The sequence below is a fragment of the Schistocerca gregaria genome, chromosome 3 (assembly GCF_023897955.1).
Source record: "Schistocerca gregaria isolate iqSchGreg1 chromosome 3, iqSchGreg1.2, whole genome shotgun sequence".
Taxonomy (NCBI): domain Eukaryota; kingdom Metazoa; phylum Arthropoda; class Insecta; order Orthoptera; family Acrididae; genus Schistocerca; species Schistocerca gregaria.
The window spans coordinates 373,196,484-373,340,662 of record NC_064922.1 but is presented as its reverse complement, the minus strand read 5'-3'; the positions used below and the strand labels follow the sequence as shown (position 1 = coordinate 373,340,662).

The 144,179-nt window shown below is 41.2% G+C and overlaps 1 protein-coding gene across 1 annotated transcript; it reads left to right on the top strand.

Annotated features, from left to right (window-relative positions):
• The first annotated feature begins 80,512 nt into the window (after window positions 1-80,512).
• On the top strand, window positions 80,513-129,052 carry LOC126354602 (uncharacterized). The gene is made up of 5 exons (XM_050004353.1): window positions 80,513-80,980; window positions 101,179-101,424; window positions 111,083-111,130; window positions 114,958-115,103; window positions 124,144-129,052. The coding sequence occupies exons 2-5, from the start codon at window positions 101,184-101,186 to the stop codon at window positions 124,516-124,518; spliced, it is 810 nt and encodes a 269-aa protein (XP_049860310.1). The 5' UTR covers window positions 80,513-80,980; window positions 101,179-101,183; the 3' UTR covers window positions 124,519-129,052.
• Window positions 129,053-144,179: the final 15,127 nt, after the last annotated feature.

The following is a 144,179-nucleotide window of genomic DNA, read 5'->3' as shown; positions in this document are numbered from 1 at the left end:
AATAACCTTGGGTTCGGTGTGGGGCGGCGGAGGGGTGAAGTGGACTGCGGTAGTCGTCACGGGGTTGTGGACTATTGAGGCTGCGGCGAGAACGGAGTCTCTCCGTCGTTCCTAGGTCCACGCCTAACATACAATACAATACAAACAATGTTTGAAATAGTGCTGGAGGGAGTGGACACCATGAATCCTGCAAGGCTGTCCATAAGTCTGTAAGAGTACGAGGTGGATGAAGATCTCTTCTGAACAGAACGTAGCAAGGAATCCCAGATATGCTCAATAACGTTCACGTCTGGGGAGTTAGGTGGTCAGCCGAAGTGTTTAAACTAAGAAGAGTGTTGCTAGAGCCATTCTGTAGCAATTGTGGACATGTGGGGTGTCGCGCTGTCCTGCTCGAATTGCCCAAGTCTGGACAATGGACTTGAATGGATGCAGGTGATCAACAGGGTGCTTACGTATGTGTCACCTGCCAGAGTCGTATCTAGGCGTATCAGGGGTTCCACATCATTCCAAATGCACTTGCCACACACCATTACAGAGCCTCCACGATCTTGAACAGTTCCCTGCTAACATGCAGTGTCCATGAGTTCATGAGGTTGTCTCCATATCCGTACACGTCCAGCCACTCGATACAATTTGAAACGAGACTCGTCCGACCAGGCAACAAGTTTCCAGTCATCAACAGTCCGATGTTGGTGTTGATGGGCCCAGGCGAGGCGTAAAGCTTTGTGTCGAGCCTTCGGCTCCGAGAGCTCATATCGATGATGTTTCGTTGAATGGTTCAGAGGCTGACACTTTTTGATGGCCCAGCATTGTAATCTGCAGCAATTTGCGGAAGGGTTGCACTTCGTCACGTTGAACTATTCCCTTCAGTTGTCATTGATCTCGTTCTTGCAGCACCTTTTTCCGACCGCAGCGATGTCTGGCATTTGATGTTTTACTTGATTCCTGATATTCACGATACACTCGTGAAATGGACGTACGGGAAAATCCCCACTTCATCGCTACCTCGGAGATGCTGTGTGCCATCGCTCGTGCACTGACTATAACACCATATTCAAATGCACTTAAATCTTGACAACGTGCCATTCTAATAGCAGTAATCGATCTAACAACTGCGCGAGACACTTGTTGTCTTATATTGGTGTTGCCGACCGCAGCGCTATATTCTGCCTGTTTACATATCTCTCTATCTAAATACGCATTCCCATACCAGTTTCTTTGGCGCTTCAGTGTAAAATACAAAAATGAATCCATTAATGCAGAAAGAGCTTGTAAATGCTTACATGTGGTTCATAGTGCGAGTACAAAAGTGGTATAAGGAATGAAGGCTTTCACGACCGGGTGACATGGCTGTTGATATACTTTCCGGGATGTGAGGTCGTGGTCCAAGAACTTTTTCTGCTCCTCACGTTTCGTCCAGGACTGCGCTGGACTTCCTCAGAGGCGCTGCTCCGCTGAGTCTTTCCGACTCACTGGTCGGGAGTCTGAGAGCGACTTATATATTGTGAGAAAGGGGGGCGTGGTTCAGGTGACACGTGATGAGCAGTGATAATCCATAGCAAAGATAAGGTTGACTATCGATTACCACCTTGTCAAGATAAAAATTGTTAGCAATTTTGTAGAGCCACTGTCCATATATCGCTGAGTTTCATAGCCTCCTCTTTCCTATTAAAATTATCGTGATGTTTATAAATTTCAATAGCTTCTCTGTATAGGCGTGGATAGTAATTTAACGTTGTAGATAAAACTTCGGTATCCGAAAACTTCCTTGTTGGTTTCCTGGTTGAAGAGCATGTTCCGCTACAGCTGATTTTTCTATTTTTCCAAGTCGACAAAGACTTTTATGCTCTTTCAGTCGCGTATTTACGCTTCTTTTGGTAGTACCAATATAACTTTCCCACAGGTACATGGAATTTTATACACACCACATGTCGACAGAGGAGGGCGTTTATCCTTCACAGATCGTAGTACTTGACTTATTTTCTTTGTTGGTTTAAAGACCGGTGTTATGTCATGTTTTCGTAAAATCTTACCGATCCGATCTGTTACTTTTTTAATAAAAGGGAGAACTACTGTATTTTTCTGTCGTTGTGGTTCATTCTTATCTTTTGGTCTTCTGTTCCTTGGACGCAAAATTCTATTTATCTCTTTTCTTGAGTAGCCGTTTTTTTTCAAAAGCCTGCTTCAGATGTTTCACTTCAGCATCCAAATGTTCAGGTGTACATATCCGTTCCGCTCGATCGACAAGACTTTTTATGACACCCCTTTTTGTTGTGGATGATGATTAGAATTTTTATGTAAATATCTGTCCGTATGTGTTGCCTTCCGAAAAACTTTATATTCCAAGCTTCTATCGGACCGTCTCATAACTAAGACATCCAAGAAAGATATTCTGTTATCCTTTTCTATTTCCATGGTAAACTGTATTTTTGGGTGAATTTTACTTAAATAATCAAAGAAATCGTCCAAGGCCTTTCTGCCATGGGACCAAACCACAAATGTGTCATCTACATATCGATACCAACGAGATGGTTTGTTATTAGCTTTGTCTAGAGCTGATTGTTCAAATCTCTCCATGTAAAGATTGGCAATCGCAGGGCCTAATGGATTACCCATTGCTACTCCATCAAGTTGTTCATAAAATTCATTATCCCACTGGAACTGACTTGATGTGAGACAATGTCTAAAAAGAACAGTCAAATCTTCTGGAAAAATATCCGCTATGAAAATCATAACTTCGTTAACAGGAATCATTGTGAATAAGGACACAATGTCAAAACTTACAAGAATATCTTCAGGGGCCAGAGTTAGTCCCTCTAGTTTTTCAATAAAATGACGCGAGTCTTTTATATATGAGTCCGTTTTTCCAATAAATGGTTGTAAACAAGTTGTTAAATATCTTGCTATTTCATAAGTGGGAGAATTGATGGCACTGACTATGGGTCTTGGAGGGACAAATCAAATGATCAATAAATACAAATACAGGTGATGAAGGTGAGTAAAATGAAAAATGTGTAATTTACTTTATGAAGTTCACTCCTAAGTAGAATAACGAAGTGCAGGGGTATGAAGTGATACGGACGTGTCGGTTTCCAACTAGGTAAAGCAAATGGCAGTTTCGATTTATTGATACGGTTCTGGAAAAATCAAGTTTGGCTGCGAAAACACATGTACCGTCTACACAGCAATCCTGCTTAACTGTGTGGGATACAAATCGGATTGAAATAAAGTGATATAAGGCAGTGTACAAAGAAAGAACAACATGAATGATAGATTTGTGCGCGCATAAAGCGTAACAGTAATAATTTTAGATTATTTATGTCTCTGTTCAGTTGAATAAATGCAGTTTACGGTTTATTTGATGCGTTTGCATTAATTCAGCAAAGTATACGCCGACAACTAAATTACGCAAACATTTTCACTTCAATGCAGTCTTTTTTACTTAAGTATTGCGCCAGCGCATCATAAGTTACAAACAGTTCTTGACCTAGCACTTTCCTGCTCAATTAATTAGTTACAGTATGTGTTGCTGTGGCCCTACATGTTTACTTGCTATTCTGACAGTCCGACAACATTAAAGATACCTACCAGAAATGTTAAAAAATATCTGCTAGTATGCTCTCGAAATCCTACTTGGAAAACTGAAACAGCCAGTTTTTAGTTATGAATTTATAGACGTTCTTTACTTCTTTCCATTCTTCTCACACAAGGACCATGAAGAGAAAGCATCATAGCATCTCGTACAATGGCGTACAAGTATGGCGTACAAGTAATCAATCTACTCGCTCTCATACCGTGAATGGAGTAGGAAGAAATCTTAATGAATTATAGAATAGAAAAATAGTCTCTGTAATACACATTGTAGTTATTTGTATAGTTGTATATGTAATGAATACAGGTACCAACGTCCTCCTGGTGTGTTTTAACTTTTTTCGCGATTCCCTTGGTCTCAAATAACACAGCCTTTTAATGTGAAAGGAACAGCTTATTTCCTCTCAGAGAACGCTGTGGAGCCGTACAGTCTTCCATTAAATGGGCGAGTTCCCTTTCAAGGCCTTTCATTGAAACAACTTTGCGTCTGCGCCGTGTTATCGCGTAGGCCGATTAAATGGCTCATAAAATGTATTGTGGCTGCTTGCGAATGAGCAGCCTTCTAGGTCTGTGGAATTTTACTGGAGAACATAATGCGTGAAAAATTTTGTAAGTATCGTGTTTCGTAAAGAAGTGTTCTAGAAAAGAAAGAACAGCATGTGTGATTTGTTTCTTACATTGTACGACTTTAGGCAGGAACTTATATTGCCAAAGATCATAAACGGGAGCGGTGCAGAAGTGGCAGTAACTTCCTTTACTACCTGACGCAACGCCTTTTCATTGCCCGTGCTGGCTATAACTCTTCGTTTGTGCAAAGGCAAAGAACGTCATACCCACATTTCATTGTGCAAGGGCACTATAATGCTCCTTGCAACAAAACTAACATCTGTGCACCATCATCATATCCAAACATTCGCTATTCCAGTCGTATCGTTGTTGCACTGAACTGCAAGCGTTCTCCCTATCAGTCTGAAACCTTTTATTATACACAAGCTGCAACATAGTCACGAATAAAATGATAGATCTACATATTTTGTTTATTTCATTCCAGTCTATGCTCACAAAAAATGGTCGTCAGATTTCGGATTATATCGATTATCTTCAGATCTGTTAAAAAATATGGAAACACGAGCTTAAAAATATTATGAAACATACCTGATTAAAACAGACAGAGCCTTATATTATCCAAAATGATGAAGCCAAAGTGTCGGCGTCAACAGATATAAACAAAATGAGGGTAGGCATCCTCGAACAGGTATGGCAATATGTTATCAGACAATCCATACTGCCGAAAGAAATACGCCGAAACGTCAACGGAGATACTACTGTTCACAGCACACAAAAATAATGTTTGTGACGTAAACTCGTCAGATATGGTTACTATACCCACACAGGGTGTCCCAGGAGAAATGGTCAATACTCAGGGATGTGACAGGAACTATCATTTTATGTAAAACACTCCACTTGGACGTACACCATATTCTGAATAGTTTCCGAGATATAACACATTTAATCTACATTGTTGTCTGTTTCTGAATTATGAAATACAGTGCTCGAAACAATTAGGGGATCAGGTGAGATATCATACGCATTAGACATATGGTAACGTGTTTCACTGAGATATCAATTACAATTGTAATTTGTGTGTGATACAGTGCAATATTTTGCTGCCTCAACTCTATACTTGAGGTTTACATGGCGTTTACGCAGATCGAGGCACCATAGTGTTACCATAATAGTGAAACAGTCATTCTCGTTGCCCTCTAATATAGTGTGTGATCACCTTGAACGGCCAGTACAGTTGCACACCTGCGTGGGATGGACAGATGAGGTTATCAATCAGCTCTTGAGGGATATTTGGCAATTCTTCGATGAGTGCAGTATCCGTCTCTGCAACCGGTGCTGGTTTGGCTGCAATGCGTCTGCCAGTTGCATCCCAGACATGCTCAGTCGTGTTTAAATCCGGTGAACAAGCTGACCACTCCCTCGTCTCTATACCTCTGAGCAGTCAAAACGCCTTTCTGAAAGGCATAGAGGTCCGTACGTCCGCCAATACTGACTCCTGCCCACACCATTCGTCCACCACCATGATGTGGTGATGTTTCCTGCAGATAAGCAGGATTGTTCCGAGTTCCATGTTCTCTCCAGATGAGGGAACGACGCTTGTCCGGCTGAACACAAAATCTTGACTCATCTGTGAACAGCACCCGGTGCCATGCGTTACGACTCCAGTCCTCATGTTCCTCCGCCCAGTTTCTGCGGGCTAAACAATGTCGTGGTTTTAAAGGGACACGCACTATAGGCCTCCGTGAGTAGAGACCACATCTGCCGATCGCGTCCTTTCGCGGCCTCTGTCGTTGAAATCGAGCTGCCACCGCGAGGCGAGCGCCTCCACCGGAACATGAACTTCTCAGAAGAAAACAAACAAGGGACAGGCAGACACCAGGAATTCGAAGGAAGCTGAGGCACGTGGCTGGACCTCCTCCACCAGACCCATAGAAAACCCCTCTCTTTTTTGAGGTGCTGAACGTTCAGGGAGGAGGCTAGTTCTCCTTAACCTGGGAAATGTGAATCCTGGACAGATTACCCGATTGAACTACATAGACAAGCAAGTTGACTGGGCCCAATACTCGGACGATCTCAAAGGGACCCGAAAACTGGGGTACTGACTTACTAGAACAGCCCTTCCCCACTTTCTGGTTAACGTTGGGGTTGTGCACATAAATTTGATCACCTACCTTGCTCCTAAAATCGCTATGCCCATGATTATAGCGATTGGCCAACCTCTGATGGGCCCACTGAATATTTCGAGACGCCTTCCTCTAATTCTCCTGCAGATCCTTAGCGTCAGTCCAATCATCAACAAATCGCTGACTGATCAGAAGTTGGCCAGCGATGAATTAACTTGATAGCTCAACACAGGAGAAGCAGAGGCAGCCTTCAGCGACTCATGTTGGGCCATATTAAAGGCAAAATTAGGCCACCCCATGGACTGGTCCCATTTACTCTGCAAATTACCATGGAAGACAATAAGAGCCCCTTTCAAGTTTTGGTTAACACTTTCCACAAAAGATGGTTGGAGATGATAGGGAGTAGCTGTGATGTGACAAGTAGCCTGGTCAAAAATCTCCTACAGCCCTTAGATTCAAAAGCTGGGGCATTATCGCTGACCAAACACTTCGGCGGGCGAAAGACGGAAATTATCTCCGAGTAACAGCAGCCTTAACCCCAGGACTAGGGATTAACCAACGGAAGAGTGAGAAGGCGTCCACTACCACTAGCATGTACCTGTTACCATCGCAAGTACGTGAATGAAGTTAATGACAAATACTTTGAACAAATTGACAGAGTGGCTATGGGGAGTCTATTACCCCCCATAGTCGCCAGTTTGTTTGTGGAAGATTTTGAGGACATGGCACTGAAGACGGCGTTTTTAAAACCAACTTGTTTCTGGAGATATGTCGACGATATTTTTATGCTATGGCCACATGGGAGGGATGCTCTGGGTCGTTTCATAGATCATTTTAACTGTCTACATCCCAATATTAAGTTCGTGATGGAAGTTGAAAAGGATGGAAAACTTCCATTTTTAGATGTCTTGGTCTACAGGAGGGATTATGGGACTTTAGAACATACTGTTTATTGTAAGCTCACGCTTATGGACGGTATCATCATGCATCAAGTTGTCATACATCATACCAACGCAATGGGACCGTATGTACATTGGTAAAAAGAGCTTATGCAATCTCAGATGTAGCACACGAACTGGACAATCTAAAAACTGTGTTCAAGCAGAATCGTTATACTGACAATCAGATCCGTCATGCTCTGCAGACCTTCACGGGAACCAAGAGAAGATACAAGCAAATCGGTGCCATTCCTACCTTTGGCAGGGAGCGTATCTTCAAAAATAGTAAGAATTTTAATGAAATTTGATATTTAAAGTGTATTCCGTACGCCAGCTAAGACCAGAGCTCTGCTGGGCTCAGTGTAGGATGATTCAGGTTTGAGAAAGCCGTGGATCTACAAGATTCCCTGCCATTGCGGAAATGATTCATATGGTCCAGGATCATTCCGTGGAGCATCATAGCCACACGCGTTTATTTTAGCCAGAAAAATCTGCAGTGGCAGAACATTGTCTTACTGAATGGCATCGCATGATTGGGACTGTGTAGTGAAAGAAGCCACGTAAATATGGCTGTCTGACAATATTATAAACAGTGATAAGGGGAATCCTTTAAATAAGAGTTGGAACCCTGTTCTGTTTGACATTAAGAAACTAAGGTCCTTGTTTCGGTCTTCAAAAACTGCCAGTAGAGTGTGATATCGATTTATCATTGCCGCAAGCTTTCATCACCGGTGCACTGTTGTGCCTGTCACTAGATGGCAGTTTTGTTTGTGTTCACGTGGTGGACCCACAGTTGGTGTATAAAGGAGCCACTGCCGGGGTGTTTGATTTACCCCACCATTCCCTCCCCCCCTCCTGAAGGCTCCCTCTCCCCTACTCTTCCCTTCCCCTGACCGGTGTTTCCCTCCCTCCCGCACCACTCCCTTTCCAGTGCACCCCTTCTGCATCTTTGCACTCCCTCCTGACTTACTTTCCTTTCCATCTCCCACACTGCCCCGTCTCCTGCCCCTTGGTGCGCCCCGGACCGCCTTTGCTTTGTCCTCCCACCCTCTGGTGCCTCCTCCCCTCTGCCCCCTCCTGTCTCCTCTCAGGCCTCCCCTTCATCGGTAAGTCCCTCCTGGCACGTTTACTCTTCGTCAAATGCGCTCCGTCTCCTGCAGTGGTTTTTAAGCGTCGTCGTTCTGGAGTGTTTTAATTCTGTGGCCAATTTTTAACTTGTGGGTGTGACTGCAGTGTTTTTTACGTGTTTCACACATTGCCCATTGCGTTTTTTAACTTTATGTATACCTTTTTCTAATTGCTCCACATGACAGTCTTCGTGTACGTGTATATTTTAACCTCCACTGCCTCCCCTTATGATGTTCTCATATTCCCTTTATTGCCTTTTATATGTCCTGTCTTCCTCTTGTTAGTAACTGTATCATTCGTCTGAAGAGCGGCGGATTGTGCCATAGCCAACCTCCCCTGCTCATATGGGGCAGGGAATGAAATCACAATAAAGAAAAAGTGTTTGATTTCAGTTCTTGCGAGATAGTGTGACAGCCCCACTCACCTGACAATGGCTGGCAGGCGAACCACTGAAATATTGTGTCCAAGTGACGAGATATTCCAGCTGGAGAGCCAATATGAGTACAGTTGTACACATTTTAAGTCGCTGAGCACCTGGTCAAAATCTAGACAAAGCAGATGCCCCTGTCGACAGACCAAACGAAACTCTGTTAAACAGCAAGAGATTCCAATCAGTACAGAAGACAGCAGTGTGCTATTAAATCTTATGACCATGGAATTTGATACTATGCTTGGTTCAAATCCAAAATGGTGAAATATTTTGCTCCAGAGAACCATGTGAAACAATGATGAATGTCTGGTAAAGGCATACCTTCCAAGATAACTCTTTTGTTCACCAATGTGTAATCAACTACCAGTCGGAACACCCCCTTATTACTCTTAGGAACGAAGAAATAGGTGACATGTAAGGGGAGACAGAAGGTCTCATGACCCCTTCACGCAACATACTATCAGGGCACGCTGGCTCTTTATCTTTGAAGCAAATACCCTGTAGTGCGACTGACGAACCGGGACATTGTCAGTCAACCTGATTTTGTTCTGGATCTTGTTAGTTATGCCAAGCCTATTGGTGAGGACTTCCGAAAAGTTGTCGAGCACTCGCGATAATTGATCCCTTTGTCGTGGCGCCAATGATTCAGTTCATAATACCCTGTACCAGGCAAAACAGAACACACCTGCAATTAGAATTTACACAAGGACAAACCGATTCGTTCCCCAGGACAAGAATTAAAATAAATAGCACGTTGTTGACGATCCAGCGCAGGATGTAAAATCAAAACATAGAATCAAATTGACACACAAATTCTTCAACACTAACAACTTAACCAACTGGGAAAATTTCGCAACACTCTAACCACTGAAATTCGTAAGCGTATAAACTTTAGTAAAGTTCGATACTCCAGGCACCGTTGATAGTTCAGTGGTGATACTGAGCTCCCATACTCAATAAGGGCGCAAACTGGCTCATGATTCAACTGAATACACGAAAGGTAAGGGCTAACCCACTAAGCCACCACTTCGACGACAACGTGTAGGAAAGGAAGGTATACACCCTTTCTCGACTTCCCTTTTCGTTGAATTGGACCCTCAAGAACGAAATGTCCCATCTGCCGGTAACGAAAACAGACTTTAGATGGTTGTCGACTTTAGGTCACACCGAACAGCCACTAGCTCCCAGACAACCAAAATATGACTGAACACGTTGATTATCAGTGTCACTAAGTCCCTCAATGCTGGAAACCAAAGCACTTAATTCGTCGAAGGTGGAAGGTTTACTAGCAAAGGTGATATGATATCATCCCGTCCAATATGTTATCGAAAATTCGACCTTCAGCAACTTGCCATTCTAAGGCCAAAAACGGCGATTCGGATCCGCTCAGTATATTTACTCAAGGGCTGATTACTTGATTGCACCTGCCAATAATGCTTACATTTCAACTCATTGTTCAAACGGGATGACAGTTTGAAACTGATCGCCCATTGACGTTACTCCTTCAGCCTCTTACCCTCGCGCAAAATATCAGCAACATTTGACTCAATGGACCACTAGTTAACGGGTACAATAACTGAAGAACCTGATCATGAATCAAATTCAACACGCTAGCAAGACGCTCAAATTTAACAGAAAGCCATATAATCGCTTCGACGTCACTCACGGAGTCAATGGACAACTTCCCAATTTCCCTCAATAAAATTCCCATAAGGTGTGGTAATTTGCTGAAATTACTTATAGCAGGCCGGCCGCCGTGGACGAGCGGTTCTAGGCGCTTCAGTCCGGAACCGCGCTGCTGCTACGGTCGCAGGTTCGAATCCTGATTCTGACATGGATGCGTGTGCCGTTCTTAGTTAATTAGGTTTACGTAGTTCTAAGTCTAGGGGACTGATGACCTCAGATGTTAAGTCCCATAGTGCTTAGAGCCATTTGCATCATTTGAACTCATAGCAAAACGCTGAGGCGAAGTAAGCAACTGACCAGTATCGTTGAAACCAACTTGGGTGTCAGAAACGTGGTCCCCACTCGAACTTGATACATCCTCTAAAGCAAGCTGATTTGCAACACCTTGCAATATAGCAACCTGACTCTGCAGTTGTTGAATAACTTGCACTTGGTCAGCATCAGGCTTAAGATGGCCAAGCCGGCCGGCGTGGCCGAGCGGTTCTAGGCGCTACAGTCTGGAACCGCGCGACCGCTGCGGTCGCAGGTTCAAATCCTGCCTCGGGCATGGATGTGTGTGGTGTCCTTAGGTTAGTTAGGCTTAATTAGTTCTAAGTTCTAGGGGACTGATGACGTGAGAAGTTAAGTCCCATAGTGCTCAGAGCCATTTAAAATGGCCAAGATCACTAAACCTATTTTCCCGATTCAGTAGTTGCACCTGAAGGCGAGCACGTTGTTTACGAGTGGGAGGAGCGCCATCAGGAAAATCAATATTCTGTCCTAATCTGGCCAACGTAGCAGTATAATGTGGCAGCACGTCACCTACTTCACCCACAGTTTCCACGGTGACAACGAGCGGCTTATCCAACGCCACCTTCACCCGCGCAATAAGATCGGCAATGTTTCCGTCGCCAATTTGAGAGTGAATCAAAGCTTCGTAGGCGATCTGCTGTTTCTTTGACAAGTTGAGCCCCAGGCAACGCCACGTCTCCGTAGCGAACTGTGCCCTGAAAATCACAAATGTATACGTAGCAATAATTTTCCTTAACTATTATATCACTGAATAAAGAATCAAGGTGAAAAAAGAGCCTAAACGTGCCCTGCCCCCCCCCCCCCCCCCCCGCTCCCCCGCCCCAGCAATAAAAACCACGCCCTGAGTAACCAATTGATATGGCCAAACAGAACATAGTAACAGTTTTTGAAATGGCTCTGAGTACTATGATTCAAATGGCTCTGAGCACTATGGGACTTAACATCTGAGTTCATCAGTCCCCTAGAACTTAGAACTACTTAAACCTAACGACATCACTCACATCCATGCCCGAGACAGTATTCGAACTTGCGACTGTAGTTTTTGAAACAAACCCAAGGGAAGATGTAACGGCTCGCCAAGGTTCAGGGAAAAAAAATTCACCATTTAGTTTACATGCTTGATTTAAATAAAACCTAAAGTTTTTCTATTAATAAAAACATTCCCAGTGTTTTAAGAAATATAGTTTAAATAAAATAAATGTAGCATAGCCCACAGCCCAACTCTAGCGCTTGATAAAGGTACACAATTATCCAATTCTTAAGAGAAGTGTTAACCATCCAAACTTACATTTTTCTCTCAGTTAAAAGCAACAGGATTTTTTAAAAGTATTAACCATTTAAGAAAAACAACCATTTAGGAGAGGCCCCCAGCATATAATTTCAAGTCAAGGGTCGAATTATGTATGATTGCTTTAAAATGTTAAAGTTTACATGGTTCCACCATACTTTAAAATGATAATAGATTTTATTAAGTCGTAGGTTGTGTTCCAAAAATGAGCAGCATAGAGACAGAAGTGATGACACTTTCTGCACGACCTGACCATCATTTTGCAGGACAATGTTCAACCACGTAAAGTGCAAGCTGTTACTGATTTGTTTGACTGATGGGGCTGCTAAGTGCTATACCACCTACTGCACTCCCCTCACTTGAGCCCTCGTGAGTTCAATTCGATTTCTAAACTGAAGGAAACATATCACGGCATTCGCTTCAGAACTGCTACAAATTCGTCGGGCAGCAGACCACTCGAGCTGTCAACACAACTGGCGCTGCTAAGAGTATCTTACGACTTCCACATCGCTGGCACCGAGTTATACACAATGCTGGTGACTACTTTGAACGTCAGTAAAACTTTGAAACACGTATCTATTTTGTAGGAGCTGTAAATAAATAGTTGCCACTACTATAGTTCCAACCCTCGTATAATAAAATATAAGATTAGTTGTAGAGTCTGCATGGAATGATCTCCTGAAATCAAATAAAGTTGACGCTCCAATGTATATCTTAAGCGAGAATCATTTAAATTAAGCATCGTAAATGACAAGAAAATCTCAAGCTAATTTAGCAGGACGATTCTGAATCACACCAGGAAGTAAATCAAGTCGCACGTACTCTTCAGTGTTGGCAATTCTCCATTAGGCTTGCGACAGGAAGAACACGTTGGCTTAGCCAATGTATTGAGCTGGCTATCGCTTTGAAAGACTGCACTTGGTAGACGTGATGGTACTGGTGGCCGCCAAAATATGTAAAGTATATCCCAATGACTCTTATTCACATTCCTGTAACTATGATTCGGTCTGAAGTGTAGTTACAAATAATACCTGGATGCATCGACTGGAACTCAGACTGCATAAATAAAGAGCAGAGGGAGTTATCTGGTGGTCCTGCTGTTCAGTAGCTGTCACAGTTTTTTTCTGTCTTCAAGATATAAGTCTCATTTACCGGAAGTGATACGCTTTTTTAGCATCACCAAACGCTATTAACATGTTAAGTAAACAACATTTTTTGATATTATGTACTTAAAAACGTTTTATCTTAAGAACCTTTTTAATGGCACCGCCTCTAACGCAAAATAACGCAAATGAAAAGTTTTTCATATGGAGGACATACGCAGCTGAGTAACATATGTACTCATAAAGTAAGGGTCCGCATCAGCTGTAATGTGAGCCTGACTTTCAATACAGAGTGGGTATAGCAGCTTTCTGAATATTTCCTCATTACTCCTTACATGGCCTTCATAACTAGCATCCACCTCTTGTCTTTAGCACCTGAAGACGGAACTCTGAAATGAAATGAAATGATCGTACGGCATTTGTGGCCGGGAGACCCCATGCGGGGTGTTCGGCAAGCGAAATTGAGTCCTTTTTAGCTGACGCCACTTCGGCGACTTGCGGGTCAATGATGATGAAAGAACACAACACCCAGTCATCTCGAGGCAGAGAAAATCCCCGGCCGCGCCGGGAATCGAACCGGGGACCCCGTATGGGACGCGAGGACGCTACCGCAACACCACGAACTGTGGACAACGGAACTGTAATTCTCTGAAACTGATCGTGCAGTTAAACAAAGAAATCCTCATTACAGCTGAAGTGGATTCCTACTTTACGAATATGACAAATGTAAAAGCACTGTTAGCAAAATTCTAACGTCTACAAAGAAATTTCATAAGCTTCCAATCAGAAAAGCAAACTGTGCGAGGAAACCTTATGCAATGACCTCAAGATACGACTCAAAAGTCCGCCTGCTTAGCTGTATGGTAACGTGCTCGCCTCCCCTGCAAGCAGTCCTGGGTTCGATTCCCGGCTGGGTTGGAGATTTTTCTGCGTGTCGTGTTGTCGCCATCGTCATTTCATACTCATCACCGGCGCACAAGTCGCCTAATGTGGCGTCGACTGAAATAAGACTTGAACCGGACTGGGGGCTCCTGGCCAACGATGCCATTCGCTAATTTCATTTTTTACGACTCAAAAACCTGTGAAGACAGTGAAACAAGCGAATGGACACAGCGCAAGTTCGATCATTTTAGATAATGTGGGAAAATATCTAGCTAGCAGCAGGAAGAATACGTTCTACGGCTGAGCTGTTTCATGGACGTCTCCAGTGTGCATACCAAAGACACGGGGCAGGTAGCCACTGAACTGACCCAACGAACAGTCAAGGATTTTTTTTTTTTTTAGCGTTTCTGTAACTAGAGGTCGGAGCTAACATGCAGTTACGAGTAATGCTCAGATTCACCAACTGCAGTTTGGAGACCATAAATTGAGATCTGGGAGAATTATTTTTGTGTCCCTGCGCTTCAGCAGTCGTTGTAATTACTTTTTTTCGTCGAACTGAGAAGCTCATTCGCCAAATGTGATTAACTCTTTCTTATTTTCCATTATCACCAGTGGTTATTCTGCAAACATTATGAGGAGATAACATATTTTATTTTGAAAATTACAAACTTAAAAACGATTTTTCTTAAGAATAATTTCATTGGCACTATCCTCAAGTGTGTGGACAACATAAAGTATTAATCAAGATAGTGAGATGGGCTGAAAGATCGCAATGAAATGAACCCACCAAGTGTGTGCAACACAGAGTCGATTCCTGCTTCTAATAACACGATGGGAGAAGCAGTTGTTATCAGATCATGTAAAAAGTAACACAAAACGCTGACAGGTTTGTCTGGAATAAGTCTTCAGTTAGAGAAACTGCCTGTCAGTCGGCAATAATCAAAAGAGCGAATAGCTTTATCTATTCGTGGTGATTACAATTTAATCGCTGATATTTATTTGTCAACGAGCAAAATGCATCTGATGGATGGTCTTATCAATCTACAGTACACTGGAGGGAAACCAGAATATCAGTAAGATGTCCATCAAGCAGAGCATGGCGTGGAATTTCTATGCAGCGACTCGCAATTGTCAATGTTTGCTTTTCTGTTAGTTCCTGATTGTTTCATATCAGCGGATCATCTAGGCTGTCAAAAACTTCACCTAATGACGACATGCAGAATGAGTTCTGAACTGCTGTAACCTGGCGTTGCCTGCCTCATGAAAGTCGCCAAGACAGTGTAGTATTACCTGATAATCACAACTTGTTGCAGACATCCGCAAAGCTCTACATCGTTGTACGGCATCATCTTTTCTTAGCAACTTGTTGCTCGCTACGGCAATTCGTTGCTTGCTACAGTTGTTATGTTAATTCCATCGATAACTTGCATAACAAATCTTATCGTCCGATAAACAAGTGAAATGACGGTCGCTGCACATGTTCTATATGTTACAGTTCGATAAATAATCAGCCCACTGCCACCTATCTTCCACAGTTTAGAATTCTGCAGTTAATACATCCTGCGTGGAAATTCCCAAAAGTGAAACGTATTGTTTAGACTCGTTCCCGTCTACATCTCACTTTCGAAGCACTACCTCGACTTCACAAGTTAGCGTCCCTTAACAAAACCGACCTGCCGAAAGCAGAGATGCTAGTTGCTCCTAGATTTTTTATCACATCATCCGAAGGCCCAAAGTGTTCTTTCTATCGGAAAAGCTCATTCCAAATCTTTTACTGAGGAAATTTTACCTGTGCCAGTTTTTACGACGCAATCATATTTTCATTTGTGAATCGGAAAAGAAGAGAGTCGATTCGTTTGAACTGTGCTTTTATAGAAGAGTGATTAAAATGAAGTGTATAATAAGACGCTCGCTATAGAATTGACGACGTAAGGAATACGTGAAAAATAATTAAAGCAGGGTAACAGAATACGTGTTAAGGCAAAATGGTTCAAATGGCTCTGAGCACTATGGGACTTAACTTCTGAGGTCATCAGTCCCCTAGAACTTAGAACTACTTAAACCTAAGGAACCTAAGGACATCACACTCATCCAAGCCTGAGGCAGGATTCGAACCTGCGAATGTAGCGGTCGCGCGATTCCAGACTGAAGTGCCTAGAACCGCTCGGCCACACCGGCCGGCCGTGTTAAGGCATCCGGAAAAAAATAGTCATGGTACTAGAGAGAGTCGTAGTGGACAAAAATTGTAGGGGAAGACTGGTACTAGAGTACGAGCACCGTACAACAGAAAAGTTTTAGTACAGGCGAAGAGAATGCTACTGCAACCTGCTCCATTTGGGGCCGCTCACTGTATTCAAACTTTGGTCTTCCTCACCTGTTCTTACCCTCCACTCTGCCCCACACCTCCCTCCATCACAAAAACTACGATTCCTTGAAGCATCAGGTTGTGTCCCATGAAACGACACCTACGTTTAATTACGTTGTAACATTATTTTATTTTATTCCCAAATCGATTCAGTTCATCCTCATTATCCTGTCTACCGTTCATACTCTTTATTATTCTTCTGAAGCACCCCATTTCAAAAGCTATTTTCTTCTTGTCTGAACTGTTTATAGTACACGTTTCGATTCCTTTCAAGGGTACAGTCAGTCCAAAAAGCACCTTTCGAAAAGACTTTCTAATACTTAAATTAATACCGAATTTTAACTAGTTTCTCTTTTTCAGAAATGTTTTTCTTGCCTTGCCACTCTACATTTTCTACCCTCTCTATCTTGGCAGTCTTCGCTTATTTGGTTGCCTAGATAACGAAGCTCATCTACAACTTTCAGTTTCCGGTCTCCTAATCTGGTTCTCTTAGCATCTACTGATTTAATTCGACTAAATTCCACTTTCCTTCATCTACTTTTGTTTATGTTTATCTCATAACCTTCTTATATGACACTATCTATTCCGTTCACCCGCTCTTCCATGTTTTTTGCCATAATCAGCAGAATGACAATGTCTTCGCCAAACCTCGTGTTTCTTTTCTCTGAGCTTAAATTTCTCCCTAATATCCTTTACTGGTTGCTCAGTGCACAGATTGAATAACATCGGCAATAAATTGTAACACATTCTACTCATTTCTCAATTACTGCTACCCTTCATGCCCTTCGACTATAATCTGATTTTTATACAAGTTGTTATTAACGTTTTTTTCCCCTGTATTTTACCCCTGCTACCTTCAGAATTTCAGTGTCTCTTCCAGTTCACATTGCCAAATGTTTTCTTAAAACTTACATACGTTGGAAAGATTAGTTTCCCACTCTTCAACCGGTTTCCTAAGCTACGTCCAGTATTGCGTCATGATTTCTTGTTTTTCTCCGGAATGCAAACTGACCATCCCTGAACCCGTCTTCTACTGGTTTTTCCATTCTTCTGTAAATAATTAATCTCAGCATTATGCTCTGTAATATTCTCATCTGTCCACAATAGGCACCTTAGAAACTGGAATTATTACTTTCTCCTTGAAGTGTGGGGGTTTTTCGCCTATATAATACACATTGCATACAAGATGGAAAAGGATTGTCCTGGTATTTTCTCCCAAGAATCCCTATAATTTTGATGGAATGTCATCTACTCCAAATGCTTTCGAGTTAGATGGTTCAGTGCTATGCCATTTCGTATCAATATCTTCTGTATTATCTAAGCTGTTGTAAGTATTAAGTCTCGCAGCAACAATTCTTAACAGACGCGATTTAGTTAAAACGTCTGGGGGGGGGGGGGGGGGGGGGGGGTAGCAGCGTTACACAAAGTACAGCATTACCCAAAGTACTGTCTGTCAAACTCCATAAGGTGGCTTGCGGAATACAGTAGAAAACGTTCAAGAGCAGCATGGATACTTACCAGTCAGGACTGTAATGCGTGGTAATGTCTACAGGAGGCATTTATGCACCAGTGGATGTCAAATAAGATTGTAGAATACGGCAAACAGCTTTTGAATTCTAGGTGGCGGGTTATACCACTGCAGCACTTCAATAAATTTTCTCTCTGCTACGGTGGATACAGGCAACCAGAGTAGGGATGGTGGTTGTCGCTGAATAAGCGGTTTTCAATTACACCGGTATTTTAGCACCCAGTTTAACCTGACTGTTAAAACCGCACAAAATGACCGGTTTCTGAAATAACCTATTTTCGGTTTTTTTCATGCTTTCAGTAAGAAACGTGGACTCAGATTAAAGACTGAAAAATTCTAATAAAGGTGATGGAGTAGGAAATCACGACCTATATGGAGCCGAGTCTGTGGCAGAAGTATGTATCATTGTCTCCAGTGAAGGTTCTGAAGGTGAAACAGATAGGCACAGAAAAATCGAAAGCGGAAGACCCCAAGTTGATAACTTCCCTGCATCGTCACTTTTGGATGGTGTCAATTTTTTACCCTGAAGCAACCACAAAATTAAGGGGTTAGTTATTATCCCGAATTTATAGCAAGTCGATAAAATTGTGGCTACGTGAATCAAATTTACCTTCTCTTTCAAGGACGTTGCGAATATTTTCTCCTTATATGATATCGCAAATTTGTTGTGCCTCCTTCGGTTTTTAATCTTTTAAAGTAAATAGAGCATTGTACTTCATTGTGACCACACTTCATAAAATATACTACTGCTCATTAAAATTGCTACACCACGAACATGACGTGCTACAGACGCGAAATTTAACCGACTGGAAGAAGATGCTGTGGTATGTAAATGAGTAGCTTTTCAGAACATTCACACAAGTTTGGCGCCGGTGGCGACACCTACAACGTGCTGACATGAAGAAAGTTTCCAACCGATTTCTCATACACAAACAGCAGTTGACCGGCGTTGCCTGGTGAAACGTTGTTGTGATGCCTCGTGTAAGGAGGAGAAATGCGTACCATCACGTTTACTTTGATAAAGGTCGGATTGTAGCCTATCGCGATTGCGGTGTATCGTATCGCGAAGCTGCTGCTCGCTTTGGTTGAAATCCAATATGGAATATGGAATCGGTGGGTTCAGAAGGGTAATACGGAACGCCGTGCTGGATCCCAACGGCCTCGTATCACTAGCAGTCGAGATGACAGGCATCTTATCCGCATGGCTGTAACGGATCATACAGCCACGTCTAGATCCCTGAATCAACAGATGGGGACATTCGCAAGACAACAACGATCAGCACGAACAGTTCGATGACGTTTGCAGCAGCATGGACTATCAGCTCGGAGATCACGGCTGCGGTTACCCTTGACGCTGCATCACAGCCAGGAGTGCCTGCGATGGTGTACTCAACGACGAACCTGGGTGCAAGAAGAGCAAAACGTCATTTTTTCGGATGAATCCAGGTTCTGTTTACAGCATCATGATGGTCGTATCGCATCCATGTTTGGCGACATCGCGGTGAACGCACATCAGAAGCGTGTATTCGTCATCGCCATACTGGCGCATCACCCGGCGTGATGGTATGGTGTGTCATTGGTTACAGGTCTCGGTCACCTCTTGTTCGCACTGACGACACTTTGAACATTGGACGTTACATTTCAGATGTGTTACGAGCCGTGGCTCTACCCTTCAGCCGATGCCTGCGAAACCCTACATTTCAGCAGTATAATGCACGACCGCATGTTGCAGGTCCTGTACGGGCCTTTCTGGATACAGAAAATGTTCGAGTGCTGCCCTGGCCAGCACATTCTCCACGTCTCTCACCAATTGTTAACGTCTGGTAAACGGTGGGCGAGCAACTGGCTCGCCACAATACGCCAGTCACTACTCTTGATGACTGTGGTATCGTGTTGAAGCTGCATGGGCAGTTGTAGCTGTACACGCCATCCAAGCTGTGTTTGACTCAATTCCCACTCGTATCAAGGCCGTTATTATGGCCAGTGGTGGTTGTTGTGGGTACTGATTTCTCAGGCTCTATGCACCCAAATTGCGTGAAAATGTGGTCACATGTCAGTTCTAGTATAATATATTTGTCCAATTAATACCAGTTTATCATTTGCATTTCTTCTTAGCGTTGCAATTGTAATGGCCAGTAGCGTACTTCTAAACTAGGGTCGGTATCATTCTGCAGTAAAACTTACGGGAAGGACGACAGGAAGAAACTACTATGTAGACCACGTGCGGGGAAGTCTTCCACATGGCCCAAGCCACGCCACAGGGCAACAGCTGCCTTATTGTCTCTGCAGTCCTGTACCAATTCTTATGTCATGTGTTTGTTGTTCGTTTCGAACTGGAGTTATTGTTATGAAAACAATGCTAATCCCTTTTTCCAATTTCTGTAATAACCGAATATTTCGAAGCAAAGGAAATTTTTACGAATACACAGTACTGGTTTTTTAAAAACAGTTGTAATGCAAAACAAAAAGAAATAGCACTACTACTGTGCCAAACTGGTCCGCCAGTTTTTTTAGCTCGTAGTTAAAAATGAGAAAAAAAGAACCTTTTATAACCGAGACCAAAAGAAAATACCAGAAAATGCCGGTTATTCCGAACTAAAAATACCGGTATCTGTTTTAACCGGCCGTTTTTTCCCATCCCTAAACGAGCGTCGAGGGCCGTCGCACACAATGCGTTCGTCCCACTTGCGTCATCCACGTCCCTGTGAAGCCGAGCGCGACATCTGCGGTCCGGAACAAGTGCGTGCAGTCCGCACCTGTCGGAGGCACAATGTATAAAGCAGTCCAGGCCACAGTGAAAACGTGGCGTGCCTAGCTCGTCGTATGCGACGGAAGTATACAGTGTTCGGATAAACTGAAACCAGTAAACCCCCGCTTCTCTAAAGCATCCAACTCCCACTCATAAAACATCTTCAAACGTCTGGTTACTTCACAAATCAGATAATGTGCTAAATATTTGACGTTACGCGTGTTAGCGCGAAAAAGCTTAAAAAACATCTGAAATTACATTTGAAGTTTGTTGGGATTCGCTAACTGCTCTCATTATAGTCGGGTAAAGTGTGCGTCATTTATGACGGCGGCCGAGTTTAGGTTCGTTCTGCGCATCTGACGTCACAAAACGAGAACGACGTTGCCAGAGCTCGACTGAAGCGCACAGCACGGACCAGTGTCTTCAGTTTTAGAAACGTTCAGTCATAAATAAAGTAATTGAACAAAAGCAATCTCTTTATAGCAGACTTTCTTTTATAAAAAGTTTGGAACAAGCGTTATTTATACTAATTGCTTCATGTTCTATTAATAAATCAAACCAAACAAGCAATAAGCCTCCTAATTCAGGCGATAGCAAGGAAAGGTGTTTGTATCATTCTCAGTAACCGCTTTTCCGCAGTAAAGAACAGCGGTATTTTTTTCATTTCCTGTAGTACTTCGACGAAACGTGAGTAATTCATAGTCGTACCAACAGTGTTTGTCGGTATTTTGCGTGATAGTTTAAAGTCCTTCGGGAGATGAACCGAATGCCAAGGTGTGTTAGTGTAATGGTTAAAGGCTCAGAGTTCAAATCTTCTTCGGTGCTTAATATTTTCTTTATTTAAAAACAACATGGAAGTGTCTTACTTCATGAATTTTATTCGTTTGAATGTAATTTTTTGAAATTTTAAGTGGCAACTAAAATCGACCATACGGAAAGTATACGCTACTGACTTTTACCTCTGCAAAACTCTTCAAAATTTCGTGCAATGGTTTACTACATCTAATGCTGCACAACAACTGCGTTGAATATCGAAACAAAATTAAGTTATTTATGGGGGGAAGGTATCAGTCAAGAAGATGTCATCATCATCATCATCATCATCATCATCATTTAAGACTGATCATGCGTTTCAGCGTTCAGTCTGGAGCATAGCCCCCTTATAAAATTCCTCCACGATCCCCTATTCAGTGCTAACATTTGTGCCTCTTCTGATGTTAAACCTATTACATCAAAATCGTTCTTAACCGAATCCAGGTACCTTCTCCTTGGTCTGCCACGACTCCTCCTACCCTCTTTTCCTGAACCCATGAGTCTCTTGGGTAACCTTGCTTCTCTCATGCGTGTAACATGACCCCACCATCTAACCCTGTTCGCCCTGACTGCTACATCTATAGAGTTCATTCCCAGTTTTTCTTTGATTTCCTCATTGTGGACACTCTTCTGCCATTGTTCCCATCTACTAGTACCTGCAAACATTCTAGCTACTTTCATATCCGTAACCTCAACCTTGTTGATAAGGTAACCTGAATCCACCCAGCTTTCGCTCCCATACAACAAAGTTGGTCGAAAGATTGAACGGTGCACAGATAACTTAGTCTTGGTACTGACTTCCTTCTTGTAGAAGAGAGTAGATCGTAGCTGAGCACTCACTGCATTAGCTTTTACACCTCGCTTCCAGTTCTTTCGCTATGTTGCCATCTTGTGAGAATATGCATCCTAAGTACTTGAAACCGTCCACCTGTTCTAACTTTGTTCCTCCTATTTGGCACTCAATCTTTCCCACTGACATTACTTTCGTTTTGGAGATGGTAATCTTCATGCCATAGTCCTTACATTTCTGATCTAGCTCTGAAATATTACTTTGCAAACTTTCAATCAAATCTGCCATCACAACTAAGTCATCCGCATATGCAAGACTGCTTATTTTGTGTTTACATATTTTAATCTCACCCAGCCAGTCTATTGTTTTCAACATATGATCCATAAATAATATGAACAAGAGTGGCGACAGGCTGCAGCCTTGTCTTACCCCTGAAACTACTCTGAACCATGAACTCAATTTACCATCAATTCTAACTGCTGCCTGACTATCCATGTAAAGACCTTTAACTGCTTGCAAAAGTTTGCCTCCTATTCCATAATCTCGTAGAACAGACAATAACTTCCTCCTAGGAACCCGGCCATATGCCTTTCCTAGATCTATAAAGCATAGACACAATTCCCTGTTCCAGTCATAACACTTCTCCATTATTCGCCGTAAGCTAAAGATCTGGTCCTGACAACCTCTAAGAGGCCTAAACCCACACTGATCTTCATCCAATTGGTCCTCAACTAATACTCGCACTTTCCTTTCAACAATACCTGAGATGATTTTACCCACAACGCCGATTAAAGAGATACCTCTGTAGTTGTTACAATCTTTTCTGTTTCCATGTTTAAAGATTGGTGTGATTACTGCTGTTGTCCAGTCTGATGGAACCTGTCCCGACTCCCAGGCCATTTCAGTTATCCTGTGTAGCCATTTAAGACCAGACATTCCACTGTATTTGATGAGTTCTGACTTAATTTCATCCACCCCAGCCGCTTTATTGCACTGCAATCTATTGACCATTTTCTCTACTTCCTCAAATGTGATCCTATTTCCGTCATCATTCCTATCCCATTCTACCTCGAAATCTGAAACATTACTGATCGTATTTTCACCTACATTGAGCAACTCTTCAAAATATTCCCTCCATCTGCCCAAGGCATCCACAAGATTCACCAGCAGTTTTCCTGACCTGTCCAAAATACTTGTCATTTCCTTCTTACCTCCCTTTCGAAGACTGCTAATTACACTCCAGAATGGTTTTCCAGGAGCTTGACCCATAGTCTCCAACCTGTTTCCAAAATCTTCCCAAGATTTCTTCTTGGATGCTGCAATTATCTGTTTGGCTTTGTTTCTTTCTTCGACATAACTTTCCTTGTCTACCTGAGATCTGGTATGTAGCCATTTTTGATACGCCTTCTTTTTCCTTTTACAGGCTGCGTTGACTGTGTCATTCCACCAAGCTGTTTGCTTCTTCCTGCTTATACACACTACTGTTCCAAGACATTCTTTAGCCACTTCTAGTACTGTGACCCTGTACCTTGTCCATTCCTTTTCCAATGACTGTAATTGACTACATTCAACTAACTGGTACCTTTCTGAGATCGCTGTTATGTACTTGTGCCTTATTTCCTTATCCTGAAGTTTCTCCACTCTTATCCTCCTACATATGGACCTGACCACATGCAGTTTCTGCCTCACAATCCCAATTCCACTGCAGATTAAATAATGATCAGTGTCATCAAAGAATCCCCTGAATACACGTGTGTCTCTCACAGCCTTCCTGAATTCCTGATCTGTTATTATATAGTCAATGACAGATCTGGTTCCCCTGCCTTCCCAAGTATACCGGTGAATGTTCTTATGTTTAAAAAAGGAGCTTGTGATTACTAAGCCCATACTGGCACACAAATCCAAGAGCTGTTTCCCGTTCCTGTTGGCCTCCATATCCTCTCCATATTTACCCATAACCTTTTCATACCCTTCTGTTCGATTTCCAATCCCGGCGTTAAAATCACCCATGAGCAGAACACTGTCCTTGTCCTTTACTCTAACAACTACATCAATGAGTGCCTCATAAAAACTATCCATCTTATCTTGATCTGTCCCTTCACAATGTGAACATACTGACACAGTCCTAATTTTCTTGCTAGACACTGTCAAATCTATCCACATCAGTCGTTTGTTTACATACCTTATTGCAACTACGCTGGGTTCCATTTCTTTCCTGATGTAAAGCCCTACACCCCATTGTGCTATTCCTGCCTTGACTCCTGACAGGTAGACCTTGTATTCTCCCACTTCCTCTTCTTTCTCACCCCTTACCCGAATGTCACTAACAGCTAAAACGTCCAGCCTCATCTTACTTGCAGCCTCTGCCAGCTCTACCTTCTTCCCAGAGTATCCCCCATTGATATTAATAGCTCCCCATCTCATTACCATTTGTTTGCCAAGTCGTATCTTAGGAGTCCCTGGTTTGTCAGTTAGAGGTGGGACTCCGTCACCTCCAAAGGTCCGAGGCATTTTGCTCTGATTGTTGCCAGCATCATATGTAAAGTACCAGGGAAGCAGGTTGCTAGCCTTACTTGCCCCGAGTCCCATTGGGTATTACCCCTAACGGTTGAGGGACTAACCGGTGGATTTGGAAGTCTTTGCCGTATGAGCACAAAGGTGACCGCGACTCAGAATATGTCCGAGATGCCCAGCCTTATTCCAAAGTAACTGGTATCCCGACTGTCGGGACCACTTACTTGGCCACTTATACGTTGCCCTTGGTTCATGAACTAGGACATGACTACAGGAACCCACACCATGAACCACCAGTCAAGAAGATATGTAAAAATCAAATTTGTAGCCCAAATAGTTTTTGTGAAATCGAATGATAAAGTGTGTTAAAGCAGTCGAAACACCATGTGTCTGCACAGGCGAGCAGAGCAATGGTGACAAAATCGCGCACATCGCGGAATGCGGCGAGCCAGTCTCTGTAGCAGCGAGAGTGGTGGCTTTACTTTAGGAACTACGCGTTCCCCCATAAACGTAACTTTGCGAACTATACTATAGCGCTGCTCTTTTTGGCGCGTACAACTGGCAACGCAGCAATCTCCCGCGTCTGGGCGGGCATGCGCGAACCGCCAAGTTAAAAGAATTGAACTATAATTGGCGATCCGTTTGACGCTAAAGCTAGTTTCTCACGCATCTCGTTGTTTTTACGACGTCATACCTCCCGAGCTACAAGTTGTACAGTGTTATAATTTGGCAGTTACGTTCAGTGGTATATGCGGATACTGTCTGCAAAATACCCAACGGAAAAAAATCAGTACACCTAGAAAGACGACGTCGATTTAGATGCGATAACGGCATATGCCACCGGGAAGATAGTAGATGTTCTAATAATAGTTTCAGCATCGTACCTGGAAGATAGTAGACGTACTAATAATAGCTGCAACGTTGTCGGCCAACAGACAGCGTAGTGTCATCACTGCAGAACACCATCTGTATCTATCTTTTAAGGGGAGGTTTACTATCTTTGGCCCGAAAAAAGCATGTTCTTTGGGAATTTTTTTCTCAGGATGTGTTATAGATATCAATGTCAAATTTGGTCAAAATGTTTATTGATATTTCCTCTAGAAACTGGAATTTTTTCCATCGGAAATGTGGAAGAGCAAAGGCGGAAGTGCCGTCGGAACAAAACAACATTTCGATACAGACCGCCACGCGCGGTATGTCACAGATCAGCCGGCTCATCTGAAATCGAAATTGAGTTGACGTTAACGAATTATATAAGATTCTTTAGGAGTTGTACCTCGCTTAAGTTATTTGGACCATAGGAAACAAAATGGCGGCCATTTGAAAAAAAAGGTTTCTTTCATCGATTTTCCGACTTCGTCGGCCAAGTAAAGATATTTACAGTTGATGGATCGGAATAAAAGTGGCACAACTCCTAGACAATTAAGTTACCTTCGTTGGAAACAAACAATCATGTCAATCGGTTCAGTATATTTGAAGTTACCAAACAGCGCGATAAAAAAAAGTCATTTAGAGAAAAACGCGTTTGAAGTTTTGACTACATATAAATGCAGTATTATGCAACGTACGTTCAATCTGCTATTCCGGGTCCATAAACTAGTCCTTCCTCTTCCTCATAGAGGGCGTTCTGCTCGATCTGGGTCATCCTGCGCTGCTCCAGAGTCGATCGCACGGCCGATGACAAGCGGTTTTCGGCCGCTTGAATCCAGTGATCGTCCGAATGCTTGGCGAACTGCGTCGAATAGAGTCCCAGGGTGACGTCCATCATTGTCATGGTCTTCAGAATTGCTGAATACCCTTCGTTGAAGCTGCAACCTACCAGGAAAGTCGCAGTCTCCACAGTCTTCGCACCAGAACGCAAATGCTTGGGAGCTAACGTCCAAACATAAGCGTTCAAACTTTCATTTGAATTTTTTGTGTTTCCTCCCAAGCACCGGTACAATAACTAGTCCTCCGAAAGAAAAAAAACTGGTGCGTGAAAAAGGCCGATTTCAGGCAAGTGCATTTTTTTGTTCAACCTCGTATAACAAACCTTTCCGTTCCGTATTCAGAAAAGCCGTTTCAGGGGTGGATTCTAAACATTTTTATGAATCCAAAAACGTAATTTTCAAAAAAATCGATTTTTGAACCAAAATATAGTAAACCTTCCTTTAGTAGGGAGTGCACATAGCCAGAAAGCTCAGTGTAGTGCAAATGTGTGAAACAATAAGACAACCATATCACTGAGCTGCGCTCGTGCTTCCTACAAGCCAACTGAGCCAGTTTGAAAGGTGTCAAACGGTGGTCTTGCGAATGGAGGGATGGTCTTTTCGGAGAATTGCCACTTAAGTTGGACGCGCTGCGTCAGTTGTGCAACGGTGCTGGGAACAGTGCTCACGTGAACATTCACACAGTCTTACACAAGGTTCTGGACGTACAAACAGCAGGGACCGCCAGCAAAATGGTTCAAATGGCTCTGAGCACTATGGGGTTCAAGTTCTCAGGTCATTAGTCCCCTAGAACTTAGGAGTAGTTAAACCTAACTAACCTAAGGACATCACACACATCCATGCCCGAGGCAGGATTCGAACCTGCGACCGTAGCGGTCTCGCGGTTCCAGACTGCAGCGCCTAGAACCGCTCGACCACAGAGGCCGGCGGACCCCCAGCAGGATAGTCGTATTGTAAGGGCAGCAGTGGCAGTTCGTATAGCGACCACAGCACGTATAAGAGGACTTGTGAGCCCAGACTTCTCAACACGAACTCTTGCGAACCGGTTATTAACAATGGGACTATGAGCACACAAACCTCTAACCTGTTTTCCACTCACGCCACAGCATCGACGTGCACAGTTCGACTGGAGCTGTCGGAGGATAACTTGGAAGATAGACTGGCGCGCCATGGTCTTTGTAATATTTCTGGCTTAGTCAGCCATCATATTAGGCTCTTAGAAGCTGTTCCCAGAGCAGTGGAGATGCAAGAAGTATATAGATGACGAAATGTCGTGGGAGGTACCTGTGACAGACGTTAGATTCGGTACCATTCCCGTGAGAAAGACCGCATGCATAATGCTACTGCTCTGCGATTGGCTGCTGTGTTCGGAACAAGGGCGCCGAAACGTTATAGTATAGTTATTATTATTAGTTAAACTACTCATTGTAATGATTGTAATGACTTCACTTTTTAATATAAATATCTCTCAACAGCTGACTATCAATCAGTCGTTTTAGAATTATTAAAAACAATTTAAATAAAAAACAAAAGACTGACGAAATTGCAGACGAAGCACTTTGGAAGCGTTCGGGTCACGCCTTTTCTGGTATGCCGCGCGAAGTGTTTCGGGCTGTTCGTCACTCTGGATTAGGCAGCCGAGAAGAACAGACATGTTGTCTGTCGCAGGATATGTTTGCCAGTATTCACTATTAAAAGATTCACTCCGGTAGTCATGAGGCACAGACACTTGCCACAAATAGTGTAAAGATACATTTTCGTAAACATTGTGTTTGATCATGTACTTTGCTGTATCAGAAGGTGTTGTGTTAAGATCACGTATTCTTCTCGTGTGGCTATATTAAAATACGCGAGTGACATCCCAAAGAAGTGATGCATTATTTCAGAACAGAACATGGCTAAAAGTCAGTTTCAGCCTCAAGATACAGAACCTACGACCTGCGTGCTGTTTTCTGCGCTGGAGACATCAACTGAAGACATCAGGTTAGTGGACTATAATAGAACCTTCATATTCCACACAGTGCAGTGGAAACAACTAGGCGCCTCACGTGTACTGCATGCACAGAACAAATGTGCTCCGTGACACGTCCTCTGCAGTAATGCAGAGGAGGTAAAGGAGGATGATCGTTATTAAAACCTACAATCAATTCATTCTTCCTTTCTTGCCGTATCTTCAACGATGAAAGAAGGCCGGCCGCGGTGGTCCCGCGATTCTAGGCGCGCAGTCCGGAACCGTGCTACTGCTACGGTCGTAGGTTCGGATCCTGCCTCGGGCATGGATGTGTGTGATGTCCTTAGGTTAGTTAGGTTTAAGTAGTTCTAAGTTCTAGGGGACTAATGACCACAGCAGTTGAGTCCCATAGTGCTCAATTCCGGATGACGACGGTTCAGTCCCGTCTCCGGCCATCCTGATTTAGGTTTTCCGTGATTTCCCTAAATCGCTTCAGGCAAATGCCAGGATGCTTCCTTTGAAAGGGCACGGCCGATTTCCTTCCCCATCCTTCCCTCACCCGAGCTTGCGCTCTGTCTCTAATGACCTCGTTGTCGACGGGACGTTAAACACTAATCTTCTCCTCCTCCCTTAGTGCTCAGAGCCATTTGAACCATTTGATGAAAGAAGATTCTTCCGGCATCTAAGTGGTGGTCGTTTGCGCATACGACGTAGAACTGGTGAGCATTGTCTCAGACAGAGCATTCACCCAACACACATTGGCCTCACCCCTGACCTTGTGGTCTGGAGTGCCATAAGTTAGAGCTCTCGTTCACCTTTGGTGTTTCTGGAATGGACATTAACTGCCCTCGGTATATGCAGAGTGTTGTTAGCCCCATTTTTTGCCATATTGCAACAGCAAAGTAATGTGTTGTTCCAACAGGATAGTGCTCGCCCACAAACAGCCCATGAAACTCAACGAGCTCTGCAAGATGTCCAGCAACTTTCCTGCCCAGCAAGATCTCCGGACTCATCTCCAATCGAGCACAAGTGGAATGTGATGGGACGAGACGTGACTCATGTGACTCATCAACCGCGTGAACAGGTCGAGCAGACGTGGAACAACGTATCCCAGGACAGTATTCACCAACTGCATAATCGACTGGATGGCAGAATCAGCGCTTACCCTGCCGACCGTGCGGACTACACCACACACTGATATGGGTGTCTCAGCATGGGTCGATACCTGGAACCGTTTGTGCTATTGATCTGTAATTGCAATCATTTCGTGTAATGGATATGCACTGTTGCAACAATGAATCGCGAGTGAACTGGACACCTGTAAAGGGGCGTACTATTTTTTCCCCATGGTATATGTTGCGAATAGAGTTTTAGTAAAGAAATAATAAATTAAAATGTTATGTCTGATGCAGTGCCCGAACAGCAAAAATGTAATAAGCGATAATGTTTTTTCCTTTCGTCGTTTTGTGTGGGGGATGTCAGTGAAAATCGTTTTGTAGAAGTCTGAAACCATGTGTAAAGTTTCTTGGATGTCGCCAAGTGCTGTCATTCTCCAGTACTGAATGAATATAGTTTGGGTAATTTGAGCGTTGTCTGTTAGGATTCCCCAAAACATATGCAATTTCTAACTTCAATTTTGTGCTGAACCTTTCTTGACGTAAAAATGATACTTCTAATGAGTGAATTATTGCTTTTAAATTTTTAAATTCGGTCAATAATTATATGAAATACTGAAAATAACACTTTTGGTAGCCTGTGGGAGACATTGGATAAGCAACCTGCTACTGGGACTGTGCATTTAGATTGTGTGTCGGATCGGGCCTCTAACTGGGGAACTGCTGCAGTTAGTGCTCTTGCCTGTGGTCGTGTCCAGGTACAGTTCACGTTTCCTCCTCCTAGTTTCAATTATGCCAGCATCTCTCTTCTAACTTCCGAATTCCAGGCATGTTCTGTACTGCTTATTAGACTCACAGACAGTCAATCCCAGAGGAAAAGGTATCACATGGAAATGGCTTAGCTACAATATCGGGATTGTTTCAACGATTACTCTTTCAGTCTGCAGTGGAGCTTGCTTTCCTTTATACTTGGTGGTTATAATTAATGAGCAGCTAGTCACAGAGATCCAGTGTGGGCGGTAATTATCGTACGGCAGTGAAAATTGACAGATATTCTATGTTAACGAGGAACCAATTTATGCACGAAAGAAAAAATAGTTCAAATTTTGGCTACCAGATGCAAGATCTGGCGCTGTGAATGCAAGAAAGCCGCATAGAAATATTTCCATATGTAATGAATTAGGAACGGGACGTGGGCAGAAAAGGACATACAAGTGAGAAAAGCATTATGTTGATTTTATTATTAACCGCTGCTGACACGTTTTGTTCAATATGAGCATCAGAAACGCCGACGAGATGTTGTATCTGTAAAACAACACGATCACCAGATGCTCGCAGCAGTTCTGGTGGAATCTCAGCAACTTGTTCCTGGGTACTGGCCTTCTGATCATCTAGAGACCAATCGTGTCCCTCGTAAACGCGTTATTTTAGACAATACCAGAGCTAAAGGTCCCATGAACTCGGATCAGGTGATCTTGCAGACCATGCATCCGTAAAATCCTCTGGAGATAACACGTACGTGGAAGACTGCATAAATCAGGTGTTTCACTGGGCGAGTGTCATTAGGGATAGCACGCCTTCCTCTTCCAGGCGCCACTTTAAGCTCACCCATGTTGTCCAGTTTCGTTATCAATTTTTTTAAACCATTAAATAACATAGAGCCTCTCCTCAGACCTAACAGTTAGCGTAATTGTTTCAGTGCAGCACTGTGATTGTTGCCATTTACGTACAACAGTTTCACTAACAGCGCACGGTCTCTCTTCTCAACATAATGTTCACTCACATTACGGCTTGTCAAATGACAGTGTGGACGTCATACCGTCATACAAATAATGCACAATGCTACATTTGCACCTGGTGGCCAAAACTGAAACAAATTTTCTGCACATCGGTCCACATTAACGCATTTACGTATATTCCTTGTTTCACTGCCACACGATAATTAAAGCCACCAGTACATCTCCTTGAGTAGTTGTTGTTGTTGTGGTCTTCAGTCCTGAGACTGGTTTGATGCAGCTCTACATGCTACTCTATCCTGTGCAAGTTTCTTCGTCTCCCAGTACCTACTGCAACCTACATCCCTCTGAATCTGCTTAGTGTACTCATCTCTTGGTCTCCCTCTACGATTTTTACCCTCCACGCTGCTCTCCAATACTAAATTGGTGATCCCTTGATGCCCCAGAACATGTCCTACCAACCGATCCCTTCTTCTAGTCAAGTTGTGCCACAAACTCCTCTTCTCCCCAATCCTATTCAGTACCTCCTCATTAGTTATGTGATCTATACATCTAATCTTCAGCATTCTTCTGTAGCACCACATTTCGAAAGCTTCTATTCTCTTCTGGTCCAAACTATTTATCGCCCATGTTTCACTTCCATACATGGCTACACTCCATACAAATACTTTCAGAAACGACTTCCTGACACTTAAATCTATACTCCATGTTAACAAATTTCTCTTCTTCAGAAACGCTTCCCTTGCCATTGCCAGTCTACATTTTACATCCTCTCTACTTCCACCATCATCAGTTATTTTGCTCCCCAAATAGCAAAACTCCTTTACTACTTTAAGCGTCTCAATTCCTAATTTAATTCCCTCAGCATCACCGGACTTAATTTGACTACATTCTATTATCCTCGTTTTGCTTTAGTTGATGTTCATCTTATAACCTCCTTTCAAAACGCTATCCATTCCGTTCAACTGCTCTTCCAAGTCCTTTGCTGTCTCTGACAGAATTACAATGTCATCGGCGAACCTCTAAGTTTTTATTTCTTCTCCATGGATTTTAATACCTACTCCGAATTTTTCTTTTATTTCCTTTACTGCTTGCTCAATATACAGACTGAACAACATCGGGGAGAGGGTACAACCCTTGAAACATCCTCTTTGAAAAATTGTACAAGACTGTGCTTAAACTGACACACACAATATATATATATATATATATATATATATATATATATATATATATATATATATACGAGGGTCAGTCAAAAAGTAATGCCTCCTATTTTTTTTTCTATGTTTAATTGTCATGAAATTTAAATGCAATTACATAGGTTGAAAACCACAACATTGAGGATCATTTTGTCATTTTTCAATGTAATCTCCGCCCATCTCTACAGTTTTGGTCCATCTTTGAACAAGGGCGTGTATCCCAGCACGGTAAAAATCACAGCTCTGCTTCCTAAGCCATTGACGCACGGATGTTTTGACGGCCTCCTCATCTTCGAAATGAATCCCATGATGAGCTTCTTTTAGTGGCCCGAACAGATGGAAGTCTGATGGTGCCAGGTCAGGGCTGTATGGGGGATGAGGCAAAACTTCCCATCCAATTTTGACAATCTCGTCAGAGGTGTGACGACTGGTGTGTGGTCTTGCATTGTCATGCAAAAGAAGAACATCTGCCATTGATTTTGTTGGGCGAACTCGCTGAAGACGTGCTTTAAGTTTTTTGAGGGTTCTGACGTATTGAACAGAATTTATTGTGCATCCCTGCTCCAAAAAATCAACCAGAATCACACCCTCTGTATCCCAGAAAACTGTTGCCATAACTTTCCCTGCCGATCGCACAGGTTTGAATTTTTTCTTCCTCGGCGAGCTAGTGTGACGCCACTCCATTGACTGCCTCTTTGATTCGGGTTCAAAAAAATGCACCCATGTTTCGTCCCCGGTCACAATTTTTTTCAGAAACTCATCTCCCTCCAAATGGAAGCGCTGCAAGTGTTGGGAGGCTATTGTTTTCCTTGCCTCTTTATTCTGATCGGTTAACATTCTTGGAACCCACCGTGCACAAACTTTTGAGTACCCCAATTGTTTAATAATCGTGATCACACTGCCTTTACTAAGAGAAATAATGCGACACACTTCATCTGCAGTCACCCGACGGTCACCACGAATGATGTCATCAACTTGCTGAATGTTGTGTGGAGTCACTGCACTCACCGGCCTGCCACTCCGCTTTTCGTCAGTCAACGGTGTTTGCCCTTCAGCTTCCTTACAACGACGAACCCATCGTCTAACAGTGCTGACATCCACTGTCACAACACCATACACCTTCTTCAGTCTTTCATGAATGCGTATGGGCGTTTCACCTTCTGCATTCAAGAATTCAATCACACAACGCTGTCTCAAACGAACATCGATGTCGGCCATCTTACAAACTTCTGCTGTGCTGCCACCTGTTGACACAGAAAGTTACTACTGCAGTGGATTGCAGAAGAAGGTTTGAGGAATGGCGCCAAATTCAAATTTTTCACTTAACTTAATTTTTTTAAGTAGAAAAAAAATGGGAGGCATTACTTTTTGACCGACCCTCGTATATATATATATATATATATATATATATATATATATATATATATATATATATTAGCGCAACGCAATCTGACTTTCAGTAATCCCTACAAAAGAATGGTCCTGACTAACATTAACCTATACCTTTCACAAATCACTTACCTCACCAAAAATCTTCGTTACTCGAACTACTGCAATACAGCGAGCACCACTACTGCCGGCTAAATAAAAGATTCAAACTACGGAAGTCACTAACTACTGATAGGTATAGTTAGCAAATGAAAGATTTTAATAGAGAACAAACAATGTATTTACCTCAATAGTGTTCAAAAGTCGTAATGTATATAGCAGTTCATGACATCCAGTCTTACAAATTTCAAAACTCCGCCATCTCTCTCCTCACATGCACCACTGCTGTCAGCTCACCTCCAACTGTGCAACGCTACGCGCTGTTAGCATCCAGCTGCTGATGCCCAACACTACAATGACAGACAACAATGCAAACCAGCCACAGACTGCACACGGCACAGCCAGTGATTTACATACAGAGCGCTACGTGGCGGCGGCGTTACCAATAAAAACACCTAAAGAGCCTACTTACATAGTCCCCATGCTACCCACAAAAAAAATTTACAAATTGTTTTGGGCAGTGGCCAATACAGATTGGAATTTTTTTATAATTACAATAACTAAGAAATCAAATGCACACACTTATTGATACAATGTTGGTCAAAAGCTAAAATTTTCTCACAGTCCATATAGACAGTCCTGATCATTCATCACAGTAAAATAGCAGTGTTTTTCTCAAAGACTGAGCAACAAAAGAAAATGCACACAGAAGTTGTGGATTTCCATGCAGTATTGAAGAAGTAGTGTTGTCCTTCCAACGGAAAGACAGTGCTGACTCTTGACATGCAGACAGGTAATGGGCCACAACAGAGCAAACCCACAGCAGAGTCAGTCGAAGTTTTGAAGAATATTGGTAGGTAGGTAGGTCCACACAGAGTAGACCCATTGTAGTCCCAGTAGAGATTACGGTACTGGTGGGCCACCAGAGATGCAGACCTACTGCAGTCCTAGTAGAAATAATGGTATTGGTGGGCCATCAAAGATGCAGACCCACTGTAGTCCTTGTAGAGATGATGGTATTGGTGGGAAATCAAAGGTGCAGACCCACTGCAGTTCTTGTAGAAATAATGGTATTGGTGAGTCATCAAAGGTGTAGACCCATTGCAGTCCTTGTAGAGGTAGCCAGCAGCCATCTGTTGCGACTGTGCAGGTGCACAATCACCATCGAAGAGTCTTGCGGAGAATATAGTAAGTCCATCAACCACCACTTGAGCACACACAAAGTTTTTGGAATTGTCCTTAGAACCAGCAATGCTGCTGTCCAGTCCCTTGCAGAATTATTAACACACGTGCAAACACTATCAGTTCTTCTTCTCACATATTGTCCATATACTATGACCAACAGAAATGTGTGCAGTGAAATGTAACTTACAAGTTACTTAATTTGATGAACTGGTGTCAATTACAATTTTATAACATGAGAATACACTAACAAAGGTACAAAATATATCATTAAAGAACATAATAGTACAGATAACATTTGCAGTAATACAGGTTTTACAAAAGAATCGAAATAACAAATACATCAGTGTTACAAAAATTACGACGTAAGTACATACATAAAAGATCAGAATAACTTTTGAAACATCAACTTCACACATGAGCATTAGAACACAACAGAATAAATAATGTGTAAACATCTTTACGAAGTAAATAACATATATTTAATGCCAATTATATTTGAGGATAACAGTATTCCTCATCATAGTGAATGTAGCTTGGTATTAGAAGAGAAAAAATTCTATGAAACAGTACACAGACACAGGAAGAAAATAAATACACAAGGGTACACAAATACATAGTGGGATAACACAAAAGGTAAGGACAGGGTTTGTTTTCAGGGTAACATTTGGTACTGCAGTCCAATCCAAAACTTTATACCATAGATCGTCCCTCTTATTTCAACATTTGCTCCAGCCAAAAAAAAATCCTATCCAAGCATGCTTTCCATATTCTGTTCTCATCCTCTTTCAAAAATAGCTTTTCTCCAGCGTACACAACTTTTTTGGCCAAACCATTTTCTTATAGCTTCTCAATGCTTTTCTTCCAATTCATCGTAGTTAGTTTCCTATATAGTCTACCCCCTCTTAAGCTATCCTAAATCTACTGAGCTCAGATGCTAAACTAAGGGACGAGGCAATGCAGCAGCACAAAACAATTAATACAAACAGCAATGACAAAAAAGTGCAAGTAAGCACAGCAGGCAGCAATATTACAACAAATATAATGCAATGTGCAGCAACAAGAAAAATAAATCAGTAGTAAAACTGGCTTAACAGAGTAATACAAAGTGAAATTTAGTAGCACTATGCCTGGCAAACAGCAGCAGCAAATACAGTAACTTATATCTAAACATGACAAAGCTCAAGCAGAAAAAATATTACAGTAAAGACAACAATGCAGATAAGGGAAATGTATATTCACATCTTAATGTCTATATAATTAAAGTGGTGCACCACAAAAACGTATTGTAAAAAAAATATTACAATGTACTTGAAAAGAAATTTCTGTATGCAATTCCTGCCAAGGGAAATGTCTTTTTCAGCTCCTTCGTTTTGTTTTTGAAGTACATCATAAAGTTATTATTTACTGGATCTGTAGGCATAAAATATTTATATTAGTACATCCATTAAATTTTATAGTAACCAATGCTGCAGTGCAGCTAGAAACTAGATATTAAACAAAATAGGCAAAGCAAGGCGTGAAACGTCATTCGCTAGCCATATGGCGTTTCATAGTGCAGTAAACAATCTTTCAACTAGCAAGACAATAGACATGAAACGTTTCTCATCATTTCATTTCAGTAAATATCATAAATTAAGAACTCTACAGTGTAATCATGTTTTCAAGTTTGAGGGTGTCGTATTTATGATGCTTTCTACAAAGGAATGTCAGTAGCGAGGATAATGGCCTCTTTTTTTTCACCTGTGCCTCTGAAAGGCACACACTAATGGCTTTTTTCCAGGCGTCTGTCGCGCAGCTGGGTGCCCACGACGCATTACGTGCAGGTGGTCACTTAACTTTCTTACCGAAATATTTATGACACAGTTTCCGCTACAGTGGCAGTCTCATATAAAAAATTTTCACAGGTCAAGAATTTACGTTACAAATATGTAGAAACAAAATCCTTAAAATATAATAGTGTCCAAAAAATTTTCGTCGGTATTGTAATACATTCACGCATTTACATACATTTCATAGCTCTTAAAGTACGATTCTTGGTTTCCAACAACTTTTTTCACAAACCAAAGTCCCTAACCACTACTCATTATTCCTTACCTTATGCGTCGACACTTCTTCAATATTTCATCATAACAGATACGTAGCATAACCAAATAACTCATATAGCATCAGCTTAAACATACTTCAGCAACATAATTCACATCGTCGTCGTAATAATAACATCATAACACCTCAGTCAAATCTCAAAAACGTCATAGCTTTCTGCAATAATTTCAAAACCTAAAAAAAATTCTCTGCTCATTTCAAAAGTGTCATCTACCTCAAACGTACTTTAACAATCATGATCCCATACCAAACACATCATTCAAAGATTTCATAGTATCACAATGGTTCTGAAAAAATATGAACAGTTCACAAAGTACAGACAAAATACAATTTCATAAGTGTGAAGTTATCCAACGGTGCTATTACGTAAACATCTGTCACTGATGTAATAAAATAAATGTTTGTCTCTCTCAGTTAAATGATCAGATAGCTGTGTAATTTATATGTTAGAGAAATATGGTACCGATGTGTAAAGTTGTATAAGCAAATACCATATTAGCTAGGGCTCCTTGTGCTTGCCAAACACATGATACACAAAGTAAGCGTGTACCCCCCTGAGGATTAATGTAATTGTATCCTCATGTTTTATAGATTACAGCAATGGAATGAAATGTATCACGGAAAACCTTTGTATCTTTGTACTTCTAATATCTTTAAAAATAAATGTTTTAAGTACAAAATTAATCACTCAAATACGTGTACTGTAGCGCTAAACTGTGCGTCTTGTTGTAAGATAATCTCTGTGGAGTGTCGTAGTTATCGTCCTCTGAAAGCTAAGTTCTGCAGAAGTAAATGTACTTACCTCATGATAAACGAAATTGAAATGCTTTGCGTATAGATATCTTAGTTATTACACTTATTGCCGTGATGAAGTAAGTACTGTACTGTAACGTATTGTTGTGCTACAGAAATGGCTGTCTCATTGTAGCTATACCACAAAGTTACTACTAAAACATGTTTTCCTTTCCAGAAGAATTCAGAAAAACTGTGCAGATATAAAACAGATAAACCGCAAAAGCAACATTGTAAATTGTGTCACTCATTAGTAGCGTCGTGATATAATCGTGTAGCTATCAAATAAACTAACCACTGTGTCATCTATTTTTGTTTCATTTGTTGCATTAATTGCAATAACAATGTATTAGTGTCTGGAATCTGTTCCTCTATGCTTTTCGGCAGTGCATTTGCACCGGCAACATTCACATTTTGACAATCAGAAAATGTGTCTTGACTTATTTGAGAAAACGGTGAGGAAGAAAAACCTGAATGTACACTATTTGCAAGATTGTGTCCTGTCATTTCGGATTCCTGACACGAGCTGTTGCCAACCGATCGATCGATAATGCTTCCCTGTTCACTAACTGTTTCACTGCCTACACCATTATTTGCAGCCCGCTCCATTTCCCTATGCACAATTACCAAATTACTACTTTGAACATTAGTTAATTCATTACATGGTGGCGCTAACACACTGCTTTCGTCTTCACTGTCATTTCTCAGTTTACTTTGTAGACTAGTATTACGTTTTTCACACGCCATTATTGTCACAATATTTCACACGACAACACAGAAAAACACAATTTGAAGAGCAAAAATAAGAGAACACATTTTCATAGCAAATAATATCTAGTTAATTGCAAGCGCAGCTGCGAAATACTTGGTGCAAATCTACATGCATGCCATAAGTGTTTTACTGTACAACAAGGAAAGACTGCAACTACAAAGGAGATTCTCTCTACAATTATGCGCTAGCACTAAACAAAATCTACACTAATTACACAAACTACAAGAAAAAAATCAGAAGATTCCAGTGAGGTATCCTCGGCTAAGGGTCGACATATGAAAGTCCTCTTTGAAAAATTGTGCAAGACTGTGCTTAAACTGACACACAATATATATTTTTTTAGCGCAACGCAATCTGACTTTCAGTAATCCCTACAAAAGAATGGCCCTGACTAACATTAACCTATACCTTTCACAAATCACTTACCTCACCAAAAATCTTCGTTACTCGAACTACTGCAATACAGCGAGCACCACTACTGCCAGCTAAATAAAAGATTCAAATAACGGAAGGCACTAACTACTGATAGGTATAGTTAGCAAATGAAAGATTTTAATAGAGAATAAACAATATATTTACCTCAATAGTGTTCAAAAGTAATAATGTATATAGCAGTTCATGACATCCAGTCTTACAAATTTCAAAACTCCGCCATCTCTCTCCCCACATCCACCACTGCTGTCGGCTCACCTCCAACTGCGCAACGCTACGCGCTGTTAGCATCCAGCTGCCGCTGCCCAACACTACATTGGCAGACAACAATGCAAACCAGCCACAGACTGCACACGGCACAGCCAGTGATTTTCATACAGAGCGCTACATGGCGGCGGCGTTACCAATAAAAAAACCTAAACAGCCTACTTACACCCTGTCTCACTCCCTTCCCAACCACTGCTTCCCTTTCATGTCCCTCGACTCTTATAACTGCCATCTGGTTTCTGTACAAATTGTAAATAGCTTTCAGCTCCCTGTATTTTACCCCTGCCACCTTCCGAATTTGAAAGAGTATATTCCAGTCAACATTGTCAAAAGCTTTCTGTAAGTCTACAAATGCTAGAAACGTAGGTTTGCCTTTTCTTAGTCTAGCTTCTAAAATAAGTCGTAGGGTCAGTATTGCCTCATGTGTTCCCATATTTATACGGAATCCAAACTGATCTTCCCCAAGGTCGGCTTCTACCAGTTTTTCCATTCGTCTGTAAAGAATTCGGGTTAGTATTTTGCAGCTGTGGCTTATTAAACTGATAGTTCGGTAATTTTTCACATCTGTCACCACCTGCTTTCTTTGGGATTGGAATTATTATATTCTTCTTGAAGTCTGAGGGTATTTCGCCTGTTTCATACATCTTACTCACCAGATGGTAGAGTTTTGTCAGGACTGCTCTCCCTAGGCCGTCAGTAGTTCTAATGGAATGTTGTCTACTCCGGTGGCCTTGTTTTGTCTCAGGTTTTTCAGTGCTCTGTCAAACTCTTCACGCTGTATCGTATCTCCCATTTCGTCTTCATCTACATCCTCTTCCATTTTTATAACATTGCCCTCAAGTACATCCCTCTTGTATAGACCCTCTATATACTCCTTCCACATTTCTTCTTTGCTTAGAACTGGGTTCCCATATGAGCTCTTGATATTCATACAAATCGTTCTCTTTTCTCCAAAGGTCTCTTTAATTTTCCTGTAGGCAGTATCTATCTTACCCCTAGTGAGATAAGCCTCTACATCCTTACATTTGTCCTCTAGCCATCCCTGCTTAGCCATTTGGCACTTCCAGTCGATCTCATTTTTGAGACGTTTGTATTTCTTTTTGCCTGCTTCATTTACTGCATTTTTGTATTTTCTCCTTTCATCAATTAAATTCAATATTTCTTCTGTCACCCAAGGATTTCTACTAGCCCTCGTCTTTTTACCTACTTGATCTTCTGCTGCCTTTACTACTTCATCCCTCAAAGCTACCCATTCTTCTTCTACTGTATTTCTTTCCCCCATTCCTGCCATTTGTTCCCTTATGCTCTCCTTGAAACTCTGTACAACCTCTTGTTCTTTCAGTTTATCCAGGTCCCATCTCCTTAAATTCCCACCTTTTTGGAGTTTCTTCAGTTTTAATCTACAGTTCATAACCAATAGATTGTGGTCAGAGTCCACATTTGCCCCTGGAAATGTCTTACAATTTAAAACCTTGTTCCTAAATCTCTGTCTTACTATTATATAATCTGTCTGATACTTTTTAGTATCTCCAGGCTTCTTCCATGTATACAACCTTTTTTTATGAATCTTGAACCAAGTGTTAGCTATGATTAAGTTGTGCTCTGTGCAAAATTCCACCAGGCGGCTTCCTCTTTCATTCCTTACCCTCAATCCATATTCCCCTAGTACGTTTCCTTCTCTCCCTTTTCCTACTACCGAATTCAAGTCACCCATAGCTATTAAATTTTCGTCACCCTTCACTATCTGAATAATTTCTTTTATTTCATCATGCATTTCTTCAATTTCTTCATCATCTGCAGAGTTATTTGGAATATAAACTTGTACTACTGTGGTAGATGTGGGCTTCGTATCTATGTTGGCCACAATAATATGTTCACTATGCTGTTTGTAGCAGCTTACCCGCATTCCTATTTTCCTACTCATTATTAAACCTACTCCTGCATTACCCCTATTTGATTTTGTGTTTATAACCCTGTAGTCACCTGACCAAAAGTCTTGTTCTTCCTGCCACTGAACTTCACTAATTCCCACTATATCTAAGTTTAACCTATCCATTTCCCTTTTCAAATTTTCTAACCTACCTGCCCGATTAAGGGATCTGACATTCCACGCTCCATCCATAGAACGCCAGATTTCTTTCTCCTTATAACGACGTCCTCCTGAGTAGTCCCCGCCCAGAGATCCGAATGGGGGACTATTTTACCTCCGGAATATTTTACCCAAGAGGGCGCCATCATCATTTATCCATACAGTAAAGCTGCACACCCTCGGGAATAATTACGGCTGTAGTTTCCCCTTGCTTTCAGCCGTTCGCAGTGCCAGCACAGCAAGGCCGTTTTGGTTAGGGTTAGAAGGCCAGATCAGTCAATCAACCAGACTGTTGCCCCTGCAACTACTGAAAAGGCTGCTGCCCCTCTTCAGGAACCATACGTTTGTCTGGCCTCTCAACAGATACCCCTCCGTTGTGGTTGCACCTACGGTACGGCTATCTGTATCGATGAGGCACGCAAGCCTCCCCACCAACAGCAAGGTCTATGGTTCATGGGGGGTGGGGGTGGGGGAGGGGGAGTACATCCATTTAAATTATAACCACCTGGTACAAGTTACAGTAAAAACCTGTTTATAGTCAGAAGTCCTTCTTACTAACTAAAGCTACTTTATACTGAATACTTTCGTTACAACCAGAATCTACTGGTGGTCAAAAACGAATGTTAGTCGTAACCGGTTTCAGCTAGACGAAACGCGTTCTGACAAAAAGATTCAGTTAAAACTTTTTCGACCCTGGTCAAGGTTCGTCTAGCTTGCAAGTGACGCATTAAAACGACTCTGTTTGTTTGAGCGGCTGCACCTGGACTCGGCGGGTGGAGCCGGTCGACACGCCGTCCGCCTGCGCTCATACGTTCAGTTAGTATGGATTAGCTCGCACGCGTTTCTCATGGCAGAACCTAATTAAGAAACACAGAGGAAAGACAATTTTTCAAGAGGGTTATTTCAGACTGATGACAAGAAAAAAAGAAAACCACTACAATGTGATCACAAAAGAATCTTATGGTAAATTAGTGGACGAAATTGAAGAAACACAATTAGCTCAAAAAATACCACAGAAACAATACAGATGATTAAAACTATTCATTTTGATTACATAGTATTCAACAACGCTTTTGATTGAATTGTTTCCCCCAAACTTGTGTTATCAAATATTCAAAGTTAAAACTAAGTTTATCTAAAATTCAAACCTGTATAGCCAGGAAATTCTAGTTGTAACAAAGAAATTCAGTATGAACTACTTTTCAAAAAGAGAAAAATGCGTTCTAACTGAAAATCAGGATCGTACAAGCACATCGAGGCCATTCAGTCAGGAAATGGGCTTGTATGCAGCAGAAGAAGTAACCACACGGGCAGTGTGATGATGTCTGGAGCACCAAAGACTGTCAGCTCCACGGCTTTCGTTGACGCGCACCTACATCTACATCTACGTGATTTGTCTACAAATCACAATTCAGTGCCTGGCAGAGGGTTCATCGAACCACCTTCAAACTATTTCTCTAATGTTTCACTCTCAAACGGCTTGCGGGAAGAACGAGCACTTAAATCTTTCCGTACGAACTCTGATTTCTCTTACTTTATCGTTAATATCATTCCTTCCTAGGTAGAGTGGCGCCAACAGAATATTTTCGCAATCGGAGGAGAAAGTCGGTGATTGAAATTTCACTAGATGGTCCTGCCAGAACCATAAATGCCTTTGTTTTAATGATTGCCATCCCAATTCACGTATCATGACCGTGGCAGTCTCACCCCTTCTTCGCGATTCTTCTAAACGAGCTGGCCTTCTTGGAGCTTTTCGATGTCCTCCTTCAATCCCATCTGACATGGCTCCCACACCGCACAGCGGTGCTCTGGAAGAGGGCGGACAAGCTTAGTGTAAGCAGTCTCTTTAGTAGACCTGTTGCATTTTCTGAGAACGCAGCATGTCATTCCTAAGTCTTCCGAAGTAAGAGTGATTTCAGGTGTGCCGCAGGGGAGTGTCGTAGGACCGTTGCTATTCACAATATACATAAATGACCTTGTAGATGACGTCGCAAGTTCACTGAAACTTTTTGCGGATGATGCTGTAGTACATCGAGAGGTTGTAACAATGGAAAATTGTACTGAAATGCAGGAAGATCAGCAACGAATTGACGCATGGTGCAGGGAATGGCAATTGAATCTCAATGTAGACAAGTGTAATGTGCTGCGAATACATAGAAAGAAAGATCCTTTATCATTTAGTTACAATATAGCACGTCAGAAACTGGAAGCAGTTAATTCCATAAATTATCTGCGAGTAGGCATTAGGAGTGATTTAAAATGAAATGACCATATAAAATTAATCGTCTGTAAAGCAGATGCCAGATTGAGATTCATTGGAAGAATTCTAAGGAAATGTAGTCCGAAAACAAAGAAAGTAGGTTACAGTACACTTGTTCGCCCACTGCTTGAATACTCCTCATCGGTGTGGGATCCGTACCAGATAGGATTGATAGAAGAGACAGAGAAGATCCAACGGAGAGCAGCGTTACAGGATCATTTAGTAATCGCCAAAGCGTTACGGAGATGATAGATAAACTCCAGTCGAAGACTCTGCAAGAGAGACGCTCAGTAGCTCGGTACGGGCTTAAGTTGAAGTTTCGAGAACATACCTTCACCGAGGAGTCAAGCAGTATATTTCTCCCTCCTTCGTATATCTCGCGAAGAGACCATGAGGATAGAGATTAGAGCCCACACAGAGGCATACCGACAATCTTTCTTTCCACGAACAATACGAGACTGGAATAGAAGGGATAACCGATAGAGGTTCTCAAGGTACCCTCCGCCACACACCGTCAGGTGGCTTGGGTAGTATAAATGTAGATGTAAGTGTTCTGCCAATAAACCGCAGTCCTTGGTTTGCTTTCCACATAACATTATCTATGTGATCGTTCCAATTATTTGTCATTGTAATCCGTAGGTATTTAGTTGAATTTACAGGCTTTACATTTGTGTGATTTATCGTGTAATCGAAATTTAGAGAATTCCTTTCAGTACTCATGTTGATGACGTTTCTTTATTTACAGTGAACTGACAATTTTCGCACTATACAGATATCATGTCTAAATCATTTTGCAATTGGTTTTAATCATCTGATGATTTTACAACACGGTTAATGACATCATTGGCAAACAGTCTAAGAGGGCAGCTCAGATTGTCTCCTATGTCGATTATGTAGATCAGTAACAGCAGAGGGCCTGTAAAACTTCTTTAGGGAACGCCAGATATCACTTCTGTTTTACTCGATGACTTTCCTTCAATTACTACGAACTGTGACTTTTGTACCAGGGAATCACGAATTCAGTCGCCAAACTGAGGCGATACTCCTTACGCATACAGTTTGATTAGAAGTCGCCTGTGAATAACAGTGACAAAACCCTTTCAGAAATCTAAAAATATGGAATCAATTAGGCATCCCATATCGATACCACTCATAACTTCGTTAGAATAAAGAGCTAGTTGTGCTTCACAAGAAGGATATTTTCTGCATCAGTGCTGGCTATTTACCAATAAATCGATTGTCTTCAAGGTAATTCAGAATGTTCGATCACAGTATACGTCCCAAAAAATCGACATTATGATATGGGTCTGTAATGTGGTGCGTCCAACAATAACACCGTACACAGGAGTGGTGGCGTGTCGCTTTTTTTCATTCGAGGCCCGGTCCTGTGTACATCACGGTCGACGTAATCTGTGTGTGGAGCGTCAGAGGAGAAGGAACGTATGCCAGACTGCACTCGTCATCGTTATACAAGCGCTGCATCTTGTGCGATGGAACAGGGTGTCGTGTACATAACATAAGTTCGTCTGGTTTGCACAACTGGTAATTTGGACAGCAAGCACCACATTCCTGTCGTGTTAGTGTCGGTGGTTGTGCCGGGTCTTCGAGGTCTCTGTGACGTTATTTTTCAATAACATAATGCAAGTTCGCATATTACCCATACTATCGTGACCCTTCTCAATTCAGAGGGTGTTCGATTGTCTCCTTGTCCAACACATCCTCCAAGTCTCTCTCCCACTGGCCATCTGGCACGTCACCACTCAGCGGCAATACGGGTGATGAACTCGGGCGTGGAGTTAGAGCAGCAAGGATTCATGCACCCAAGGTCAATTCGACTCAATACCCAGCCGGGTTTGGGACTCGGTTGCTACTGAGAGTCGCACCTCAGTGTAGTAAGTTTCGCACCGTGTGTACTTACAAATGCATCACGTATTCTTTCTGTTATGGTGTATACGCACAATAAGTAAAATTTAATTTTCCGTCGTTCCGCGTTTTGTACTTTTGCCGTATTTTTTGAGAACATCGAAGTCACGCGCGTTTACAGCGGAAACGCTGGGTTGCTGCCATCCCAGAAGGGTGGCTGTTGATCCATCCCATCTACATCTACGTCTACTTCTACACTCTGTGAACCACTGAGAAGTGAATGGCAGAATGTACGCTCAACTGTACCAGTTATTAGGGCTTTTTCCCGTTCCATTCAAGTGTGGTGTGCGGGGAAAAATGATTGTTTAAATGCCTCTGTGCGTGTTGTAATTAACCTAATCTTAGCCTCACGAACCCTACGGGAGCGATGTGTAGGGGGTTGTATATGTTCCTAGAATCATCATTTAAAGTCGGTTCTTGAAACGCTGACAGTAAACTTTCTCAGGATAGTTTCTGTCTGCCTTCAAAAATCTGCCGGTTCAGTTCTTTCAACATCTGACCATTCGTATTGCCCTTCCACGTTTACGTTTAGTATTCCCTGCTAGTTCTGTTTGGTACGGGTCCCACGAAATTGAGCAGTGTTCTAGGATGGGTCACACATGTCATTTATAAGCAATCTCCTACACTGATTGCATTTCCCTATTCTACAACTAAGCCGCACCATGTGTTACACGACAAACATCAAAACGGTGGCTCATTTCCTTAATTCTCTAACGACGTCCGACGTTACCTAAATGACGCCAGTCCAGGACGTTGGATTGGAAGAGGAGGAGCAGAAGATGAACTTCGTTCCCAGTGGCCTCCAAGGTCCCCAAACCTCACACCTTGTGACTTTTATGTTTGAGGTTACGTAAAAGACCGCGTTTTCATCCCACTTATGCATAACACTCTTGAAAACCTGCGACATCGCATTGTTAAAGCTGTGAATTCGATAACAAGAACCAGCCGCTTTGTGTGTGGCAGGAAATGGACCACCGTTTTGGTATTTATTGTGTAACACATGGTGCTCACACTGAATGCATAAAAATTTGAACTTTTCTCTTTCCATAAACTTTGGAATTGTGTTTTTATCTTTTGTAATTTGGAAACAATAAATATTTCAAATCTGCTCCTTCTTATTGAAAAGCCCTGTATTTGTATGAGTTTACAGATTCCTACCGGGACTCACTGATATTACAATCATAGGATACTATGTTTTCCCATTTTGTGAAGTGCACAGCTTTACAACGTAAATACAGAGTCAACGCGCCAAATGTTCAAATCTCGATTGGGCTATCCTCGTCATAGCTGTGATAACGTTGTATATCAAACAGTAGCGACAGTAAAACAGAAGTGATTTCTGGCGTTCCCCAAAGTAGTGTTATAGGCCCTCTGCTGTTCCTTACGTATATGAACGATTTAGGAGAAAATCTGAGCATCCGTCCGAGATCGTTTGCAGATGATACTGTCGTTTATCGTCTAGTAAATTGCCCAGAAGACCAAAAACAGACTGTAAAACGATTTAGAAAAGCTATCTGAATGGAGCGAAAATTGGCAACTGACCCTAAATAATAAAAAGTGCGAGGTCATCCACACTCGTGCTGAAAGGGATCCATTAAACCTCGGTTACACGATAAATCGGTCAACTGTAAAGGCCGCAAATTCAACTAGACACCTAGGAATTACAATTACGAACAATTTAAATTGGAAAGAACACATAGAAAATGTTGCTGGGAAGGCAGAGCAAATACTGCGTTTTGCTGGCAGAACACTTATAAGATGCAACAGATCTACTAAAGAGACGCTGCGCTAATCCCTCCTCTTTTGGACTACTGCTGCGCGGTCTGGGATCCTTACCAGTCAGGATTAATGGAGTACATCGAGAAAGTTCAAAGAAGAGCAGCACGTTTTGTATCACCGCGAAATAGGGGACAGAGTGTCACGGACCTGATACAGGATTTGGAAGGATACCCTTAAAACAAAGGCGTTTTTCGTTGCGACGGAATCTTCTCATGAAATTTCAGTCATCAGCTTTCTCCTCCGAATGCGAAAATACAGGGTGTCCGAGAAGACTTACCCTGGTTACATAAATTGATAACTCAGGCTAGAAGTAAGATACAAATATGAAACTTGTGTCGAATTGTTTACAACTATCAAAGTTTGTTTCTGTTTTAGGTTCGCAGTACGTAAGCAGTGGATGAGGTGCAGTGCCCAAGAAGCCATGTTAACCAATCAGGAGAATGCACAGTGTGTCCTGTGGTACCATGAGACACGATCACCAACCAGAGTGCAGAGACACTTTCAGACAACGTTTGGAAGGAATCCACCTGATGTCAAGAGCATTAAAGCCTGGTATGAGAAGTTCAAGAACACAGGATCGGCTGCTGACCTTCCGAGGTCTGGTCGACCAAGAACCTCAGCAGACAGGATGGAAGCTGTAAGGCAGTCTTTTCTGCGAAGTCCGAAGAAATCGGTGCGCAGGGCCTCACGTGGATTACAGATGCCAAAAATCTCTCTCCATGACATTTTACACAAACGTTTATTATTTCGTGCATAGAAAGTGCAAATAGTTCAGGCCTTGTTGCCCAATGACAGTACACGTCGATATGACTTTGCGGTCGAAATGCTATCAGGTATTGAGGGCGATGATGGTTATCTCAGACAAACTGCCTTTTCCGACGAAGCGACCTTTTTTGTCAGTGAAGCAGTGAATCGCCATAATCTGCGCATTACGGGTTCACAACCGCAAGGTTCACAACCGCCTGGCGAGGTCATGGAGCGCCCCAGAGGCGGTCCAAAGGTGAATGTTTGGTGCGCGCTATTGCACGATCGAATTATCGGGCCATTCTTCTTCGCTGAGGCTACCATCACATCTGCAGTGTATCTGGACATGTTGCAACTGTTTGCTTTTCCTCAACTGCTTCAGTATCACCCCGATGTCTTGTTTCAGCATGACGGTGCACCGCCTCGTTGGGGTTTGGACGTCTGTGCCTATCTCGATATGACCTTTCCTGGGCGATGGATTGGTCGTGATGGGCCAACGGTTTGGCCTCCGCGCTCTCCTGACATAACCCCGTTAGACTTCTTTTTTATGGGGTTATGTCAAGGACGAGGTCTACCGAACACGTGTACCAGATCTTGAAACCCTGCGGCAACGGATAACCACAGTCGTTGAATCGATCCCTCCAGTGATGTTGGCTAATGTGTGGACGGAAATTGAATATCGCCTAGATGTGCTACGTGCTACCAAGGGTACTCATGTGGAAGTTTATTGATGTGTGAAAAAAACTTTGATAGTTTGTTAACAATTAGACACCATTTTCATATTTGTATCTTACTTCTAGCCTGAGTTATCAATTTATGTAACCAGGGAAAGAGTTTTCCGACATCCTGTTGTTGTTTTATTGACGCCGAACTACATAGGGAGAAACGATCATCCATAATAAAATAAGGAAAATCAGAGCTCGCGCGGAAAGATATAGGTGTTCGTTATTTCCACGCGCTGTTCGAGAGTGGAATAATAGAGAATTATCGTGAAGATGGTTCGATGAACCTGTGCCAGGCACTGAAACGTGGTTTGCAGAGTATCCATGTAGATGTAAGTGTAGATTGAGGGTTGCAAAGCTGCCAGAACCATTGCAAATTTTATAGTTTAATACAGCAACCAACCACAAGTACGGTTTTTTTTAAAAAAAGGGTTATTTGAATCAAATCGTAGCGAATTCAGGAGTTATTATCTATCTTCAAATGTCTTACAGATTTCCTTGCTTTCTTGATGAGACCTAATTTTGTAAGTGTTATTGGTTTTGTGCGCTATAGTAACTTTTTCGTTCAAAATTCGGTAAGCTCACGACAGACTTTTTTTCTATTTGTCCTTAACAAAAACATACTTGAAATGACTTTAAAGTTAATAAAACCTGAAATGTGGTTAAAACTTATGTAGTGTGTATTCTATGCGACGAATTAGCCGTGTATTTGCACTATACATTTTGAGCGCAATGTAATTTTTCCACTCACGTAATGCACGTCCAAAAATTTATCAACTTTAAAGTGCATAATGCAAATATAGACGAATACCTCTCACGGAAATATATAATACGCAAGTGTTCGCCCCGTTCCATGTTTTATTCAATTCAAAATCATGTCATGTATGTTTCTGTGGAAGACAAAAAGGAAAAAAAAGTCTCTCGAAAGGTTGCCGAATTTTGAACGAAAAAGTTCTACTGTTACTTGGTCTCTGCAAGTTCATCACCGAGGCTGAGTCGTCCTTTAAGCCAGGAAACCAGTTCTGATGGGCTTACTACTACACAGAATGAATGTTCACTTCACACACACATGTATAGCGACGCTTTCTGGAACATACGTGCCATTTCTGTGGATATATATGTCTCGTCAAAATGGGAGCTGTAGACACAGGCGTATTCAGCGTTGTCATCCCAAATTTGAGATGTTCAGCAGTCTAGACCGTTTCACGTTACCACATGGACGTTTGGCACGCTCCAAAAGTAAACTGTGAGTGACAACTTGCTTTATTAAGTTTGACTCCCGTTCGTGGTTGCTTCAGTTAGTGCTCCTCATTGCACCATGGAACATGTATTTATCCATTTAGATAACATGGGACATGTCATCTTAAATACACGTGATGATGTACCTGCATGGTACGAAACCGGTTGTACTAGTCATTGAGCGACTACAATAAAACAGTTGACGCGACGGAATGGACTCTCAGTCAATTTTATCAGCCTCTCAACATCTCAGTATATTTTAATTGAGTATTCCTTTCAGTGTGTTTACTTTAGTGCTCAAAATCAATAACGACTGCAAAACAAAGTTCCAGCAGGAGAGCAAGGAAATCTGCAAGAGATATCTGAAGATAGATTTATAACAAATCTAAAACCGGTAAGGGTGTTATTTAACTAAACTCCTTAAAGCCATACTTGTCACTGGTTGCTCTTTAAAATTATAAAAAAAATTATCTTACTACAGCTACGGTGCCGGCCGGAGTGGCCCTGCGGTTCTGGCCGCTACAGTCTGGAACCGAGCGACCGCTACGATCGCAGGTTCGAATCCTGCCTCGGGCATGGGTGTATGCAATGTCCTTAGGTTAGTTAGGTTTGATTAGTACTAAGTTCTAACCGACTGATGAGCTCAGAGGTAGAGTCGCATAGTGCTCAGAGCCATTTGAACCATTTGAACAGCTACGGTTCTCACAGTGTTCACTTTCATCAAGATAGGTGCCAGAACTATTGTTCTGATTCTGGTAGTACGTAAAGTACGCTAGCAGCAAAACCCACTCAATGTCTTCTCTGCGCGATAGCAATGGAAATACTATCGACGATAGTACTGCGAAATCAGAGTTACTAAACACAGCCTTTCGAAAATCCTTCACCAAAGAAGACAAAGTAAATATTCCAGAAATCGAATCACGTAAACTACCAACGTAAATAACTTAGAAGCAGATATCTTCAGAGTGACGAAACAGCTTATATCACTTAATAAAAGCAACTCTTCTGATTCAGACTAGATGGCAATTTGGTTCCTTTCAGAATATGCTGATGCAATAGCTCCACACTTATCAATAATACACTATATGATCAAAAGTAACCGGACACCTGGCTGAAAAGACTTACAAGTTCGTGCCGCCGTCCATCGGTAATGCTGGAATTCAGTATGGTGTTGGCCCACCCTTAGCCTTGATGACAGCTTCCACTCTCGCAGGCAGACGTTCAATCAGGTGCTGGAAGGTTTCTTGGGGAATGGCAGCCCATTCTTTACGGTGTGCTGCATTAAGGAGAGGAATCGATGTCAGTCGGTGAGGCCTGGCACGAAGTCGGCGTTCCAAAACATCCCACAGGTGTTCTGTAGGATTCAGGTGAGGACTCTGTGGCGGCTAGTCCATTACAGGGATGTTACTGTCGCGTAACCACTCCGCCAAAGGCCGTGCATTATGAACTGGCGCTCGGTCGTGTTGAAAGATGCAATCGCCATCCCCGAATTGCTCTTCAACAGTGGGAAGCAAGAAGGTGCTTAAAACATCAATGTTGGCCTGTACTGTGATAATGCCACGCAAAACAACAAGGGGTGCAAGCCCCATCCATGAAAAACACGACCACACCATAACACCATTGCCTCCGAATTTTACTGTTGGCACTACGCACGCTGGCAGATGACGTTCACCGGACATTCGCCATACACACAACCTACCATCGGATCGCCACATTGTGTACCGTATTCGTCGCTCCACGCAACGTTTTTCCACCGTTCAATCGTCCATAGTTTAAGCTCCTTACACCAAGGGAGGCGTCGTTTGGCATTTACTGGTGTGATGTGTGGCTTATGAGCAGCCGCTCGACCATGAAATCCAAGTTTTTTCACCTACCACCTACTTGCAGTTTGGAGTTCCTGTGTGATGGTCTGGATAGATGTCTGCCTAGTACACATAACGACCCTGTTCAACTGTCGGCGTTTCTCTTTCAGTCAACTAGGACGGCCTGTAAGTTTTTGTGCTGTACGTGTCCCTTCACGTTTCCACTTCACTATCACATCGGAAACAGTGGACCTAGCGAAGTTAAGGAGTGTAGAAATCTCGGGTACAGACGTATGGCGCAAGTGATATCCCATCACTTGACCACATTCATAGTCCGTGAGTTCCGCGGAGCGCCCCATTCTGCTCTCTCACGGTGTCTGATGACTACTGAGGTCGCTGATGTGGAGTACCTGGCAGTAGGTGGTAGTACGATGTATCTAATGTGAAAAACTTTTGTTTTGGGGGGTATCCGGATTCTTTTGATCACCTAGTGTATGCAATCGATAGCTCGACGAAAGATTTCTTACCCAAAGACTGGAAAGTTGCACAGGTCACATCACTATTCAAAAAAGATAGAAGGAGTGATCCACTAAATTACAGGCCCATAGCATTAACATCGATATGCAGCAGGGTTTTGGACATATATTGTGTTCTAACATTATCAATTACCTCGAAGGGAGCTGTCTATTGACACACAGTCAACACGGATTTAGAAAACATCGTTCTTGTGAAACAGAACTAGCACTTTATAGACACGTAGTGTTGAGCGCTGTTGACAAGGGATTTCAAATTGATTCCGTATTTCTAGATTTCCAAAAGGCTTTTGACACTGTACCACACAAGCGGCTTGTAATGAAATTGCGTGCTTATAGAATATCGTCTCAGCTATGTGAGTGGATTCGTGATTTCCTGTCAGAGAGGTCAGTGTTCGTGGTAATTGATGGCAAGTCAACGTATAAAATAGAAGTGATTTCGGGCGTTCCCCAAGATAGTGTTACAGGCTCTCTGCTGTTCCTTGTCTATAGAAACGATTTAGGAGACAATCTAAGCGGCCGTCTTAGGTTGTTCACAGATGATGCTGTCGTTTATCGTGTAGTAAATTCATCACAAGTTCAAAATAAATTGAAGAAAGATTTAGAAAAGAGATCTGAATGGTGCGAAAATTAGCAGTTGACCCAAATAGTGGAAAGTGTGAGGTCATCCACATGAGTGCTAAAAGGAAACCATTAAACTTCGGTTACACCATTAATCAGTCTAATCTAAAGGCCGTAAATTCTACTAAATACCTATGCATTGCAGTTTAAATTGGAAAGAAAACGTAGAAAATGTTGTGGGGAAGGCAAACCAAAGACTGCTTTTATTGGCAGGACACTTCGAAAATGTGACAGATCTACTAAAGGGACTGCCTACACTATGCTTGTCCGTCCTCTTTTTGAGTATGCTAGGCGGTCTGGGATCCTTACCAGATAGGATTAAGGGAATACATCTAGGAAGCTCAAAGAAGAGCAGCACGTTTTGTATTATCACGAAATAGGGGAGTGAGTTTCATAAACATGGCACAGGATTTAGGATGGACAACATTAAAACAATGACGTTTTCGTTGCGGCGTAATCTTCTCACGAAATTTCAATCACGACTTTTACTTCGAATGCTAAAATATTTTTTGACGCCGACCTACATAGGGGGAAATGATATAATAAATCAAGGGAAACCAGAACTCGCGCGGAAATATACCGGTATATGTGTTCGTTTTCCCCGTGCGCTGTTCGAGAGAGGCATAATAGAAAATTATTGTGAAGCCGGTTCGATGAACGCTTTGCCAGGCAGAGTATCCATGTAGATGTGGATGTAGATCTAGACGTATTGTCACCCCGGTGTAGAAGGCCGATTGAGGCACAGTAGACACAGTGTCAATGTAGTCAGTTGTATGTCATAGTAGAGACGTGCCGCAAACGCCACTATAGCAGCGTGTGTTGAGCCAACTGGAACCGCTGCTGCAGCGCTATAACCAACGGCAGCGGCGCTTTCCTGGAGACGTCCAAGGTCACGCGAATGAGTCAGCGCCAGAGAGCTCCCAAGAACTTGTTTGCGACTTTCACAACAGCTCTACAAGCTACGACCGCAGAGTAGGAAGTGCCTCGGAATCGCGGCACCGAATGACGGAATACGTAATACAAATTGCAAATAAGATTCGATGTGAAAAGGAGGAAAAACTGCAGCACGGCTGAATCATCATCCTGACGCTTTTCCGACGTCCACTGGTTAGCACTATTCAGATATGACATTACTAGTGTTTCAAATTTTATTTTTGGTTATTGTTAAAACGATGGCAGCTCAGAAACTGATCCAGTAGTTTGATTAGAGTGAGCATAAAAAAAATTTTGTGAAAAAAGAAATAAGAACGTCAACTGTAATGAACCTTGCATCAACGGAACTTTCGCGGGTTAACCGAGATGTTCGATTGACTTCCGTCAATTTCCTTACTTAAATTGTGTGTTACTCGTCTGTGGTGAATATATTTCATTGCCAAAAAATATTTTCTCTTTATATACTTTTGTTATTCATATCGATCCAATTCGTAATATCGATCCTGTATCATGAAAATTAGTAATCACAGTTGCCGACTTATATAATCTGAAAATGAATTTAAAGTAAACATAACACTGCTGTGCTTCATTTTTCATGTAAACAAAATTTCTTTCTTCATTTATAATGTTTCTAATTTTACTGTCAACAGTGAAATCCATCCTATAAAATAACAGTAAGCTCTTATTTTTCACATTCTCTAAGTTTACAACCTTTGTTATGAACCATTACGCATATAAATCTTCAAGTAAATATTCATTTCCAGAAAACATCACATAAATTAAATCTGAAAAATAATTTCAAGTAAGAAAGTCATATTAATGCCAATTTGGACTGCATCTGTTCTAGAAGGTATTGGAAGCTGAGTTTGTAACAGTTATACCGATTTATTGGCGCCAAGCCCTGAGGAGTGATTTTGGTAGCTATTGAGTTTGTTGCATGATGTTCTGTGTCCACTGTCTTCTCTGTCCACCTCAAGGAACTCGCACAACATGTATATGAAAAGTATTGTTGTAAAATGTGTATCAATATCATATAAATAAATGAAGAAAATAGTTAAAAGCAATATTGTGTTCCAGCGACTTATCATTTCAAGAACCCTGAAAAAAATCTTCTAATATATTATATAGAAACAAATGTGCCAGCCCATACTACGCAAGATAAGTACCGTTTATCCGCAAATCTAATATTTCTGTCCTTACTAAAGTACACTACTGACCACTAAAATTGCTACACCAAGAAGAAATGCAGATGATGAACGGGTATTCATTGGACAAATATATTATACTAGAACTGACATGTGATTACATTTTCACGCAATTTGGGTCCTTAGATTCTGAGAAATCAGTATCCAGAACAACCACCTCTGGCTGTAATAACGACCTTGATATGCCTGTGCATTGAGTCAAAGAGAGCTTGGATGGCGTGTACAGGTACAGCTGCCCATGCAGCTTCAACACGATACCACAGTTCATCAAGAGTAGTGACTGGCATATTGTGACGAGCCAGTTGCTCGGCCACCATTGACCAGACGTTTTAAATTGGTGAGAAATCTGGAGAAAGTGCTGACCAGGGCAGCAGTCGAACATTTTCTGTATCCAGAAAGGATTGTACAAGACCTGCAACATGCGGTCGCGCATTATCCTGCTGAAATGTAGGGCTTCACAGGGATCGAATGAACGGTAGAGCCATGGGTCGTAACACATCTGAAATGTAACGTCCACTGTTCAAAGTACCGTCAATGCTCACAATGCGGCGTGGTCTCTTCCCTAAATTTTAAAGTTTCTGTTTGTATCCTAAGTGTACGTTCTTTGTACTTCCACGTTGACTTCAGCGTTTTTTTTTTCCGGCCACGTTGCTTGTCTGTTAGCACTGACAACTCTAGGAAAACGCCACTGCTCCCTGTCGTTATGTGTAGGGTGTCGGCCGCTGCGTTGTCCTTGCTGAGGAGTGATGCCTGGAATTTCGTGTTCTTGGGGCACTCTTAATACTGCGGATCTCGGAACGATTTCCGAAATCGAAATTCCCTTGTGTCTAGCTCCCACTACCATTCCGCCAAGTCTGTTAATTCCCACTGCACTGTGCGGTCCTAATTACGTTGCAAACTTTCTCACATGAATCACCTGAGTAAAAGGACAGCTCTGCCGACGCCCTGCCCTTTTATACCTGTTTACGCGATTTGCCCATGACCTTGGCATCTCAGTGTACATTTCCTTAAGACACTTCCAGTGAGTCTCACCTTGGCATCTGCTTTTCCTACTATATGTTTAACGTCGCCATTCCATTTGAGATCGCTCCAGAGAGCTTCTTCTACGAATTTTACTGCTGTTGATCTCTCCAGTGCTTTTTCACCAATAGCGTGACCGAACAGAAATGAATCTCTTTGCATATTTATGCGCAATACGCCCAGGCATGTTTCCAGCGTTGGGGACTGCGGTCTTCAGTAATAAGAATGATAACAATAACAATAATAATAATAAATATTTGATTAACAAAACAGATTCCCGCAGGCAGGAAGACAGCCTTCAGACTCGCACTGCACAAAGCTGATGGTAAAACCGATGTGAGCATCTACAGCAGCATTTCTCTCCTATCGGTTACATACAAAATCTTATCCAAAGCATTCCTCGCTATGGCAGAACAACAGCTTCCCCCTACCAAAACGCAAGTCTGTGCTTTCCACTTAAAAAGCACTTAAAAACAGGCCAACCAACAACTAAATCCACACATCAAAAAAAGTTTTGCATCACCTCGGTTCAGAGAGTTCCGGAAAATAGGAATAGAGATCAATATAAACATCATTTCCGCCCTTTTTATTGCTCATGAAAACCACAAATTGCATGTTGTACCACCATACAGCGAGACCTTCAGTGGTGGCGGTCCAGGTTGCTGTACACACCGGTACCTCTAATACCCAGTAACACGTCCTCTTGCATTGATGCATTCCTGTATTCATCGTGACATACTATGCACATGTTCATCAAGGCACTGTTGGTCCAGATTGTCCCACTCCTCAACGGAGATTTGGTGTAGATCCCTCAGAGTGGTTGGTGGGTCACGTCGTCCATAAACAGCCCTTTTCAATCTATCCCAGATATGTTCAACAGGGTTCATGTCTGCAGAACATGCTGGCAACTCTTGGAAGTCATTCACAAGATGTGCACGATAGAGGCGCGAATTGTCGTCCATGAAGGCGAATGCATCGCCAAGATGTTGCCGATATGGTTGCACTATCGGTCGGAGGATGGCATTCAAGTATCGGACAGCCGTTACAGCGCCCTCCATGACCATCCGCGGAGTACGTCGGCCCCATATAATGCCACCCCAAAACAGCAGGGAACCTCCACCTTGATGCACTCGCTGGACAGAGTGTCTAAGTCGTTCAGCCTGACTGAGTTGCCTCCAAACACGTCTCTTACGATTGTCTGGTTGAAGGTATATGTAACACTCATCGGTGAAGAGAACGTCATGCCAATCCCGAGCGGTCCATTCGGCATGTTGTTGGGCCGATCTGTACTGTGCTGCATGGTTGCAAAGATGGACCTCGCCATGGACGTAGGGAGTGAAGTTGCGCATCATGCAACTTATTGCGCACAGTTTGAGTCGTAACACGACGTCCCATGGATCCACGAAAAACATTATTCAAAATGGTGGCGTTGCTGCCAGGATTCCTCCGAGCCATAATCCGTAGGTCGCGGTCATCCACTGCAGTAGTAGCCCTTGGGTGGCCTGAGCGGGGCATGTGATCGACAGTTCCTGTCTCTGTATCTCCTCCATGTCCGAACAACATAGCTTTGGTTCAGTCCGAGGCGCCTGGACACATCCCTTGTTGAGAGCCCTTCCTCGCACAGTGCGGACGCGATCGAACCGCTGTACTGACCGTCTAGGCATGGTTGAACTACAGATAACACGAACCATGTACTTCCTTCCTGGTGGAATGACTGGAACTGATGGTTCAAATGGTTCAAATGGCTCTGAGCACTATGGGACTAAACATCTATGGTCATCAGTCCCCTAGAACTTAGAACTACTTAAACCTAACTAACATAAGGACATCACACAACACCCAGTCATCACGAGGCAGAGAAAATCCCTGACCCCGCCGGGAATCGAACCCGGGAACCCGGGCGTGGGAAGAGAGAACGCTACCGCACGACCACGAGCTGCGGAAGCTGCGGACTGACTGGAACTGATCGGCTGTCGGACCCCCTCCGTCTAATAGGCGCTGCTCATGGGGGTTGTTTACATCTTTGGGCGGTTTTAGTGACATCTCTGAACAGTCAAAGGGTCTGTATCTATGATACAACATCCACAGTCCACGTCTATCTCCAGGTTCTGGAACCGGGGTGATGTAAAACGGTATTTGATGTGCGCTTTTTATGGTATGTCACTCAACTCGAACATCCTTTTCCCCCAAGATATCTTGGGGTGACCTTAGACCGCACTTTAACCTTGAAAACGGATTGCCATAACACCAAACTGAAAGTATCCACAAGGAATAACGGGATCTGACTGTGGGGGAGGGACAGGTCGAGGTGAGCGAGCGGTTCTAGGCGCTTCAGTCCGGAACCGCGCTGCTGCTACGGTCGCAGGTTCGAATCCTGCCTCGGGCATGGATGTGTGTGATGTCCTTAGGTTAGTTAGGTTTACGTAGTTCGAAGTTCTAGGGGACTGGTGACCTCAGATGTTAAGTCCCATAGTGCTCAGAGCCATTTGAACAATTTTTGTGGGGGAGGGGGGAGGGATGGGCACAACCAGCCACTAACCGGATTTCTGCTTTTCCGTTGTGCTATTCCGCAAACGAATATGCAGCGCCTGTCTGATGTAATATTCTTGCCGTGCTAGGCTGATGGACACTGCTCTGAGTGAGACGTGTCGCATAGTTACTGGGTGCTTGAGACCAACTAAAGTGGAGCAGCTACACATACTAACAGGCATAGATCCGCCTGCCTTAAGGTGTGAAGCAGCTACCCAAGCAGAAGGGCGTAGTGCTTTGACCTCTGATCTTCACCCGCTGTTACGCCTCGCCGCATTTGAAGTCCAGAGTAAGTTTTGTAAGAGTCTAAGTCAACAACAACACTGCAATCCAAAGGCTAGACATGTGAAAAAAGAGAGTAGAGAAAGCTCCTCTAGGCTGGTGAAAATCTAGAGAACTATCTCTTGGTCAAAATGACCATTGGTGTACTTCAAGTCCTTCGACAAAATGGGAACTGGTGTTGGGCAATGTAAAGTAATTCTTGAAAAGTGGGGATACGCTACTGGACCCTCAACCTGTGAGTGGGGGGAGGACCAGACAATGTCTCACCTGCGCAACTGCAATTTGTGCACGTCAGCATGCAGAGAAGATGCTCGCCAACCCTAATGCCTTGGACGTAGCCCGTTTTTGGGCGAAAACAATTTTATTGGATGTTTGTTAGTGCGCCTACCCTTAAATGTATTTATCACTGTTTACTCACATACAAATACTTACAACTGTATGTCAACTCTAATGCTTTGGACGTAGCCTACTTGTGGGTGGAAGTTATTTAAGTACTGTAATATTTGTCTATTTCCATGTTTAAATTGTTAATCTCTATGGTGCATGCACCCATGTTTATAACTGTTAAGCTTTTTGTTACCTCCCTTGTAACTGTTGCCTTTGACACGAATAAAGAAAACCCTCAAGTTGATGAATATCAATGTGGTTTTAAAAGAAAATAGTTCATGTCCAGAGTAGTTTCACAATTTAAATCCAATAATTATATATCTGAAAAGAATATCTAAAAATTTCATTATCACTTTTGTTGACTTCAGGAAAGCCTATGACTCAGGCAATAAGAAGTGACTGAAGTTCTCAGCGAACTGGGCGTAAATATAGAAGCCACAACTCTTATTTAGGAAACACTAACCAACACCAATTTCGAAGGAAAATTTATAGGTGAAATTGCTGGAAGTTTTGAGATGAAAACCAGAGTCAGACAGGGAAATGTCTGTCCTCGCTGGTTATTAATTGGGTTCTAGAAAAAGTCATAAGTCAATGAAGAGTGTGATTAGAAGAGAGCCAAGTCGATAACGGAGCTACATTAGGTTACGAAAGAGACAGTCTACAAGAAGACTGTCTACCGTTTGTAGACAACCTAACTATATTTTTAGACTCAATAGAAACAGCCAGTAGATAGATAGAAATGCTGAAAGGACGAGTTGTAAAAATAGGCTTACAAAACTCCTTTGAAAAACACCGGATTCACGACAAACGTTATGGCAGCTCCCAAGATAATGAAGACTAAAGATGACATTAAGAGAAGTAATAAGCTCAATCATTTAGGAGAAATAACTGAACAATAAATTGCGGAGAAAGAAGCCATTAAAGCATAAATTAATAAGATGAAAACATCGCACTGCCTCACTAAGAATGTATATAATAAAATGTCAATACCCTCGATGCTACACTTATACACCACTCTACAGTAATTCGTGTAGAATCACTTATGCAGCAGAGTGTTTACCTCTAACAAAAAGGTGATGATGGAAGCACTGGAAATTTCAGAAAGGAAAATACTAAGGACCATTTTGGAAGCAGCTGAAGAGCAAAAACAATAGAGACGATGTCATGGTAGTGAATTTTGTACACCTACTGAAAAAAGTAGAGACATGATAAGAAAAAAAGAATAGCTTTCCACGACCACATCCAAAGGATTAATCCCAACAGACTGACAAAGAGACTGTTCACTTACTACGGTAAACTAAAAATGGTTAACACGTGGTGCAAAGAAGTTGGAAGGGTCATGGACGAACTTCGAAGTACTCCACAAGATACTGAGGAACGGTTGCCACTCAGAAAGAAACTACAAGACTCCTAAGATTTCCGTGAAAAACCCATGAAGAGAGGAGCCACTTGGACAGAAGAGAGCAGAGAGAAACATCGAGAAATGATGAGAGAAATGTGGAAGAAAATAAATGAGAAACAGCCGAAATAACCGTAATCCACATTGGTTAGTAGAAAGTAATATTATTAATAATAATAAATGAAATATTTTAATACAATAATTTGCTTACATTAGTAGGTAGTATATCGCTTTAACATAACTTGCAAGAAACTTCAGTTTAGAAAAAAAAGTCATTTTAACAGCATTTGTCCGAACATTTGACAAGTTTATGTGTCGTGCAATTGATTTAAGAATCTTAGAGGTAATGAATTCTCATACCTCTGACAATATACTAATTTAAGCAACATAAAATCAAAGTATGCACTTCCGAAATTATCTTTACATCAGTCGATTTTGTCCTATTGAAAACGACGTCTTGAGTTGTATCGGCAATCGTGCCCTGAATCCTTTCACTATTATGTCCGATTTTCGGTAAGTTTGTATTTTTTCACGAAATGATGGTGGGAACTGTATGGCATGCCTTCCGGAAGGCAAGGAACAGGCCGCCGACCTGGGTGCCTTTGTCTCAGTACGTCTCGTGGACGAATAGAACGAGCTGCGATTCGCCAGTTCTCTATTTGTGGATATCGATTTTTATAGAAGTCAGTTTCGTTCTTCAAAAAGTTCTAATGCGTGAGTTTAAAGACTGTTCCGCAATTCTATTGCAGACGGACACCATCGACGTATGTCTGTAACTATGTGTATTTATCGGACGACCCTTCTTGCAAAAGAGAGTGGCATGCGCCTTTTTTTCCCAATTGCTCGGTATCCATCGGTGCTCCAGCGACGTTAAAACGAACTGCTGACAGAAGGGTAGTAAGCTCTTTCGCATCTCCCAAGTACCTCAACCGATCCAGATGCCTTTCGCTCGTTGAGCGACTGCTGCTGATTTTTTTTTTTTTATTCCTCGATCGTTTATCTCAATATCTTCGTTTAGAGCTTCCTGCGCTTATTGAAAGGAGGAATCGTATTATGATGTTAAACGTTTTCGAAAGACAGAATTCAGGATTCCTGTTTTCCCGCTGTCATCTTCCGTTTTGGTGCCAGTATCGGCTCTGAGCGACTGAATATATCATTTGGGGTTGCGTAGTGATAATACGTCAGAGTAAAACTTTTAAGGATTTCGGGACAGATCGGTTGCAAAAATTTGCTTTTGAGTTTACTGAATACGTCTCTCTTTGCTCTCCTCACGCTCATTTTGGCTTCGTTCAGCTTTTGTTTGTCAAAAAGCCTTTTACTTCGCTTGAATCTGCGATGAACCTCTCTTTTCACCGCTAACAACTAACATGGCCATTGAAAGACGGCCATTCCTCACAGGCTTACTCGGCACATACACGTCTTCATGACAAAGACGGACAGATCGCCTAAGCGGCGTGAAATAGAACTACTTGTACAATGCGGCCGAACAACCCCAGACGAGGTCTCCCAGCCAACAATGCCACACAGTCATTTTTTCAACACTTGTACTCACTGATGCAGCCTTAACGGCACTGATTGTCTCCTTTGCGGTAGAAAATTGGGAAGTTTGGACCTATTAGTGAAATATCAATTCACTGCCTGACGAGTCGGTTCTATAAGTAAATGTTCGACGTATTTTTCAGGCAAAACTTTCAGAACATGATCATGAAATTCACGTTTGAAATCGGTAATAACCTATCTAGATGTTATAGAGTTCCTTATGGCAATAAATAGGCCGCCACAACTGGTGTCTAGTCTATCCTTGTATTATGCATTCCAATCACAATTTCAGATTTCGCTGCTATTCACGTCTGCTTTTAGGCTACTTTCTTTCCTTTGTACTACGTGGGCCATAAATAGCGTTAATGTTGTTGTTGCTGTTGTTGTCTTCAGTCCGAAGACTGGTTTCATGCAGCTGGTCTCGCTTGGCTAAACTTGTCTTCATCTCTTCATAACAATGGAAACCAACATTCACTTGAACCTACTTACTGTACTCAGGGGCGGTGGCAACGGAGTGTCATATTCCACTGGATAGAATGACTCCAGAAATCAGCGAATATATTACTTCAACAGATTCAATCATTTTTTATAATTATGTAGCAATATAGGTTGGAATGTATTTCAAACACATTTTAACAAAAGAATAAGAGCGGCAAATAGCTTACTATCTAAACCAATAAATATGGGCGTCTTATTATTTATACATTGGATGTATATTAATGTACGAGTACCACTTACAATAATCAAGAAAGCTAAATATGCCGGGTATGCCTACCAACACTTAAATTGCTGACCCCAGACAAAAACTTCGAAATCGCCGGACATCTGGGTCAAATCGTGTTATTTTCCCGGGTACACACATTCTGTAGACATGTTTGTAGCCCGAACTCCTAAACAGTTACCAAAAACTACTTTAACTTTTGATAAGAGATATACCATTCTCCCCCCACCGCCTCTTGACCGACTTCTAGAATCGCCCCTGACTGCAGTCAAGCCTAAGTGTCCCCTACAATTGTTACCCAGAACAATTTCCTGGAGTACCAGATTAACTATTCCTTGATTCTTCAAGGTATGTCCTGTCACTCGATTCTCTTTCTTAGTCGTGTTGTGCCAAATATTACGTCTTCATCAGTTACTCGATCTACTCATTTAATGTTCATCATTCTTCCGCAGCACCACATTCCAAAGACTTCTTGACTTATTGTTTAACGTCCATTATTCGCAACAGTATAGTGCCACGTCCCAGATAAATATCTGCAGGAAAGACCTCCTAACATTTAATTTAAAATCGGTGTTGACAAGTTTCTCATTCTCAGAAAATCGTTCCTTGCTATTACAGGTGTTCATTTAATATCTTCATTACTTCTAAATATCATATTATTTTACTTCCAGAATAGCGAAACTCTCTACTATTAACAGTTTCATTTCCAAATTGTCTCAGCATCAGCAGATTTAATTCGACTACATTCCATTAGCGTTGTTTTACTTTTGTTAATATTCATATTATAACTTAATTTCAAGCCATTACCTACATATCGGATCAATAGCATGCGGACACCCATCGATGGACATTAATATAATGTATGCCAACCCTTCGCCTTTATGACGGCTTTGAACCATCAAAACAGATAACATGGAGATCACGGAAAGCATCGGTGAATTCCAAATCGACCATGCAGCAATCTCTTATCCAAACAACAGATAAATTTTGGAAGTCCTGGTCGGAAAGGGTGAAACATTGGCTCAGACCATTACATGACAAGAATAAAACTACGTTTAAAACCTCAGATGTTCGCAGAATACAAGACACAAAGTCCCAAAATTGACACTAGCAGGAGCCAACCATCTCTCACGGGAAAAGTAGAGAAAAATCAGTGAAACAATTGGGATCGAAACAGCACAGACAGGAATTGCTTTGCAGAAAAGGAAAAAGCACCGTTGGTGGCAAGAGGAATGTGAGCATGGAATTTAGTGTCGACAGAATGCATACAACAATTGGAACGGCAATAAGACAGAAGACAACCACAAAACATTCCTGACAATAAGGAAAGAGACATACAGATTAATCAGAAGAAATGCAGAATGTATCAACTGCTTGAAATTAAGACAGACTTCGAAAGAAAGAAACACGAAATTTCTATAAGAACTTCAAAACTTAGCTCATAGGATATCAACACGAAGTCTGCACTTCTAAAAAATCAAGTAAACTGCAAGGAACTTGCCAGATATTTCAAAGAACCACGTAACTGCCACAACGAACACAATGATTACTATCGTAAGAATACGAGGACACTAATCCTAATTCATTTCCGCCAGCGGACCAAAAGACTGAAGAACAATAACGCGTCGGAGGATGATGGAATAGACATTAAAGACTGGAAAATGTGTTACTTCACTCATATCGCAAGAACGGAGACAGAAACAGATGTAAATAACAACAGGAGAATCTCACTAATATCAGTTGCAGACAAAATTCTCTCTGTGTATTCTCTATAGAGCACAGAAGCAACTTGAACCAAACATTGGGGAATATCAGGCAGAATTCAGACCAAGCCATTCGTGTCCACAGAAAATGTGAAGCTAATGCTAATTTTTAGACATCAGAGAATTTGTAGTAAAAATTTAGTTTCACATTTGTTGATTTCAGAAAAGCTTAGGACTCAGTTGACCGCGGATTACTCTTCCAAATTGTAAAACAACAACGCCTAGACCAGAAAACAGATACTAAGTCCAATGTTAATTTCATAGGGGAACTCTCAGATTCTTTCGAAATCAAAACAGGAATACGACAAAGAGATGAGCAGTTTCCGTTAATTTTCGACTCTGTCCTTGAGAAAGTATACAAGAGTGGCGGAACAGAAATAGATCCTAAAAATTGACCAACCATTCACTTTAGGCAAAACAAGGGCTCAAGGCATCTTTTGATTATGACAAAGAAGCATGGAGATGAGTACAGCAAAATTAAACAAGTTCCACAAATTAAATATCTCAGTCAAACCGTACAGGAAAATGGGATCGAAACAAAAGCACACGAAAGTAGATGCCAAAAGATAGAAACTGCATACCGACTTGCCCAAAATATCTACAGCAAGAAATGAGTCTCCAAGCACACAAAGCTAAGACATTACAATACAGTAACTAAATAGAATGTCTCTACGAATCAGTAAATTTTTATTTTGAACAGGAAAACAGACATTCAAAACATAGAGAAAAAGGCACTCATACTCTCAAGAAAAAAATCTAGGCCCAAACCTTCTAGACGACCAGTGCCAACTCAAAAGCAGTCTGATCAAATAATACTCAAACATAGTGACACTAGAAAAAGCAAGTTAATATTCTGCGGACGGATTCAAAGAGTACATAGACAGATTACAAAAGAAATAGTCGATTTTTTTTCAACAGAACCAAAAGCCAAAACGGACACAGTGAAACGGATTGGCGAAATCAAAATTTATCTGAAGAAAATGAAAGACATTTGTGCACAAAGGAAGTTAAATTCCCCTCTCTAAGTACTTTGCGTATTCGTAATGGGCTAATTCGCAAATAATAATAATAACAATAATAATAAAATAGGAATTGTAGAGAGAAAAATTGATGTACGTGATGCAAGCTGTATCCGACAACGTTGTACCACGCATCACAGAGTTTCACTCCCAGACCTCGTTGAGGTATGTGGGAGGAGGTAAGGGTATGCGGCTACGCATTCCTTCCTAAACGTCTCGGGGATGAGGCGGAATGCAACGGTGCAGCGCCACCAGATTGGGAAGATACGAAGCAACTAGACATCTTCCTTACACTTGCTTCCATCCATGGGCCCTACCAAGCAACCATTTAGCTCGGCATAAGACACGATTGTAGCAACAAAGGTATATCACTTTTCTTTGTCTACTCCCTCACACGTCGTGAGTAACGAAGATAATTTTGTTGTATATAAACATCACAGTAATAATGATGGTAGGCAGATCATCAACTGCATGTCGACAATTTTCTTAGCCTCATCACAGTAAGAAGTACCTGATAAGATGGCTATACAATTGAAGATATCACAGTAACATCTTACGAAGTTGTTGTTATTCCATATCGATTCTTCTACCTGTTTCTTAAAATACTTAATAAGTTTCTTACCCACTGCCCTCTTTGTTCAGTGTACGAAAATTAGGAAGGAAGATTAGGGTTTAGCGTCCCGTCGACTTCGAGATCTTTCCAGGCGGCCGTACCCTTCCAAAGGAACAATCCCGGCATTTGCTTAGAGCGTATTAGGAAACTCACGGAAAACCCAAATCTGTATGGTCATACGAGGATTTGAACCGTCGTCCTCCCAAATGCGAGTCCAGTGTTCTAGCCACTGCGTCACCTCACTCGGTTTCAGTATATGCGGAAACTACGTTGTCACATTAACTTCATTTTTCTGTCGCAGTAATCAATGAACAGTAGGATAAGCAATTGCTATTACTAAATGATGACGTCAAAGTTTCCACGTCGACCATTGATTACTCTTTTTTTTTTTTTTTTTTTTTTTTTTTTTTAAGCGCTATGGCACTTAACATCTGAGGTCAACAGTCCCCTAGACTTAGAACTACTTAAACCTAACCAACCTAAGGACATCACATCCATGCCCGAGGCAGGATTCGAACCTGCGACCGTACTAGCAGCGCGGTTCCGGACTGAAGCGCCTAGAACCGCTCGGCCACATCGTTTATTACTCTATTTGCTAAGTTTTATTCAATGCATGTACACAGGTGGCTAATTTCTACCTAGTTATTTAAAATGACCTATGGAGCCGAAATTGGCCAGTCGCGTATATACGTTGGATAAAACTTCGCAAATAAGGGAAAAATAAGCCGAAGTGGAAACTGTGATTTTCTCATTTAATAAATTCATAGTTATGGTATATGGTGAGTAGAAAATGATTGACCTGTTGTTAACATTCCGTAAATTGCTTTTTTTTAAAAAATAATATCGTAGGACCAATAAATAGACAACATCGAAATTGTTGCGGATCTACGTTGAATACAGTCACTCGGAATTTTGCAGGTAGTTCTTGGCGGCGGAATGGTAGTTCCTCTTGGAGATATCCATATTTTGGGCCGTCAGTGTACTAGATGCACTGCATTATTTGAAAAGCGATAAATTCGCTATTCGTCCAGTTTCTATGTTGTTTTGAAGGCGTGCAGCTTCATGTGTCGCTATGAGCAATGGCGTGTTGCGAGATATAAGATCATAAATGTCCATTGATTGTGGCTCCCTTCGCAATGTTTCCCATGGAAGTGGTTGAGATGGAGATTCATTCACTGACTAGTATTTCCTGTCGGGTTTGAAACCGTTTTTCATTGATAAGTTGCGATGATGCCCATCTGCCTTCCATGTCGGCTAGTTTATTTTTACATCTGTTCTTGTGCCTTGTTAAATGGCTACTAGTGGTGATTTCATAACTGGATTTGGAAGGAGAGATATTACTCGTTAGAGGAATTTGAAGACATGCACTTGATGTATGGAGCAGTAGGAACTAGTGCCCAAAAAGCGGGACGAATGTAAACAGAAAAAAATTGCAGTAGACATTATCGTAATTAGAAGAAATTTATCTGCATGGATGTAAACATAGGAAAAATTTTCATCTTTCAACCCATTGGGAGGTGTATAAGATTCTCTAAAAGGAACACATTGCATAGTAGAATTTGAGGAGACAGTATTGGATCGCGTGGGAGAACATTCACCAGCCCATTTGAGTTACTTGTGTAAAGAATCCTTCACAGAGCTCCTTTCCCAGAGGGATTTAAATACACTTTTGCCTAGTAGGGCTGTTAATAAAATTTCAGTATATCGATGTATCGGTCTCAGACGAGGAACGTATCGATATACATCAACAATATCATATTCTCCAATATATCGATATCAAACGGCAATATCGAGTGCCGATGTTTTTATTTTATATTGTACTTTTTTCGCAATTTTCGACAAATACTTGGAATTGTTCCGTTGAAATGATAGTAGAATATAATTTTAGTGTTGCAGTGTGAAGGAGTCTTACTACTTTTTCAGCTTTCACCACGTCGAGACTTTCTCCGTGACTGCGTGAAGCAAGTATACGTGGCACAAATAAGTCCGATTGCGCTGAGCGTTGACGGTATGAATGTAACAAGATTTCCAATGTGAAGAAATATCACACCAGTTGCGCTAAAAAACAATTCTTAACGCAGCTAGTGTGCTATTTCTTCACATCTGCGTTCTTCAAAAACATTTGCTAAATGACAAGATTGGTCTTCGCGGTGGGCGGAAACGTGTGAGGGGATATGCTGGCGTAATCGGCGCTCGGCGATACAAGCAGAAACTGCAACTTTCACTTCACGCAGTTTTGACACTGCTACTGCTACGTCGCTGGTGTTTTTGCAGCAATGAAAAAACAGAAAAGTCGTCATGAAGTTTTCCGGACAAATCCGATATGTGATGTATCGAACAACGGACCTATCGGACACCTTTTATTGTGACACTTTCTTGAGCTATCATTGTTAGCAAAGTGGCTATCGCTAAGTACGAACGTACACCGTTATTCTTTCAATTCTTGCTCTAAGAGAGATAAGCAGGTACTTAGCTTGTTTTTGTACAGAATATCTAATAATAAATCAGTACTTAAATATACAGCTCTAAAAACTGGCAGGATATTTACAATGTGCAGCACATTGTTTTATGGGCCCGTACTTCGATATTTCTTCGATTGATATATCAATGTATCGATGGCTGTTTTTTATATATCGAGAGACAATAATGATATTTTTTTAATGTCGATATAACGTATTCCCAATACTTTTAAAAATATCAACTGTCCTGCTACGTAGCCACTTCGCAAGAAAGAAGACGAAACGTCAATAAGGTTTCACGACCCCTCTCATTACTGGGAGTATTTTCAAAAATTCAGGATAAGGTGATATACATTAGTCTGTATACATACTTAGTACGAGAAAATGTACTCAGCAGCACGCAGTATGGATTTCAAAAAGGACAGTCAACCAAACAGGCTATATTTACCTTGTCAGGTGACATAAAAGAATAAATAAATCAGAGATCACATCGTCTGCAAATTCTTCTTGTAGTATCTTATCTCCCATCTCATCTTCACCTAATTCTTCTTCTCTACCTGTAACATTGTCCTCAAACTTGTTCCCCAGTATATTCTCATTTCACCGTTCAGATTTCCATGAAATGTATTCGCAGTTGCGAATATGGACAACCATCAGCTATATAATGGAATGACAACAATGAAAATGTGTGCCGGATCGGGACTCGAACCTGGATTTTCCGCTTATCGCAAGCGGTTGACTTAACATTAGGATATCTCTGGGCACGCCCAACGAGCACACCAAAACTTCTATAGGTCGTCAAGCATGTTTCTACAAACTGCACTGGTACATTCATCATGTGCATTCCCGTACGGCGGAGACATTTTAATTGAAGATAATTTGCCCGGTATCAGCTAATAAATGTGATATTGCGGTGCCTGTGCTGCTCGGAAGTACCATGTATGTTGGAAGGAACAGACACTGCGGCGACTACGGCCGTTAAGAAATACATGAAATGTATTCGCAGTAGCATGCATGTTTGAAGGAACATTGCAAAGTACTTCTGAACAACACAGGCGCTACAGATTTCACTTATTTGCTTATTTGGGTATTCACACAATTGCTTCTTCTTTCTCAGAATGTCTTTCCCCTAGTTATGAGTGCTTCTACAGTCTAGCATTTGCCCTTCAAACACTCCTGCAAGCAGTTGTAGTAACAAAATTGTTATCAAGACATCTGAACGTGTTTAAATGCATTCCTGCTTAGCCATTTTGCACTTTCTGTCAGTCTCATTTTTTGGATGTCCGTATTCCCTTTCTCCTATTTCATTTGATGCATTTTTATATCTCTCCTTTTGTCCATCAAATTCAATATCTCCTTAATTATCAAAAGAACTCTATCCTTCAAAGCTATCCATTCGTTTTCTCATTTATTCCTTTCCCTTGTTTCAGTTCGACGTTGCCTAATGCTACATCTGAAGCTCTCAGCTACCTCTGGTTCCTTCAATCTATCCAGGTCTCGTCTCCTTCATTTTCAACATTTTTGTAACTTCTTCAGATTCAGTTTGCAGTTCAGTTCATAACCAATGAATCTTGCTCAGAGTTCATATTTGTACCTGGAAATGCCTTAAAGCTTAAAATTTGGTTTCAAAATCTCTGTCGTGCCATTCTACAATCAATCTAAAATCTTCCAGTGCCCCCAGGTATCTTCCACGTATACAAACTCTTTTATGATTCGTGAGTCATATGTTAGCGCCGATTAAATTGTGCTACCTACAAAATTCTACCAGGCGGCTTCCTCTGTCATCCCTCTCCCCTAGTCCATATCCTTCTATTATGTTTTCGTCACTTTTTTTCTTTTGCTGCTACCGAATTGCAGTCACCCAGCACAATTAAACTTTTGTCACCCGTAACTATCTGGATAATTTCTTTTATCTCAACATACATTCTTTCAATCTCTTCATCATCTGCAGAGGTAGTTAGGTATATAAATTTGTGCTGATGTGGTGGCTGTTGGCTTCGTGTCTGTTTCGGCTATAATAATGTGTTCTCTATGCTGTTCGTCGTAGCTTACCCGCATTCCTATGTTCTTGCTAATTATTATACCCAATCCTGCGTCACCCCTGTCTGATTTTATGTTGATAACCCTGTACTGATTCCGCAAAAAGTCCTGTTCTTCGTGCCAGTGCACTTCATTAAGGCCCTCTACATCTAACTTCAAACTACCCATTTCCATTTTCAAATTCTCTAACCTACCTACCCGAATAACGGATCTAACATTCAATCCTCCGTCCTGTAGAATTTCAGTCTTGTTTTTCCTGATGACAACAACCGCGTGTAATCCAGGCTCAGAGATCCCAATGGGAACTACTTGATCTTCAGAGTATATTACACAAGTGCGGATATCATGGTTAAACCATACAGTGGATCTGCATGACCTCAGGGAAAAAAGATGGTTCAAATGGCTCTGAGCACTATGGGACTTTACTTCTGTGTCATCAGTCCCCTAAAACTTAGAACTACTTAAACCTAACTAACCTAAAGACATCACACACGTCCATGCTCGAGGCAGGATTCGAACCTGCGACCGTAGAGGTCGCGTGGTCCCAGACTGTAGCGCCTAGAACCGCTCGGCCACCCCGGTTGGCTCAGGGGAAAAAATCGTAAGTGTAGTTTCTGCTTGCTTTCAGCCGTTTGCAGTGCCTGTAGAGAAAGGCCATGTTTGTTAATGTTATAAGGTCAGATCAGTCAGTCACCCACACTGTTGCCCCTGCAATTACGAAAGGGCTGCTGCTCCTCTTCAGGAACCTTTAGGCAGTTTGGCCTCTCCACATTTATCTCCGTCCGCCCCCGGAAGCTGAGTGTTCAGCGCGACAGAACGACAATCTTAAGGGCCCGAGTTCGATTCCAGGCTGGGTCGGAGATTTTTTTTCCGCTCAGGGACTGGGTGTTGTGTTGTCCTAATCATCATCATCATTTCATAACCATCGACGCGCAAGTCGCTGAAGTGGCGTCCAATCGAAAGACTTGCACCCGGCGAACATTCTACCCAAGGGGATACCCTAGTCACACGACATATAGCCCCCTGTTATGGCTCACCTACGATATGGCTTTCTGTATAGCTGAGATACGCAAGCCGCCCCACCTCCTCAAGGTGAATAGTTCGTAGGGGATTGAGACGTACCTTAAGCATTCTTTCCTTTCTTTAGTGGATTATAGACTGCGATGCAACTCTAGGCTGCTACTGTAACAAATGACGAAATTGAAAACAACGGTGATTTCTTAAATGTGTACTTCCCTACCTCAAATGTATAAGTAAGAATTTCGTAGTGGCCTTCGTAGATATAAAAAAGGTTTATGATGCAATTGATCGAATAACTCTTCTCGTAATCCTCAAAGAATTTGGATTCTTACTGACATCGCCTCCAAACTGAAGCTTATGGGAGAGAATTCAGATGCCTTTGAAATCAGGTCGGGAGTAAGGCAAGCAGATGGACACTAATCACTGCTTCCCAACTGTTCACTTGAAAGCGATCCGAAACTGGCGAAAAGGAATAAATGACAAAGGTGTTGAAAATGGAGTCAGGCTTGGCTACAGACACGTGAATTCGACCGTTGACTACCTGGCCTTTGTAGATGACCACACATTTTTTTCGTGATTCGCTAGACGCAGCTGCAGAAACATCAATGAATTAAAGCCAGAACTTACTGAGGCGGGACTCCTGGTCTCCTTTGGGAAAACTGAATTTATTACAAACGTCAAGTCACCACCTAGAATACCAGAGATAAAAGAAGAGTAAATCAAACGGACGGAGAAGTTGTAATATCTAGGAAAGTAGATAGAAAATATAATCAGTATATCAACTAAACAAACGTGTCTTCAAGAAAATATCAATTAATGTCAAGACACGACGTTAATGCCCTACAATAAGACCTGAGGCCTTGTATGCCGCAGAATTCTTTGCTATGAGTACAGAAGATGTGATCGATAAGTGAGAAATAAAAGACTGATTTTGAGAAAAATCTTAGGCCCAATGGGAAATTCAGGACACAACACAATCATGAAGTCTGTCTTCTTCTTCTTCTTCTACTTATCCATTAATGGATGTTGGTGACTACACAATGTGTCTTTATTTGATGAACCGCTGTATTTAGTATTTGGTCCGCACTTTGGCATCCTGTCCACGGCTTTATGTTATCTAACAAACATATTTTTCTTCGCCGTTCAAATGGTTCAAATGAGTCTGAACACTATGGTACTTAACATCTGAGGTCATCAGTCCCCTAGAACTTAGAGCTACTTAAACCTAACTAACCTAAGGGCATCACACACATTCATGCCCGAGGCAGGATTCGAACCTGCGACCGTAGCGGTCGCGCGGTTCCAGACTGAAGCGCCTGGAACCGCTCGGCCACATCTGCCGGCTCTTCTCCGTTTTCTTCTTTTACCCTCGGCCATCTCTTGTAGTATCAACGGTTGAAGTATATATTTGGTGATCGTTCTGTATTGTCGCGAAATAGAGGGCTGTGTTTGCGAGGACTGTCCTGCTGAAAAATAGCGCCATGATTCTGTTGCATGAGACGTAACACATGAGGACGGCAAGCCGGTGTGGCCGAGCGGTTTTAGGCGCTTCAGTCTGGAACCGCGCGACCGCTAGAGTCGCAGGTTCGAATCCTGCCTCGGGCATGGGTGTGTGTGATGTCCTTAGGTTAGTTAGGTTTAACTAGTACTAAGTTCTAGGGGGCTGATGACCTCAGATGTTAAGTCCCATAGTGCTCAGAGCCGTTTGAAACATTTTTTAAATGATAAGCGAGTTGGGATGGCATTCACTAAAACGAAGGCGTTCTCGCTGCGGCGAGATATTTCCACGAAATTTCAATAAATAACTTTCTCCTGTGAATGTGAGAAAATTTTATTGTTGCCAATCTGCATCTGGAGAAACAATGATCGTAATAAAATAAGAGAAATCAGAGCTCGTACAGAAATATTTATGTGCTCATTTTTCCCACTCGCTGTTTGAGAAGGGAACGGTAGAGAAATAGCCTGAAGGTGGTTCGAAGAATGATCTGCCAGGCATTTAATATGAACTGCAATGTAGTGATGTACTTGTGTCCAAGTTATGCAGTTTTTCTTCTTTTAAACGTTCTGAATTTTCCTCAATTTTTGTTACTCGTGCTGGTCATAGTACTTTGAACATACTGCGGTAAATTCACATGTCAGAGGCCTCTCTACTTCTTGCTTTTGGCATTTTGTTGTTGTTGTGGTCTTCAGTCCTGAGACTGGTTTGATGCAGCTCTCCATGCTACTCTATCCTGTGCAAGCTCCTACATCTCCCAGTACCTACTGCAACCTACATTCTTCTGAATCTGTTTAGTGTATTCATGTCTTGGTCTCCCTCTACGATTTTTACCCTCCACGCTGCCCTCCAATACCAAATTGGTGTCCCTTGATGCCACATAATATGCCCTACCAACCGATCCCTTCTTCCTGTCAAGTTGTGCCACAAATTTCTCTTCTTTCCAGTTCTATTCAATACCTCCTCATTAGGTATGTGATCTACCCATCTAATCTTCAGCGTTCTTCTGTAGCACCACACTTCGAAAGCTTCTATTCTCTTCTTGTCTAACCTATTTATCGTCCACGTTTCACTTCCATACACGGCAACACTCCATACAAATACTTTCAGAAACGACTTCCTGACACTTAAATCTATTCTCGATATTAACAAATTTCTCTTCTTGAGAAACGCTTTCCTTGCCATTGCCAGTCTACATTTTGTATCCTCTCTACTTCGATCATCATCAGTTATTTTGCTCCCCATACAGCAAAAATTCTTTACTACTTTAAGTGTCTCATTTCTTAATCTAATTCACGCAGCATCACCAGACTTAATTCGACTACAGTCCAATATCTTCGTTTTGCTTTTGTTGATGTTCATCTTATACCCTCCTTGCAAGACACTGTCCATTCTGTTCAACTGCTCTTCCAAGTCCTTTGCTGTCTCTGACAGAATTACAATGTCATCGGCGAACCTCAAAGTTTTTATTTCTTCTCCATGGATTTTAGTACCTACTCCAAATTTTTCTTATTGTTTCCTTCACTGCTTCCTCAATATACAGATTGAATAACATCGGGGATAGGCTACAACCCTGTCTCACTCCCTTCCCAACCACTGCTTCCCTTTCATTTCCCTCGAGTCTTATAACTGCCATCTGGTTTCTGTACAAATTGTAAATTGTCATATTTAGCGCCAATCCTACAAAACCGTATAGAAGAACAGGACAGTTGTAGCATCTTATAAAACGATCAGTAAGATTTAGGTCTAGATCTGTACTTGTGAAAATTTTCTTCAAATTTATTAAATCATTACGAGCGTTCTCTATGCGACATTTTATCTCCATGTCTGATCCTCAATCTTCACGTTCTGAACTACTTAAACTTGTCTACTCTTTGTATCAAGGAACCATTGAATCGTAGATTTGCCTTTGTAAAGTAGTCGGGCCATCTTGTGACATTCATAAAGTAGGTCGTTTTTGTACTGATATTCAGGCCTAGATTACTGGATTACTGTTGTAGTCTCCTACTACGTTGACGAGCCGTTGAAGATCATGTAAATTATAGGCAATCAATACTGTATGAATTATATACAATGCAGAAAAGATCGCAGACACTATCCATATGACGACGATTGTTTTTGTAGGCACATTGCCCATATGAATCCTACAAGGTTGAGCGGTCGGATCTTCCACTACTTTCTCAACAGGAAAACATAGAAGGTGTGGTTTGCCGAGGTGGAAAAAAACCTGCAAGCTGTAGAGGCTAGCGATAAACGCATTCCAAGACCACGTTGGATTCCACGTAGGGCCGCAAATATGAACTGGCAAAATGTGGACTGAAGCGTGGAAGGAACAGCACAGGAAAGAAATGAGGGAATACTGGGCTACAATTAAAGCTCAGGCGCCAGGAAAAAGCGTTGTCCGGAGATGACAATGCGAAGAATGGTAATGTCACATCTAGGGTGACCAGACGTCCGGATTAATCCGGACATATCCTTTTTAGCTCTTTGTCCGGGGTCCGGGCGGATTTTTACAGTGTCCGGCTTTTTCGCAAAGTTGAGCGAAATACAGTTAAATTTACAATTCGTCCCGTTCTATTGCTCTTTTCTTAAATACTTTAACTATTCGCACAGCCTTCGTGATAAACAAGTTGATGTTATCGTTGATCGACCTATAAGCGAAAGAAAATATCGATTATTTAAAATTTTCGTTTCGTATCTTCGCTTTGTATTGGATTGGCTTCCTGTAGTGCACGTGTGATTTGTGAGTGTAATTTTTAACCGAGTGAGTTACGTAAAATATTTGGCTATGCCTAGACGAAAGTGTACATTTTGTGATGTCCTTTCCTGCAAATATCCGGCTTTCAAGAAAGGGAGAAATGAATCTGAAGCGGAATGTAAGATATGTGGAGCTGGAATTTACGTCTCAGTGGCCAATAAAGGTAAGAAATAACTCGACACATTAACTGTCATGGTTTTATTTCATTGTTTCATAGTCATTCATTTTATTTGTGTTCGGAAGTTTAAAGTGCAGTTTACATTTCTTCAGCTGCTGTTTGAATTGTAGATGTTGGTAGAGGTGCGTCGAATGAAGGGAGGTGAATGGTCTTACGTTTTTCGCTTTGTAAACAATTCCGTGTTGTTGACATAACAAAACACTTGACGCCACACAGTCACCACAATCAATATCTTTAATTTTTTTTTTATATTACTCAGTTAACCACCACCTGACCAACTACTAGTTTTACCGGTAATTCCCGGCAGTCACATGACTTGTCCAAAGCTGACGACTGGTATCCTCATCTCCAGTTGACCCGTTTGATGTGTCCTCTTTTTTCTTCCTTTGTCCTCCTTTTTGAAGCTATTTGTCCTCCTTTTTAAACAATTGCATCTGGCCACCCTAGTCACATCTCATTACCGCCATCGAGTGATAGTTTGTGGAAACTTAAAGGCCCGTCCACACACAACGATCTGTCTGCACAAATGTCTGCGCACATCACATCTGCGCAGACAGATCGTGCGTGTGGACAGAAGATTTCACCAACCTGAGGTGTGTGCAAACCTGTAAGTTGGAGTTGGAGGTTTGAGCGAAACCTCTCAAATCTGTGGGTTCAAACATCTGCGCAGACAAGATGGAATGTGTGGACAGGAGATCGCCGCAAATCTGGCGCGAAATAGCTGTTTGCTCAGTCTAGTGTTTGTATTTGTGCGCACAGGGCATTAAAATGGCTGATACTCGTCAGTGTTCTCGAGAGTTTGTTAGTGAATTCATTGAAATATATAGAAACCACCCATGTTTGTGGAAGATTAAAAGTAAAGAATATAGTGACCGAGACAAAAAGAAAGCACAATGCTCTAATTGAAAAATTGCGGGCAGTCGACGCCTCGGAAAACAGAATTAAAAAAAAAAATCCGTTGCGAAGTGTTTACCAAAAAGAGTTATCCAAAGTTCAGAAATCTAGAAGATCTGATGTAGGAGAAGATCAAGTATAGCAGCCAACATTATGGCATTTTGATCTGCTTGGCTTTCTTAAGGTTCGCCCTTCAAATCTCGCAGTAAATTTACATGAGAAAAGTGCTTTCACTTTAGCAGCCACTGTCTACACCATTTTGACCGCTTTCTCTGTTTCTTGCGGTGGGTCTGAATGTTTTTTGCAACACAAGTTGCAAACACAGACCACAACAGAACTTCCTCCATTTCTATATTTCAAAATACCTGAATTAAATTTTTGACGTTTATGGGGAGCGTAGTCGCTTGCCACTGACATTTCTTTTCTACACCGACAGATGGTGGGCGAGTAGTAGATTGGGGTTTGTGTCGTGTGAACACACCACATTTGCAGCGATCTTTTGCATGTACAGACATCTGCGCCGATATCTACGCAGATCCTTGCGTGTGGAACGGGCTTCAGGTGGCTCTCGCAGAGAAAGGAACCATCGTGTGCGTGTGGCGGAGGATGCTAATTTCATCCAACATGGATATGATGTGACGTCATTATGACGTATATACGCTTTAGTCGATTAACACACCTATCGACTTTTACGAACGTTCGAGATTCTAAAATGTCGGCAGCTAGTGGTTTGTTTTGACACGTGCGATTCTGAAAACAGCTCAATGTGGTAGCGTATATGTATTTCGTCAAAATAAAAGAGCTGGATATTAATAGAAATATTCCTGACCGTGGCCTTGAAAACACCACAGACAACACGTTCGTAAAAAAGTGAAGTCTTCTTATGTCCCGACCAGATTAGATTGTGTGATAGTTGTATTGAATGCTTACGCCGAAAATAATATTTATTTATTATTAACATTTTAGTATGGTTTCATACAATTGGTCTTGTCAGTACATATTAGATTGTAGCAGCATACTCTTGCTGACTTTTTCTTCTTAATTTATATAGCTGAAAGAGAACTCGTGCAAGTTTGTTAGCTAAATGATTTATATGTCCATCCCAAATAGTCTTTTATCAACCATAATTCCAAGGAATTTTACACTCGGGTCGCAGAGACAGGTACCTTAGTGTCCAGTAATGACTAGTGTGTAGAATGATTGAATTTCGAACTTAAAAAGAAAAATATGAGGCATTGTTGAAGAAAAATCGCTGACCGGAGATGAAATACGAGGGGAAGTGGATTTCTCAATGTAATCTTAACAAAAGGTTAGTGTCTAGTACTGATTGACGTATGAAATGATTGAATGCAGTGTCAAAGCATTCCATAGTGGTATGATAAACCAGACGTACTGTATGTCATGTATACAACCACAATAGTTTTAACATGTACCTCGTCATGTCAATGTGGTTTATGTCAGCAGTATAATTTGCTAAGACAAGATTATGCAAAATACGAATTGCATCACAACATGAGCGGATATCTTAAACTAGGTAGAAGTCTCGTTACTTTTGCCGGATGCAGCTTGCAGAAGATGGCACCAGTAAAGGTCTCTTAAGCCCGGTCCACACGCAACCATCTGTCTGCTCAGACTTCGGCGCAGATGTCTGTACATGCAAAAGATCGCTGCAAATGTGGTGTGTTCACACGACACAAACCCCAATCTACTACTCGCCCGCCATCTGTCGGTGTAGAAAAGAAATATCAGTGGCAAGTGACTACTCTCCCTGTAAACGTCAAAAATTTAATTCAGTTATTTTGAACTACAGAAATGGAGGAAGTTCTGATGTGGTCTGTGTTCGCAACTTGTGTTGCAAAAAACATTCAGACCAACCGCAGGAAACAGAGAAAGCGGTCAAAATGGAGTAGACAGTGGTTGCTAAAGCGAAAGCACTTTTCTCACGTAAAATTTACTGCGAGATTTGAAGGGCGAACCTTAAGAAAGCCAAGCAGATCAAAATACCATAATGTTGGCTGCTATACTTGATCTGCTCCTACATCAGATCTTCTAGATTTCTGAACTTTGGATAACTCTTTTTGGTAAACAGTTCGCAACGGATTTTTTTTTTTTTTAATTCTGTTTTCCGAGGCGTCGACTGCCCGCAATTTTTCAATTAGAGCATTGTGCTGTCTTTTTGTCTCGGTCACTATATTCTTTACTTTTAATCTACCACAAACATGGGTGGTTTCTATATATTTCAATGAATTCACTAACAAACTGCCGGCCGCGGTGGTCTAGCGGTTCAGGCGCTCAGTCCGGAACCGCGGGACTGCTACGGTCGCAGGTTCGAATCCTGCCTCGGGCATGGATGTGTGTGATGTCCTTAGGTTAGTTAGGTTTAAGTAGTTCTAAGTTCTAGGCGACTGATGACCTCAGAAGTTAAGTCGCATAGTGCTCAGAGCCATTTGAACCATTTTGAACTAACAAACTCTCGAGAACACTGACGAGTATCAGCCATTTTAATGCCCTGTGCGCACAAATACAAACACTAGACTGAGCAAACAGCTGTTTCGCGCCAGATTTGCGGCGGTCTTCTGTCCACACGTTCCAACTTGTCTGCGCAGACGTTGTTTGAACGCACAGATTTGAGAGGTTTCGCTCAAACCTCCAACTCCAACTTCCAGGTTTGCACACATCTCAGGTTAGTGCAAATCTTCTGTCCACACGCAACGATCTGTCTGCGCAGATGTGATGTGCGCAGACAGATCGTTGTGTGTGGACGGGCCGTCTTTACTCGGAGAACCAATGTGTTTGGTCATCATATACTCAGGTCAGCTTTGGAGTCTACTGTTCACAAACGACTGGCGCAGAGGACAGCCCTACCCTGTCACAACCTCTCGAAAGTTCACAAAAGTCGAATTGTTGATATACAGTTTCTATCGTTTTCGATGTAGCGTGTATACGTCATAATGACGTCACATAGTATCCAAGTCCGGTGAACGTAGCATCCTCCGCGTGTGGCTGGTTTGTCGCCAAGCTGGAGGGCGGTAGCTGCGGGCGACTTCGGTTGCAGCGGCAGTGTCGCGTATGTCCCCCCACCATTAGCACGCCGAATGGAGACTGCGTGCTGCCGCCGCCGCCTCAGGTAAAGGCCCGCGGCCGTTCTCTGCTTTGTGTGGACACTGTACCTACAGGTAGGGGGGCAGCGTTCCCCCACCCACAGCCTCTGCCGCTCGCGTGCACAGGAATCCAGTCGACGTGGTTCTACCTGCGAGAGAGGGCTAGACGCTCTCGTTCCAAGCGAACAGTGGGATGTGCCTGTGCGCGGGTGTTTTTCGAGTGCGCGAGTGTATCAGGAGAGCGTAAACGTATGCCGGATGCCAGGGCAACGAACTCGGGCCAGAGCGGACAACTGCTGCCAGGCCTCTAAATCAGAACAGTTAATCGGCGACCTGCTTTCCACATAGACCAGACGCTCCTACAGGAACACCCAGGTACGTGTACCGTTGCTTCCTTGCGCGGTTCGTTCATGGAAGTGTACACCAACTGTCACGCAAAGTTACTACTGTTTGACGTGGAATGGCCACAGCCGCCGGGACTTCAACGCACGGACAGGAGACGACGCATTGAGTCATCGTGCGTCACTCATTTGCGTAGGCAGCGTCCTTTCGCTGTTTGCACTATGAATGTTCCGTCGTTCTCTCTTTTTATTGCTCACTGGAACGCCTACACTTCGAGCAATACTTGTACGTGTACCAACCATCATAGCAAAAATTACTTGTGGACGTCTGTTACGTGCGGTGGAAGACTGACTAGCAAATAAAAGCGCAATGCAACCTTTTGAGAATGGATTAAAAAGTTTTTAATAAAATATATCCAGGCAACTGATGATAAAACCTCGTTGACGAAACGCGTTGTACGAATTTCGCCGGACGAACGATTCAGTGGTTGGAAGGATTTTACATTCGCTTGACACATTTAGGAACTGGGCGAAGTTTCCCATTTCGTAAGTCACTCGGAGATGAGAGACTTACGAGACTCATGTGCGTTCAAATTCTAGGCACGGGCTGAACTCTTCAGGCTAGGAAGAATTCTGATAATAGAGTATCCTCAAACATCAAAACTGGTGGCTAAGTTCCTTAAGACTCCAAATTCATAAGTAGCCCTACACTCCTGTGAAACGACACGGATAAAATCGCGACATACATTTTCCGACAGCTCAGTTTTGTGCCTATGGTTGTGGACAATAGTATTATACTTTGCGACAAACAGCTGCGAAAATAAACAAATCTCGCAAATGTGCCACTTTTTTTTACTTGCAATTACCGCTCGAATCAACTGCATTATGGTTTCCTCCGTTTCTTGACGTGCATATTTCCAATGACATGCCAGATTACTCGGGGATACCAAGAGTTACTAAAAAAAGAACAAAAAACGTCAACGTGCAATAGAATAAAAGTGTAAGTATGCCTTGTCTTTAGAAGCAATGTCAGCATGAACATCACCTTGCCTTATTAATCATGACACTTTTTCTCTATCGTTAAACCTTTATCTTTCTGTTACACCTTCCTTCTCGCTCTCAAATTTATGGCTACCAGCAATGGAATGCAGATGGTGGCGACATAAACAGTTATCATGACATTTCGTGAGCCAACGATGACAAGCAGCTGGCCTTGTTTGGGAAGCATTCAGGAAGCCGTAGAAGTCACGTGGTACCAGAAGTTGGTTTACATGAGCTGACGATTAACCATTTAACATATTTCATCGGTACATAACGTTTTCAAGAAAACGGGAGGCTATCACATGTGAAACAAGCCGCTGTCCGGTTCATGGTAATATTTGTCAAAACATCCGAAATAGAACAATATGTTAACGGCTCAGACCAAATATCAAGAGATACGCGTTCTACCGTTTTAGAGTAAAAAAGTTGATTCAGAGAAGACCAACGTCTTTCAGTTAGCTCAACACCATGTAGAATTTGCTGAAATTCAGCAGATTCGCATTGAACGACGTAAACTAATGAAGTATTCTTGTAAGAATCCTGAAAGGAGAGGGGATCTTTGCTTAATAGAAAAAGTAATGCCAGGTCTCTTCAATGAGCGCTTTACTGAACTGCTCACTGAAATCGGTAGCCACAAATTGAATGTATAAATATGGAATTATTTGGGACCGTATACAAATAAAAGACAAGATGATACAAACGTAAGGAATGTTAATAAGAGCTGAATAATTAGGGGAAGGCTCTTAATTAAAGGCAAGCGGACATTTAATGTCCAGATACGACTTTTTGTCCTAGTAATATGTCTCACAAACTTTGGAACACTGTTTGACATCCATTGAACGTTTTGTCACTGGTCCGATTTTTATTCAGACGTAAACTGGGGAACATGTATTCCTGACCCTGGTGGTCAAATGATGTACCCTATGATAAGCAGATTCGAACTAATGGTTGTAGAAGGAAGATGACATAGCAAGTATTTCTGCACTATGTGAATCATTCTGCTGTTTGAAAGCAATTGAGAAGCCACGGAGAGGATTTCTGACAACTGTGGCATCTCACTAATAACTGGAGCACTAAAATTATCACCCAGGCCGTAGGAGACTACTTCAGTTTGCACACCGCTGTTGAAAAGCAGGCCTTAGTTTCCCAGTGCCATCGTGCATATAATAAAAATTGGCAGGTAGAACTTAAGCTACAACAAAAAGGTTACTGTTATTCCTTCTCCATGAGGAATGATTGAATCCGCTACATCTTATGACATATATACTGAAGAACCAAAATATCATTACCACCTGGTTAACACCACGTTCGTTTACCTGTGAAATGCAATACAGCATCGATTCTGCGTGACGTAGGTACGACAAGTGCTGGGTATGTTTACAGGACTACATGAAGCACCAAATGCCTACACACAGGTGACGCAATTCCCGAAATTATGTGCCGGTGGTTTTTGGGCGCGCAGCTGGCGACTGATGCCCTCCCAGATGTGAATCATCGGATTTAAATGAAGCAAATTTGATGGGCGAGACAGCAACGTGAGTTCACTACATGTTTTTCGAAACACTGTAGCAAGATTTTGGCCTTGTAACAAGGACAGTTATCCTGCTGAAAGATGCCATCGCCAACAGTGAACAGACAAAGTATGGAAGGATGTGCATAGTCTGTAAAATGTTCGTGTAGTCCACAGCTGTCATGTTGCTTCGATTACTACCACAAGCTCCATGAAAGCCCAGGAGAATGTTGCTCATAGCATGTTACAGCTCCCTGCGACCTGCATCCGTAGCGCGATGTATATTTCGAATTCACTCCCAAATGATTGTAATCGAATGGATAACTACAATGGCTATTTTGCTGCAATAAATCGTTTATATTTCGACCAGACAGCCTGTATCTGGACATGACTATCTCCCAAAGCAACAACAAATGTAATTCGTCCAAATAGGCAACACATTTCCATTGATCCATGGATCAATTTCAGTGATCCCATGTCCACTGCAGTCATAACTGACAGTGTCACTGGGTCAACTTGGGAACACATAGAGTCGTCTGATATGGAGCCCCATATTCAACAGTGTACATTTAACAATGTGGACTGTAACACTTGTCCCTTCGCCAGCAACTGTACTTAGCTGTCAGGTTTGCTTTACAGAATGTGCAAATCTCTGACCGCACTCTGTGATCAGGCAGGAATGTTCAACACTTTGTTGCTACTACAACTATTTTCTATAGATGCCACAGCAGTAGCAAGCAAACAGCTGACCAGCTTTGTTGTTTCCGAGTGCTGGACAGTAACAATCTGCTGTTTCTCATAGCAGCTTATGTCACTGCATTTCCTTATCTGCAGCCTGTATCATTACTAGAATGATTGCCCATTCATCTCTGCTTTGCTTATATACTTTTATTACCATGTCATGTGCACATGTGCATTCAGTCTCACAGTGGTGAGTGATTACATTGTTTTAGCTCACAAATGTGAAACATGTCACAAAGTAACAAGGACCTTGCCAGCTGTATTTATGAGAGGGGTCCAATTAGTGTTTCTCCTGTCTCATTCCTACTACTAAGCCTATATTCTCCTGCAACCCTTTTTCTACTCCATCCTCTGTAACCACATTCCAATCCTCTGACACTATTAGATTTTTGTCTCCCTTTATGTACCGAATTACCCATTCAGTATTCTCATATACTGTTTTCATCTCTTCATATTTTGATTGTGACCTCGCCATCTATGCCTGAATTATTGTCAGTGTTAGTTTGGTGTTTACTCTAATGCGAACAACCCTATCACTGAACTGTTTGCAGTATCTCACACTCTGTCCTACTCCCCTATTCATAAAAATCCTACCCCAATATACTATTTTCTACTGCTGTTGATATTACCCAATACCCATCTGACCAGAAATCCTTGTCTTCTTTCCATTTCACGTCACTGACATTCACTATAAATGAATTGAGCCTTAGCATTTCCATTTTCAGATTTTCTAGCTTTCCTACCATGTTCAAACATGCGGCATTCCATGCCCTGACTCATAGAATGTTATCCTTTTGTTGTTATTCAGAGTAACCTCCCCCTTGTCAGCCTCTCCTGGAGATCTCAATAGAGGACTAGTCCAAAATCTTTTGCCAATGGAGAGATCATCATGACACTTTTTCAGCTACAGTCCACATATCCTGTGGATACACATTATGTGTTTTTAATGCAGTCCTTGCGTCCTCAAGCCATTGCCCATTGCTGATTCTTCCACCTTTTATGGGCAGTTTCCCAACCCAAGGAAAAGAGAGTGCCCTGCACCTCTGTCCACTCCTCTGCCCTGTTTGACAAGGCCATTAGCAGTATAAAGGTGACTTCTTATGCCAGGTGTCTTTGAATAGCGCAAAGAACGCCAGTGAGCTCAATGCCCCAATCTGACAGATAGATCACCATCAACAGAGTCTCACAACCTCACCTCATGAGACTCTGCAGAGGACACTGCCGCAGAGATTGGTGACCAGAAACTTCATGTCACCACCTCCCCTTCTCTTGCTGACCAAATACTGTGTGTGAAAATTTTATACCACAAGGATTCGAACTGGCATATCTTCAGTTACAAAAGTCAGTTTGAGCTTTATTATACAAGAAACAAACAAAAAGTGAGGTAAATGAAGTGGAGTTTGTAGATGACAGCTTTGGGAGAAATGATAACTCATTGAAATTATTGATCACCAGTTTCAGTTATTACTTCCTAATAGTAGAAGAAAATATTGAATATCATAGTAAACAATGGAATCTGGACGCATTAGATTTACTCCAGCAATGGACTTCCTACAGCCCCAAGGAATGGTAGAACTATCTTTGACCTTTGTAATCAGTCAATTACTAAGTGCAAATTTCTTTATAAACTTAAATATGCAGTAGTAAGTTTGTATATCAAAACTGAAATAACTGAAATATGACAACACCTATAATTAAGGATCCATTTAATTCCTTGACTTTTTTTTAAGTTTGAGAAATGGATCAAAAGCAAACTTGATTAATATTCTCAATCTGGCTTCTGTCTCCACAAAAAATATATGATAATACAAATGAAGCCCCAACATCTAGACCTAAAAAATAACCCTCTTGATGTAATCTGTGTCCTTGTAAAGGCCATTCATTGTGTACCACGATGTTTTACCTGGGCAACTAAAATTTTATGGTATTCGTGCCATCTGTTTTGAATTAATGCAGTCTTACTTTCATATTATAGCAGAGGGACACATTGATGACAAATATGTAATTTTTAGAGCACATTGGAAGCAAAAACTATAAATCCATTAAGGAAGTCCAGAAAAATATGTGAGAAAACGGGTAGAGACGACAGTGTGCATATGACATGTTTGCTGTGAAGTCTCATATGAGATGTGAAGGAGGCTCTGTAGGTAGCTATTGAGAGCACAATGTGTCAATTGCGAATTGAACATAGTGTTGGCATGAATGACACCTGTCATCTGGATTTTTACAAACCGGATGCTATGCTTATGAAGTGAAAGCAAGGTTTGCAATTTGCAGCATTTATCACAGAGTTGGTTGCACTACTCTGGTTTTGAACCAGATAGAGGGCTTAAATCTGAGACTCAAGTGGTTCTGCAGTGATCCTGGATACAGGTTTTTTTTTAAATTTCAGTATCAAATGAAAAATTGTGCAGCCGCTCTTAACAGGATAATTGAGCACTATAGAAACAAAGTGACTCCTCAAGTGGTAAAGAACAGTTTATGTATACATATGGTTTTCTTATGTTACAGAATCTCCTCTATATGTCTAATGATCAATTATGTGACACACTCAGAGAGAAGTAGATTAGCCACATTAAGTGCAGGGTTTTGCCCTTTCAGGTTAGAAAGGGAAAAAGCTAAAATGGTATTACTTAACTATAAGAGCAACAATGACATGGTCCCAGAATTAGTCTCCTATATTAACTGTAATAAGAAGCATAATGACATCATGCCACTGGAAACAGAACACTGCCTGCACATTGAAATGAAGAGCAGCAAAATTATAATTTCTGTCTGGAATATACCTCACAAATGTAGACTGGATGACAGTGTTGGCAGATTATTACTACTCTAAAAACTTGTGATCACCTTGTGAGACTATTACAGATTGTGAATATAAAATAATCTGAACCATACACTCCTACTATTGAAATGGTAAGGATTTGGGGATCCAGCACTGGTAAGCGACCGAGCCCACACTCAGTAGAAAATGTTTACAACTTATTTCACTCCAACAGATTACATAAAGCACACACTGGTAATCTGAGCTTCCTTAATTATTAACTAATTGCCTGTAAGATAATTATTGACCTGTTTTAATGTGCCAAAAAATAAATAAGATTATATCAAAATAAAAATAGTTTAAAAGTGCCAGTAAGTCAAACAAACAATTAGACATTGTGAGAATCAAAATAGTCCTAAAGGTGCTGATAAGTAAAACAGACAGTATAAACATCAGCAAAACTTTCCTTTAAAATGACCTCTGTGCCTAAAACTGAATTCCTATAACAAGAGTTGAATTACATCCCACAACTTATTTACAGCTACAAGAGGGGGGGAACAATAACTGACAAAGTACACCAAGGAATCATCCTGAAAAACTTAATTCAGAAGCTGTTATAGGCATATTTACATTTGGCACAGGTCTCAACTGGGTGTCCCACAAGATACAAATAGGTACAATAAAACAATTAGGTTTTAGAGCTCTAAAACAGAAAGAAAGCAGTATTACTCCACATGTCACAACATCTTAAAAGAAATACATATAATTTAAGAGAAGATATCAGAGTTACATCTTTCCCACTACTCAAGAGCATACATCAAATGAACAAAACAAGCTGAAGTTTGTCATAATATCCCACCCAGAGGTGAAGTATTTACAGGGTAAATTAATTGAGAAGAATGCACAAATTACTATTAGCACTCTCTTTTCAGTCTTAAAATAAAAGCAGTACACAAATTTAGCATACTGTACCACAATGCTTGGCACCTTACTTTGAAATATCAAACAGAGAACTAATCATCACTTACAGGCAAATGATGGCACAGCTGATCATGCTCAAATACTGTCAAATTTTACAAACACAATCAGTATGTTCACTTGTTTACGTGGAACTGAGCATCATTACAATGTAACTAAACCAATGGAAGATCAACATGAACTTCCATCAAATGCTGGTAGTTATTGTTTGTAATGGTTTCACAGCAGTTACCCTTTGATGATCTACCATTCTGACTGGAGCAGAACCTGGCTCCAGCACATAGAAATGTTCTAGCAGCAATAGGAAGCCGTGATGGAACCAAAGGGTTTACATGTCACTACCAATCACATAGCTGGCTCAAAACTGAAAAACCCACTGCCTTTCCTAGTTGGCAACCATTACTAAGTGTGGGCAAAGTTGATGTGTAGTCCACTCTGAGAAGATTTCTGTGACCAGTGTCCTACCAAAAACCTATCTTCTGCCCCACACTTGTACACCATGCTAAAACCGGCAGAGGTGATGCATTGATGCCAGATTACAGTATATCAGTGTGGATGTAACAGAAATTATCATAAAATGCAGGGTGTTTCATGTAAGGTATACATGTTGTCTCCAACACTGCGCAATTACCAACACCTCTGCTCCCAGGCTCTGATCACTGCATGATGCTTCCATCCATTAAGCTGATATCAGTTACCAGTGCATGTTGTAGCTAATTTACTATGCAACTGCATAAACATTGTTTTTCTTTTTGCTGTGTGTAGTTTCTGTTCACTGTGATGTACATGAAGGATCAACAATTTTTATTTGTGCTGAAGTAGAGTCTGAAGCAGTTTACTGGCTTGCCCTCATACTAAATGAGTCAGTATGTTTCCAGTTATTATACTATTGTATAGATTGCTACTTACCAGAAACATGTGAAGCTACAGACAGGCACAATTAAAATAGACTTACATGTATTAATTGCACCTGTCTGCAACTGGACATGTCTTCTTTACTATCTGTCTTTTCCTACATAGTTGATATTCCTACCTAGAGTTTCCATTGTTTGATATAGTATTGTAGATATAGATTAATAAGGACATTTTAAGAGACTGGATCCATGTTACACAAAAAATAATAAAAAAATATAAAAAAACAAGCTTTCAAACCAAGAATAAACTAGTTGAATTAAGAGTGTGAGCCATTTAGCAGTTCAAACTGGTTTGACAGAAACAACTTTGCACAACCTCAAACTGAAACCTTACAAAGTAATAACAGGGCAACAACTGAGCAGTTCAGATACTGTTACTTTATGTCATTGATTATTGTTCTCTCTGTGTGATCAAAAGATTGATCCTGAAATGCTCTTTTATTCAGATGAAGCATGGTTGCATTTTATCAGGATATGTGAGCTTGCAGAACAGTTGAAGTTGGAGTTCTGAAAATCTGCATCTGTCACATCAAGAACTTCTGCATGATGTAGAGAAGGAGTGTGGTGTGCAATTAGTGTAAAGCAAATTATTTAAGCAATCTTTTTCCATCAAACATAACTGCTGATGTGTATTTGAATAAGGTAATGCCAAATTTCAGGCATTGTCTCTCATCACGGACAACACGGTGGCTGACAGCCTTCAGTCAATGACCAAGGGGTGTGGCATTGGCATAGAATTGTAAGGGCTAACTGACAAGCAACATTAAGTGAAATAACCACATAAATCAATGTGGGACATATCCATTAGCATAGTGTGATGAAATCTGTATATGATTTACACAAGTGCCTTTGCTAACAGCACATTGCCTGAATCGCCTCTCCTTGGCTGATGACCATATCAGTTGGACCCTAGATGATTGGAAAACTGTAGCCTGGTCAGATGAGTCCCAATTTCAGTTGATAAGAGCTGAGGTAGTTTTTGAGTATGGTGCAGACCCTAAGAAGCTGTGGACCCAGGCTGTCAATGAGGTACTGTGCAAGCTGGTAGTCTCCTCATAAAGGAGTGGACTGTGTTTACAACGGATGGAATTGATCCTCTGGTCCAACTGAACTGATCATTGACTGGAAATGGTTATGAAATTACAATGAAATCCAAATCATTAGCTCCTTACAGGCATTGATAAATATCAACAGTGATAGTTGAAAATGTGTGCCACAACCGGAACTCGAACCCAGGATCTCCTCCATTCGAGTTCCAGTTGGGGCACACATTTTCAACTGTCCGCATTGATACTTATCAATGCCTGTAAGCAACCAATGATCTGGATTTCATTGTAATTTCATTCTTCAAGAGCTTCAAGATCACCAATGGTATATCTGTTCTTTTGGACATGTCTAAAAGAACAGATACCATATTCATATAAATAAGGCTTATTAGCCAGTGATCTTCTTCAGTGCAGATGTACTCACATTGCTCAAACTCTTACGGGAATTGGTAGACTGACTGCCACTAGTAACAAGTATAGTGGGCAGGGGCACTACAAATGTAGTGTGTGGACAGTAAGTTGGAAATATGGGTCTCACGGGGAGCGTGCCAGAGATACATCCCTGCAGTCACACTATCCTCTGTGTCCTTGCTGGCTCAGTCAGATAGAGCATCTGCCATGTAAGCAGGAGATCCTGGGTTCAAGTCCTGGTTGGAGTACACATGTTCAACTATCCCTGTTGATATTTATCAACGCCTGTAAGCAGCTAATGGTCAGGATTTAATTGTAATTTCATTCTTTGAGAGCTGCAAGATCACCAGACATGTCTTCATATGGAAATGGTTATGTTCAGTTGCCTGGAGACCATTTACAGCCATTCATTTTTATGGGTAACAATGTGCCATGTCACCAGCCCACAATTGTTGTGATTCGTTTGAAGAACATTCTGGATAATTCAAGTGAATGATTTGGCCAGCCTGATCAATTGACATGAATTGAACATTTATGGGACATAATTAAGGGATCAGTTCATGAACAGAATCCTGCACCTGCAACACTCTTACTGGCTATAGAGGTAGTGTGGCTCAATATTTCTTCAGGGGGCTTCCAACAAGGAGTTGATTCTATGCCACATTAAGTTGCTGCATCATGCCAGGTCCAAAACAATATTAGGAGGTATTCCATGACTTTGGTCCTTTCAGTGTATTGTAATGTTTATTCAGAGACTTACAGTTAATGAAAAGATGCAGTTACTTCATGCAGGACACTGTAACTATTTCAGTGACAGTATTGTCAGGTGTTTTTGATGGTAATGTAGTTGACTTTGTCATCCCCCACACCAATCTAAATCCCCACGATTTTTATCTTTAGGAGAATGGTAAATTTTAAGGTGTATGAAACAATCCACATATACTTGAGGAGCTAGAAGACAGTAGACTGACTGACTAAAGGTTTGTAATTTCAAGAATTTTGGCAACTGAAACTCAGCAAGTGTTTGACTTTTTTTTTTACAAAAGATGCCGGGCTGCTCTTGTTGCAGAAGGACATCATTTTGACCAAATAAAGTTAAGCTTAATGTAATCACATTGCATCTTAGTTTATGCTCAGTTAGGCAGAATAACTGCCTTTCTCTCATGTGATGTCTGCCAAGGGACCTAACTGGCACACATCCTGCAAGAACTGGGAATATGTGCCTGTATCATATGTGAAACACACTACCTTTAAGAGTATTTGGTTGAAAAGAGTTCAAAGTGGAACAAACACAAAAAACAGGTGTGGAAAAACATCCTAAACTGAGATTCATAGGAAGAAGTCTGCAGAAATGTGTTTTGTCTACAAAGGATGTGCCTTACAAAAACCTTATTGGACTGGTTTTTGAGTACAGCCCATCAATCTAGGATCTTTACCATGTAAGATTAATAAATGATGTAGAGAGGATACAATAGAAAGCAAAGTGCTTTTTAACACAAATTTGTGTAGTAAGTGCAAGAGCATCATGGGGATGCTCTTTAGTTCCATGGGGAAAAAAACTAAAAGAGAGGCATTGTGCAGCACAACTGAAGGATTTGTTTTATAATTCTTGATACACTGTTTCCAAGAAGAGTCAAACAACATGAAATATGAAATCTTGGTCATATTTGAATTTATTTCAACAGATAAGTTATTTTGGGTTCTTATTCACAAACACATGTTAAAAGTCAGTGACACAGAGGACACATGATAGTAAAGTAAATTGTTTAACAGTATGTTTGATACCGAAACAGTGAAACTCTAACTAACTCTAAGAGTAATCACTTCCTTCACTTCGCAGTTTATTAATTTTGTGCTATTAAGGGTAATCACTGCTGCAGTAGTTTATCTTTACTAATTTAATTCTTATTTTGGCTCTATGGTATTGATTGTCAGTTGCTATTATGCACAATGGAATCAAAGCAACATTATTTGATGTGAAGCATCATGTTACTTCCTCCGACGCACATCTCATGAAATGACCATGATAGCATCCAATAGCCTTGACCTGTGGAATACACCAGCCCTTGTGACATCACTGAAATTAAGCAACATCAGGCATAGACAGTACTTGGATAAGTAACTGCTTGGGTATTCCACATGTTGTTGGCTGCTTCCCCACAGGCTTTACAGCAAAAGGGATGAGAATTGGTGATGTAAAGTCCCTGATCACCAGTCTTCGTGCAATATCCTGAATTAAATTCCAAACCTCTTTCCAATGTCTCATGAAGTCAGGCCATGTTTCACTGTTGATGATGATCCATCTGTCAAATGTGGGTGTTAAACTGGCAGCCCTCTTTGTGCTATTTGAGATGAGAAGGCTATGTGCCAGCACCAGGTTTCATCCTCTTTCTCCTCTCATCATCCAACACAAAGATGACACTACACTAGACACAGCCACACACACAAACACACACACACACACACACACACACACACACACACACATATTACAGTCACCTACAGTTACCAGATACACTTAAACTCACAATTCGCATACTTCTTGAAGGAAACATGCAATTGTGCAAGAAGGATAGGAAAAAAAACTTTCTGATTAGGTGGCTGAAGCTGCCCTTTGGGTCTTATAGCCAACAATGTCATATGACTTTACTTTTTACCATCATAGTATATAAGGGAAATTTGTTCTTATACACAGACTTTGTAATTCTGTCAGAGACAGCAAAGACTTGGAAGTACAGGCGAATGGAATGGACAATCTTGAAATTAGGGTGTAAGTTGAAAATCAACAAGAGTAAAATGTGGGTAATGGAATGTAATCAAATTAAATCAGGCAATGCTGATGGAACTATATTAGGAAAGGAGATACTAAATGTAGTAGTTGTGTTTTGGTATTTAGGCAGTAAAGCAACTTATGATGACAGAAGTAGAGAAATTTTTTAGCATTGGATACAAACATAAGTGTTTGCAAATCTTTACTGAATGCGTTTGTCTGGAAGTAGCCTTACACAGGTGTGATATGCCACTGACAAGAAAAGCTTCATCAACGTTTTACTACAGAAGAATGCTGAACATTAGATGGGTAGATTATGTAACTAATGAGGAGGTACTGATCAGAACTTGGTACAAAAGGAAGTTGATGCATAACTTGACTACAAGAAGGAGTGGTGGATATGACACATTCTGAGGCATCAAGGAATCATCAGTTTAGTATTGAAGTGCAGTGTAGGTGTAAAACTTGCACCAGACGACCAAGAGACTAGTACAGTACTTGTAAAAAGTTTCTTATGGATGTGGGCTGCAGCATTTAATTAAGGGATGAAAAGGCTTGCACAGGATTGAGTATCATGGAGAGCTGCATCAAACCAGTCTTCAGCCTGAAAACCACTACAACAACACAGAGATTCACCAAAAGGAAAGGAGAGAAATGATTGTGGTACTTGTTAAGTTCTCAAGTAACAGACATGACACAAATAACAAAACAAATAATTGTTCATAAGCTTCAGTGATTACTTCTTCAGAGTGTAAGCAGCCCTTTCATCCATTAATAAATATACAAATACAAAAGCTTTAGATTTATTACAGTAGACATTATTTTTCTTTGCAGATGGGTTTCAGGTTCAATACTGCAGCTATTAAAGAAGTATAAAAGTTTTTCAGCCCCTTAGAAGTGGTAATTTTTTCTGGTTATAGTGATGGTGTTACCAGAAGAGTATTTATCACTGAGTAGATTTGATAAAATCATTCTGAAGGAAAATTTCAGGTTGAAATATCAAGAATATTGTGAAAGGCTAGATTGCTACTCACCTTATAGATGACACATTGAATTGCAGACAGACATAATGAAACAACTGTTCACGTGAAGCTTTCTGCCAAAGCATTCTTCACACGGTCACACTAGCAAGCAAATCTCACAGGTACAGGATTGGCATCTCAGACCACTCCAGCCAGAATTCTGGCTGGAATGGTCATGTGACAGTGAAGTACACTTACTTGTGTGAGTGTATGTGTGTTTTCTTTCTGAAGAAGGCTCTGGCAGAATGTGTAGTCTTTTCATTGTGCCCGTCTGCAACTCAGCGTGTCGTCTTTATGGTTAATAGAAATCCATCATTATCAAAATATTGTTAAAATCATTGTGAGGTATCTTTGTAGTCTATCAGTGATTTAATGCAGATTTCCTGATAGGCTTAAATGTGCAATAGTTATTCCATCTGTAAAAATCAAAATTCATCTTTATTTCAAGACATATTTCACTTCTTTCCAAAATTTTTGAGAATGCAGCCAACAGAATTCTTATAATTATGATGTTGCTGGCTGCTGTACTTGTTGAGGTAGCCGTGGGGCTCAGGGAAATATTTGGAAGGTGTTCTGAATTGAAGGGAACTACATTATATATAACTGTAGAGGGATGGGACTGTTTCCTCCAAACCTGAGTACAGTGCTGCAATCAGCAGTACTGTCACTACTCTGGATATGCATAACGCTTTCTGTAACATGAGAGGAACTAGAAAAGGTCATTAATTAGCCAACCGTTTTTGGTTACAACTTTGTTTCTGTTAGGGAACAGCTCTGAGCATTATAATTAGTTGTACAAGGGTTGAACCTATGAGAATGTCCATCACTGATAAATTAGCCAAGCATTTTGCAGCTACCAGGCTGCCTGTCTAAGAACCCTAAACTTTTAAAAAGGAATTTCTCAAATTACTCTAAGTTCAGAAAATCAAGGAGTTGATTGTGGAACCCCATGGATAAAATAAGGCAGGTCCTATGGAACATGGTCCTATGGTGTCATTGCCTCTTCTGTGTTTCATAGATGGCCTCCCCAATGTGGGTTCTGAATATCTGTCTCTCCTTTTGAACATTCTTCAACCAACACCTCTTTCCTTCCTAAGTAAAGGAATTGGTTTTTCTGCTTTTAGTGTTTTTGCCAGTAGTATTCAGCATTTCAGATCCAGAGAGTAAACACTGTTCAGCCACTCTGTCTTCTTGTAATTTAACAGTTTTCTTAATTGAATTTTCCATTTGATACAGCTGATGTGAGCAGATGTATTTTTGGAATCATCTGAGAGGTGAAATTCACAAAATCTGAGAAGGTAGCTTGTTCAGTTAGAAGAAGCAGATGAAACATATTTCAGAGTAGATGTTGATGTTCTGGAGAATGGAGCAAAGGCTACCCATGTCACTAATCCACATCAGGAAGATGTCATGAATGTATCTAAACCAAACAAGGGTTTGGGGGTCAAGTGGGGAAGAAGGGAATTCTCTAGGTGATCCACAAACAAGTTAGCATACAATGGTGCTAGGTCAGTTCTATACATTTGTTTGTATATTTGGCACACAAAGAAGAAATAATTATGGATCATAATATGGTTGGGGGGGGGGGGGGGGGGGGGGGGACGAGAGAGAGAGAGAGAGAGAGAGAGAGAGAGAGAGAGAGAGAGAGAGAGGAAGGGTGAGGTAGGTTTGGTATCATAAGGACACTGAGTAAGGTAATGTTCCATTTTAAGTGTATTTGTATGTTAATGGAAAATTATAGTTGGAATACAAACAAACAAATGAAGAGAGCTAATTACTTATATCTCAAAGAAGTATTCTCAAACTTCAGGGCATCCCCCTTAATAATGTAAAGCCTATGTGCCACAGAAATTTATCCTTTCAGTGTATTTTATCTTTCTTTGTTTCATTAAATCTATTATTAAAATATAAAAACAGCAGTTTTGCAGAAATAATAACTTTTTATTTTCCCTTTTCCTCTTTTTCTCACAAAATTAAAGCCTTTTGTGTTTGTGATATGGAGAAATTATTTTCTAATTACATTTATGCTGTCAAGAAATTATTTTTACATCTATAGAAAGTACAGCACTGTTTTTGACTTCCTTTTTTCTGATAGAAGTCTGAGTATACAAGATATTCCTTTTGAAACCAAACACTATAAAAGTGAGGATGGAATAATGACAATATTAGAAAATGATGGATTGCTACTCATCATATAGTGGAGATGTTGGGTCACAGACAGGCACAACAAAAATACTGATAAACAAGTAAACTTTTGGCCAAAAGCCCTTTTTATGAAGTAGACAAAAAACACACACACATATGACCACTGTCTCTGGCTGCCAAGACTAGACTGGAAGTAACTGCACGATGGGAGAAGCAATCTTTTCGCCACCAACCCTCAAATAGTCAGAAACAACTCAAAACCAATGATGAACACTGCATGACTCAGTACACTCCTTCATCCAACCACGATCCCCGCTTACCACTGCCCCCATATGACCTGCTGTTAACTTCTCAGAATTTCTTAATCTTACACCTTGCCCTACGATCATTCCCCAAAACCTCAACAAGTAAGCTAACCTTACGTCCCCTGGTAGAACGACAATCCACCACCTAAAAACTGATCTCGACCTCATAATCCTACCTGCTGACAAAGGCTCCAGCACCAGGGTTTTGAACTGCACCAATTGCCTGGCAGAAGGACCCAGCTAGCTGCCAGATTTGTCCAGCTATAAATCCTGCCACCCCATTCCAGAAATCCAACAAGATCTTCAATCTCTTCTCAGATCCTTAGGCCCATCCCAGAACCTCTCTCCCAAGTCTGTCTCTCTCCTATCTACCACACACCGCATCCCTACTTTCTACATGCCTCCTAAAGTCGATAAACCCAACCACTCAGGACACCCTATTGTCTTCAGTTACTTTGACCCCACTGCAGACCAACCAGTTCAGCCTATTACTTCCAACCTATCCTCCTATATAAAAGACACCAGCCATATCCTCCTTGGATGCTCCACACCACAGTTCCAGTTTTTTTACTACACAGTGCCCTGCTAATCACTAATGAAACCACCTCCCTTTATGATAACATCCCTAATGTCCATGGCCTTGCCTATATCAAACACTGCAAACACTACCTTTCCCAATGCCTACGACTTCCTTCCTGATCACCATGACCAATTACACTGTGGTGAAAAAAGTCATAGTATACTTCCTACTATCATGTTGGATGTCCTTCTCCATGGCATAATGCAACAACCTGTTGTGGCATGGACTCAACAAGTCGCTGGAAGTCCCCTGTAGAAATACTGAGCCATGCTGCCTCTATACATATGCATAATTGCGAAAGTGTTGATGGTGCAGTTTTTTTTGCACAAACTGATCTCTTGATTATGTCCCATAAATGTGATTGATTCATGTTGGGTGACCTGGGTCACCAGATGATTTGCTCAAACTGTCCAAAATATTCTTCAAACCAACTGTGAACAGTTGTTCGTCTATGACATGGTGCTCTGTCATCCATAAAAATCCCATCATTATTTGGTATCATGAAATCCATGAATGGCTGCAAATGTCTCCAAGGAGCTGAACATAACCATTTCTAGTCAATGACCCAGTCCATTTCATGTAAACACAGTCCACACCATTACCGAGCCACCACCAGCTAGCACAATGTTTTGTTGACAACCTGTGACTATGGCTTCATGGAGTCTGTGCCACACTCACACCCTATGATTAGCTCTTATCAACTAAAATCAGGAATGTCCCCTGCATCTAGCCCCAACTACCATTCCGCATTTGAAGTCTTTTCATTCCTGTCATGTGGCCATAAGCACATGAATAACCTAAGTACAAATGACAGCTCTGACAGTGCAGTGCCCTTTTGTACCATGTGTATGCAATACAACTAGCACCTGTATGTGTGTGTATCACAGTCCCATTATTTTTGTCACCTTAGTGTATATTCTCATTTCTCACTCACAATTGCTTCACATTTGGAGGCATCACCTACAAACAAATCTGTGGCACAGCAATGGGCACCCACATAGCACTCTCCTATGCCAACCTTTACATGGGCCATCTAGAGGAAGACTTCATGACCACCCAGAAACCCAAACCCCTCACCTGATTGAAATTCATTGACAACATCTTCATCATCAAGGATGGGGGCACCCTACTTTCATTACTCCAGAACATCAAAATCTTCTCCCCCATTTGCTTCCTCAACTCAACAAGCCACATTCTTTGATATTGACCTCCACATCAAACATGGCTACATCAGTACCTCCGTCCACATCAAACCTACCAACCACCAGCAACACCTTCACTTTGACAGCTGCCACCTATCTCAAGCCATGAAGTCCCTTCTATACAGCCCAACCATCCAAGACCATTGCATCTGGAGTGACAAGCAGTTCCTCTTGGAATATACCATGGGTCTCACTGAGGCCTTCACAGACCTAAATTACCCTCCCAACCTTGTACAGAAACAGATCTCAAATACCTTATCTCTCCAGCCATCCACTGGCACCCAAAGTCCCACCATCTGGTCACAAAAGAGCATTCCTCTCATAACTCATTACCACCCAGGATTGGAGCAACTGAATCTCATTCTCTATCAGAGTTTCAACCACCTCTGTCATGCCCTGAAATGAGGAATGTGCTACTGACTATCCGCCCAACCCCACCCACAATAGTATTCAGCCAACCACCAAACCTACACATTCTCCTTACTCCATCCCTGTTCCCTAACCCTTGCCTCATGGCTCATATCCTGTAATAGACCAATATGCAACACCTGTCCCATACAATCTCCCACCACCATCTACTCCTGTCTGGTCACAATCTTCAGCTATTCTGTCATAGGCCAGGCTACCTGTGAAAGTAGTCATGTAATCTACAACCTAAGTTGCAGCCACTGTGCTGTGTTCTATGTGGACATGACAACCAACAAGCTGTCTGTCTGCATGAATGGCCACTGACAAATGGTGCTCAAAAAACAGCTGGAACACCCAGTTGCCAAGCACACTGTCCAACATGGTGTTCTGAACTTCAATGACTGTTTCACAGCCTGTGCCATCTATATCCTTCCTACCAATACCAGTTCTTCTGAACTGCACAGGCGGGAATTCTCCCTGCAATATATCCTACCTTCCCATAACCCCCCTGACCTCAACCTTCATTAGACACCCACCCATCCCCTTTCCTGTTCCAGTTCCAGCACTACACAGCCATCTATTCCACCAATCAACACAGTATTTTTATTTCTCTTCCTCCTCCCCCCCCCCTCTCCCCTAGCACATGCCTAAGTGCATCTAGCTGCCCTACTCTATCCTCACCACAACCCCCACACTCCCACAGGCAGTACTTTACTGTCTGCCATCCATTCCCTACAATACCTCCCCCTCCTCACCCTGGCCTCCTCCTTATTTCTACCATACAAACTGCCTCTCTCATACTGCACACTTGCTCGCAGTAAGATCTCAATGGCCAGAGACTGTGGTCATTTGTGTGTGTGAGTTTAGTTTGTGTATATGCATCCTCTCTCTCTCTCTCTCTCTCTCTCTCTCTCTCTCTCTCTCTGTGTGTGTGTGTGTGTGTGTGTGTGTATGTGTGTGTGTGTGTGTGTGTGTGTGTGTGTGTGTGTGTGTGTGTATGTTGTTCTCTCTCTCTCTCTTTCTCTGTGTGTGTGTGTTTGTTGTTCACTTCAGAAGAAGGCCTTTTGGCCAAAAGCTTACTTGTGTGGCAATCTCTTTGTTGTGACTATCTGCAAATCAACATCTCCACTGTAAGGATGACCACCTCAAACATCTGTTTGCCCAAAAACAAAATAAAAACAATGCATCAAACAAATTTTGTTTGTCTCCCAGAGGTTCATTAGCCAGTATATTTGCCTTTCTTGCAACTTTGTTCATTGTGAATATATAAACAGCAATCTTCATTTTTAAGGAGCAGCCTGAATTTTTTTCATTTGGTAATCCACTTCCTCTCCACAAGATCTATTGGGAAACGTATCACAGTAATCATAATGTTATTAAAAATGCAACAGAAAATTGACTTTGACTCTCCTGTAGTAGTACACAGTGCTGGTACCAGAAGTCATGAACTAATTCACTTACTGGAGTTCACAGTAAACAAATGGAAATATGATTAAGAAAACATTGTTGCTCTTACTGTCCTGCTAACAAATACTTTCCATTGTCAGACAGTTGACAGTAAACAAATAGAAACACAATTATGAAAACTTTATTGTAGTTACTGTTTTCCACAGATGAGTTACAGTTTCACCTTCCCTTCATTAGTGTACGTTGTACTCACACCACCCTTCAACAGAAGACAGTTGACTGAATGACTGGTGCATGGGTTACTTGCACATTTGCTAGTACAGGAGAGTCAAAATCAATTTTGTTTTACATTTTTTGTAATGTGATGTTTACATGTTATAGTGTGATACATTATTCAACAGATGTTGAGGAGAAGAAATATATTACTGAATAAAAAATATAGAGTGTCATTTAAAAAAGATGTACTGCTGTTCATATTTTCTTAATGAACAGAGTTACAGGAGTCTTCGTTCATCATGTTCGTTAATATCTCCCAATAACAAAACATTTACGTGATACATTTTTTATGTTTGTTTCTGGACAAAATATATTTGGGATGGTTAAGTTACGTGGGTCACCCTGTACATCATATTGTCATAATCATCTTATGTTTATTTGTACATATTCATAGATTTCTCAATTGAGCTACAGCATTCTTGTAACAATTTATGAAATATAATTATTAATTTAAAACAGCAGCTCAGCCATAGGCAATGGAATAATCAATGTTTTTATTATTCAGTTACTGTTGTTCTTATGTATAACCTGCAACCTGGAAACCATTGAAAGCTACATTCAACTGTTATAATTATAATTTTTATCCACAGTACATTAAGATTTTAGTGTTATCATGTACATAGTTTATTGCAACATTCTTAATCCAGTGGTAATCCCAAATAATGTAGGCAATTTATTAAACCTAATTTCTGTTTTCTTTCCTTCTTTACAGAAATCATGCTCCAGAAAGCAATTCTGTGGCCTGCCTGCTTTTTTCTGCATGTGTGTATTATACACATCGAAGTAAGTGATGCACTTCCTCAGTATGGTGTTGGAGTTAAACCATGTGGTGAGATTAAGTGCAGTTTGTTTGAATTTTGTGCCGCTAAACATTCTCCCCACTGTCGGGAATGTTCTGAGGTATGCGCAGAAAAAGGACCTGCAACGGACCATCAAACATGCAGTGAAAAATGTCAAGGTAAGCCATTATTTACCATAATACTGAGCATTCAACTGTACCTATTAAATTTTGCTTCATAAGTTTTCAGTTATCTTGCTTTTTAATAATCTGTGACAATACTTATACAACAATACTTATACATGAGAAGTAGCGAAGTGAGAACACAGTTTTGGAAAAGAGTTTCACACAGAACGTGCTGATGTTGTATGAAAAAATACACTTCATGATCAGTAAAGGGTTATAGGAGGTATTTGTAGAACACTATTAAATCTTGCATTGACTTGATAGGAACTCTCTAGAGCTATTTTGCAATCATTCAGTGACTGAAGGAACATTTTCTGACCATTTTAGAATCATTCAAATAAAGTTGATGCTCAGCAGCATGGAAATAAACCAGATTATGCAATAATAGTTGATGGCTACTTCATCTTACTGAGTATGGACTAGGACATCTAGGGATTCACTGCATATGGTATGGGCGGGCAGTCTTGTGAAGTACTTTGAATACATTTACTGAAAATTGTCTTGAGCAGCTAGTTCGACAGCCCACTCGCAATGGAAATACACTCCTGGAAATGGAAAAAAGAACACATTGACACTGGTGTGTCAGACCCACCATACTTGCTCCGGACACTGCGAGAGGGCTGTACAAGCAATGATCACATGCACGGCACAGCGGACACACCAGGAACCGCGGTGTTGGCCGTCGAATGGCGCTAGCTGCGCAGCATTTGTGCACCGCCGCCGTCAGTGTCAGCCAGTTTGTCGTGGCATACAGAGCTCCATCGCAGTCTTTAACACTGGTAGCATGCCGCGACAGCGTGGACGTGAACCGCATGTGCAGTTGACGGACTTTGAGCGAGGGCGTATAGTGGGCATGCGGGAGGCCGGGTGGACGTACCGCCGAATTGCTCAACACGTGGGGCGTGAGGTCTCCACAGTACATCGATGTTGTCGCCAGTGGTCGGCGGAAGGTGCACGTGCCCGTCGACCTGGGACCGGACCGCAGTGACGCACGGATGCACGCCAAGACCGTAGGATCCTACGCAGTGCCGTAGGGGACCACACCGCCACTTCCCAGCAAATTAGGGACACTGTTGCTCCTGGGGTATCGGCGAGGACCATTCGCAACCGTCTCCATGAAGCTGGGCTACGGTCCCGCACGCTGTTAGGCCATCTTCCGCTCACACCCCAACATCGTGCAGCCCGCCTCCAGTGGTGTCGCGACAGGCATGAATGGAGGGACGAATGGAGACGTGTCGTCTTCAGCGATGAGAGTCGCTTCTGCCTTGGTGCCAATGATGGTCGTATGCGTGTTTGGCGCCGTGCAGGTGAGCGCCACAATCAGGACTGCATACGACCGAGGCACACAGTTCCAACACCCGGCATCATGGTGTGGGGAGCGATCTCCTACACTGGCCGTACACCTCTGGTGATCGTCGAGGGGACACTGAATAGTGCACGGTACATCCAAACCGTCATCGAACCCATCGTTCTACCATTCCTAGACTGGCAAGGGAACTTGCTGTTCCAACAGGACAATGCATGTCCACATATATCCCGCGCCACCCAACGTGCTCTAGAAGGTGTAAGTCAACTACCCTGGCCAGCAAGATCTCCGGATCTGTCCCCCATTGAGCATGTTTGGGACTGGATGAAGCGTCGTCTCACGCGGTCTGCACGTCCAGCACGAATGCTGGTCCAACTGAGGCGCCAGGAGGAAATGGCATGGCAAGCCCTTCCACAGGACTACATCCAGCATCTCTACGATCGTCTCCATGGGAGAATAGCAGCCTGCATTGCTGCGAAAGGTGAATATACACTGTACTAGTGCCGACATTGTGCATGCTCTGTTGCCTTTGTCTATGTGCCTGTGGTTCTGTCAGTGTGGTCATGTGCTGTATCTGACTCCAGGAATGTGTCAATAAAGTTTCCCCTTCCTGGGACAATGAATTCACGGTGTTCTTATTTCAATTTCCAGGAGTGTATTTCAGATCTTGTAGCTACAAAGAGGCCTGACCTTTTTGATAGTGTCAGTATAGAGACAGTGATTAGTTATCATGATGTTGTCATAGTGATGATAGTGAAGTCCATCAAGAAGGCTCTGAGAGTATTTTTGCAGCAAAGAGCAGATAAGCAGTTAATAGCATCCTACTCAGCCACTGAAAGAATGTTCTCTCGTTCCAGTACGATTGATGTGGAGGAATTGTGAACTAAGTTTAAATGGATGGAAATTGTGCTCCAGAGAAATGTCTGCCAAGTAAGTGGATTAAGGGTAGGAAAGACCCACTGTGGCGTTTTAACAAAATCTGGAAAATGCTGAGGAAACAGAGACTATTGCACTCTTCGTTAAGAAATAGAAAAAAAAATGCACAGATCTTGACAGGCAAAAGTTAGCAGAAATTCATGTATCTGTAAAAAAATCAATGTGCAGAGCATACAGTGGTATGCTATGCAATGATCTTGCTGAGAATCTGAGGAAATTCTGGTCCTTGTGCAATCACTAAGAGGGCTGGAGGTTTCTATCCAGTCACCCATAGACCAGTCTCGTGTGGCAACAGAAGACGGCAAGAGGAAACATGAAGTTTTAAATTTTGCATTGAAGAAATCATTCATGCAGGAGGATTGTACAGGCATACTGTCATTCGACAGTTGCAAGACTCCCACGTGGAAGACATAGTAATAGGCATTCCAGGTGTAGAGAAGCAACTGAAGGACCTGAAAACATGTAAGTCACTAGGTCCAGATGGAACCCCAATTTGGTTTTACTGAGAGTACTCTATGATACTGGCCCCCTTACTCAGCTTGCATTTATTGTGAATCAGTTATCTAGTGCAAATGTCAAATGACTGCAAAAAGTGTGGGTGACTCCTGTATATAAGAAGGGTAAAAGGACAGACCTGTAAAGTTACATTCCAATATCCTTAGTATCAGTTTGCTGCAGAATTCTTGAACATATTCTCAGTTCAAATATAATGAATTTCCTTGGTATAGAAAAGATGCTGTCCACAAATCAGCTTGGATTTAGAAAGCTTTGCTTGTGAAAAACTCAGCTTACTCTTTTCTCACGTTATAATCTGTAAACCATGGGTGAAGGGTAACTAGCACATTCTGTATTATTAGATTTCTGGAAATCATTTGACATGGTGGCCCACTGCAGACTGTAAATGAAGATACAAGCATACAGAATAGGTCCCCAGACATGTGACTGGCTCAAAAGACTTCTTAAGTATTAGAACCCAGTTCGTTATTCTCAGTGGCAAATGTTTGACGGAGACAGGGGTATCATCAGGAGTGACCCAGGGAAGTGTGATAGGACCATTCTTGTTCACTATATATGCATAGCTGATCTGAAGTACTGGGTGAACAGCAATCTGCAGCTGTTTGCTGACATTGCTGTGGTTTATGGGAAGGTGTTATCAGTGAGTGGCTGTAGGAGGATACAAGATTACTTAGACAAACTTGCTACTTGGTGAAATGAATGGCAACTGGCTCTAAATGTAGAAAAATATAAGCTGATTTAAATGAGTAGATATGTGGTGTGCAATATGAAATGAAATGAGCACATAAGGATGGTAGTACAGAGAGCCAATGGGCAACTTTGGTTTATTGTGCAAATTTTAGGAAATAGTGGTTCATCTGTAAAGGAGATCACATATAGAGCACTGGAGTAAGTGACTAGTGGGTATTGCTTGAGTGTTTGGCATTAAATGAAGACAATGATGAATTTCAGAAGCATATTGTCTGACTTGTTACCAGTAAATTCAGTCAGCTATTGAGTCTTACAGAGATGATTTGTGAACTGAAATGGGAATCCTGTAGGGAAAATGATGTTCTTTTAAGAGAAAATGTAGATAACTGACATTTGAAGGTGACTACAGAATGATTCTTCTGCCACCAATATGCATTTTGCATAAGGCTCATGAAAATAAGAAATATAAATTACGGCTCATATGGAGGCATATAGACAGTCATTTTTCCCACGCTCTATTTGTAAGTGTAACAGGAAAGGAAATGACTACTAGTAGTAAAGGGTACCCTCTGCCACGCATCACATGGTGTCTTGCATAGTATGCATGTAGATATGAATATAGAATCCCTGCCAGTCTCCTTACTTTGCATATGACACACAGCATGCATCACATAAAGAATATTGGTGATGTGTAAGCTGAGTTAAACATCTGCATTTTGGAGAAAGTTATTTTATGATCAGATTTGATGTGGTGTCATTGTCCACCTGCACTCCTGTCAGAGATAGAGCTGCTCTCTCAATTCCTTGACAACATGATCAGATGGATAGTGGTGTGATGAGATGCCCATTCGCTTCAACTGTAGCTAAACTGTCCAAGCAGAACTTCAAGGATATTGTTTTAGACATGGCTGCCACAAAGTGTTTATTCATTATCTGAGCATGCAGGTGTGAAAAACTGGGAGAGTTCTTGGGACATCTCATTAGTATCCATGACCACATTAAGTCCATGATTGAAGTTGAGAAAAATGATAGCTTTGCTCTTCCTTAATACTCTCATCTGCCATAATCCCAATGAGTACCTTAGCCACAGTGTACACAGAAAACTCAGTCATATGGACAGGTATGTGCACACTTTGAGCTGCTGTTGCCACCCAGCACAAAAGCACTTCATTCTAGGGTCTCTGGTGCTTCATGGGGAAGCTGTTGGATTACACAAGAAAATGAACCATTTACAAAATTATTTTCATGTGAGCCACTACAATCACAAATAATGATCACATGCAGTTTCAGGAAGTACTCGTAAGCAGAACACTATAAAGAAGCACAGTAAAAAGCTTGTGTTTTTTTTATTTTTTATTTTGCAGCTTAGTGATAGGAAGATTAGATAGCTCCTGCAGAGGTATAACATCAAGTCATTCTTCAGGCCTCCAGCTAAAATACACTGACTCATGAAGTCTGTGAATGATAATGTAGGCTGCAGAATTCTCACCTTTTTTATGAAATAATGTGTGAGAGCAGTCAATATATATTGGGGAGACCATCTGAATGACAGAACAATGGTGGATTGAACAAAAGAGTTGTATGTGATTTTGCTATCCACAGAAATCAATGGTAGGTGAACATGTATTGGAGAATGGACATGAAATTCCTTCTAAGAGCACCTCTCTCATCCTGAGGGCTAACAGTTTCTGGGATAGTATAAAAAATCATTATAAACATCAAAATATCTAACAACACCACCTGTAAAGATAGCAGTTTGCACCTGAATAGAGCATGGAACATGGCCATCATGAGGTTGCATGAGCCTGGCAGATGTAGGACGAGAACATTATATTATACAGTGATGGCCTGGGTACCAGTGATATCACAGCTGAGATCATGGTTTTACGAGGGTGAGATCAGCAACCACATGGGTTTACAATGACCAAGGAGCACTCAGCCAAATTCATATAAATTGAAATATTTTATTCAAATTATTATTGACTTAAAGCATTTATTAATGGTTCTGTCAACAGTTGCAATATTTATTAGGTTACTAGTTTCAAACCTTACAGGCTCATTTTCAAGCCAGAACTACTGATGCTGCACTGACACTACCTGATCTTAATGATAAATATTGAGTGGCAACACATGTTCCATAAATGTTTGCAGAATGAATGCCACAATCCACACATGCCTGTTACCAAGTCAAAATTGAACTAATAGATTTTGATTGTCAGTGCAGCCTCAGTAGGCCAGGCTTGAAAATAAACCTGTATGGTTCAAAACTAGTTACCTATCACAGTTCATAGAGACACATGCCAAGTGTGGAAAAGCAGCATCCTGCTGAAACATGGCTCCGTGATACTGTCACATGAAAGCCACCAGATGAGGACACACAATGCCTGTGATCCACCATTGGGCTGTCAGAGTTCCCTTAATTAATTCCAGCTATGACCTTAATTCATACCCAAAGGCTCCTAACATCATGATACCAGTAATAACACTGCTGTGCTTCTCCAAAGTATTGGAAGAATGAGACTTCTCCTCTGGTTGCCCAACCAAACTCACTAAGAATGTTCATCCAGGGAATTCAAAACTGCAATTCCTCACTGAACACAATGTGACATCATTCATAACCAGTCCATGCCTTCAGTCTTGGCACCACTCCAGATGCAGCTGTTTGTGTTATGGTATTAATGGCAGCCTAGGCATGGGGACAGTAATTCCCTAGTTTGACTGTTGCTTGTCTCCAACCAACAGTGCAGAGTGACACAGTATAGTGAAATTAGTCCAGTACTTGTTCTCAGGTGACAGGTGCAGATGTGCTTGGTGCAAAATAAAGTGAATCCCTTGCAGTAGACAGATGTGATCAGCCAGAACCTTGTCGAACAGTATGCTTGCTCTCATATTCCCATACAGTCCAACAGTGGCCCACTGTCACATCTCAATGCCCTACAGTTCTGGATACTGCACAATTTGACCAGCTGTTCAAATGGAGACCCACAATGAGGCACCTTTCTGTCACATCTTGGTGTCCTTCACAGTGATCACTTAACATCTGACACTGTAAAGCACCTCTTGTATACCTATCCATGCCTGTTAACAACACCAATCATGAACAACACAAATGGACCCTGGTGGCCATTCTACCTATAATAAAGAATTGTAACACTAATCATATACATACCTATCAGTGGTGTGTACATGTATACTTTACATTGGCATGCAACCTTGCCATCTTGGGTGCTGCACATTTTTTGTCATGTGTGTATATCTAGGCTATAGAAATTACTGTAATTAGCTTTGATTTGTATACTTTTGCTGGATTAAAAGTTAAGTTGTTTATTGTGAACCAACAATAAGCTTATTTAGCTACAGCCTTCACTGTATGTGATGTGATTAGTTCAGGATCATTATTAGTTTTCAATGACTTTGGCAGACCAGAGTGTACACGATATTTGATTTTCTCTCACTCTAGACTGAGAGGTATTTCCATGGTGTTAACGTGATCTTCTATTTCCCAACATTTCAGCAATACAAGTGATGATACTTTAATATTGTAGTTTTTCGCATTAAGCTTTATGATGCACATAATCAGTGACAGAGGCACTGAGTATGTTATAAACAATGCCTAGGAGAGGGCACTAAAATATATTATGAGAAAAGGTGAAGATTCACTGTAGGGTGTTCTTCTGAAGTTGACTGTACAGAGTGATTTTAACTAATTGGAAAATATCAGGAAGATGACTCATGAGAGGAAAATGAAGGTATGTTGAAAGTTTATGTAGAAAAAAAGCATGGTTTCCATACTAGCAGCCATTTTACTCATGCTGTGCACCAGTCTGTGCAGTACATTCCAATAGACTAAATTCTGTTAGAGGCCTAGTGCAGGGGTTTTAAATAGCTTCACGAGCCTTGGAGTATTGGCATACTCTCAGCAACATTGACTGCTGCACTTACTTAAGTGCACCAACCTGTATTTGAATAGCACTGCAGGCAGCATGAATGTATTGCTCTGATGCAGGCATGCCTATACATGCTCTTTATAGGACACCTTTCACATAATCCCCCTTCCTCCTGCGTACACACAGGTAGGTAGAAGATTCGGGGGTTGAGATACAATGGCTGTATGGTCCATGTTTTGGATCACTGTGTGTGACTGGCCAATTGAAGAAGACATTGTTGAAGTAGCCCCACACTGTAATGACATGGTTTAGAAGTCCATCTTGTGTAAAATGAATCACCCTCTGTACCGCTAATCCATTTTTTCTTGCAAGCAACCACAAAGAATACCTAGTTATATACTGAACCCTTATTACACTGAAGCTCCAAAGAAACTGGTACAGGCATGCACATTCAAATACAGAGATATGTAGACAGGCAGAATACGGCACTGCACTCAGCAATGCCTAAATAAGACAAGTGTCTGGGGCAGTTGTTCGATCGCTAAAACATCAAATCTCCGACATCGCTGCAGCCAGAAAAAGATCTTACAAGAAGGGACCAATGATGACTAAAGAGAATCGTTCAACATGACAGGAGTGCAACCATTCCACAACCTGGTGCAGATTTTAATGCTGGGTCATCAACAAGTGTCAGCATGCGAACCATTCAACAAAACATCTGTAATCTACATCTACATCTACATTCATACTCCGCAAGCCACCCAACGGTGTGTGGCAGAGGGCACGTTACGTACCACTGTCATTACCTCCCTTTTCTGTTTCAGTCGTGTATGGTTCGCGGGAAAAACGACTGTCTGAAAGCCTCCGTGCGAACTCGAATCTCTCTAATTTTGCATTCATGATCTCCACGGGAGGTATAAGTAGGGGGAAGCAGTATATTCGATACCTCATCCAGAAACGTATCCTCTCGAAACCTGGCGAGCAAGCTACACCGCGATGCAGAGCGCCTCTCTTGCAGAGTCTGCCACTTGAGTTTGCTAAACATCTCCGTAATGTTATCACGGTTACCAAATAACCCTGTGACGAAACGTGCCACTCTTCTTTGGATCTTCTCTATCTCCTCCGTCAACCCAATCTGGCATGGATGGTACGTGTGCAGTTGGAGTGATATGGGACCCCTGATATGTCTAGATATGACTCTGACAGATGACATGTATGTAAGTATCCTGTCTCATAACTTGCATCCATTCATGTCCATTGAGCACTATGACAGACCTGAGCAATTCCAGCAGGACAATGCAACACTCCACTCATCCAGAATTGCTACAGAGTGGCTCCAGGAACACTTTTCTGAGTTTAAAAACTTCCGGTGGCCACCAAACTCCCCAGACATGAACATTATTGAGCATATCTGGGATGCCTTGCAACATGCTGTTCAGAAGAGATCTCCAGCCACTCATACTCTTACAGATTTATGGACAGCCTTGCAGGATTCATGGTGTCAATTCCCTCCTGCATACTTCAGACATTAGTCAAGTCCGAACCATGCCATGTTGCAGCACTTCTGCGTGCTCACGGGGGCCCTGCATGATTAGGCAGGTGTATCAGTTTCTTTGGCTCTTCAGTGTAGTACCATCCACTCATGACCACAGTGCTGAAGAGATGCTGCATGCCACAGATAATGTTATGGAGAATGGTAATATCTTTTTTAATAAAGAAGCTTGGCATCATGTTGCACGGAAACTAAGTAGTTGAGGACTTATGTTTAAGAAGACATTTTTTGTTTCCATTAGGTTGTCTCCATTATCCAGAATCTCCATGTCAAATTCACAGCAGAGTTACAACATAGAATGAATGACCAATTATTTCTACAAAGTATTATAAATACCTTATCCTTGGTTTAGTTTATGATGTAGTCAATGTCTTTCATTAAGTGCAATATCTATACAGTGTACAGAGAACTAAAACTTTTTTTTAATTTTTTGTGTTGTCTATGTTTTATTTAGCTATATGTGCATTAGGAAAGTTCATGATTTGCTTGTGATGTATTAACTACCTTACTAAGAAGTATTTAAGTAAGCTGTTCTCAAAATTACATTTTGTTGATACTGCAATTTCTACATTATTTTAAGTATTATTCAGCTGTATGTGAAACTTTTTATGTGTCGCATGTAACAAGTTCCCATGACATAGTTTTTTTTTTTAATTTTTATTCATTCAGTTTTGAGTTTAGAGTGTAAATATTTTCATCATTTTTTCATGTAATATAATTTTTAATTCAAAAGACCGGAATAATATTATCTTTTGTCAATTGCAGAGTACGTGTATGAAAAGAAATTTGAAGACTGGTACACGAGGGTTGATTGTGAGTATGGCTTTAGTTTGTCCATTTGCTCAAACATATGCCTTTTTTTTTAGTTTTGTCTTTTGTATTCAGTCATGATAGGTGCAAAAGAAAACTAACAATAATTTTATGAAATGGAAACCTATTTTCATTTTTGTATTCTACAGCTTTCGATCATTTTATGGGCACATTGACATTTTGCCAATTTTATTTTGCTCATTCTTTAAATCTAAAAATAGAAAATAAGATGAAGTAAGACTTTTTTATCTTTATGTTGTTGAAGTTTTATTCTGGATTATTCTTTTATTCATAGTCAGTTTTAGTTTGAGATTATTAGACTGTACATCTATGACCTCACCTAAGTTTCAACTTCTCAAGTCTGTGATACTGACTGAGGATCTGTAATTCATTCCCAAAATCTAATGTTCTATTGGTCAGTTCCCAAGTCCATAATTGCTGTTCATAGGTATCCATCATAGGCATATGTATTAAATCGTTATTGTTTGTAAAAGAAAACTGGAATTCAGTGATACAATGTTCAGTAGTGTGTTTAAAAGATGCTTATGGGTCTCTCAATCAGTGACACTTTGTTATCTGTTTCCTGTGTCTAATATTAGTACCCTTCAACTGAAGAATCTTCTCTCTCAAGATAAGACCAATAGTGGCTACTCGACTTTGATCTATGATAGCAATTTCTGTGTGGAGTGTCTCTGCAGTTGGTATTCATTATTTTTGAAACCATTTGTGCCCTTGGAAATCCCTCCCTGGACTGTGCAAGTCAAAACATAGTTTAAATTCATATATTCCACTTGTAACATGTATTCACAAACCGTATTATTTAGTTACAGTTTGCACAAGGTCAGTTTCACAAACAGATGTTTGCATTTTACACTTTTGAAATAACTTTCACTACATTCATCTTTTGAGAAAGATAACTGCCACCATTTGCTTCTTGGCAAATGAGGATCAGTTGTGCAGAAGCACTCTTCTCTCAAATACCAACCATTTGTTTTTTTGACTTAGTTAACTCACCATAACTATCATAACACATTTTATCACTTGTAATTACATTTATTTACATACTATTCTTCTAATATTTTGTGTATTTGATTGCACTATGAAACATGATGTATTACTTACTCCACTGCCAATGTTTGGAACCCACAGAGAACAACTCTTGCTTAAGTGGTCTTAGCAAGATTGTGAATTTCAAGTGTAGCTCAGTACAATAAATTCTGCATTTGTCAGCATGTCACAAACTGTCTTTCTACCATTACATTAAATAATGTAGCAGCATTCTCTTCAGTGACCAGTGAAGAAAGTCGACATGAATGGGTTGCACCCCTGAGGTTAAAATTCCTCCAAAATTTATTCACTGGCTGAAAATTCCTTGAACTCAATTGTATTACATATAGATCTACTACCTAACAGTGTCTGCCCCCAGTAGCTGAGTGGTCAATGTGACAGAATGTCAATCCGCAGGGCCTGGCTGGGTCAGAGATTTTCTCCGCTTAGGGACTGGGTGTTGTGTTGTCCTAATCATCATCATTTCATCCCCATCAATGCTCAATTCACTGAAGTGGCATCAAATCAAAAGACTTGCACCCAGCGAATGGTGTACCCGACAGGAGGCCCTAGTCACACGACATTTACATTTTACCTAACAGTGACATATGAAAATTTATGATATATGAAAGTTTGTCTTGGTCTGGGGAGCAAGCACAGATAGCCAAAGAGGTTAAGGCGACTGCTCGTGTAAGTGGGAAATCCATGTTCAAGTCCCGGTCCAACATAAATTTTCAGATGTCACTCTTGGGTAGTAGATCTACACCAAATACAGCTGATGCCAAGGAATTTGCAGTCAGTGAATAGATTTTGAAGTATTTAGTACAGCTGTGGATTGGCAAGAGTGTCTGTTAATTCAGACATATGTGTAAACATGAAATTCCTCTTTTAAAACATCTGAATGCAGTAGAACAGTGCGGAAAATCTTCTATGGCATTGGAGGCATTTCATTAAAACATTGTTCTACAGTCAACCTTTGAGAGAAATTGTACTATAAAACTGCTCACAGTCTCCCACTTTATCTGTGAAATCTCTTAATGCTATCTGATCAACATCTGTTACAGAACCTGTAGGTAGGGCTCAATTTTTTGGTTAGAGTACATATGTGAATAGGTCTAAACAAGCACCAAAGCTCTTAAACTCATTATGAAGAGTCAAGTTTTTAACTGCACTCAGTTACCTATCTCAGTGTTCTAGATGAAGTCATCTTACTTTATAGGAATATAACAACAAAAGTAGCCAATGTTTGAAAATATAACTGGATAGATTAAAAATATACTCACCAAACAGCAGTGGCAGCAACAGGAGAAAACAGATATAAAGGATATGAAAATATGCAAGCTTTCAGACACAGTGGTTCCTTCTCCTGGCAGAAATGATGAATAAAAAGGTAGAGGAATGAAGAAAAAAGACTAATAAGGCTTAGGAAATCAGGAGTGTTGCCAGAACCCTGATCAGGGTAGACAAACTGGACAGAATGAGAAGGAAAGACTGACTGTTGGTGCCTGCACCAAATAAGCACACAGCTTTTCTATTTCTGAGTGCAACTCCATATGAAGTAAAAAAATGTACTCACCTAGTGGCAGCAGGAGAAAACATATATAAAGGATATGGAAAACCTCAAGCTTTTGGAGCCAGTGGCTTCATCTTCTGGGTGAAGGGTTGAAGGAAAAGGATGGAGGGAAAAGACTGGAAAGGTTTAGGAAATGGAGAGAGTTAAGAAAGTCACCCAGAATCCCAGGTGAGGGGAGAACTTGTCAGATGGGATGAGAAGGTAAGACTGACTGTTACTGCCTGCACCAGACAAGTTTGAAAACCAGAGACCTTAAAGTGGAAGATAGGGTAATAAGCAAGGCAGATAATAGTGGAAAAAACATCAAGCAAGAGTCAATAAAAGAAGAAAGCTAACCACATTATACATGGTGTGCTCCAACTTCTACCTTCATCTTACAGATATTATTGTATATTTGGAAAGTTCATGGGAATGCTGACAGGTATAGTCATCATAGGCAGGCAACAGTCCAACAGGCAGAGCTCTTGCCATTCTCAAGTTGGAAAACATTGGCTATTTTTGATGATTATATCTCACTGCATTTTCATGTACTTCTCAAATGATCGGTACATGATAAAAAAATTAAATTCTACAATTTTATTTTCATCTGTAGACATTATTTATCACTTCCTTTGTTGTTGTACTAAATTCTGTTTGTTCAGTTGTTGGTATCTCCTTTGTCCACATGCAGCCACTTCTTCTTTCACTTCTTTCAGCTTTTTCCTTCACATGTTTTTTATTTTTTGCTAATGTCATGTGCTAGAATGAGTCCTTTTCTCTTTCCTCTCAGATTATGCTCATTTCTCAAAATTTCCCCAATATTTGTTTCCCTGTGTTCCATTTCCCATTACTATAGTTCCAGGGGAACACATAACCTAAGGTACACATCCTAGGAACACATTTTTCCTTTGAAACTTTAGATCAGTTATTTCCTTATTATTAATTTGCCAGGATACATTTGCAGCTTCTAAAAACTTTCCAGTCTTTTTTGACTGAATGACTTTTTACTCTTCCTCAAATATGTTATTTTAAAAATTCAAATAAAACTGTAGGCTAAGTATAGAAAGTGCACTATGACATTAAATGTCTGCAGATGTATCTTAGAAAGTGTTGCTGGGTTATATTGTATTACTGTATTTCTTAATGTACTTTTACATTAGAAAATATTACAGTTTATTTGTGTGTAATAAGTTATTGTGTTTCTCAAAAACAATAATATTTATTTTGGCAGCTGATATGAGCAGCTTGCGTAAGCTGTCACTCATTGCTGTTGTGTTAGCAACAGCGGCATTATTATTCATTGGCTTCTTTCTACTGGTTCATCTGAATACTCGACTGAAACCTCTCCTCTTTGGCTTATCAGTTACCAAAAAGAAGGTTTGTTCACACTACTATTATTTTGGCATTAACATAAGTCAAGATATTTTATGTATATATATTTTATGTAATTTAAATATTAAGGTAAATATCAACTATCCATCAGTTAATGTCATTATGATTATAACTGCCAGGTAGTTTTATTATTCTATTATTTCAATTGTAATAGTTTGAGTGGATGAAAAGTACTGCATTTCCGGGTCAAATTAGTGTGCACAAATGTGGAAATCAGTCTTGAAATTCTATTAAATCATCGAACCTAGAATTACATTAAAGTTATTATAACACTGTGACTTTTCACTAAGTACAGGACATTTTGGAAGTGGACCAATCAGTAGACATGGCTGGTGCTGACTTCTAGATGTTTACAGGAAGCTTCTCTGCATCTCAGCTGTTACTAAGATGGGATATGTTTATGCAGTGAACGGATATTGTCCAATACCACCTTAAATATTTAATTACTGCCGTTCTATGTAACATGCTGCTATTCAAGATAGAAAATAATTTTTATCTACCAGAGTACATTACAGACAACCTGTAATCAGTCTAAGAGTTTTGTTGTTGGTTGTTTATATGAGATTCTGTGTATCTGTATGTGGAAACTTATTTAGCAGCAGCAACAGACAATGCCATTGTTGATACATTGTTTGTTCAAAGATGACGCCCCTTTGTGATTCCGCCAGGCTGTGAATGTGACTTATTCACAGGGAGATTTTCAGTTTGTTATTTGTGCAATGTTGTAGTTATGCTGTTGACAGTTATGAGTTTAACTCTTTTTTTTTTAGATTCCCTCTTACATAAGCAACAGGTATAAACTTGGTGTCATTGAAGAATTTAGTCTCAGTTTATTTTTTTGTATACAGTGATATCCCTATTTGACTTTTTTTGTGTGGTCCAGATTTAAAACAGGCAACATTGAGGAAAATACAGAATTGAGGAAGATGTTAACTCCCCCCCCCCCCCCCCCCCCCAAATATGAGCAAAAACATACGTAATTGGCATTTATGATTAAAAATTGCAATCCTCTCCAATACTTTGTGTAAAATCTGTGAAGGAAATTAAATGTAGAATTCAATGTTTATACAATAATAATGAATTTCATAAGTTCTTAGAAAACCACAGATGTGTAACACCAAACAAAAACTCATCAAGAAATTGAAATTTGTACCTGTATACAAGGTAATCAAGCTCATTTCCGACATGCTACAACTGCAAATTAGGCGTACAAAGCATGTGTTTTTGAGAGTCCATCCTCTGTGATCACCCACAAAAAAGCAAATATTGATGAACGTGTTGAATGAGATCAAAAACATCACGGCAGCTAAGTGATTAAAATTTAAACATAAATGTGGGCATCTGCATAATGACATACTTTGTCACTATTGCTGTCATTGTTTGATACTTTTCTTATGAGCTGCACTTCATATTCCCACCACCATAAAAGTGTTATTTCAGGCTTGATGAGAGGAACAGAGACATGAAAAATTGAGTTTACTTCACCTATTGGCATTACAAGCTTACTAGAATTCCCTCAGTGAATTACTGTACACTGTGTAAAATTTAAATTTGAAAGAAAGCTCAGGTGCTACAGTTCCGTTTCATGCTCTCTATCACTGCTGGCAGTCTTTATGATCAACAATGTGTGGTGTATGTGGTTCAAAGTATATACATGAGTAGTGTATGTAGTTGTTGCAAGTGTATCATGTCAGATTTGAACATGAAAAAGTCTATCACAAAACCCTTGTTCTATTTCCTGTGACATCTTTGTCATAACACATGAGCTGCACAAAAAGTATATTTTCAACATTTCACAAAATGTCATGTCATCATATGACAAAATTGCATTTCACAAAATGCTTTCATGCCTTCCAAAAGACTCCCGACACTGAACGGCCATCCCCCCTCTCTACACATCCAGTAAGTGAGCTCATTTTACTTGTGTTAATGTGGTGTGGTGGCTGTGCCAGCTACTGGGTAACTTAATAAATTGCCAGTTAATAACTGCTAGTTCGACTGCAGTTGTGTGCATGAGTTACATTTGTGTGTGTGTGTGTGTGTGTGTGTGTGTGTGTGTGTGTTTTTGTGTGTGTGTGAGTATGTGTGTGAGTGTGTGTGTGTTGACAAAGATCTTAACGGCTGAAAGCTAGAATTGTGAGAGTATTTTTGTTGTATCTATCTGCAACTCAGCATCTCTGCTGTATGGTGCTTAGCAACTGTCCTTCTCATAATATTGCCAGTCAATAAGAGCTCACTAGCCAGAAATGGGCAACATTTCCTCAGTTATGACCATGCATAATCTTTGAGACTCAGTATTTGAATTTACAAGGAGGACGACTAATATTGTTGTTGATTACAGTACTTCAGAAATACATGAAAAAAGATGAGACTGAGTTGTAAGTGGCACAAGAAAAGGTGGTGGCTGAGTCCCTTCATAATGTGTTGGTTTGGTCTAACTGTCTTATTTTTCCACTACCGTTGCATCCTAACAATAGTTATATCATAATTGCATTGTGAAGCTAAATGTTGCAAGTTGTGTTGGCAACACCAATTGTGGATTACACCAGCATTTCCTCTCTCACATCTCCCCTCTCCAATAATTCTGTCACCACCCATCTGTCTTTTGAGCCACTTATAACTTGTTCTGTCACATCAGATTTCAATAGGAAGAAAATGGGATGAAGTCAAATGAGATGTCGAGTAAGAACTTAGAATCAAGGTACACCTTACCAGGAAGAAATGTAAAATTGGGGAATTTTAAGCATTGATCTAATGGGTATGCCAGGGGCTACAAATTTATGGTATAGAATCGCGAAAAATGTGAAATTGGAGATTGTAAATTCAAGGTTTCACTGTAATAGCTTGATAGGACAGGTTTCTAATGGCAGTGGCTAGACTTTTCTTGATAAATTTGAACCTCACACTCTTTACAGCAAGATTAAGCCATGTTCATGAATTAAGCTTTCTCTGTGTGGAGTGAGTAGCTGGTTGTTAGTACAAATGTCAGTGAGATGTAGAACTAAAACACTCCCCTAATATATAACTCAAACAATCAATGGTTTACACAAAAATATTAATTTTCTCTCACATGACTGTTACAAGGGAATTTTGGCAGAGACATCACAGAGGCAATTACCAAACCTTAAAAAATTCACCTTCACATGGTAACATATAATATTCATAGACGGAAACACTATAAATCAATTACATTCAGAGTCTCACTTGCTAACACTAACAATACATTATAACAGTTCCCACTTTTCTTCTTTCTTGCCTCTGTGCATGGTCATTTTAAGTGCACCATTTTCTTGCAAGAGATATTATTGCTCAAAACTGGAAATAATATCCTATAAATATGTCCCATAAGCATGTCCAGAAACAAATGCCATTTTGTTTGTGTCAAGAATGGTCAGTAGTCAATGGTGCAGGATGTTTTCCTGTTGACATCATTACTCATTTATTATTGGTTGTGTTTGTCTCCATATTCAGTCCTTTGACAGTGATACTGTTGTTAGACATTTCACTTGCAACTGTCAACTACATCAGCCACTCCGTATTTATAATTTTGAGGTTGTGTTGGCATAAGAATAAGATTAGTGATTCCTTGGAGTGTGAAAAGTGTAAACAGTGAAATGGAGTTCTGTTATTGCATGTGGGAGATGGCAGACATGATATTTTGCTAGTGTTTCATCAATATCATTAGTCAATAGATCCCCCTACTTGCCACCCACCCCACCCATATTCAGTGTATTGCAAAGCAGTATGTTAAACCACATAGTGGTTGGCACTAACATATTGAATGGCATCTTCCAGAAAGAATTTTTTCCTCTGCAGTAGACTGTGAGCTGATTTGAAACTTCCTGGCAGATTAAAACTGTGTGCCAGACTGGGGCTCATTTGCCTTCTGCAGGCAAGCCTAATGCCAATTGAGTGATCTGAAGACAACTCATGAGTCTCCATCACAGCTTCACTACTGCCATTACCTCATGGCACAATACACAGAACACTCCATGACAAGACAAGGAATGATTCAAAGCTAAAATTTTACAAGGTATTAGCTACCACCATTCTAAAATATGAAAGTAAATCTTGGACACCATCTAAGAAACAAAAGAAGAATACAGTTGGCTGAAGTGAAAATTTTAAGGAAATTTAAAGGACAGACTCTCAGAGATCTTACACAAAATAATATAATAAGAGAATAACTTAATATATACTGTAAAAATGAAAAAAATAGAGCAATGATGTATAAAGTGAAAACAGTATAGCAACACAATGGGGAAAACAGGTTAGTTAGACAAATAATCAGTTACAACCAATGTTGTCATAGTTTTCACTGTGGAAGTGAATTATCATTGTAAACTGACTGATTCCACATCTCAGAGAGAGATCACAATTATGACCCATATGACTATCAAAATAACTAACTATATCTAAAAACAAAGATGACGTGACTTACCAAACAAAAGCGTTGGCAGGTCGATAAACACACAAACAAACACAAACATACACACAAAATTCAAGCTTTCGCAACAAACAGTTGCTTCATCAGGAAAGAGGGAAGGAGAGGGAAAGATGAAAGGATGTGGGTTTTAAGGGGTAGGGTAAGGAGTCATTCCAATCCCGGGAGCAGAAAGACTTACCTTAGGGGGGGAAAAAGGACAGGTATACACTCGCACACACACACACATATCCATCCGCACATACACAGACACAAGCAGACATTTGTAAAGGCAAAGAGTTTGGGCAGAGATGTCAGTCGAGGCGGAAGTACAGAAGCAAAGAAGTTGTTGAAAGACAGGTGAGGTACAAGCGGCGGCAACTTGAAATTAGCAGAGGTTGAGGCCTGGCGGATAACGAGAATAGAGGATATACTGAAGGGCAAGTTCCCATCTCTGGAGTTCTGACAGGTTGGTGTTAGTTGGAAGTATCCAGATAACTCGGACGGTGTAACACTGTGCCAAAATGTGCTGGCCGTGCACCAAGGCATGTTTAGCCACAGGGTGATTCTCATTACCAAAAAACACTGTCTGCCTGTGTCCATTCATGCAAATGGACAGTTTGTTGCTGGTCATTCCCACATAGAAAGCTTTACAGTGTAGGCAGGTCAGTTGGTAAATCACATGGGTGCTTTCACATGTGGCTCAGCCTTTGATCGTGTACAACTTCCGGGTTACAGGACTGGAGTAGGTGGTGGTGGTGGGAGGGTGCATGGGACAGGTTTTACACCAGGGGTGGTTACAAGGGTAGGAGCCAGAGGATAGGGAAGGTGGTTTGGGGATTTCATAGGGATGAACTAAGAGGTTACGAAGGTTAGGTGGATGGCGGAAAGACACTCTTGGTGGAGTGGGGAGGATTTCGTGAAGAATGGATCTCAATTCAGGGCAGGATTTGAGGAAGTCGTATCCCTGCTGGAGAGCCACATTCAGAGTTTGATCCTGTCCCGGAAAGTATCCTGTCACAAGTGGGGCCCTTTTGTGGTTCTTCTGTGAGAGGTTCTGGGTTTGCTGGGATGAGAAAGTGGCTCTTGTTATTTGTTTCTGTACCAGGTCGGGAGGGTAGTTGCGGGATGCAAAAGCTGTTTTCAGGTTACCAGGCCCCCACAGAATGTATCTCTGCCTACGTAGATCAACACATTCAACCCATTATATGCAGTCTCCCATCCTTCATCAAAGACACCAACCACTTCTCAAATGCCTGGAATCCTTACCCAGTCTGTTACCCCCGGAAACCATCCTTGTAACCATTGATGCCACTTCCTTATACACAAATATTCTGCACGTCCAGGGCCTCGCTGCGATGGAGCACTTCCTTTCACGCCAATCATCAGCCACCCTACCGAAAACCTCTTTCCTCATTACCTTAGCCAGCTTCATCCTGACCCACAACTTCTTCACTTTTGAAGGCCAGACATACCAACAATTAAAGGGAACAGCCATGGGTACCAGGATGGCCCCCTCGTACGCCAACCTATTCATGGGTCACTTAGAGGAAGCCTTCTTGGTTACCCAGGCCTGCCAACCCAAAGTTTGGTACAGGTTTATTGATGACATCTTCATGATCTGGACTCATAGTGAAGAAGAACTCCAGAATTTCCTCTCCAACCTCAGCTCCTTTGGATCCGTTAGATTCACCTGGTCCTACTCCAAATCCCATGCCACTTTCCTTGACGTTGACCTCCATCTGTCCAATGGCCAGCTTAACACGTCCGTCCACATCAAACCCACCAACAAGCAACAGTACCTCCATTATGACAGCTGCCACCCATTCCACATCAAACGGTCCCTTCCCTACAGCCTAGGTCTTTGTGGCGTACGAATCTGCTCCAGTCCGGAATCCCTGAACCAACAACCTGAAAACAGCTTTCGCATCCTGCAACTACCCTCCCAACCTGGTACAGGTTACTTCCCATGTGGAATGTTTCCCTCTATTATATTCAAATTAACTAACTACATAGGTAAGCAAATCACACTTCAGAATCTCTTCAAAACTCTTTGAGAAAACAGCTTACAACAGAATACCAACTCAGTTTTCACAGCACCATTTATTAGTTTCTTCTCAGCTTGACATCCATAAAGGACTACCTACAAACGGACCCATCTCTGGCTGCACAGATAAGGTATTTGCAGAGATAAACTAAAAAACTTTCTAATCGACTTATTCCATTAACTATCAAAGTCTTTGGCTGTACTGGTCACAAAATTCTACTAGGTAAATTCAAATGATATTAACAGTATCCCTCCTGTATGGATGGAGTTTTGCTTTCTATATCTACATACACACCCCAATGAAACTAATCAATTTTTGAAAATATAAATAATTCGATAGATAAAAAATCTACTCACCACGCAGCTGTAGGAGAACACACAAATAAAAGTTATTACAGTTTGCTATATTTCAGAGCCCGTGGCTCCTTCTTCTGGAAGAAGGCTTGAAGGGGAAGGAAGTAGGGTTAAGGGAAAGGACTAGCAAGGCTTGGAAAAGGTTTGGAGTTTGGAAAAGTCACCCAGAACTCCAGGTTAGGGAAGAGTTACCAGATGAGACGGAAAGGCTTTCCTGGCTGCCGAGGCCATTGAAACTGGCCTCAGCAGCCAGAGACTGTTGTCATGTGAGCATGTGAGTTGCATTTGCATGTGTGTGTGTGTGTGTGTGTGTGTGTGTGTGTGTGTGTGTGTGTGTGTGTGTGTGTGCTTATGTCATCTAATTCCAATGAAGGCCTTTTTGGCCTAAAGCTTTTTTGTCTGACAGTTCCTTTGTTGTGCTTACCTGCAACTCACCATCTCTCCTATATGGTGAGTAGCAGTCTATCCTTTTCATAATATTGTCATTATTATCTCCTGGATTTTCCAATGTTTGAAAAAAGGTAAAATAATTTTACTCGAAATGACAGGATCTACTGTACCACCTAAACTGGAAAACTGTTCGGAACATGCAACATATACCGAAGAAGTGATAACAAAGTATAGGTTGATTCTTACATCTATATTTTGTATGCAGCCAGACTCAGAATGTCAGTTTTCGACAAAATAACATGATAAAAAAGTACCTTTTACTTATAAGATCCTTGGATTGTTAAATTTGTCAGTGTTTTGCTAAAATCATTAAATGCATTAAGATTACTAGTTTTTATTTTTTTACTTTTTAATTAAGTTATGACTGTCATTACAAAGACTGTGTACTTTCTCTGCCAAGTATTTTTAATGACATGAGTATAATGTGAATTAACTGTTTTATCTTTATTGAAATAGGAGACAGAAGTGCTGGTCAGTGCTTACTATATAGAGGCAAAATATTTAGTGCTGCCAACAGACACATATTAAATAAAAGTACATGACACAGTCTCATCTTTCAGAAATATTAGTCCCTTCCTCTGGAGGGAGGGAGGGGGAAAGTGGGGGGGGGGAGGGGGGGGGAGACAAGAGGGATATGTCGGGGAAGGTGACTCAGGTCTACCCTTCCTTCTTAAACTACTCCAGTCTATCTTAACATCATCCTCACTACAGGTGAGCATCCTGAGATTTGGATTTTTGACCTGCCCCAACCTAGCTCTTTTTCCTCCCTGATGTGGAAACTGTTGTGGTTGGCAGGAGAGCCAACACCGTGTTACTAAAAGAGGTCGAAATGCACGTGTTTTAGCTCATGCAGGCTGGCGTGATGTCTGACAAGGGAATTAGAATTGAGAAAAACGGACGTAGCTGGTGCAATACTTAACTTTAATACATTAATGATGAACATCACTCGTCACAGTACATGATTCACAATATCAATGGTAACTGAATGTGGCGCCTTGCTAGGCATCCTCACTACAGGTGAGCATCCTGAGATTTGGATTTTTGACCTGCCCCAACCTAGCTCTTTTTCCTCCCTGATGTGGAAACTGTTGTAGTTGGCAGGAGAGCCAACACCGTGTTACTAAAGGAGGTCGAAATGCACACGTTTTAACTCATGCAGGCTGGCATCAGGTCTGACAAGGGAATTAGAATTGAGAAAAACAGACGTAGCTGGTGCAATACTTAACTTTAATCCATTAATGATAAACATCACTTGTCACAGTACATGATTCACAATATCAATGGTAACTGAATGTGGCGCCTTGCTAGGTCGTAGCAAATAACGTAGCTGAAGGCTATGCTAACTATCGTCTCGGCAAATGAGAGCGTAGAAGTCAGTGAACCATCGCTAGCAAAGTCGACTGTACAACTGGGGTGAGTGCTAGGAAGTCTCTCTAGACCTGCCGTGTGGCGGCGCTCGGTCTGCAATCACTGATAGTGGCGACACGCGGGTCCGACGTATACTACCGGACCGCGGCCGATTTAAAAGCTAACACCTAGCAAGTGTGGTGTCTGGCGGTGACGCCACTGAAGATAAAGTTTCAAAAGCTGTCATAGTGTTGTGTACCTCCAGTTTTATATGTGTTTATCAGCAATAGTAAATATTTTGCTTCTTGAAGATAAGTACTGGCCAAAAACTCTGTCTCATAATTTACTAGTTTTCTCAACTGAAAATTCCTATTGATACAATTTTTTTCATGTGCTTTTTTCAGGCTTCTAGTACTGCAGCTGTCATAAATAGTGACAAAAACCATGCTTCATCCTCAACCGCAAACTCCAATCTCCGTTTGATGGTACCAAAACCAGATGAGCAAACAACAATTACTGATTTGCCATCAGCAGGTGCAACTACTACAACTACTTTTGGGACAACCAGTATTCCTTCTACACCTTACTGTGGCAAAAATGGTGCTATAACACCAGCTACAATGTCTACACCACTCAGCACAAGACCTCCAAGGCATCCATCTGAAGATGCAACATTAGAACATGCTTATGATAACCATGGACTTTCACGTTCTTCCGAGAATGTCCTTGATGAATCTGTCTCACCAAATGTGAGCAGAGCAAAAGAAAGTTCATTTTAAAAGTGTTGGAGGTGCCAAGCAACAGTTAATTGTGATTTTGATCATCGTACTCCAGGAGTGTGTGGAATTCTGATTCACAGTCACATGAACTTACTGAATGGCACAGACATGTATCAAATCAGTATCTATTCCTAAGGTAGTACTTGTAGTTCATTCAGACTATCAAGCTAATAACTAATTTCAGAGTCTGATGTATTTTAAATGCGAGACCAGTTTATTTTACTTCCTCGAGGCAACTGAAATTTATTAGTTTGATGAAAACGCATATTTTTCCAAAAGTATTGTGATAATAGTAGTAGTAAAAGGCTATCAGGTATGTTTACCTAAATCATATATACTTCTGAAATATTACATTGTCTGAGTGTAATGGCTTGGTTACATACTGAACTCGATCTGCTTATGAAGATAGTGTGACTTGTGTGGTGTTATCATTTTTGTAAATGAGTCATATTGCCCTTTGATGTTGTTTGACAGTATGGTGTAAACTGTGTGGGTGTTTATGGATTGTAATTATTGGCATGTTACAGGGAAAAATAAGAATTGTTTATGTATACCAATAATAGTAACAAGATCACCATTTGAATTCAGAATAGGATTAAATTTTACTGGGCATACTGCTAAGCTACTTGGTCCATTTTTTTCATATTTATGTATCATGTAGTTCACAACTGTAGAGCAAACTGCTGTTATGTAAGTACATAAGGTATAAAATGTTACAGAGTAAATATAGAAGTTCCATGGTAACTTTGTGATGAGTAAACAATCTACTCATGGTGAAGTTAGCATAGAACTTCTCAAGAAAAGTGTTTTCCTGTTGCTCTGCTAGCTCAACAGTTTTCCTAAACCTCAGTGGTTCATATCTTTCAGCAGCCTGCTCTACCTTGAAACTCTCAGATTTCCCTTCTTCTTATGTAATTTTCCAAACTATGGAGGATTTAGTGTGTTTTCTAAGACACCATGCTGCATCTCACAGCATTCTTTGCAGTACAGGCTATTGTTATGATGAGGTAACCAGTCCCAAAGGATTTCTAAAGCCACTGCAACCCCCCCCCCCCTCCCCCCTCCCCCCTCCTCCCTCACCCCTGCCTCCCCCTTCTGCCTCCCTGGGAAATAAACTGTATACCTTTCCTGTCTGCATATAGTGATATAGTGTACATCATTTGGTAAAATGTGACAATGTTTTTTAAAGTGTCTGTGAACTTTGTAACTAAGGTATTACTTGGTAACCAACCACACAATCAGCTTGGTGGATGTGGAAAACCAGCTAAAAACTACATCCAGGCTCACCAGCAACACCAGCCCCATCTTTATCCATCAGGTGGATTCAGTCTGGGGCTGGTGAATCTCCTCTTGTACTGGAAGTGTGTGTTTTAACCTGCTCATCTATCTGGTTAGGTCAGAATGTGAAATTAGTACACAAAAACTACTTCGTCATGCTGTAACCAACAAAGACATGCAAGTTGTTACAGCTTTTATAAAATATAACAAAAAATAAACCCACCATGGAGAGAAAGAAAAGAAGGTACTTCAGTAGAAATTTAACTATTGCGCCTTTCAGAGATGCAATAATGAGTAGGATTCAGACAGCTAACAAGGTGGAGATCGAAGAAACAGAAATAAATTCAAGAAGATGAATTAAAAATGCTGTAATCTTGCAAACATTGACAAAGAAGATTTGGAAGAGATAATAAACATGGAAAACAAATAAATAAAGAAATAAAAGAGTGGTAAATACAACAGAAGAAGAGATGTAAGACTGACACATGAACACAGTGTTAGCTTATTATTAGGTTGTATATATTATGTATAAGTGGTCATACTTCATTTGTGAATCATTTATGGTTTATTCATTCACTCATTAACACATCATTTTCACAATCCTCTTTGCAAACAATGAAAGCTTTTATATTTTGTTAATGTCTTGTGATTTCCCATCATATCATTTCAAAATAATATTGAGTTTTTGCTGTTTCTTTATTAATATTTACCATCAAAATGATCACAGCTTCACGATTGATCCACTTATCAACATGAATGAGAAAGAAGGCACTTTAATTTTTGTAGAGGACAGATGAGCTTTATATTTACATAAATCATAGAATTCATGATCTTGATCACATGTTATTTTATATGAACAGATAACTTGTTTTGGCCTTACAGCTATCACTAGACCTTATAACACAGGGGATGTGTATTCATCAACAAATGTCACTGCCTTATAAGATTTAGTGATTTGACCAGTACTGTGAAACCTATGATTTATCAAAATAAATGTGTTAATGTTATGTTTTATTGGCTAGTTCAAATGGCTCTGAGCACTATGTGACTTAACATTTATTGGCTAGTTATTGTTTACACTATGTCATTAGTCACACTTATACAGTATAATTACTATTTTAACTCTGCCGTTTCATATGCTTCAGCTCTATTCAAGTAAAAGTTTGTAGGGGCTTCTATTACTTTATTTGGTATGTCTTAAAAATTCCAACACATGCACTAATGTGACAAATGTTGATTATGCCCTGCTATTGTAGCAGGGAAAATTAACAGGCACAATTTGCTTTTGTAATTTATTGTTACAAGCTAATATTTGTATTCATTCACAATTTTTTTTTATTAGTTTGTTATTCACATTGTGGAGGAACAACAAAAGTGCTAAAACACAGAAGTTACATTGTTCTATTTCTCATTATGAAAACTAAACTTAAGGAACATATATGTAATTCAGTTTAATGCAGTAAATTGTCCCAATGACAAAAATTTTGCCTATCTGCATAAAATGAGTTTCATTAGATGTGGAGTTGAGAACAGTAATAATGTTGGGTACTAATTCCTACATAATATTCCATTTAGAGTAACATTCACCGACATTTAAAGCCAATTTTTGTATACATGCCATGGGGACCAAAGGATATGAGCTGAAATCTGTGTCTGCTTTCACAAAGTAAATGCTTTTATTTTTTATGTTTGTAATTGTGCTGAATGAGTGAAACACAGTGATGTCCGCTTCTGAATTTATACTCCATATACCACTATGTTGAATATTGAGGAGGGCAGTCATATCAGTATATGTCCTAAAAAGTATATAAACACATTCTGATATGAAATGACACATTAACATTGTAGCTAGGAAAACTAATAGGTACAAAGGTTATTTGATTCTATGCCTTAGCACAAATGAAAAAATAAATCTAACAATTTTCATAACAATCCCGTTTGAAGAACTGTGCCGTCCATTTCCTTCCTACTATAGCAATCTGACATGCAAATGCAAAACTCGCTATGATATTTTATGAAACTTTATTTACACCAATCCGTCCATTTGAATGTAGTGTAAATTAAGTTTCTCATAAATTTACAAAAGTCAAAATGAATATATTTGTTCAAAATACAACTGAACATTGAGCTAGAAGAAGAAAATAAAGAAATCTGATACCAAATGCTAAACTTAAAAACCAGAGCAGAACTGAAAAATACAAAAATAGAGGGAAAGGAGTTTAGATCTCCAGTTTGATTGCCATAATTATGAAAATATGGACAAGTAGAAAGTAGGAAAACATAGAGGGAAGATACAAACATGAGTATTCAAATGAATACACACTTTGTACAAAGAGAGGTAAGGAGATGGAAGATATAGGTGCTTCACAATTCATTCCTTGCCAACAATTTTTTAATTATAACATGTGTGTATACCGATCTATAATTAGAAAGATTCTCTTCAGTGTATATTTTATTTAGTTTTTCTTTATTTCCATCTACCTTCCTCCATCCCAACCCCTTTTGTATACCAACTACATCAATGACAGATGTGTAAGCACACAATTTAATATGTGCTTTTTATATCTTGAGAGCCTTTGAGCTGTTCTACTTTTTACAGCAACATATCGATAGGTAAATATGTTTCCTCTTGTACCTCATGTTCACGTGAATTATCATGTGTGTTACTATGTATGTAAATTTGTGTTTATGAAATCCGTCCAGTTGAATATTTTATAAAGATGTCTTGGGTCATTACCCTTGTGTATGCGTGTGTGTGTGTGTGTGTGTGTGCTTTTACAAAATATTTCTCTCATTTATTTTTGTAAACATGAGTGCATGGAGTGCATTACCAGTGAAACAAAATAAATTTATTTTATCAAGTGCAGTATAATTGTTCAAGTGATATATTTTTCTATGCTATAAATATAGTGCATTTTTGAACTGATCTGTTCACTACCTTCTTTCAGTCACTATGGGAAAAGTACAACAATTAAACCAGATTTTTCCTAAAAACTGAAAATGAAATAGAGAAGTGTCATGAGTAAAGATGCATACAAATGTGGAAACAAAAACCATCAATACTTATAAATGATAAAATCGGTAAATTTTGTTATTAAAGAATGAAAATGAAATTTGATATTTGTACAAACAGTTTTAATTTTCTAAATAACAAGCCTGTAATAGCTTTTGAAAATATTTATTGCTATAAAATATGTCCTTGGAATATAAATCTTATTGTTCAGAAAAATAAAGCCATTTTTAAAGAAGAATAACAATGTTCCGGATTCCTTTGACTGATGATTATGACCAATATACTGTGTTGTTATCACTAACTAGTATATGTCTTAGGAAAGATCTATCAGAAAGCAGCAAATGAAATTTTATTTTTTATTTTCTGATGAACTCTTTGCAATCAAAAACCATTTTACTATGGATCCAAAGGTGCAGAATGTGTCATACAGCATTAATACACCAGATAGAATTTTCAGTCTGCAGCAGTGTGTGCACTGATTTGAAACTTCCTGGCAACAAACAGAACTACATGCTGGACTGGGACAAGAATCTGAAAGATTTGTTGTTCATGAGCAATTTCTCTACTGACTAAGATGTCCAGGCATGACCCAAATATATTAATTAATGACAAGTAGATCACAGAAACATAAGACAATGATGACCCAAAATGTTAAGGCCACGTGCTTAATAAGTAAAATGTTGGTCCACTTTTGGAACATAGTACTGTGACGTTAGTGTGTGGTGTGTGTCAAGAAGCCTATGGGAGGTAGACTAGATATCTATGCACATGTCATAATAAACAAATGGTACATAATATTTGAGAGAATACTGAAAATTAATGCCTTCAAATTTTTTATGTGGAAACGCTAGTAACTATCACTGAGTGAGACCGGAATGCACTAGGTGATGGCGTCAACGGGGAATCATGGTACATTGCAGACACACACAACAGGAACAACTCACAACAGACCACATGGCAAAATACCAGACAAGAGAGCAAAACCAAATCAGATACCAAGTCATAGCAACTGTCAGTGACCAGAGCAACAATAAATACAGATACGACGACAAGTGCTGTCGGAACACCACTGCAGTCTGAGCCCCAGCACTGCTGGGTTATAGGACCACTGCGAGTGTCAATAAGCCGGTGCAGCAGGTGTGGGCCTCCACACAGCATTGTGGTGGCAACAGCAGTGCTCATAATTATAGGGGTGCTGCTTAGTGGCTGTCGTCTATGTCCATGCCTTCTGTCAGGCTGTCCGACTGAGATACCAGAAAAACTCTTAAAGATTTTAAAATAAAGAAACTTTATTAACATTCTAAATCAATACTCTTCATTTCTGTGTATTTATTTTGCAACATAGTTACCCTCGTGATGAACACATTTCTACTAACGGGAGACTAGTTGGTTGTTACCGTCACTGTAGAATGTTTGACTTTGTTGATGGAGCCACAACCTCATCTTTGCTTGTTCCATTTCATCACTATCAAAGTGAAGTCCTCAAAGGTATATTTTAAGTCTTGGAAACATGAAAATTGGATGTTGCCAAGTTGGGACATTATGGGGGTAGATCAATGACAGTGTGCCCAATGCATCAGATTGTTGCCGATGTCACAGCAGTCATGTGTAGTCTGTCATTGTCATGCTGAAGGAGAAGGTACTCCATGTGTGGACAAACTCTTTGACTTCATGCTTTCAGTTTTCTGAGGGTGTTGCAGTATACCGACATAGTTCCGTTACACATGGCCACATTACACATTACAATTTGGAGCCCTCTAGTGGCAGAGGGTCGCAGCTTGTTTCAGCAAAGTGGGCAAGTTGACCAAATAATAAGAATGACATGCAATACCTCAACTGATACTGAACACAGAATAAAAAATTCAGAGGCATGGCTTTTCAGCATGTGCTAGTAGTTTCTGAGGTTGACTATGTTGTGAATTAATTATGATTTGGATCTGCTAATCAGTTATGAACAACTGTACTTTTATACTTCTTAGTGGACTTCATTTGCTATGCAGTGTTTTTCATGCTAGAGCCTGAAAGAGAGCTGTAATCCTTGTCAAATCTACATACTGACAAAGAAAATTTATTCTTTTATTGCAAATATATTAAAGCTGCTACAGACTTTTGACAGATAACACTTACCAGATATGTATCACACAATCAATTACAACTATTTGATTGATTACAGATCGAACATCAAAAATTAATGCCAGAATGGCAGTTTAAAAACATTATTTGTTTTGCTTCTACAACATATCACTGTTGTGATTGTGAGCATTGTTCTTCCATACTCACGACAGAACTCCAATACATGACATATAGGAAGAAGCAGCCCACAGTAAGTGGCGAAGCTAAACTTGTCATCTCATCTTGCAAATATGCTGCACCCGTGTTCCCTACATTACCTGCACACTATAATAGACCATTTCTCCCACAATATGCTGTCTGAAACTTAACTATTAATAAAAAAAAATTAAATATCATGATCATCTTTCATTGTTTAGGATAGAGACTGTACCCCATCATTTTCCCTAAAATGATGCATTACACCTCAGTAACTGGCACCTAATAGCATCCCCGATGGGTTCCATCGGGTTCATACTAAGTGACTTTTGTGGCAAAGACAGTAACATGAGTTGACTATCATACTCCTCATGTCACTATATGATGATTCTGGCCTTTTGACATTGAGTTATCCTGCTGGGAGATGCAGTCGGTGTCAGCAAAGACATCAAGTATGAAGGGGTGCAGGTGGTCAGGAACAATGTTCACTTAGTCCACAGCTGACCTAGTGCCTTTAATTACTACCACACATCCCTTGGAAGGGTCAGTGAATGTCCTCTACAGCATAATGCTAACCCCACCAGTATTAATTCGCGGGCAGTGTACACTGTGTGATCAAATGTATCCAGACACCCTCAAAAACATACGTTTTTCATATTAGGTGCATTGTGCTACCACCTACTGCCAGGTACTCCATATCAGCAACCTCAATAGTAATTAGACATCATGAGAGAGCAGAATGGGGCACTCACAGACTTTGAACGTGGTCAGATGATTGGGTGTCACTTGTGTCATATGTCTGTATGCGAGATTTCCACACTCCTAAACATCCCTAGGTCCACTGTTTCGGATGTGATAGTAAAGTGCACATGTACAGCACAAAAGCATACAGGCTGACCTTGTGTATTGACTGACCAAGACCACCAAGAGTTGAAGTGGGTCGTATTGTGTAACAGGCAGACATCTGTCCAGACCATCACACAGGAATTCCAAGCTGCATCAGGATCCACTGCAAGTACTATGACAGTTATGTGGAAAGTGAGAAAATTTAGAGTTCATGGCCGAGCAGCTGCTCATAACATCATACCGGTAAATGCAAACGATGCCTTGCTTGGTGTAAGGAGTGTAAAAATTGGACGATTGAACAGTGGAGAAACATCGTATGGAGTGATGAAACACAGTACACGATGTGACGATCCAATGACAGGGTGTGGGTATGGCGAATGCCCGGTGACTGTCATCTGCCAGCATGTGCAGTGCAGAGCAAACAGTAATATTCAGAGGCGTTGGAATTATGGTGTGGTCATGTTTTTCATGGAGGGGGCTTGCACCCCTTGTTGTTTTGTGCGGCACTTTCACAGCACAGACCTACATTGATGTTTTAAGCATCTTCTTGCTTCCCACCATTGAAGAGCAATTCAGGGATGGCGATAGCATCTTTCAACACGATCAAGCACCTGTTCATAATGCACGGCCTGTGGCGGAATGGTTACATGACAATGACATCCCTGTAATGGACTGGCCTGCACAGAGTCCTGACCCGAATCCTTTAGAACAGCTTTGGGATGTTTTGGAATGCCGACTTTGTGCCAGGCCTAACTGACCGACATCAATACCTCTCCTCAGTGCAGCACTCCATGAATAATGAGCTGCCATTCCCCAAGAAACCGTCCAACACCTGACTGAATGTACACCTGTGAAAGTGGATGCTGTCATCAAGGCTAATGGTGGACCAACACCATACTGAATTCCAGCATTAGCAATGGAGGGCACCATGAACTTGTAAGTCATTTTCAGCCAGGTGTTCAGATACTTTTGATCACATAGTGTATGTTCCATTTGACTGGATAGTGGCATATTCAGAAATGACTGTCAACTTTGTGCAACAATAATGATAATACATCTGACCAGGCAAAATGATTCCAATGATTCCTGGTCCAATCTCAATGCAATCATAACTAACAGTGTTGTTGGGGAACACAGAGGGCCATCTGGTGCAGAGCCCAAAGTTAAATAATGTGAGCTGAATGTGTGCTCTGAGACACTTGTGCCACCACCAGCACTGAATTCTGTTATCAGATGATCAACAGATAGCTGCCTGTCCTACATTACAGAGCAGGCCAGTCTCCAACACCCACATTCCATTATGGGGCTTGGATGTCCAACAACTTGTCATCTACTCAGAAATTCACCATTCTTGAACCACTTTCTATACATGCTCATGACAGTAGTATCTGAACAGCTGACTGGCTGTGCTATTTCTAAGATGTCCATTCCTAGGCTTCATGCCTGTCCTTTTTTAAAGTCTGTCAATGCATTCCATACCATCACTAGAGTGATTCCCCATTTGTCTCTGCTCTGCTTACACATTTTCCTTACTGCATCATGTGCCTGCACAACCACCAGCCTTGTGACTGGCAGTGGTCATAATGTGTTGTCTCATCAGTGTATGTTGTTGTTGGTGTGTTCTTCAGTCTAAAGACTGATTTGATGCAGTTCTCCATGCTACTATATCCTGTGCACACTTCTTTATCTCTGAGTAACTACTGCAACCTACATCCTTCTGAATCTGCTTACTGTATTCATCTCTTGGTCTTCCTCTATGATTTTTACTCCCCACGCTTCCCTCCAGTTCTAAATTGGTGAACCCTTGATGCCTCGGAATGTGTCCTACCAACTGATGACTTCTTCTCCCTGAACTTTAATTCCTACTCCAAATTTTTCTTTTGTTTCCTTGACTGCTTGCCCAATATACAGAATGAATAACATCAGGGATAGGCTACAACCCTGTCTCACTCCCTTCTCGAACCATTGCTTCCCTTTCATGCCCCTCGAGTCTTATAACTGCCATCTGGTTTCTGTACAAATTGTAAATAGCCTTTAACTCCCTTTATTTTGCCCCTGCCACCATTAGACTTTAAAACAGAGTATTCCAGTCAACATTATCAAAAGCTTCCTTTGAGTCTACAAATGCTATAAACATAAATTTCTCTTTGCTTAGCCTCTATTCCATGATTTGTCATAGGTCAGTATTGTCTCTTGTGTTCCTACATTTCTCCAGACTCCAAACTGATCTTCACTGAGGTCGGCTTCTACCAGTTTTTCTATTCCTCTATAAAGAATTCATGTTAGTATTTTGTGGTCATGACTTATTAAACTGACAGTTTGGTAATTTTTGCATGTCACCACCTGCTTTCCTTGGAACTGGAATTATTACATTCTTCTGGAAGTCTGAGGGTATTTTGCCTGTTTCGTGAATCCTACTCACCACATGGAAGTGTACTGTCATGGCTGGCTCTCCCAAGGCTATCAGTAGCTCTAACAGAAAGTTGTCTACTCCAGGCACCTTGTTTTGACTTACATCTTTCAATGCTTCATCAAATTCTTCACACAGTAGCATATCTCCCTTTTCACGTATGCCCTCTTCCATTTCCATAATGCTGCTCTCAGGTACATCTCCCTTGTGTGGACCCTCTATATACTCCTTCCATCTATCTGCTTTTCCCTTCTTTGCTTAAGACAAGTTCTCCATCTGAGCTCTTTATATTCAAATAGGTGGTTCTCTTTCCTCCTAGGTCTCTTTAATTTTCCTGTAGGCAACATCTATCTTACCTCTAATGATATAAGCTTCTACACCTTTAAATTTATGCTCTAGCCATTCCTGCTCAGCCATTTTGCACTTCCAGGAGACGATCTCATTTTTTAGATATTTGTACTCCCTTTCGTCCACTTCATTTATCATATTTTTATATTTTCTCCTTTGATTGATCAAATTCAATATCTCTTGTGTTAACCAAGGATTTCAACTAGCCCTCATTTTTTTAGCTACTTGATCTTTTGTTGCCTTCACTATTTCTTCTCTCAAAACTACCCATTCTTCTTCTTTTGTATGCCTTTCCCCTGTCCTTGTCAATCATTCCGTAATGGTACCTCTGAAATCCTCTACAACGTGTGCTTCTCTCAGTTTATCCAGGTCCCATCTTTAAATTCCTGCCTTTTTGCAGTTTCTTCAGCTTTAATCTTCTATTTGCAACCAATAAACTGTGGTCAGAGTCCACATCTACCCCTCAAAATGTCTTACAATTTAAAACATGTGTCTAAAATCTCGTGTTTTGCCATTATATAATCAATCTGAAACATTCCAGTGTCTCTAGGGCTCTTCCACATACACAACCTTCTTTCATGATTCTGAGACCAAGTGTCAGTTGCGATTAAATTATACTCTGAGCAAAATTCTACCAAGTAGCTTGCTCTTTCATTCCTTTCCCCCATTCCATATTCACCTACTAATCTTCCTTCTATTTCTTTTCCTGCTATCAAATTCCAGTCCTCGTGACTATTAAATTTTTGTCTCCCTTAACTATGCAAATAATTTCTTTTACCTCATCATATATTTCCTCAATCTTCTCCTCATCTGAAGATGTAGTTGACATATAAACTTGTACTACTGTGGTTGGTGTAGGCTTCATGTCTACATTGGCTACAATAATGTGTTCAATGTGCTGTTCATACTAGCTTATCCACATTCCTATTTTTTATTCATTACTAAACCTACTCCTGCATCACTCCTATTTGATTTTGTATTTATAATCCTGTATTCACCTGACCAGAAGTCCTGGTCCTCCAGCCACTGAGCTTCACTAATTTCCACTATATCTAACTTTAACCTATCGAATTCCATTTTAAAATTATCAAACCTACCTGCCCAACTAAGGGATCTGACATTTCATGCTCTGATCCATGGCAGTTGTTTCTCCTGATAATAATGTTCTCCTGAGTAGTCCCCATCTGAAGATCCGAATGAGGGACTATTTTACCTCAAGAATATTTTACCCAAAAGGACGTCATCATCGTTCAACCATGCATTAGAGCTGCATGCCCTCAGGAAAAATTAGAGCTGTAGTTGCTTTCAGCCGTTCGCTGTACCAGTACAGCAAGGTCGTTTTGGTTGATGTTATAAGGCTGCTGGCCCTCTTCAGGAACAACATGTTTGTCTGGCTTCTCAACAGATACCCTTCCATTGTGGTTGCACCTACAGTATAGCTATCTGTATCACTGAGACATGCAAGCCTCCCTAGCAGCAATAAGGTCCGTGGTTCATGTGGGGGGGGGGGGGGGGTGTATATGTATAGATAATATTCTTCTCGGGTATGCAGCCGGATCATAACGTCTTCATGACACAATATTTCCGCGGTCCAACTGGCCGCCATCTTCAGGTGAGAGTGCTGGTGCACGATCTCGCCGGAACTGACTTCCCAGGGCAAGCGGCGGCCTCTATATAGGCCGCAGAAGACCCACAACGCGGTGCGCGAGAAGGTGCCGTAACCGCCCTCTAGCGCAGTAGACATACCCCGCCGCCAGTGATGGAAAGAGGCGAAATCGAGATATCGCTGTCAGAAATTAAAAAATAAAAATAAATAAAAATTTTTATTCCGACGATAGAACCACAGACCGTTGTTTTTTAATGTCAGATAACACTGGGTCCCAAGTCTTACTTAAAAGAAAACCCTTGTCTCTATTAATAAGATTATCAGATAACCGAATCTCTATGGATTCTTTTAAAATACAGTCCCAATAGCGAGATGCAGGGGCAACCATTTGTGTCTCATCATATAGTATTCTGTGTCCCTCGGTGAGACAGTGTTCCGCCACTGCAGACTTCTCAGGTTGAAGCAGCCTTGTGTGCCGCTGATGCTCAACACATTGCTCCTGAATGGTCCGAATTGTCTGACCAATATAAGTCTTTCCACAGTGGCAAGGGATCTTGTACACACCGGGCTTCCTCAAACCCAAGTCATCCTTAACAGAGCCAAGGAGCACTCTAATCGTAGCTGGCGGGCGAAAAATACTTTTGATGTGATATCTTTTCAGAATCCTTCCTATCTTCGAGGAAATGCTCCCAGCAAAAGGCAGAAAAGCTACCGATTTGCAGGTATCTTCTGGTGGTTCAGGCGAAGGTCCAAACTGGAAAGCACGACGGATCTGTTTATCTGTATAGCCATTCTGCTTGAACACAATCTTAAGATGGTCCAATTCTTGTGTCAAGCTTTCTCCATCTGTAATGGCATAAGCTCTTCTCGCCAACGTCCGCAGGACCCCCGTACGCTGGAACGATGGATGACAGCTAGAAGCATGTAAGTAACGGTCCGTGTGCATAGGCTTTTGATAAACGCTGTGTCCCAGTGTCCCATCATCCTTTCTGTACACCAGAACATCCAGAAACGGAAGCTTTCCATCATTTTCCACCTCCATGGTAAATTTGATGCTAGGATGCAGGGAATAGAAATGATCTAGGAGGTGGTCCAGAGCTTCTCTCCCATGAGGCCACACCATAAACGTATCGTCAATGTACCTCCAGAAACAGGTTGGTTTTAAGGACGCCGTCTTCAGCGCCATGTCCTCAAAATCTTCCATAAAAAGATTGGCGACTATTGGGGACAAAGGGCTCCCCATAGCTACTCCATCAGTCTGTTCAAAATATTTGTCATTGAATAAAAAGTACGTCGACGTTAACACGTGGTGACAAAGCCTGGTTGTTTCCTCATCCAGTTTCTCACCAATTAATTGCAAGGATTCTTTCAGAGGAACCCGGGTAAAAAGCGACACGACATCAAAGCTCACAAGCAAATCCCAGGGACTAAGAGACAAGTCTCTGTCTACAAAACTTTCAAGTCCACCAACACTTGGTACTCCAGTACCACCACGAACAATGGCTACGGTAAACCATCCATTACCATGACCGAAAGAATCGTTTATATCTAAACTAAAATTGAGTCTGCAACTGACGAAAACAGCAGGACCATCCAGAAGAGCTTGTGCAGCGACAGACTTAACTGGAATACGATTCTTCTCGTCTCCAGCTGTTGTAGAAAATTCGATGTTCTCAATGGTCTTGTAGACTGTTTGTTTAGAGCGGCGGCGATATCTTCTGTAAGGCATCTTGGCAGCGTTCAATGCAGTTGCCTGAGCAGCAGCAGCAGCGCGACTGAGCCGCTACGCGGCGCTCGCTCGCTTATATACTATCCGACCACGCGTGACCTTCATTTCTGCCCGCTGGCGGAGCGTTATCCCGTATGCGGGCACTAGCCACACTAGGTGCCCGGGTACGCTGTGCGCCAGCCAGGCGAGCTGCCAAGATTGCATAAGCTGGTCGGCGGGTTGCGCAGGGTACATCTAGAACCGGGGGGCTCAAGGAGGCAACAGCATGTCACGTCACAAAGGCGGCTGAGGTTCGCAGGAGAGCTTCTGTAAAGTTTGGAAGGTAGGAGACGGATACTGGCAGAAGTAAAGCTGTGAGTACCAGGTGTGAGTCGTGCTTCGGTAGCTCAGTTGGTAGAGCACTTGCCCGTGAAAGGCAAAGATCCCGAGTTCGAGTCTCGGTCGGGCACACAGTTTTAATCTGCCAGGAAGTTTCATTTCAGTGCACACTCCGCTGCAGAGTGAAAATCTCATTCTGGAAACATCCCCCAGGCTGTGGCTAAGCCATGTCTCCGCAATATCCTTTCTTTCAGGAGTGCTAGTTCTGCAAGGTTCGCAGGAGAGCTTCTGTAAAGTTTGGAAGGTAGGAGACGGATACTGGCAGAAGTAAAGCTGTGAGTACCGGGCGTGAGTCGTGCTTCGGTAGCTCAGTTGGTAGAGCACTTGCCTGTGAAAGGCAAAGGTCCCGAGTTCGAATCTCGGTCGGGCACACAGTTTTAATCTGCCAGGAAGTTTCATATCAGCGCACACTCTGCTGCAGATTGAAAATCTCATTCTATGTATACTTTATTAATAATAAACTATCATTAATGTGAATTATGTTTATGCTGGATGAATTTAATTAAGTACTTAGAAAGAAACCACTACTATGGATAAAACTGCTGCCTCCTTAATTATACTAAATGGCTTCTATTGGTAATTTACTAATCTGATGGCAGTTGCTGAGTGATATGCACTTCTTCAGCTCATCAGTTCTTAACACTGTTTAAGGTGTTGTAAAGAAGTGCTGCTGCTCACTGCACATCTAACATGTTAACAACAGTGTCATATGCTTTGAATTCAATGGTATATCATAAGTTACAATTGAACTACAAAGGGGAAATCAGATGCAGCTGCCTGCCCTGTTTCAGAGGATGATTCTCAGCCTTCAAGGTCCAGGCAATCGCAGAGGGTGGGCTTATTGGTAGTTGGGAGCTCCAATGTTAGGCGCGTAATGGGGCCCCTTAGGGATACGGCGGCTAAGGAGGGGAAGAAATCCAGTGTGCACTCCGGGCGCATTCCGGGTGGAGTCATTCCTGATGTAGAATGGGTCCTTCGGATGCCATGAAGAGCACAGGGTGCAGCCAGCTGCAGGTGGTGGCACATGTCGGCACTAATGATGTGTGTTGCTTTGGATCTGAGGAAATTCTCTCTGGATTCCAGTGGCTAACTGATTTGGTGAAGGCTGCCAGTCTTGCTTACAAGATGAAGGCAGAGCTCACCATCTGCAGCATTGTTGACAGAACCGACTGCAGACCTTTGGTGCAGAGCCGGGTGGAGGGTCTGAATCAGAGGCTCAGACAGTTTTGCGACCGTGTTGGCTGAAGATTCCTTGACTTGCGCCATAGGGTGGTGGGGTTTCGGGTTCCGCTGAATAGTTCAGGAGTTCACTACACTCAGCTGGCGGCTACACGGGTAGCGGAGGCTGTGTGGTGTGGACTGGGTGGTTTTTTAGGTTCGAAGGCCTCGGGAAAGTACGGGGTGGGCTGCAATCTCAAAGGGTGCATGGCAAATACAGGATGTGCTTGGATCAAGGAACAGTCGGAATTGTAGTTGTAAATTGTTGTAGTTGTGCTGGGAAAATCCCTGAGCTTCAAGCGCTAATAGAAAGCGCAGAAGCTGAAATTGTTATACATACAAAAAGCTGGCTAAAGCCTGAAATAAGTTATGTGGAAATTTTTGCGGAGTCTCAGACGGTGTTCAGGAAAGATAGATTAGGCAGAATTGGTGGTGGAGTGTTTGTGTCTGTCAGTAATGGTTTATCTTGTAGTGAAGTCAAAGTAGATACTCCGTGCAAATTACTATGGGTGGAGGTTATACTTAACAGCCAAACTAAGTTAATAATTGGCTCCTTCTACCGACCCCCAGACTGATGATATAGTTGCTGAACAGTTCAGAGAAATTTTGAGTCTCATAACAAATAAATATCCCACTCATACGGTTATAGTTGGTGGGGACTTCAACCTTCCCTCAATATGTTGGAAAAAATACTTGTTCAAAACCGGTGGAAAACATCTTCAGAGATTGTCCTAAATGCTTTCTCTGAAAATTATTTTGAGCAGTTAGTCCACAAACCCATGCGAATTGTAAATGGTTGCAAAAACACACTTGACCTCTTAGCCACAAACAATCCAGACCTAATAGAGAGCATCATGACTGATACACGGATTAGTGATCACAAGGTCATTGTAGCTGGGCTCAACACCGTTTCTTCCAAATCCACCAGAAACAAAGACAAAACAATTTTATTTAAAAAAGAGGATAAAGTGTCACTAGAAGCCTTCCTAAGAGACAATCTCCATTCCTTCCGAACTGACTATGCAAATGTAGACAAGATGTGGCTCAAATTCAAAAATCTGGTAGCAACAGCAATTGAGAGATTCATACCACATAAGTTGGTAAGAGATGGAACTGATCTCCCATGGTACTCAAAACAGGTCCAAACGCTGTTGCAGAGGCAACGGAAAAACATGCAAAGTTCAGAAGAACGCGAAATCTCGAAGATTGGCTAAAATTTGCAGACACTTGAAATTTGGCACAGACTTCAATGCAAGATGCCTTTAATAGGTTCCACAATGAAACATTGTCTCGAAATTTGGTAGAAAATCTGAAGAAATTCTGGTCGTATGTAAAGAACACAAGCGGAAAGATGCAGTCAATACCTTTGCTGCGCAGTGCCAATGGTATTGTTACCGATGACTGTGCTGCTAAAGCGGAGATATTGAATGCAGTTTTCTGAAATTCCTTCAACAGGGAAGATGAATGGAATATTCCAGAATTTGAAACACGAACAGCTGCTAGCATGAGTTTCTTAGAAGTAGATACCTTAGGGGTTGCGAAGCAACTCAAATCACTTGATACGGTCAAGTCTTCAGGTCCAGATTGTATACCGATTAGGTTCCTTTCAGATTATGCTGATACAAAAGCTCCCTGCTTAGCAATCATATACAACCACTCACTCACCAATAGATCTGTACCTACAGATTGGAAAATTTCACAGGTTGCACCAGTGTTTAAGAAGGGTAGTAGGAGTAATCCATCGAACTACAGACCTATATCATTGATGTCGATTTGCAGTAGGGTTTTGGAGCATATACTGTATTCAAACATTATGAATCACCTCAAAGGGAACGATCTATTGATACATAATCAGAATGGTTTCAGAAAACATAGTTCTTGTGCAATGCAACTAGCTCTTCATTCGCACGAAGTAATGGCCGCTATCGACAGTAGATCTCAAGTTGATTCCGTATTTCTAGATTTCCGGAAAGCTTTTGACACCATTCCTCACAAACAACTTCTAATCAAGCTGCAGGCGTATGGGGTATTGTCTCATTGTGCAACTGGATTCGTGATTTCCTGTCAGGAAGGTCGCAGTTTGTAATAATAGACGGCAAATCATCGAGTAAAACTGGCGTGGTATAAGGTGTTCCCCAGGGAAGCGTCCTGGGACCTCTGCTGTCCCTGATCTATATAAATGACCTAGGTGACAATCTGAGCAGTTCGCTAAGGTTGTTCGCAGAAGATGCTGTAATTTACCATCTAGTAAGGTCATCCGAAGACCAGTATCAGTTGAAAAGCGATTTAGAAAAGATTGCTGTATGGTGTGGCAGGTGGCAGTTGACGCTAAATAACGAAAAGTGTGAGGTGATCCACATGGGTTCCAAAAGAAATCTGTTGGAATTCGATTACTCGATAAATAGTACAATTCTCAAGGCTGTCAATTCAACTAAGTACCTGGGTGTTAAAATTACGAACTACTTCAGTTGGAAAGACCACATAGATAATATTGTGGGGAAGGCGAGCCAAAGGTTGCGTTTCATTGACAGGGCAGTTAGAAGATGCAACAAGTCCACTAAAGGGACAGCTTACACTACACTCGTTCGTCCTCTGTCAGAATATTGCTGCGCGGTGTGGGATACTTACCAGGTGGGATTGACGGAGGACATCAAAAGGGTGCAAAAAAGGGCAGCTTGTTTTGTATTATCATGTAATAGGGGAGAGAGTGTGGCAGATATGATATGTGACTTGAGATGGAAATCATTAAAGCAAAGACATTTTTCATCGCGGCGAGATCTATTTACAAAATTTCAGTCACCAACTTTCTCTTCCGAATGCAAAAATATTTTGTTGAGCCCAACCTATGTAGGTAGGAACGATCATCAAATTAAAATAAGAGAAATCAGGGCTTGAACAGAAAGGTTTAGGTGTTGGTTTTTCCCGCGTGCTGTTCGGGAGTGGAATGGTAGAGAGATAGTATGATTGTGGTTTGATGAACCCTCTGCCAAGCACTTAAATGTGAATTGCAGAAGTAATCATGTAGATGTAGATGAACTGGCAGCAGTGACACAGGCAGTGCAGATGCAAGGTCACTGGTGGCAGATGAAGCACTGCTTCAGGGACTTGCCTGGCCCCAGGTAAGTGCAGCAAAGTGATGATGCACTGTCCTCATTGTGCAAGCAGTCATTGGCATAGTGATGGCAGTAGTCATGTATAAAACCCAAGAGACAATTTGGCATCAGAATGAAATTTTTACTCTGGAGTGGAGTGTGCACTGATATACATCTCGTCTTCATTGAATTATAGTTAATAACATAATTCCAAATCCAATTATGAATATGTAGTAACACGATTCATGTTTTCCGTCACACTTCACATAGTGTATACCAGGAACTGTCTGCTAGGCATGCCCGATGTAAACTGACTGGGCACGGCCCGTGCTGCCTGAGTTGTTGTTCCACTGGCAGAGGGCACAGCTGAATTGTCGTGTGCCCTCTGGTGAATGAGACTTTACTTGCGGCAACTACTGTTCGTGACACGCTGTGCCGATGTGCACCTCCCGTGATCTATCTGGTGGCTACTGCTGAATAAGTTAATGTTAAAAAGGTGAAATCATTTTGCTAATCCTAATCAAAACTTCCTGGCAGATTAAAACTGTGCACTGGACTGAGACTCACACTCAGGACCTTTTACTTTCATAGGCAAGTGTTCTCTTGGGCATAATAGCACCAAGTCTCTAAGAAAGTCCTAGGGGTGAATATAAAAAAAATAAAAAAAACAGTTTGTCACACTAGCAATTAAACTGTCCACAGATACCAAAAAACTAAAGCAATACCAGCTTGTGCAATGATTTGTTCATCAAAATCATGTTTGAGAAGCTTCACATGCAGGTAAATGTGACATCGACAGCAGCCACAGAGTAAAATGCAGGAGATTGGATGCCATGAGATGCAGGTCCATGATGATTAAATTTGCATTGTGTACATAGTTCCGCTTAGTCAGCGCGTACACAACGTTCCCACTAGAGCGCACCCTGCTACGCACAACAGCGCAGGCGCAGCACTTGTCCGTCTCCACTATACGAGATGGCGTTGTCTTAGAGACGGACCAAATTCTGCTTCCGCCGATCCACGTATTAATATGTAACGCAGCCAATGAGATTGCTGCTAATGTAGAACCTTTTCTCCTTGCAGATCACACTCGCTTAGTGATACCTGAACATTCGAGGTATTATAACGAGTGTACAGACCTCTGATCAGTCAGTCTGCATTAGTCTGTAGTCAAGTTTCAGTCTGCACCTAATAAGATTACCATATTCCTGTACATAGCCATGAAGATAAATGAATAGACACCTTGTCAAGTATCAGAGATATGTGAGAATAAGATTAACGTACCAAGACCAAAGGAACTTCAGATTGTTAATTGTAAACAGCATCCAGAATAAAGTTAAGTAATTTCTATGCTTTTTATTATTTTAATAAATGTGTGTGAAAATTAATCAAGTTCTGTTCATAGTTGGGCACTGTCAATCTGCTACTCTAAGTGCGCAAGTGGCATTTCTATCGTCTGACCTAACGGCAGAAGA

Bases quoted from the DNA above. Each gene is read 5' to 3' on its own strand.
- LOC126354602 (XM_050004353.1), top strand. From the start codon at position 101,184: ATGCTCCAGAAAGCAATTCTGTGGCCTGCCTGCTTTTTTCTGCATGTG. The intron at 111,131-114,957 runs GTGAGTATGGCT...TTATTTTGGCAG, and splicing joins CTGGTACACGAGGGTTGATT to CTGATATGAGCAGCTTGCGT. The intron at 115,104-124,143 runs GTTTGTTCACAC...TGCTTTTTTCAG, and splicing joins TATCAGTTACCAAAAAGAAG to GCTTCTAGTACTGCAGCTGT.